Genomic DNA, 144,179 nt, shown 5'->3' with positions numbered 1-144,179 from the left:
TGATCTAATTTTCATGAATTCCCTCTAGTTTGGTTTGGTCATCTCTGCATGTTCCTCCATCATGATCCTGATGCACTGGCTCATAGAATCCCTCTTTTCTCTCTTTGTGCTTTTTTTCTTTTGATGTCATATGGAGTTAGAGTTAACAGATTACCTTGAGTCTCAAAGGAGACTTTGGACTTTGGACATTTAAATAGTCTTGAGACTATGAAAGACTATGAAGACTTTTGAAGTTGTATTAAATGCATTTTGCATTATGATATAGCTATAAGCCTATGAGTGCTAGGAAGTGGAATGTGGTGTTTTGAATGAGAATGCTCCTTATAGGCTCATGTTTGAATGCTTGGTTCCTAGTTGGTAGAACTGTTTTAGGAAGGATTAGGAGGTGTGGGCATGTGTATTTACCAGAGGAGATGTGTTACTGGGGCAGGGCTTTGAGGTTTCAAAAGCCCATGACAGGCCCAGTCTTACCCCCTGGCTTTGTAGATCAAATGTAAGTTCTGAGCTACTACCATGATGACCAGGAACTAACCCTCTGAAACTGTAAGCAAGACCTCAATTAAATGTTTTCTTTTATAAGTTGCTTTGGCCATGTGTCTCTTCAAAGCAATAGAGAAATAACTAAGATATACACACAAAGTAAAACAATTAAAAATGTAATCATGATTTGATCCAAATGTGTAACAACTGGGGCTATCAAGTCTGACCATATATCATTGTGATAAGAGTGTGGGTTTCCCCCCACAAGGGTGAAGACACAAGTCTTAAGCAAAATGTAACCTGCAGTTTAAAAATAAATAAAATAATGAAAGAAGAAAAAAACTAAGCCTGATTTCTATGGAACATGCAGCATGGATTTGTCATGTCATAGTGCTACATTTTAAAATTAAATATTTTAGGGGATGGGGAGATGGCTCAGCAGTTAAGAGTGCATACTGCTCTTACTAGTAACTGGAAGTCAGTTTTGAGCACTCATGAGGGTTGGCTTCCAAATACATGTAACTCCAACTCCAGGGGATCTCTCACTGTCTTCTGGCCTCCCAAGGCACTGCACACAGATGCACAAACCAACACACAGACATGCATAATTAAAAGTAAAAAAATAAAATTTAACAAATTAAATAGCTTACACTCTCAATTGGGGGAAGACTTGCCATTGAGGTGTGTTTAGATTGGAGTCTAGTTGATTTTCTCCACACTATACTGAACTTATTTTTTCTTTTTTTGTTCTTGTTTTTTGAGACAGGGTTTCTCTGTGTAGCTTTGCACCTTTCCTGGAACTCACTTTGTAGACAGGCTGGCCTCGAACTCACAGAGATCCGCCTGGCTCTGCCTCCTGAGTGCTGGGATTAAAGGCGTTCGCCGCCGCCGCCGTCGCCACCACCACCACCACCCTGCCTGAACTTATTTTTGTAATAGAACAATGCTTTAAGTTTTATACATTGGATAAATCCTGATTCTATCACATGTTAAGTAATCCTCTATTTGATAATAAAAAACATTATCATGGGATTTATTCATATTGTCACTAGAACAAAATCATGTTATTCATACCTACTCTTATCTGTTATTAATTTTCGAAACTAGTTAGTGTAGATTTTCATTGTGTTGGTCTCATAATTAGGTTGAGGTTTTTTCTCAAGGAGGGAAAATTCTAAGTTCTCTCTTTTTCTTGTGTATTTCCAGGTAAGCGTGCATAGGGGAGGAATATGGCCCCATTTTATGTGGTCTCTGGCAATTAAGATTGTGTCAGGTTAAGTTATATCTGGTTACTTGCTGTGCTGGGAAAATCCCTTTACAATGAAGGCCTTATAGATGGTTCTTAAATTTATCCTACTGAAATGTTTAAGATATGTATAGTGACTAAATTTGCAAATGAAGTTTTTTATTCAACAAAAATATTCTCATATCATATGATAATTGTTACAAATGTGTTGAAATATTATTTATGCTTACTGCCACTTTAAAATTAGACTCCTACTAGATTTTTGTAGTGCTGGGTATCAAACCCCGGGCTTCCTATATGATGGGCAAGTGCTTTCACAATGAGCAATGCCACAAGACCTCCTCAAGATCATGTTAGTTAACAGGTTAAATAAAGGAGCATATATAGTACTGTCATACATTAATGATTTTTAGTATTTTTTAAATTGTGTGTATGTGTAAATTCCTGCACATAAATGCAATGATCTTGAAGGCCAAGGGGGTATTATATCCCTTGATCTGGAGTTACAGGCAGTTGACAGGCAGTTGTGAGCCATGTGAATGGGTGTTTGGAGAAGAATGCTGGTCCTCTGCAAGAGCAGCAAGAGCTCTTAACTGCTGACTGATCCATCCCTCCAACCCCTAGGATTATTTTTACTTGTTTCTTTTTGATGTTTGTTTAGACAGGGTCTCCCCAGTCCCTTGGCTGGACTCAAACTCAGAGATCTACTGCTTCTGCCTTCCAAGTATTGGAATTAAGGTATGCATCACCTTGCCCAGCCTATGAATGACTTAGAGTTTTCTATGTCCACATGGACATACTCTACTACTACCATCCGCAGACCTCATACACACAATTTCAATCAGCCTCTCTAGAGAATGACTCAGAACCTAGATAACTATCAGTGACAAGGTCACACTGACATTTTAATCATTTCATATCTCATTTGAAGTACAACCTTATTGGCAAGCTGAAACATCCACATCTTCAACTTTCCAAATAAATTATTTTTAAAGAGATTTATTTTGTTTTATAATTATCATTATTTTTACTTGACTTATTTATGTGTGTACTTGGGCCCTACATATACCAGGTGAAGAGGAAGCTGGTCTTGTTCATCTCCTCCATGGGGCACAGCCAGTACAATTTAGTTTACTCAACTGTGGCAGCAGCCAGTGCATGGAATGGAACACAGACTCACCCACTTTCTAGACAAGCATGGCCTTGGTGATAATGGCTGCCGCCTCCTCCCCCTCCTCCTCCTCCTCCTCCTCCTCCTCCTCCTCCTCCTCCTCCTTCTCCTCCAGGTTCTCTCCAAGCATCTGCAAGGTCCTGTGGTCCTTCTTGGCCTGGAAGAGTGGCATGAGGCCATGCAGGCCTCCATGTTCTTGATCTACAGGCTTCTGCAATCAAGATTCCCTCTGATCATATCCTAATACTGGAAAAATCAATGTCTGGATGCCAACGGCAAACATGTCCAACAGTCCTTGGCATGGCATGCCTACTTATAGTGGATGGGGCTGTCACTATCTGGCAGGAACATGTCCTGAATCACTTTCAAACTAACAGGCTTGAGGGAGCCCTTAATTTGTTTTTGATTATGTGTATGTGTCTGTATATTATATGCACACGTGTGTGCAGTTGCCTTCAGAGGCAAGAAGGGGGTTAAAAATCCCCTAAAGCTGGAGCTCTTACTGTTCTAATGGAGTTCTAGAATTCAGTTCCCAGCATTCACATCAGGTGGCTCACAATTGTACAACCCTAGTCCAGGTCATGTGATACCCACTTTTGGCCTCTGAGGGCAACTGCACACACATGCCTCCATGCAGACATATACCCATTCACATAATTTTTAATCTTAAAAATTATTTTAAGGGGAGGGTGATGGGAGGGGGAGAACAAGGGAATCCGTGACTGATATGTAGAACTGAATTGTATTGTAAAATAAAAAAAAGAAACAAAAAATATTTTCTAATGGACTTACAGAAAAATGTAGGATAGGTAGCATCAGAAATCCCATATCTTATATGTCTGCTATTTGATACTGAGGTAGTCATTTAGTGTGTCTGATCTCCATCTGTACCAGGCTTTTTCTTTTGGGCCACCAACCAGTTCCCAAATCATGAAATGGAGAGGTTTTTTGTTTTGTTTTGTTTTTTGTTTTTTTCCCAAGACAGAGTTTCTCTGTGTAGCTTTGCTCCTTTCCTGGCACTCGCTCTGTAGACCAGGCTGGCCTCGAACTCACAGAGATCTGCCTGGCTCTGCCTCCCGACTGCTGGGATTAAAGGCATGCGCCACCACCACCCGGCTGAGAGTTCTTATTAGTTATAAATGCTCGGCCCCAGCTTAGCCTCATTTCTGGCTAGCTCTTTTAACTTAAATTGACCTGTTTCTCTTTACCTTTTGCCTCAGTGCTTTTTATTTTTTTTTACTTTCACTGCTTCTCATGTCTACTGGCTGGTGGTTGCCTGGTTTATTGCCCTGTGGGCCCCCCTTTTTTCTTCCTTATTCTCTCCTCCTTCTCTCTCTTCTCACATTCTTTTTGAGCCTAGCTTTCTCCTCCTATTTATTCTCTTTTCCTGCCAGCCCCACCTATCCTTTTCCTGCCTAGGGATTGACTGTTCAGCCTTTTATTAGACCAGTCAGGTGCCTTAGGCAGGCAAGATGAAACAAATGCAACATATCTTTACATAATTAAACACATATCATTACACTGTTAAACAAATGCAGCATAAACAAAAGTAACACCTTTACACAGTTAAAGTCATATTCTGCAGCATAAACAAATATAACACATCTTTGCCCAGCTAAAATAATCCACAATACCCATCCATAAGCACATTTAGTTCCCTTTCCAATTGTAAAATTCCACAGTTCTAAAATTTCCTGTCTTTCTTCTGGATATGTTCTTTGGAATTCTGTCCTTAGCATTATATCTGTCAGTAATTGGCTTTTATTTATTAAATACTGAGGTGAGAATGAATGTGGGCAAATACTGAGGTGAGAATGAATGTGAGCAAATAAAGAAGGGGATTGTGGGACGCTACTTGACTGAGCTGTACTTAATGTGAGCTTTGAAAGTTGAGTAGGAGCTGGTTAAATGAGGAGAGGAGAAGGGTGTTCCAGGTGAGAAGACATAGCCCATAAGACCCAGTGTGCTTAGGGAGCAACAGTGCACGGAGGGACTTGATAGACTTATAAAAGATAGCAGCATTGTCCAGAGTCTGGGCTTCTTAGTATAAAAGAAATCACAGAGTGGCATGGTCATGCATGTGCTTTGTAAAAAGAGCACTAGGAGCAGTAGCAGGCATAAGGGAGATGTTTAGCAACACAGCTCCTATCTTCAGCCATTATCTAATTCTGTTGCCATCATCCCTCTTAGGAGCAATGCATTAAATATATTTTAAATGCTTATCTACCACCAAAACCAAAACATCCATGACAGAATCAGAAGTATAAAAACAATTAGCTTGCCGGGCAGTGGTGGCACACGCCTTTAATCCCAGCACACGGTAGGCAGAGCCAGGCGTATCTTTGTGAGTTCGAGGCCAGCCTGGTCTACAGAGCAAGATCCAGGAAAGGCGCAAAGTTACACAGAGAAATCCTGTCTCGAAAAACCAAAAACCAAAACCAAAAACCAAAACCAAAAACAAAAAAAACCACAATTAGCTTTATATCCTCCTTCATAACTTGTGCTGATTGATTACTTGCAGTCAATCTGAGTGCAATAAAATATATTCAGTACTAAAAGTCTAAAATTGAACATGAAGCTCCACAGCTTCCATTCTAAATACCTATTCTAACTATATAGAAACTCAATGAGTTGTATAGACTTTTGGGTCTAGTTAATTTTGTTGTGTGATGTTTTTATTTATTTGAAAGGGCTTTTTAAAAAAAGAATAAAGTTTATAAAAAAATTTTAAAGGAGTAATATATATATATATATATTGTTTTATTTTTTCTTGAAAAGTTAAAAAATGTTATGTCTTTTAAAGACATTTTCCTCCACCCATATAATGTACTTTGATCATGCTCACCTCCATACCGTCTAGTCCCCATCCTCCTTACACTGATCTCTCTCTTTCCAACTAGCACCACCCTTCTACTTTTATGGATTTGTTTATTTATCTTTTTTTAATTATCTGGCAAGTTTAATTATGGTTGCTTATATGATCATGGGTGAGAGGTGACGTACTGGAGCATAGGCAATTTGCCAGTGGCTACATCACAATGTATATTTGAGAAGCCAATGGCAGGCACTTTCAATAGACTTCAATGAAAAGTTTAAGAAAGAAGGTACCTCACCTGGTGGTACCTTCTTTCTTAAACTTAATCCCAGAACTCAGGAGGCAGATCTCTGTGAGTTTGAGGTCAGTCTGTTCTACAGAGCTAGTTCCAGGACATCCAGGACTGTCACATAGAGAAACCCTGTCTCAGAAAAAAAAAAAGAAAAAAAAAAGGAAAAGGAAGGAAGGAAGGAAGGAAGGAAGGAAGGAAGGAAGAAAGAAGGTACCTTGTGGGAAGCATTCCTGTGTCCTGCCCAGTCCTGAAGCCACTCTGCCCCAAGTAAACATACAGAGGCTTATATTAATTACAAACTGTATGACCTATGGGTCAGGCTTCTTGCTAGATAGCTCTTATAACTTAAATCAACCCATTCCTATTAATCTATGTTTTGCCATGTGGCTTTGTGGCACTACCTGTTCTCTTACATCTTGCTTCTCCTGGTGGTGGCTTGAAGCTTTCTGCCCCGACTCCACCTTTCTTCTCTTTCTGTCCCTCTTGGATTTCCCACCTGGCTCCATTCTGCCATGCAATAGGCCAAGGCAGCTTATTAGCCAATGAGAGCAACATATATTCACACCATACAGAAAGACATCCCACAGCAGTACCTAAGTTACCTTGATGCTCAGATCCTCCATATATTCAATTTGGAACTAGTGCCCCCCACCACCACCAAAAAAAAAAAAAAAAAAAGATTCTAGTAGGCCAGCTATCTTTTGTAAAAATAGAATCTGTGAAACCATATCTTATGGCAACAATAAATGATGTTTCCCCCAATATTATTATTTATCAAGATAAGTTGTTAATAACATGCTTGCCTTGAAAAATATTTCGAAGTTTTGCATGCCAAAGAAATCTGCAGCTCTCAGAATCACTGACTTGCGATTCCTCAAGTTAACTCAGATCCCAAGATTTCAGAGAGCTTTTGGGGACTGCCTGTTAAAGTCTCTGCAAAGAGCAGGCCAATGTGCATTTCACACTGTCAGGAGCATGCATGATTAATTATCTATTTGGATTAGCCAGCAGAATGTGGGTTCTTGTGTTGCTGTGACACAGGTACTTGCTTTTGTGAGCTTTGCTCATGCTTCTTGAGTTGTTATGCTTCCCCAAATGTTTGTCTGTGCCTTCGAGTAGGAAAGAAGAAAGGAAGGAAAAAGAGAGAGAGGGAGGGAGGAAGGAGAGAGAAAGAAAGAGAGAAAGAAAGAGCAAGTTTTCTCATGTCTGCACCTTCACACAGTGTTTTAGATTTCCCCTCAACTTTTAAAAAGGGATAGCTTTTAAAGGAAACCTTTGCATGTGCTCATGTTTCCTTAGCTGAATGACCTTGATATGGAGGTGTGCTCGAGTTACACACTATGGTCTTTGGCAGAAAGTTTCAGAGAAATTGAGCTTTCTAATCAGATGATCCTGCTTTCTCCTCAGAAAAATGAAATTCCATGGGCACCTCACTTCAGAGCAGGCTTTGTTCTATTATGACACTTGTTTGCTTTTATTTCTTTCTACCCAAGTGGAGACTTGGAAAAAAATCTGAGTACAGAGGATGGCCTTACAAATGAGCTGTTAAGAGATTTAAAAAGAATCACATCTATTTTGAAAACCACTCTTGGGAGCTGAGCCAACTGAATACGTGCTGTCAATACAGTTATGCCTACCATTCCAGTAATCTAATAGGCTAGCATTCATTTCACCAGCTATGGTAACCTATAGCACAATTAAAAAACAACAACCACATGCTCTGTGGCTTCGTTTAACTGGATGAACCCACTTTGGTAATGCAATTGTTAGCCCAAGTTGGTTTATTTAATAATTCTAAAGAAAAGATACCATAAATATCCTTAACATCTACAGGTTCAGAGCAAAGTCATGATTTTAGGTTTTAACAGATAGCCACTCACTTGTGTTTCTAAGGCAGAATTCTGGTATTTATTTATTTATTTATTTATTTATTCATTTGCAGTGCTGTGACTTGAACCCAGGGTCTCCCACATGCTAGGCAAACACTCTACAATACCTTGAACTCTGAAGTGGCTTTGGGGCTCATTATTCCGATAGTGCTTACCCGACTGGGTTTGTATATCTGAAAATGGGGAAGATATATACAATGCTTAACTATGTTAAGAAAAATTACGTGACACTTGGAAACAGAGAAAAAAGATGACTTCCTGTTCTTTTAAAAATCCTGACAGAAGCTTCATTAATGGCCTTTATCTCCAGATCCCATGCAGGAATTATTCAGGTCTCTGCAGAAATGAGCTGGTGCTGGATTAACGCCCAGTCATATTAACTTGGAGGAGTTGGCCCAGAAGATAGGGGAATGACATCTGTGCAGGAGAAGTGATAGCTCCAAAGGGAACGACTTAATTTTACAATCTTTGCCTTTCACTTAGCAAACTTATTTCAGCATTCTGTTTCTTTTGAATTCTCTTTGAACTAAATTTACTCTACTGCTGTTTCTCTCCTGAATGCATAATGCCTATAACATGTAGTAATTCTATATAAAGAGTCAAATATCTATAGACATAGCTATAGATGTAGGTTGGTTGGTTTTTGTTTTGTTTTGGTTTTTTGAGCCAGGATCTCATTAGCGAAGGCTGGATTTGAGCTTGCTGTGTAGTCAAGGATGGCTTTGAGCTCCTGATCCTTCTGCTTCCATTACCCAAGTTCTGGAATCACAACCATGCAGGTTTGGGATCACATTTTTAAAAATTATATGTTCTCTTCATGAAGGAAATTGGTTTCACAAGATCTCCTAAATGATTTAAGTTCATTCCATCCTACTTTTCTAGGGAACACATTTGTAAGAATTTAACCAATGTTAGCTGAAGCAGTTAAGAGCTACTCGCCCAGAGGACCCAAGTTTGATCCCCAGCACCTCCGTGGCAGCTCACAACCATCTATAACTCCAGTTCCAAGGGATCCAATGCCTCTTTTGGTCTCCATGGACACCCAGGCATACATATGGTACACAGACATATAAGGAGGAAAAAGTCTTTTAAGTCATGCATAAAAAAATAAAAACAATTAAAAAAAATAATTTGACCGTTGCATGAGATGATATCTCCGACCTATAAGTCCTATTTATAGAAGTGTTCTGATAGCTCCATCAAGCTTATTGTTACAGGAAATAGAGAACAGATAGGTGCTGCCTAGAACACAGAGTTCATTCACTGGTTTTGAAATTCAAAGCTGATTTTCTTGATGTCTTTTCAGCATGACACTATACATAAAACCCAGCCTTATATTTTTGGTTGTGAGCCTAGCTTTTAATGGCTGAGCCATCTCTCCAAACCAGGAAAGAGACACCATGATAAATGAAGACCCCATGGGAATAGGAAAAAGCAGAGTGCTAGAGAGGTCCCCAGAAATCCACAAAGATACCTCCACTATAGACTACTGGCAATGGTCGAAAGAGTGCCTGAGCTGACCTACTCTGGTGATCAGATGGCTGAACACCCTAACTGTCATGATAGAACTCTCATCCAGTGACTGGTGGAAGCAGATGCAGAGATCCACGACCAAACCCCAGGTGGAGTTCCAGGAGTCCAACCGTCGAGAGAGAGGAGGGATTATATGAGCAAGAGATATCTGAGTGGACTGGGTGTGGGTGAGTGGCAGAGGGTGAGGAGTGGGGGAGGAGAACATAGGGAAATGGGAGGGTCAAGCTGGAACAGGGACAGAGTGGGAGGGCAGGGAGGAAGATACCATGATAGATGAGGATATCATGGGAATAGGAAGAGGCAGGGTGCTGGGGAGGCTCTCAGGAATCCACAAGGTTGACCCCACCTTGGTCTGCTGGCAGTGGTCCAGAAGGTACCTGGACCAGTCTACTCTAGTGACCAGCCTAGCAAATAACCTAGCTGTCATTATAGAGCCATTGTTCAGTGACTGATGGAGGCAGATACAGAGATCCATGGCCAGGCACCAGGCTGAGCTCCGGGAATTCAATTGATGAGAAAGAGGAGAGATACTGCAGGCCAGGGACGTTGAGGTCAGTATGGGAGGACGTGCAGAGATGACCAGCTACACTAGTAGAAGCCCATGAACTGTGGTCTGGTGGCTGTGGAGCCCCAATGGGACTGGACTAGGCCCTCTGGATATGGAAGACGGTTGTTTGGCTTGAACTGTTTGGGGGGCACCCAGGCAGGGTGATCAGGATCTGTCCCTGGTGCATGGGCAGGTTTCTGGAACCCGGTGCCTATGGTGTGACACCTTGCACAGCCTTAGTGCAGTGGGAAGGGGCTTGGACCTGCCTAGGCTCAGTGTGCCGGGCTCTGCTGACTCCCCATGGGAGACCTTGATTTGGGGGATGTGGGGATGCGGGTGGCTTGGGAAAGAGGGCTGGGGGGTGGGAGGAGGGGGGAATCTGTGGACAGTATGTGGAGTGAGTAGAAAATTTTTTAATAAAGAAAATGAAAGAATAAAAGTGAGTGAGTGAGAGAGAGAGAGAGAGAGAGAGAGAGAGAGAGAGAGAGAGAGAGAGAGAGAGAGAGAGAGACCATGATTGGAAAAAGCACAGGGACAAATAGCCAAACTAGCAGAAACACATGAACTGTGAACCAATAGCTGAGGAGCCCCCATAGAACTGGATCAGGCCCTCTGGATAAGTGAGACAGTTGATGAGCTTGAACTGTTTAGGAGGCCTCCAGGCAGTGGAACCGGGACCTGTCCTTGTTTGGTGCATGAGCTGGCTTTTTGGAACCTGGGGCCTATGCTGAGACACTGCTCAGCCTTGAGGCAGGGAGGAGGGGACTGGACCTGCCTCAGCTGAATCTACCAGGCCTAGCTGAAGCCCCAGGGGAGTCCTTGCCTTGGAGGAGGTGGGAATGGGGGGTGGATTAGAGGGGAAGGCTGGGAGATGGGAGGAGGGAAGACAGGAGAATCCGTGGCTGATATGTAAAATTAAATTAATCATAAAATAAAAAAAAATATTTATTAAAAAAGAGATAGCATAAATAAATAAATAAATAAATAAATAAATAAATAAATAAATAAAACCCAGCCTTTTTCAATTAAGGCATTTCTAGACTACAAAATTTTCTTTGCAATATACATGTCATGTGGGTAGGCTAGAAAGGAGGTACCTTGTTTACAACCCTTGTTGTAAAAAGGAAAGAATAGACACTCCTCACCCCCTTCTAGACTCAATTGTAGGGAGCACAGTCTGGGAGACAGGTCTCAATTTCCAACTGTCCCAATCTCCCTGCTCCAGGTTGAAATCCCAGGGCAAGATGTATGATAGCTGCATTGCTGAGAAAGCACAGGACTGGAGGAGGGGAGGTCTGGATCCTTCTCTTTTGGGGTAAGGTGGGAGATTAACATCTGCAGTTTTCTACCAGGTTATAGAAGCCAACCCCTTCATGACATACCTGATGCCATCTTGGAGGCAGAGGGAGGAATGGAACTCTTCCTGAGCTGAGCACTTAACTAAGCCATCCAATTAGACTGTTCACCTACAAAGACATTTTAAATCATGGATCCAATTGAGGTTAATAAATTGGACTCCACTTTATCCACTTCACCCCTCCTTCTACACAGAGGGCAGAAGCATGTAAGGACACTAGAGAAAAAAGAAAGGAGAAAACCAGCTGTATTTTCTTCAGACAGCTGAGAGTGCACCCTAAGGAAATTGAAAATGCTGTCCACTGTGTGTGATATATGTTCCTCCATCCTCTTTCTGACTCAGCAAAGGCACTGCTAGCCTTGGATTTCTCAAAAATCCAAGTCCTAGTGTGTTTGTGACTTCTGGTCTCCATTGGATACATCTGTGTGCTTCCTATAATCCTTGCTCATCTAGCCAGTTAAAACTGGCCACAGACTAGAATAGCAAGTGCCACTGTGATTATAGAGTTGGTACTATCTCCTTATAGTTCTTCTAATATTTGCTTACTGTATTCTGAATGTCATTTATTGTTATTCAACAGATACAAGCTGTTCTGTTTACTTCCTGGCTCCCTTCTGTTGGTGCAGTAACTAACTGGGGCCATTACATCTATCTTAAGTATAAATTCTAGGTGGAAGCATCTAATTGATGCTATCACCTTTCCTGAGTTCATTTTCCTTCTAGTGCAGCTGCTGGCAAAGTCTGACATAGTGGTTGAGCTACAGACTCAGTTTCTGGAGCACTATGGTGGGCAGGACTCCCAGATAAACTCTTTAACAGACATGGTAAGAATGGGAAATCAATCTTTATTGTTTAGGCTTGTTTGTTATGGCAGGACAACTTGGTCTATCTTATCTAGGACAGGTGTTTTAAAGGAGTTAAGTGACTGACCCGAGAAGAATCCTCCCACCTCTATCTATCTATCTCTCAAAACTGGGTCTTACTATGCAACGTCGGCTGGCCTGAAACTTAGTATAAAGACTAGGCTGTCCTGAAACTAACAGAGCTCAGCCTGGCCTGCCTGTTTCTCCAGTGCTGGGGTTAAAGGCATGTGCCACCACACCCAGCTGGATGGTGCGTTCTCTTAATACAATGGTTCTCATCCTGTGGGTCTTGACCCCTTGGTGGGGGGGTCAAACATCCTTTATACGGGAGTAGCATATCAGATATACTGTATATCAGATACTTACATTATGATTCATAACAGTAGCAAAATTAGAATAATGAAGTAGCAATGAAAATTATTGTATGATTGGGGATCACCACAATATGAGGAACTGTATTGAAGGGTTGCAGCATTAGGAAGGTTGAGAACCATTGTCTTACTGCTCATTCTCTTTTTAAGGAAAAGAAGTAACTAAAACTAGGAACATGAAAGAAGCAAAATGTAAGAAAATTAGATCAGCTGGGCGGTGCTGGTGCACGCTTTTTTAAAAAATTTGTTTGTGGTTTTTGTTTGTTTGTTTGTTTGTTTCCCAGAACTGAGGACCGAACCCAGGGCCTTAGCGTTTGCTAGGCAAGCACTCTACCACTGAGCTAAATCCCCAACCTCTGTGCACGCTTTTAATCCCAGCACTTGGAAGGCAGAGCCAGGCTGATCTCTGTGAGTTCAAGGCCAGCCTGGTCTACAGAGTGAGTTCCAGGACAGGCACTGAAGCTACACAGAGAAACCCTGTCTCAAAAAAAAAAAAAAAAAAAAAAAAAAAGAAAGAAAGAAAAGAAAATTAGGTCCATGTCAGCATTGTGAACATTTTCAAATATTTTCTGTTTTAAGTCAAAAGCACCTCGTCTTTCTTGAAGAAATATTTAAAAATATAAATAAGCAAAATCAAAATTAATCTAGAATCTTCCTATTATTCCACTATTCAAAGATAGCCACTTTGGAGGAGAAAATCCTTTCAAACTTATATTTACATTTATATTAACTACTTTTCATTTGCTGTGATAAAAACACCATAACCAAATGCAATTTAAGGAAGAAAGTTTATTTCAGCTTACGGTTTCAATGGGATAAAAATCCATCATAGCAGGAAGACATGGCAGCAAGTGGCAGGCATGGTGATAGGAACAGGAAACTGAGAGGTCATATCTTCAACCATGAGAAAGCAGAGAGAGTGAACTGGAAATAGAGCCAGGATATGAATTCTTGAGTCTTTCTCTGTCCCACCAGCTAGCTTCCAAATAATGACACAGAGACTTCTTATTAATTATGAAAGCTTGGCCTATAGCTTAGACTCCTAACTAGCTGTTATAACTTAAATTAACCTATTTCTATCAATATATGTGCTGCCATATGGCTTGTGGCTTTTACCTCTCCTCCTGCATGCTCTGCTTCCTGTGTGTGTGGCTGGTGACTCTGCCTTCTTCCCAGGGCTCTCTCTGCCCTGAAGTCCTGCCTATACCTCCGGTCTTTGACCATTGACCATTGAATATTGACCATTCAGATTTTTATTACACCAATCACAGCAATACATTTTCACACAGTGTACTAATATTCCACAACACCCATCCTCAGTGATGCACTTCCTCCATAAAGGCTGTACCTTTCTGTAACCTTCCCCAAACACCAACAACAGCTTGTGACAAAATCTTCAAATACCTGAGCCTATGGGAGACATTTTCATTCAAACTCTCACATTCTACTCTTTGGCCTCCACAGGCTTATAACCATATCATAATGCAAGTTGCATTTAATCCAACTTTAAAAATCCCTATAGTCCTTTACAGTCTCAATATTCCAAATTCAGTCTCTTCTGAGACTTAGGATAATCTTTTAAATGTAACCCCCTGTAAAATAATAAAAAAATGAATTGCATACTTCCAATATACTATGACACAAATATACACTAACATTTCAAAGGGGATGAATGGAAGCATAATGAGGAAATACTGAGTCTGCAAGACAGCAGTGCAAATACCAAGTCCTATAACTTCATGTCTGGTGTCTGGGACTAGTTTTAAAGCATTTAGATGGCTCTGTCCTTATAGCTTCTAACAAATAATTTTTTCATGAACTGCTTGAACTCCCTAAATGCAACTTTCTTTGGCAAATGCTTCACAGCTCTGCCATCTCCAACATCCATTGCAACCCAGGCTTCACTTTCACAGCTTCATACATTGGCCTCTCATGGCCCCCTGCCCTCTCAGGGCCTTCATGCAGGGATTCCCATGCCACCTGCTGCCCGGTCTCAGTGGGTCTCTGCAAGCACAAAGGAGGAATCCATGATCCCTTTACACACGCATCTTTCCTGTCTCTAAAGGCAGCAGGATGCGTCTGCACCCTTACCTTTGTTCCACTGCAGGAGGCCTCTCCTTACCTGTGTTAATCTTCTTAACAGTTACAGCCTCTTTTCCAGCACATGCTTTTGGTAAAACATTAAGCTTCCTACTGTTCTCTTTTTTCCTCCAAATTGTATATTTTGTATTTTTTTTCTGTCCCACTTCTACTTTTCATGGTAGACTTGCATGTGTGTTATTACTAATAACCATACCTCAGATTCAAACCACCAATGTGTAGACAATCTTTTTTGTTGTTTGTTTTTTAAAACATTTTGAAAAAATTATTATCCTTCCAAACCATTAGGTCTGTTTTTTTTATTATTAAACTTACTTTTTATTTATTCTTTGTGTCTTTCACTTTCATATCAAGCAACTGGATCCCATTCATTTCCTGTTCCTTCATATTTGCACTCTGCCCTTGCAAACCACCTCCCCCCCCAATAAAATAAAATGAAATTTAAAAGAAAAAAATTAAAAAAGGAAAAACCTCATCATGGAATCTGCAGTGTGACACAGTGAGCCATGTTGTAAACCCCTTTGTCCATATATCTTTACTTCCAAGTATTCATTGCAAAGAGTCATTGGTCTGGTTCAAGGACTCTGGCTTCTGCTACACTATCAATGCTGGGCCCTTACTGGGACTACTCTTGGATAACCTGTTGTTGCCCTGTATCACAGAAATCCTGCAGCTTTGGGTCTGCAGGACCGGGCCCTTTACATGCTCCAACAGATCACAGATGGGGTGGATGTTGGGGTGGACCAACACATAACCCTGGTTCTGGGCATGGGTTGTTGCAGGGTTGGTCAGCCCGAAAGCTCTTTCCTGTCTTCACCACCAGGGTGAGCTCTCCAGCATAGTCCTTGAGAGTTTACCCCATTTTAGCTTCAAGCAAGGGGCGGGGCCTGTTCCCCTGCTTTCACATCCTCATGGTCAGTTCTCCCACATCTACACCTTCAGGGCCAGCTCTACTGTGTTGCCCAGGCAAAGTGTAGGGCCTACTTTCCCGTGCTGCAGCTGGTAAGGGGTAGGGGACAGCTCTCCCACTTGCTACAGGCGGCGAGGGGTAGAGGTGGGGGAGGGCATCTCTTACCCTCCACACCACTATATGGCAGATGAGGGGCAAGACCAGATCTCCCATGCTTACATTCTCGAGGTGGTTCACTCTACTGCGCTGCCCAGGTGAGGTGCAGGGTCCACTTTCCCAAGCGCTGCAGCTGGTAAGGAGGAGGGTCAGTTCCCTTGCCCACCACAGTTAGCAGAGGCAAGGTCCAAGGGCATCTTTCCCTTGTTCTCACCACCACATGGCTGACGAGGATTGTGTGGCCAGCTCACCCACACCTCTGCCAACAGGGTCAGCTCTGCTGTGCTGCCCAGGCAAGGAGCAGGGCCCACTTTCCTGAGTGCTGCAGCTGGTGAGGGGGAGGGTCAGCTCCCTCGTCTGTCACAGGCGGTGAGGGGCAAGGTGCAAGGTGGGCGGATCTCTCCCTCACCCATACCGCTGCATGACAGATTAGAGGGGACAGCTCCCCCATGCTCACAACTTCAGAGCTGGCTCACTCACACCTCCGCCAACAGGGCTGGTGGCTCTATTGTGCTGCCCAGATGAGGTATAGGACCCTCTCTCCTGAGTGCTGCAGCTAGTGAGAGGCAGGGCCAACTCTGTACAGCCCTATCCTTTCAGCCTTTGGTGTTATCAGTAGCCATGAACGTCAATAGAGCCCATGGCTGTATCAGGGCCATGAACCCAGACATGGGTCCTAGCAGCAGCCCAGGCCCAGACATCACCATGGCCCTGCGCAGCAATGAAGCCACCCACCTCAGCCCGCTCCTCATCTCTCTTATCTCTTCAGATCTGCCTCTGTCCATACACCTGGACAAGGAGGCAGAATTATTAAAGGTGTGCTCCTCCACCGCCTGGCGGTACTTTCCTCTTTTTTGTTTGTTCGTTTTCAAGACAGTGTTTCTCTGTGTAGCTTTGCGCCTTTCCTGGAACTCGCTTTGTAGACCAGGCTGGCCCCGAACTCACAGAGATCCGCCTGCCTCTGCCTCCCGAGTGCTGGGTTTAAAGGTGTGTGCCACCACCGCCTGGTTATTTTCACCTTTTAAAAGATTTATTTCTGCATACAAATGTTTTGCTTACATGTATATATGTTTACCATGTAAATGCCTGGTGCCCATGGAGGTCAGAAGAGGGTGTCAGAGCCCCTGGAACTGGTGTTATGGATGGCTGTGAGATTCCATACAGGTGATGGGAATTGGACCTGGGTCCTCTGCAAGTTTAACAAGTGCTGAGCCATCTGAACCATCTGAACCACTGGACCATCGCTGAAGGCCCTTTATTTTCACTCTTGCTCCATGTCTTTCCTCCTCCCATGATAAAAATTCTTTAAGTCTGCCACACCTAAGACTTGAAGGGAAATGCTCAGGGAGGAGTTGAACCTGGTACACTGCATTCACTACAGGTTTTTCTTATACTTATGTTTAAAAAGACACCCTACCAATATATGAGGGAAAGTAGTAAGAACTTGGTGTGAAACCTTTTCCTCCTTTATTCTCATTGTTCAACTAGGATGCTTTCACCTGTGAAATAACGATATCCAACCAATAAGGACACATTCAACAAGTTCAGTTGTCCGACATAAAAATAGTACAAGTCCATAGTCTAGGGTAAACAGTGTCATCAGCCACCCAGGCTCTTTGCATCCCTACATGTAGCCATCGTAAACAATTGTTTTTTTTTTCTATTGCCTGATGGATGCAATATTCCTCTTATAGTTCAGTTATATGAAATGTCTATGAAAAGACAAAGAGGAGGACTGGGGATGAGGTGCAATTGATACAGTGCTTGCTTTGCACAATTCCTGGATATCCCTCCTTCCCTCCCTCCCTCCTCCTCCCTCCCTCCCTCCCTCTTTCCCATTCTCCCACCTCCCGTTTGTGTGTGTGTGTGTGTGTATGTGCATTCATGTATGTGAGTACAGGCACACATGTGGCATAGTACAAGTATAAAGGTCAGAGGACAATACTACATGACAGTTCTTACCTTCCACGTTATTACAGACAGTTGTTAGCTACTACATATACCAGGCTATCTGGTCAAAGAGTTCAGGGATTTGCCTGTCTCTTCTTCCTGTCTGGTTGTAAGAGCACTGGGGTGGATTACTGGTGAATTGTACTGCATGCACCCAACTTTACATGTCTACTGGGGATTCAAACTCAGGGTCTCGTGTTCACACTGCAAGCACTTGACCTGCTGAACCCTTTCCCCAGCCCTGCCCCAAATAGGTCCTGTTTTTATCAAGACAGAAAATCCTTTTTGAAGCCTCTGGGAAGAATGCTGCCAAAAAGCTTACTTGGCAAGGTGGGCTACATGACTAGTTCTACCTGCAGGGTGGCAGGGAGAGAAAGTAGCTGGTATTTGAAATTTCTGTCACAAGAAGTACATACTGTACAAGAGAAAAGACAGAAGACTGATTTTCCTGTGTGCTGATCCATATTTTGACAGACTGTTTTACATTTAAAAAAAAAAACTGAAAAAAACAACAACTATAAATTAGATTAGTTCCAGCAGCTGAGAGGTTGAGGCAGAAGGACTACCTTAAGTCTAGCCAAGCTGGGCTACATAGGAGATAGTCTCCAAACAAAATAGAACCAAACCATACCAAAAATATAACCAAACAAAAACTACAGTATAATATTATAATAGTGCTATAAGTTCAATGCAGCTACCTCATCTGTATATTTTTCTGTTTTGAGATTTAAGAAACACAGTCTGGGGCTAGGGCTATAGAATCAGTGGTAGAGTACTTGCCTAGTACTCCCATCTGCAGTCTCTCTCTCTCTCTCTCTCTCTCTCTCTCTCTCTCTCTCTCTCTCTCTCTCTCTCTCTCTCTCTCTCTCTCTCTCTCTCTCACACACACACACACACACACACACACACACACACACACACACACAAACACACACTATATTAAGCATATTATGATTCCCCGAGTGTTCTGGTTTCTGTGAGATGATGATCTCTGCCAGGCCATATTCTTCGAGCCAGATTTGCCTGTGAACATCTGCTATTTCTTAAAGGTGGAGGTGTGGCTGTACCAGTGAGGAGGAACCAAAAAGTCTTTAATTTTTGAATGTCATCAGTGGGTGGCAGAGTTAAAATTTGGACTCAAAATATGCCATTTTGCTTTCTTCTTTTAAGACTTTAATATTTAGAAGAATTATATACCATTCCAAATTGAAAATTGCATGCCAATCCAATAGGAACTACAAACAAATTCAATTGTAATTATGTACTGGTCCAAAAGCACTTGCTTACAAGCATGAAAACCCAGGTTAAAACCCTACAAATCACATAAAAAGTCAGGTGCTGCATGGCTTGTAACCCCAGTGCTGACTGGGGTACAGCTGAGAATTGCTGGGGCTTCCTGGCCTTCAACCTAGCTCCAGATTCAGTGAAAATCCCTTTCAAGGGAATATTGAAGAAAATGATCAAGTAGAAAAGTCAATATCCTCTCCTCTGGACCCTGCATATGCATGGGCATGTGCATTCAAACACATTAGCATATATAACACACACATAGAACACATGTACACAGAAAAAAAAACGTTGACACTGGAAACCAATCAGAAGTTAAAAAAAAAGCAGTGATAATCCCTAATGTAATTTTTTCAGAAGCTGTTTATAAATTAATTAATTTACTGTTTTGAAACAGGGTCTCACCAGGTGGTGGTGGTGCACACCTTTCATCCCAGCACTTGGAGGCAGAGGCAGGCGGATCTCTGTGGGTTCGAGTCCAGCCTGGTCTACAGAGTGAGATCCAGGACATTCAGAGTCAGAGCTACATAGAGAAACCCTGTCTCAAAAACAAAACAAAAAAGAAAGAAAGAGAGAGAAGAGAGAGAGAAAGAAAGAGAGAGAGAGAGAGAAAGAAAGAAAGAAAGAAAGAGGGTCTCACACTGTAACCCAGGCTGGCTTTGAATTTTAGATGATTCTCCTGCTTCAGCTTTTCACATGGTAAGATTACAGATGGGAGCTACTGTGCACATCAAAGCTGGTTCTTTGTCAAAAGTAATTTTGTACAAAAATATTTTTTTTTTAAATTTCAGGACAAATACCAAGCCATCCCTTCCAAACCTTCAATTGAAGTTCAAACTTCAATGTTTTGTTGGAATGACTTTTATTATCTTTGCCTGGAAATCATTTGAGAATAAGTTTCAAGCATGCCAGTTTACTGGGAGAAAAAAACTACTTTTTCTGAAGGCCTATAAATTAAACTGATAAAACATTGGTCTCCGGGCAGTGGTGGCACACGCCTTTAATCCCAGCACTTGGGAGGCAGAGGCAGGCGGATCTCTGTGAGTTCGAGGCCAGCCTGGGCTACCAAGTGAGTTCCAGGAAAGGCGCAAAGCTACACAGAGAAACCCTGTCTCGAAAAACCAAAAAAAAAAACAAAACAAAACAAAACAAAACAAAAAAAAACAAAAAAACAAAAAAAAAAACATTGGTCAATTAGGGCTGTCAAGACAGCTCAGTGTGCAAGGGTGCTCAGTTACTCTTATTTTCATTTTTTTTTTTTTGGCTTTTTGTCTTTTTTTTCTGGGAGCTGAGGACCAAACCCAGGGCCTTGTGCTTGCTAGGCAAGTGCTCTACCACTGAGCTAAATCCCTAGCCCCTCATTTTATTTTTTGAGACAGTCTTACTACATAGCCTTGGCTGTCCTAGAACTCCCTATGTAGACCAGGCTGGCCTCAATCTCAGAGATCCCCTGTCTCTGCCTCCTGAGTGCTGGAATTAAAAGCATTCAACAGTACACCCAGCTTTATTTTCATCTTATTTTTTTTTTTTTGGTTTCTTGAGACAGGGTTTCTCTGTGTAGTTTTGGTTCCTGTCCTGGATCTCACTCTGTAGACCAGGCTGGCCTCGAACTCACAGAGATCCGCCTGACTCTGTCTCTGGGTAAAGGCATGCACCACTGCCGCCTGGCTATTTTCATCATTTAAATGATGAGAAAACTAATGCATGTATTTGAACAAGTTTCATATTTAATCATTATTTAAAACTAAAAATACTTTAAAATCAGGATATCTTTCCTAAAGATTTTTTTTATACATTGTTTAATAAGTTTTCTTTTGTCCACAACATTACATATTTTTTTTTCCAATCACAGGCAATTTATTTTGTTCTATTCATTCACAGTTAATACAGAAAATACTTGGAAACATTTCCATATAATGTTTGACACAGAAATCATCAAATAGAAGTATACAATGTTGACAGGAGGCAGTACATTTATAATTTATAACCCCAAATGTATTTATAAATTAGAAATGGAAAGATCTACAAATGAAATTATGAAGGTTCACCAAAGTCATTTAATCTGTCAGTTTCTCATTCATTTTTATGTCTTAATAATATTCTATTGTATGAATAAGCCACATTTTATTTCTCTCCAATATTTGATAGCTATTTGAGTTGTTTTAACTTTTTTACTGTTAGCAACACACTGCTGTAAACCTTCATGTACATGTTTCATAGGTGCACATTTTCAGTAGTTTGAGGATATATTCCTAAGGGTAGAATTGTTGAGTAACAGAGTAACAATGTTTTGCATTTTGACCAACCACCAAACTGTTTTGCCAAAGTGGCACACCATTTTACATTCCCACCAAATCCTTGTTTTTAAGGCTCGGATTTTTGTACAAAAGCATTCAATCATTCTGTCAGACTAAACCAGAAAAAGTAAGCTATACTTCAGAGCTGTTCTATTCCATTTACTATGCAAAGCCATTCTTGGCGTTTGCAACTCTCAGCCCTTTTGAGTATTCTTGCAGTGTTCACCTTTTCCTCCACCACTTTTTTTTTCTTCTTTTTTTTCTGGTTTATTTCTATCTATTACAAATGTATAAAAAATCCTCCATCAATGCTGCTGATAGCAGCAGAACCTTGAGAAATATACCTTTGGTTTGCCTCAAAAAAGGAACACATATTGCACTGTAAAGTTAATAAAATTGGCGCAAAACATTGTGATAATGTTACAATACCAGTTTTAAGAGTTCAGTGACTAATGGGGAGCCGATGGGATACATGCAGAACTGTGAAAGCGATCTCACTTAGCCAGCTGTACACGTAGACTGTAAATCTACATTCAGATCATTTCTGAACTAAGACTATCATCTCAGTTTATCTGTTGAGGTCAACCAGGAAACCCTAGAATATACCTTGATTTTTGCAAAAAAACAAAATAGGGGGAGGGGTTTCTTCAGCATTTCAGTCCACGAGTAACAGTATCCTAACAGGCAAAGTGTTCTCTCACTGTCAACATAGAATGAACTGCTGCTGGAGGTCAACTTGGCCTATAATTTGCATTAGCACTTACATGCATAGTAGTCCAAGTTGTTGACCTCATGACTTTTAAAAGTAACTCTAAAAAAGTAAAATGGCCCTTCTTGGAAGACTAAAGAAAGACATCCAGCCAGAGTTGTAAAAAGTTTCATCAAAACAATATACCCTTTTATGAATTACGCCTCAATTTTAAAAAAAAAAGTAGCCCCAAATAAGAAGCAGCTCTGAAAAAGAAAATATAACTTAAGATATTTGAAAAAAACAAGGTGAATACAGGTTCAAAAGTAATTAAGATACATTTTCTTAAGGCTATCTAGAATTAGGCTTTAAAGAATTCTACCATTTCAAGTTTACCACTAGTTACTAGATACCTATTTACAAACAAGATGTTCACCTTTTTTGTTCCTTTATCAAGAGAAAAATCTACCTTCAGACTATGAGGTTGGTGATGGGGAGGGACTAGAAAACAAGATTCAAACAATCCCATGCAAATATCACATTTTTCAAATGGAAGAACTCCAAACTGCACTAGAAGTTCCAATTACTAAGACACTTTCCATTGAAATGATTTAAGTACAACTACATGGCACCAAGGTTTAGGCCTAATATAGGCCTGACAACCAAGTCCTTGTTTTCTGGAAGAAAGGCCTCAAAAGTCCCACTCAATTCCACACAACAATACTTCAAAGATCAATTAGGTTTTCCTTTCCTTAATATTTTTGTTTTTGACTTCTAATCTTAAAGACTAGATTAAAACTTAGCTCATTTCCCAGAAGGCATTGCTTCCCTTTGCTCTATGAAAGAGTCCACCAAGATCTCTTCCTCAAAACCATCTAGCCCCCAGCCTCCAGCCTGTGCTTGTGATGTATCTTTCTCAACATTCTGAAAAGGTAATGTAGGTAAAATATGCTCATAAACATTAAAACTAGTTGTTAGAAAGACGTAACTAGCTTTATAATTTAAGTTTTAAAGCATAAATACTTGCAGCTTAATCTGCACTGACAATGATTGTCGAAGCCTAGAATTCAACATTTACAAATTCTCATTCACACAAAACACACTATTATCACACAACTTGTGTCTTGAGAGAATCTTCTGCTTTTTAAATCTTTGGCCTCACAGTCAATCCCAAGTTCTACCAACTTTTCCAAGTTCTGGTAGTTACCTGGACCACTGAGGCATTGCCACAAGACTTCTTCTCTTTTGAAACATCCTTTTTCTCTAGATATTAGGATAGCTACAACAGCTTGTTTCTTCTGTGGTGTATGTTGGTGTTGGATTATCTATTGCTTGATTTTTTCATGGATGTGTTTAGCTTCTTTGGGTTGAATTTTCCCTTCTAGTGCTTTCTGTAGGGCTGGGTTTGTAGACAGGTATTGATTAAATCTGGTTTTATCCTGGAATATTTTGTTTACTTCGCCTATGGTGATTAAGATTTTTGCTGGGTATAATAGTCTGGGTTGGCATCCGTGGTCTCTTAGTGTCTGCATGAGATTTGTCTATGATCTTCTAGCTTTCATAGTCTCTATTGAGTAGTCTGGTGTTATTCTGATGGGTTTACCTTTATATGTTACTTGGTCTTTTTCCTTTGCGGCTCTTAATATTTTTTCTTTGTTCTGTGTGTTTAGTGTTTTGATTATTATGTGGCGAGGGGACTTTTTTTTTGGATCTAGCCTATTCGGTGTTCTGTAAGCTTCTTGTATCTTCATATGTATTTCTTTCTTTATGTTAGGAAAGTTTTTTTCTATGATTTTGTTGAATATATTTTCTGTGCCTTTGAGTTGGTATTCTTCTCCTTCTTCTATCCCTATTATTCTTAGGTTTGGTCTTTTCATGGTGTCCCAAATTTCCTGGACGTTTTGTGTTACGACTTTTTTGTCTTTAGTGTTTTCTTTGACTGACAAATCTATTTTCTCTATCGTGTCTTCAGTGTCAGAGATTCTCTGTTCCATCTCTTGCAATCGGTTGGTTATGCTTGTTTCTGTACTTCCTGTTCGTTTTGTCAGGATTTCTATTTCCAGCATTCCCTCAGCATGTGTTTTCTTTATTGTCTCAAATTCATTTTTCAGATCTTGGAATGTTTCTTTCATCTGTTTAATTGCTTTTTCTTGGCTTGATTTGATTTCTTCCCATTTTTTGTTCGTTTTTTCTTCCATTTCTTTAAGGGAGTTTTTTTATTTCCTCTTAAATGGAGTTTTTCATTTCCTCTTTAAGGAAGTTTTTATTTCCTCTTTAAGAGAGTTTTTCATTTCCTCTTTAAGGAAAGTTTTTATTTCCTCTTTAAGGTAGTTTTTCATTTCCTCTTTAAGGTAGTTTTTCATTTCCTCTTTAAGGAAAGTTTTTATTTCCTCATTGAGGGAATGTTTTATTTCTTCTTTAAGGGCCTCTATCATCTTCTTAAAGTCATTTTTAGGGTTGATCTCTTCTGTTTCTTTTGTCATGGTATGTTTAGGTCTTGCAGGTATAGAATCACTAGGTTCTGATGTTGCCATATAGGTCTTTATGTTGTTGCCTGTATTTTTGCACTGGCGTCTACTCATCTTTTCCTCTGTGCGGTGCAGGTGGTGTCTGTGTCTGAGAGTGCCTCTCTTGTTCTAATTTTTAGTCTTGGGTTAGTAGGGGTTCTTGGTTAAATTGGTGCTATTGGGCTGTTTCTTCAGGGACAGCTGATTTCAGTCGGTGAATTATATACTTATGATTCTGGTGATCTGGTTTGGTGACTGGGTAGCGCCTTCTTCTGTGTTCCCAGGTCACATTTTGTTCATTTGTCAACTCCTCAGCTGATCTTGTTTCTTCAGACTTCAAACTGTAGGCATCTGAATCCTCTCCCAGATGGGTTTCAGCTGAGCAGGGTAGTCTCACCAACACCTCCAAGTTGCTGGGTTTCACAGGATCAGCAGTTGGGCCCTGGGTTGTCCCCAGACGGAGTGTCCAGACTCGCCCTGGTTCCGACCCACGGAGATAGCCCCCTCCCCAGGTGTTGGGGCCAGGGGCGTCCCCGTTCCAAGCTGCATCCGCCCCTCTCCGTCCCCGGGCCTGTCCACCCCTGTGGCCCACCGGCCACAGGCCCACCTGCGTCCACTTGTCTCCACCGCTGGGTCTTTCTGCCTCTGCGGGCAGCCAACAGGCCTGTATGTCTCTGCCAGCTGCCACTGCGGGCCTACCTACCTCTGCTTGTCACTGCTGCCGGGCCCATCCACCTCTGCGAACTGCCACCAGGCCTGTATGTCTCTGCCGGCTGCCGCTGGGCCTGTATGTCGCAGTCGGCCGCTGCCACCGGGCCCTTCCACCTCCTCGAGTCACTGACCTGCGTCTGCCTGTCTCTGCCGCGTGGCCTGTCTACTTCTGTGGGCCACCGCCGGGCCTGAATGTCTCTGTCGGCAGCCGCCTCCGGTCCTGTCCACCTCCGTCTGCTTATCTCCGCTGCAGGGCCTGTCCACCTCTGTGGGCCGCCGCCGGGCCTAAATGTCCCTGTCGGCCACTGCCACCAGACCCGTCTACCTCCGCGGGCCGCTGCCACAGGCCTACCTGCGTCTGCTTGTCTCCGCCATCTTGAATCCTCTCCTTCTAAAGATTTTTTAAGATTCATTTTTAAGTGTGTGTGTGTGTGTGTGTGTGTGTGTGTGTGTGTGTGTACATACATGTGTATGTACATGTATATGTGCCCATAGATGCCAGAGGAGAGTGTTGGACCCCTCTGGAGTGGAGTGGGAGTTACAGATGGCTGTGAGTCATCTAACATAGATGCTTGGAATGAAACTCAGGTCTGCAAGAGTATCATTGGCTCTTAACTACTGAGCCATCTAGACGCCTAAAAAGGAATTCCTTTTCTTTGAAAATTTGACACAGGTCTCACTGTGTAGACCAAGTAGCTTTGAACTGAAGTGATCTACCTGTCTTGATCTCTGCCACCTGAAAGCTAGGGTTAAAGGCATTCACCACCACACCCAGCTAAAAATGAATTATCAACCTTTAAAGACTATTACTCAATAATTCATAAATAGCGGTATTAAAGGTTTAAGACCCAAGAAACAAACACACAAACAAACAAACAAAAACATTTCTAGCAAGAAGCTGAAGGAAGCAATACCTTTCAATCATGATATATGATAAGAAGAATCTCATAACTATTAAACTATATTGTTTAAGAAACACTATTCTTATAAAAAACAAAATGTTTAAAGATAAAAATAATCTATTCTGTCAAAACATATATGATATATAATCATTTTATTGTATTATTGATTCAAAAAAGAAAATAATAGTTGCTACTTATGCAAATAATTATTTTCTTCAAACAAGAGATACGTAATTACTACTTATATTTATTTTCTCCACAAAAATAACTATGTATTTTTATGGATGATATACTTTCTTTACAATTATTAGTTCTTTGGACATTTCATATATCTTGATCATATTTACCCCTCCCATACTCTTCTCTAATCTACTCCTTCTTTCTACCCACCCAATTTTGTGTCCTCTTTCTAAAATATATAGAGACAGTACAATTTGCACTGTCCATATACATGATTCAAGTAATTGGAATCTTCAGTAATAGTGTGGCCTTCCATCAACATGTAGATGACCTCTAACCAGGGGCCACATCCTTGAAGAAGACTGACTCTCTTCTCCTAGCAGATATCAACTGCCAACAGCTCCTTAGCTGGGGGTGGGACTTTGTGCTCACCTCCCCTGTCCATGCTGGGATTTTGCCTGGCTTGAGCCTATGTGGGTCATCTGCATGTTATCACAAGTGCTGTGAGCTCTTATGTGCAACCAACTTCCTGTGTCTGGAAAACCTTTTCCTTGTGAATAGGGTCTACAGCTGGGTAAGATTTCCTTTGGTAGCATGTATAGTACCTCATAGCACTATGAAATCTAGTCAGTTCGGGTGAAACTTCCAGGTGCATACCAGCTTGATTTCTCATGTTTCATGATTGAGTATTCAGTATCTTCAGTAATAGGGTTTTCCTTTCAAGTTCTGGAGTGTAATCAAAAACTTTGGCAATAGCCTGTAAACTGGGGTAAGGTATCTATGGGACCTCACTGTGCAACAACTCCAAAAGAGGCAACCCGTTTCTAGCATTGAACTTTTTATTTGTTAGTCAGTGGTGTCTAGTAGGGGCACTGCTGAAACTCCATTTCAACTGTTTCTATTATGTGTATGTATATATTTTAGGAAGCTTCTACATTAGATTTCCACATGACTCCTTCAAAATACCTTTGTATTTGTTATCTCTCCCATATTCCCTCTTCTACTTTGCCCTCTCAGCCACCATCCCTTTTAACGATTCCCGTTTCATCATTTTACTTCAACCTTTTATACCACTCTGTTCTTGCACCCTTTCCTTGAAATCAGATACACTGATCAATGAAATAGAATTGAGGATCTACATAGAAGCCCACACTACAATAGGCACCTAATTGGAGAAAAGACAGCATCTTCAACAAATGGTGCTGGTCAAACTGGATCACTCACTACATGTAGAAGAGTGGAATTTGATCTTTATCTCTTATCCTACCAAAAATTCAACTCCATGTAGTTGGAATTTTTCCTATGTCCCTCCTGGCCCGTGCTTGGGACAAATCTCTCCCACTAGTGTCCCCCAAGTAAACACACAGAGGCTTATGTTAATTTTATAACTCATCAGCCATTAGCTCAGGCTTATTACTGACTAGCTCTTACACTTAAATTAACCCATAATTCTTATCTATGTTTAGCCATGTGGCTTTGTACCTTTTCTCAGTTCTGCCTTGTCATCTTTTTTTATTAAAAAAGATATTTATTTATTTATTTATTTATTTATTTATTTATTTATTTATTTATTTATTTATTTATTTATTTATTATGTATACAGCTTGTATGACTGCAGGCCAGAAGAGGGCACCAGATCTCATTACAGGTGTTTGTGAGCCACCATGTGGTTGCTGGGAATTGAACTCAGGAAGAGCAGTCAGTGCTCTTAACCTCTGAACCATCTCTCCAGCCCCCCTGCCTTGTCATCTTGCTTCCTCTGTGTCTGGCTGGAGACTCCTGACTCAGCCTTCCTCTTCCCAGAATTCTCCTTGTCTGCTTGTTCCACATATACTTCAAGTCTGGCTACTGGCCAATCAGTGTTTTATTTGTCAACCAATCAGAGCAACATACATTCATAGCATACAGAATGACATTCCACAGCAACTCCAAATGGATCAAGGATCGGATCTCAACCTAAGACCTGATACCATGAGTCTGATAAAGGCACAAGAAAGGGCTTTCTGAAGAGATTCCTAAAGGCAGAAAGTGACAGACAGTAAAATAAAAAATGTAAAGCTAAGCACTATACTTGAATGAAATGGAGGAAAAGCAGTAAGATAATTCTTCCCATGAAAAATAGGAAAGGGGCCGGGCGAGACTGCTCAGTGCCTAAAGCACTTATTAGACAAGCATGAGGCATATGGATGGAGGTATGATCCCCACTGGGTGGGCCTGGCACCAGCTCTTGCAAGGTGGAGACAGGGGATCCTCTTAGAAGCTGGCTAGCTATTGGCAAGCTCTGAGTTCAACTGATAGACTTTGCCTCAATTAATAAGGTGGAGGGAAATCAAGGTTGACTCCTGACATCAGTCCCAGGCCATCACACACATGAGCACACATGTATATATACACTTGAACACATGAGCCCCCAAATACTTAATTGAATGAATGTGTATATACTACACACATACACTTAAAAAATGAAAATGAGAAAAGGATATGGTTAAACAAAATACAGTGACAGATAAGCAATTTTAAAATGATTTTTTCTAATCAAAACTGCAAATTAATGAAAGATGTCATTTTGTATATCTAACAGAAAAATTCAACAAAACAATGTGTATACATAAAACTCTACTCAGATTTCAAGACATCCAATGTTTCATCTAGAATTTTCCTGTTTCTAAATTTTATATAATCATTTATAGAAACAACTATTTCAAATATATTCCTAGTGCCTTTATGTATTGTGATGGCTAACTTTATGTCAACTTGACAAAGGGTAGGTTCATCTGAGAAGATGGAACCTCGTTTAAGCAAAAGCCTCCATAAGATAGGGCTGTAGGCAAATCTGTAAGGCAGTTTCTTAATTCATGACTGATGGGGTAGGGCCCAACCCATTATAGGAGGTGCCATCCCTGGAATGGCGGTCCTGGGTTATATAAAAAAGCAGGCTGAGAAAACCATGAAGAGCAAACCAGTAATCAGCACCCTTCCTGCATCAATTCCTGCCTCCAGGTTCCTGCCCTGCTTGAGTTCCTGTCCTGTCTTCCTTCAATGATGAACAGTGATATTTAAGTGTAAGCCAAATAAACCCTTTCCTGCCCAACTTGCTTTTTGGTCATGGTGTTTCATCACAGCAATAATAATCCAAACTAAGATACTTATATAAGTACAAAATTATAAATAAGTACTGTTTTTTGTCATATTTAATACTGAACTATTATATAACCATTGAAATAGCATTAGAATATTAATAACATGGGAAAATACTTAATACACTGTCAACTTGAAAGTATAGCTTACTAGTTTGCATATCATTTTTCAATAAATCACTACTTCATTAACCTTCTTTCTATAATGAACTTGTATTTCTCTTTTCAATATGAAAATATTTTCCCAATTACAAAAGCAATGTAATTTGTCCTCCAAATTGCATTATTCTATTTTCTTCCAATTCTAAAATTTCCAGACAAACTCCTGATTACTAACCTTTTTGCTAGGTATTTCCATAACGGAAAAGAGGTGACCTGTACTGGAGAAGTGCACATTCTGTAAATTGCACAGTGCTACCTGCATTGTAGTTGCCTGGTGATACATGAAACCTAAAAAGAAATATTAAAATCCATCAAATTTATTAAACAAAGTGGTTGAAAGGTAAGGAAGGAATGCTATGAATAAGGTCTGAAAGTTAGGGACCTAGAAAAGATAATAGACTTGCTGGACATGCTGCTATACATCTTTAATCCCAGCACATAGTAGGCTGAGGCAGGCAGATCTCTGTGAGTTCCAGGCCAAGCTGTAAGCCCTTTGTAAAAAATGTAAGTCTATGTGGGTGAAAACTGGAGCTTAAATATGCCTAATGGCCTAGGGTTGGATCCCCAGGCCCCCTATCCCCACAAATAAAATGAATCCGGAATGATGAAAAACAGTAAGCTGACTATTACTACATACTTTAGTTGAAATGTGTTTCTTTCTTTCTTTGCTTTCTTCTCCACCCTTCTTTTTTCAGATGGGTTCTCAGGTGGCTCAAACTAATTCCTGATTCTCCTGTCTCCACTTTCCAAGTCCTGAGATTGCAGGTGGATGCCACCACTAGCAAAGCACCAAATACTTTCTTTCAAGAATTCCTAAAAGCACATAGAAACTTGGAGAATTCTGCCAAACACTAACAATGGGCAGGAGAGATGGCTCTGTAGGTTAGAGGGCCTTCTCTGCAAGCTTAAGGATCTGTCTGACTTCAGACCCTGGCTCCCATGCTAAAAGTTGGGTGTGTCCATGCACAGCTGTAACTCAAATGCTGTTGGGAGTGCAGACAGGAGGATCTCTGGGGTTTGCTGGCTGTAAGCCTAACTTCATATTTAGTGAGAGACTTTATCTCCAGGGAATAAAGTGAAGAGTCATACAAAAGAACATCCAATATCCCCCTCTGGTCTCTACATGGACATGAGGCCTCCCTCCACATGCATACTTTTATAATAATATTAATATAATAATACTAACACATATCAGACAGACAGACAGACACACACACACACACACCACTAATGAAATGTGGCTGTCCTCTTTAAGCAAACACTTCCAAAATGATAAACATGGGCACCTTACCTAAAAGATTTTTTTCTGAGGCCTGTAGTAACTGTCATATACAAATTATATAAATGGAAATGGAAGGCCAATTTTAGAATTAAGAATTTAAGAACAACTAAGATCTTACTTGATGTAAGGGGGACATTTCTATAGAAAAAAATGTACACTAAAAAAGTCAATTGCTTCTTGGCCTTTTTGGCTAAGATCAAGTATAAAAAAAATAACAAGACACAGATAACCATAAAATGCTGGTTTACATGTGTTCTTTTATTGTTAAACATCAAATTCTGACAATTATTACACCATCAAGTTAAGGCCTAAAAATTAATTACAGCTCACTCAAAAGAGTTATTGAAAAAATATCTGTGTGCCACTAGTATGTGGATGCTCAATAAATACCAAGAACACAATGATGACAGACAGTCACATCACTATGAAGCATATGTTTACAATTTGCTGTTAGCACAATGACCTAGAAGTGATTATCAAAAAGTCAAGTTTAACTGTATGTTTCTTCAAACTGAGATGCTGAAAATAATATATACATTCTTTACAATTACAGATGATTAAAATAAAAACCTTAAAATGTAAACAATGCAGAATAGGAACACTGAGAATAAAGTCTTACTGTTGAACAAAGTGACAACACAAAGATACTTCTTCAAATCACCAAAATAAATCATTTTTGCAATATAATTCATTTTTCTAATTGCTCTACAGAAACCAAAATGGATTTTTCCATAAAGATCATAATACACCAGTGACATAAAGACCTTCCAAGTTTTTTTTTATGTTAACATATATATACAGTAAATATTCAACAATCCTTTTTACAGCTTACTTAAATAGAAGCATGCTTTTCTATCCATAAATAAACACTAATCACCGTCCATTCAAGCACATTAAGCACTTATGATATCTCATGCACTGTGCAGGGAGACAAAGCTGAGTATGAATGACACAGTCCTCACAGTAGAAGACCCACAGTGAAGCTGAAGAGAAAATATGTAACATCTCCTTTCTTAATCAATGAAGCCATTTGTATACAAATCTGCTGTACTTCCAGGAGGAGAGAAGGTCCCACACCCTAACCCTACAGATTAGCTGACAGAGGTGTTCAGCAGCTAATATGAAATGAGGTTTTCTTTTGTTGTTGCTGCTGCTTTCACCCAGAAAATGAAGTTAGTGGACAAAATTTCCTCTTATTAAAGTATTTTCAAGGCCTATGGGGTAGTTCAGTGGTAGAGTGCTTCCTAGCATGTGAGGCTATGCTGGGTTCAAAAGTACCACACCAAACAACAATTGTTTTCCTCAGTATTGACAAAAATGATTTACACACATACATTTTCATTAGTAAACTGCTTGATGCATGCGATCAAGTTAATTATGTGAGTATTCACGGCATTCTCTAAGCTTTACCTAAAAAGGTCTGTGCATTTTTTGTATGCAAATACATTTTGGTCCTGAGTGACCACAGAAGACAGCAAATGCCATATTTTCTGGGATAAGTAAAAATTACTAAATTTGTATGCTTTTAGTACTGTTAGCAACTAATGGCCTATCATTCATAAAATCTCAAAATGATATTTGGTGGATGATTCCTATTAAAGAATGAAGGCAAATTTGTAATAAAGTCTAAAAATTTCTAAAAATTGATTTAAAAGTTTTAGGTGCTTAAGATGACTAATGTTCTGAAAAAGGTAACCTCATGAAGTACCTTACTTCAGGAAGGAGGTATATAGCTGGCTATTAATGAATGAATCATTGTCTTTTGTCACTTATAATGTGTGTTTCATCAAATGTATATTTTTCATGAAAGAAACAGTATGTGCATATATCCCTAAGACTAACAGCTTCACCGACCAGCTACTTTTCTGAATTTCCCAGGGTTCCATGGTTACCCACAAGACCACCTGCGGTTCTTTAGGGCTCAAGAGTCTGTTCCGAGACTGGGAAATCCACATTTGGGCAGCCATTCTCACTATCTTGTCTTTGTGTACTCACAGAGGTAGCTTAGGGGGAGACGGAAAACAAAGAGTAGGTGTTTAATCCCCCAACAGAGAAAAACATAGTAGATGCTGGTGAGGACAGAGTATGGCTCAGGGTTGAATGCTGTTGCAGCATAAAGGAAAAGATCTACCCTGGAAGAGTTCCAAGCTGCAAAACTCTAGAAAGTGGTGACTAGATTTGCTGCAGTGTCTGCTCTGTTGTGATCTGTTAGAGGACTCAGTTTAGATCTCAAATCCACCTAACTGCCTGAGCTCACATGCTGCTGTGGGAGATCCTCCCCGCAGCATACTCTATAGAACAAGGCTAGTGTATTATGAGGGTGTGAAGATACACTGTGAAAAAGACGATACTTGTGCAACAAAACTGTCTTATCACATCACAGGCCTTTTCTACTTTCAACTTTATCCATTTACTTGGCATCACTTGCACAGAGTTTTTGCTTTTATGTTAGCAGATACTTTCCTAGAATTTCACTGGTTTAATTGTAATTCAGACCTCGGTATTCAGAGTATACAATAATACACCATTAAACTTTAAAATACTTTTCAAACAAGGTAAAGACAAGCATTATAAAACCAAGAACACTTGCTTAATCTTCCATTTAACCAAAATCAAGTCTCCCTAAATCTTTAATGATGAGTGTGTGTGTGTGTGTGTGTGTGTGTGTCCCCATCTGTTTTTTGTTTGTTTTGTGTGCATGTGTGTTTGAGACAGAGTCTTGCTATATAGCCAGTGCTGTTCCGGAACCTACTATGTAGCTAAAGATGGAAGACCTTGAATTTATGATCCTTTTGTGTAGCCTCCCAAACACATAGAGGCAAGTGTTGGGATTATAGGTGTGCACCACCACATCACCTTAATGGCACTTTTCAATAATTTTTTTCCTGGGGTGGGGGATATATCTTAGTGGGAGAAAACTTGCTTAGCATTAAGTAGAATAAGTGAGGCCCTGGCTTCAAACTCTAGTAAAACACAAACACACACACACACACACACACACACACACACACACACACACACACAATTTTACCACCAGATTCTGCTTTCCCTTTTACTATTCCAAAATGCTATATAGTCACACAAAATATTATTACAACAATGAATTTTCACATGTTTACAGATTGTTCCACAAACATTCCAAGTTTGCACGTTCAATCTTTAAACCTAGAACGTAGTCAGAACTTATGCTTTTCATTTCTTCCACTCCTTTTCTACTACAGAGTTTGGATTCTCTAGATATAGGAGGAGCTCAAAGATGTTGGCCCAGACGTTTTAAGGAAACACTTTACACTTCATACCTAGTAAGAATTTCAGTGGCAACAGATGTTGCCATGCAGCTGTACTTCATACATCCTGTTGGAGGAGAGCAAATATTACCGTGCTGTCACCATCCAGAGTCCCAGTGTCACATTGGCAGCCAACAGTACACTGCCGCCAAGCAAGATGAAAAATCCGATCAGATCTTTGACGTCGTTGTCTCCAATCACCGAGGTAAGGGTAGCATCCAGGAAAGAGTTTAGAATCCATTGACCATCCAAGGCAAAGCAGGGCACTGCATTAACAATAGCCAGAGCTCCAGAAAGAGAAATCAGATACCTGGGTAAAGATGAGTTAAAGAGCTAGCTATGAAGTGCAAGTGGAAGTCATCTTTTGAGAAGTCAGAAAACACTGGACTAGGAGGTGAGATTATGGTAGGCTTCTCTATTTGAAGTCTCAAACATTCTTTTTTTATAGCTCTATTCTTTGAAATAAATAAGTTAATATTACTTGGAAGTTCAAAAACTTTGAATAGAAAAATAAAGGCAAACTAACAAATCTACAATGGATTTAATGATAAAACAAACAGAAAGAAATGCAGGCCTAAGAAAAAAAGGAAAAAGCTGCCAGCAATCTTAGGATCTTGTGCACACTAGGCAATGCTCTATTACTGAACTATGATGCCAGACCCCACATTATTATTTTTTTTCAATCTTGAGACTGGGTCTTGCTGCACGGGCTGGTGATATTCTTGTCTCAGCCTCCTAAGTGTTAGGATTACAAGCATGTACCAACACACCAGTCCCCAAATTACTTCAATTTTTTATATTATGTGTATATATGTGTGCCTGTGTAAATGTATGTGTACCACATGCATACAGAAGGCCATGGAGGTCAGAATAGGTGTTTGGATCCCCTGGAATTGGAGTTATAGATGGGTTGTGGGCCACTATGTGGGTGCTGGGAATGGAACCTGGGTCCTCTGGGATAGCAGTTAGTGCTCTTAACCGCTGAGCTACCTCTCCAGCCCCAAATTACTTTTTGTTGTTGCTGTTGTTGTTGTTGTTGAGACAGGCTTTCTCTATGTAGCCTGGCTGTCTTGGATCTCACTCTGTAGACCAGGCTGGCCTCAAACTCATAGAGATCTGCCTGCCTCTGCCTCTCAAGTGCTAGGATTAAAGGCATACGCCACCACTGTCTGATTATTAATAAGCTCAAGTAGGGTGGGGCAGTGGTGCTATATGCCTTTAACCCTAGCACTCAGGAGGCAGAGGCAGGTAGATCTCTGTGAGTTTGAGGTCAGTCTGGTCTACAGAGCAAGTTCTAGAATAGCCAGGGCTACACTGCAGGGCCCTGTTTCACAAAAAAAAAAAAAAAAAAAAAAAGCAAAAAGCTCAAGTTGGGGAGAATTCATCATCTCATGTGTAACTGAAACATCATCCTTTATAAATTTCTTGTAAATTAAGCTCTCAAGTTGTATTATGGGTTCTTTCCTTTCTGCACCTTTTTTATAGGTGCATTTATATATCTCTATTATATTTCCTGTATAACTATATGATTTTGTGGGGCTAGAGACATGGCTCAGCAGAGCAGTGGTTGCTCTTGCAGAGGACCTGGGTTCAATTGCCAGTACCCACAAGGCAGTTCAGCACATTCAACTCATTTCTGGTGCCCTCTTCTGGCCTCTGTGGGCATTGCATGCACATAGTACACAGACATACCTGAGGTGTCTTGGTGGAAATGTGCTTCTTGGAACTCTGAGGAAAACTGAAGCTGGCAAGCAGTGGAGACATGAAGCTCCTGAAAGGAGAGCCAGCCCTCTCTGCGTGTTTCAGGCATTTCCTTCCTGGGAGCTAACTAAGTTGTTGTAATGCCTGCCCACTGCTCTTCCCACAGTCATACCCAATCGAGTTTTCTTCACTGACTTTTCCCTCATATGTAAAACCTAATCTCTTTCATCTTTAGTCTCATTTTCAGTTGTAAGCAATTAAATGATATGGCCTCTATTTGTAATGCTCTATTCAAGGCAAAAATGATGAAGCCTCAAATAACACACTTTTAAAGTATTTTTTTCAAACCAGAAAGGATACTTGACAAATGTCTCCACAATCACTGGCAGATCTATGCTTAGAAAGTTGAAACGTGGGATAAAACTCGTGATGCTCACTAAAAATGAAAAACAAGGAATAATAAATGTTATCCATATCAGATAAGCAACAACACTATAAATTTAATATATGGTCAAAAATTGCACTAGTCTATTAAAATGGGTGAGCAAACCTTTCCTACACATGTATAAGCAAGCTATATACCTTATATATATATGAGGAATCAGGGCCAGACCTTTAATTCCATTACTTGGGAAGCAGAGGCAGGAGGATCTTTGTGAGTCTAGCCTGGTGTATAAAGCAAGTTCCAGGTCAGCCATGGCTATACAGTAAGACCTTGTCTCAAAACAAAACAAAAAAAAAGGAAAAAAAAAGAGGGATAGAAGGAGGAAGAGAAAGCGGTTAATAAGCATCCACTAAGTATAATGGAATAAAAAAAACTCATGTCCCAATGTATACTTATGTTTTGAGGTTACAGTTAGATAAAGCAGGCTACAGACCAATTATGACTACCAAATATAGTGTGACTTGAAAATATAAGTTATATCAAAAGCATTTTTATCTTTTCAAAGAGATGTATTCTAAAAATTGCATTTGTTCCAACTATTATGCTATTTAAAATGATTGCTTCTTTATTGCTAAGATAAAGATAACATGAGGGAATCTTTAAAGTCCCCGTACTCTGTGGATTCCATTACCCTGTTTTGGTCTAAAATGTATTCAGTCATTAGGCAAAACTCACAAACCATATTTCTAAATTAACCCCAACTAGAACCATTTCTTCATTTATTGAGAATATACTCAATAGTTGCCTGGAGTCACTTAACATCAAACCAATAAACAAGGAAAATGATGCAGGTTGTCTCTCACTATATAACTATAAGACAGGCCACATGGGGTGGCGCACGCCTTTAGTCCCAGCACTCGGGAGGCAGAGGCAAGCGGATCTCTGAGTTTGAGGCCAGTGCCAGCCTGTTCTACAAAGTAAGTTCCAGGATAGCCAGGGTGACAGAGAGAAAAACAAAAAAGAACAAAAACTATGAAGTAGTTTTGTGTGTGGTGCTGCGTGCCTTTAGTCCTAGCATTCAGGAGGCAGTGGCAGGCATATCTCTTTGAGTTTTAAGGTGTGCCTGGTATATGTAGCAAGTTCTAGGCCAGCCAGGGCTACATAGTTAAGTCTCTGACTAAAAACAAAAATGTAATAAACAAGAAGAAAAGCCATTTAAAAAATAGTATAAAATGCAAATATTCATCTACTGATAAATGGATAAAGGAAATATAGTCAGTCAAGGATGAACCTTGAAAACATTATGCTACATGAAATAAGCCAGTTGTAAAATATTCATTTTATATGAAACTTATAGAACAGGCATATTTATAGAAACAGAAAGTATATTAGTGGTTGCCAAAGGCAAGGGATGTTCATGTTGGGCTGGGGATAAACCTCAGATGGTAGAATGCTTGCCTAGCATGTATAAAGCCCTGGGTTTTATCCCCAGAGCCATATGAAACAGGGTGTGGTGGTGTACCCCCTATAACCCCAGCACTCAGGAAGTGATAACAGGAAGATCAGGAGGTCAACATTGTCCTCAGTTACATAGGGAGTTTGAGGCCAGTCTTGGCTACATGAGACCTTGTCTCAAAAGAGACCTTGTCACATTTATGTGTCATACACTTTTATGTATTCTGGTAATCTCAAGAGCATGCAGCCCTTGTCACTGTTTTGGAGAGTTTGGAAACATTTTATGACCTTGTGGAAAACATCAGAGATTATCTATCTGACTTGAGAAAAAATTATAGGGAAGAAAAAAGAAATGCCATTCTCCATAGGCTAATTATTTTTCTTCTACTGTAACTCCACTTAATGCATAAGAACAAGTTAAAACTTTGATTGATAAGTGATCAAATTTATAATAAATGGAATCAACACAAGGATTTATATTGAGTTCTTGCAATTGAGAATACATATGAACTTCATGATTTTTAAAGAGTTTATTCCCATAATACCTACCTGTGTAGTGAAGATGCAGTGGATGCCCTACATACAGCATATCAATTTGAGGTGGATGTTTCACTTTTATTAATCGAGTGTGAGTTTCCAATGATGGTACTATACAGAAACTTGAACTTGAGCTGGTTTTGCAATCTTTGTTGGTTCTACAAACTTGAGTAGCTTCAACTGCTTTCCGGGCAGGTAGACATGTATGCTAAAAATATAATATTAGTCAATATTAAAAAATTATTTATTAACATGAAGAATCTAGGTTACATTCCTTCATGTTTTTCTCATAATCCGGCAGATTAGGAATGACCTTCACATAAAAGGAATGCTACTGATGTGCACCTACTATAAATTAAATATCAATATTCCATGTTTGCTCTATGGATATCATACCACTATAATTTTTAGATTCTAAGATAAAATGTGATATCTGAAACATGAAGTTCTTAATTAAATGACACAAAGTAAATAGAATAAAGAAAGTTTTATAGCTTTTGTTTTGGCTTTATTTATTTATTATAGGAACTATGTGAGACAAGTAAGACTGCCTTGGGGGCAACTTACCAAACGCTTATTAAAATTATTTCTGTAGGAAAAACACACATCTGTGAGGCTGTGATTGTTACAGCATTCAGTAGAACCATCTAGTCGTTTGTATGCTAAAAAGAAACATAGTACTCATTAGAATCGATTTACATAGAAGTATATTTGTTAAAAATTCTGCTTTTTAAAGACAAAAACAGTAAGTAGAGTGGTATATAAATCTGGAAGCAACTGATAATGCAGTATCTAGCTTAACAGCTACTGGCTATAATTTAATTTTATAATATTAAAAATACCCAATTTGAAATGAGAAGCTACATTCAAGTGCTGGCATTAGTATAGCTCAGTTGGTTCAGTGTTTGTCTAGCACACATGGAAGCCTGGGGTTGATCCCTGGCATCCTATAAACCAGGCAAGGTGGTACACACATATAATTCCAAGACATAGAAGGTGAAGGCAGACCAGAAGTTCAAGCTCATCTTCAACTAAGTACTGAGTTAAAGACCAACTTGGGTTACATGAGACCTTGTCCAAAAAATAAACGAACAAGCAAACAAAGCAGCTGCACTGACCTCAGGTTAGGTGTCCCTATAAACTGATCCACCCACAAAGCTAAAGCTAGAGTGAGATTTAGGTTCTGTGATAGGAACTCCAGGCTCTTTCTGAAGTATATAGTGAAGAAGGGCCTATCTACCAACTTCTAAAAAGGGACATTTGGGAGTAAGGGACTCTGACAAATGTTTCAACCTTAAAGAATCAGATTAATCACTAAAAAAACAAAAACCAAAAACCAAAAAACAAAAAACAAAAAAACAAAAAACTTAGTATTAGTGAACAAGGAAATACCAGACATCTGGACTTCTCCCAATATCATACAAAACAAAGCACTTAGCATTACCTATGAAATACTTTAAAGGGAGGGAGGGAAGGAGAGCAAGAGACAGAGACAGAGATAGACAAGAAGGGAAGAGAGGGAAAGAATCCTAAATCAAATCAAGCCTCTAAATTTGAAAAAGACTACGTAAAATTTGAGAAAACAAGTGACTCAGTTTCAATGAACATGACATTTCAAAAACAAGGGGTACTGAGACAAACCGAAGAGATTTAGAAGGCATATAACACCATAACATTAAAACAATAGCTCAGTGAGTAAAAGCGCTTGTCACCCAACTACGCAAGCCTGATGGCCTGAGTTCCATTCCTAGAACCCACAGAAAGGCAGAAGGAGAGAAACAACTTCACAAAGTTGTCCTCTGACTTCTGTACATTAGCAGCATCCCCCCCACATATATGCACACAGTAAATAAATGTAGAAATAAAGAAAATGTTTTATAATAAAAGGCTCATGGATATATGGAAGATTAAATCTGAAAAGGATCTGGGAGGTGACCTTTTCAGAGTTTAGCTTTCTTATCTGCTGCACAGGTCAACAAACCTACTTCCCAGGTCTTTTTGGAAGTTGAGACAACCTTCTCTAAAGGTTTCTGCTAAACAAAACACACTAAAGAACACTACCCCAGACAGGTCTGGACATGTTAGCATCCATACATGGCTACTAGAACTGCTTCTGTTTAGCTATATTTTAGTGAGAAAAAGGAAGGAATTTTTTTTAAGAGATCCACCTGCCTCTGTTTCCCAAGTTGCTGGGATTAAAGGCGTGCACCATCACCTGGCTTGGAAGGGACTCTTTTAAATGCGCAGAGGGCTTTGTCTTTGCCAATTTCTTTGGATTTGTTCTAATTTTTCCTTATTGCGTGTCTGTGTATTATTACAGAATTACTGTTATGCAGCCAGGCAGTGGTGGTGCACACCTTTAATCCCAGCACTCAGAACACAGAAGCAGGTGGATCTCTGTGAGTTCAAGGCCAGCCTGGTCTACCTAGTGAGTTCTAAGACAGCTAGGGCTGTTAGACAGAAAAACCCTGTCTCAAAAAACAAACAAACAAAAAAGAATGCTTATGCATTGATCTTATTTCCTTGGTTGTTAGCTATTAGTTCTTTATCTGATCATACAACAGCATATACAGGTTTAACTCAGTGTTTATCTAGCACCAAAGGAAAAAAATGCTTCTGGCAAGAATTGCTTCTTGTTATGTTTACAATATTAGACATAGCTGGGAGCAGAAGAGATGATCTCCCCCAGGAAGAGCACATCAATAGGTTGTCCAGTGCTGAATGACCAGCACTAAAAACATGCACATAACATTATATGGACCGAACAGGTTATACTTAAGAATATATATTATATACTTATACATCTATGCATGCAATAACAGTGAAAAAAGAGGCCATGAATTTGAAGGAGAGCGGGAAGGGGTATATGGGATGGTTTTGAGAGAAGAAAAGGGAAGAAAGAAATGTAAGTATATTATAATCTCAAAAATGTTTTAAATGCTTAAGATTTAGACTTAAATCTAGGTACAATTATGTGTCTACACATGTGAAAATATACTACACTGGTGTATTTACTAAAATGTGGTTAATTAATTACAGTTGATGGTTGTTTTGATTTTTGGTTGTAGTGGGGATTGAACCTTGGGCCTCCTTCAAAGGCACGCAAACACTCTACTACTGAGCTACACACCCAGAGTCCATACTGTTGAGCATGGATGTTGATTTGACACATTTTTGTTTGTTTGTTTTTATTGTGAGACAAGGTTTCTCTCTATGTAGCCCTAGCTGTGCTAGAACTTACTCTCAGTAGACCAGGCTGGCTTTGAACTCAGAGATCCTCCTGCCTCTGCCTCCCAAGTGCTAGGATTAAAGGCGTTCACCACCACATCCAGCTGATTTTACACATTTTTAAAATTATTATTTTTCTGTGGTACTAGAGATGGAACTCGGGTCCTTGCACAGGTTATACAAATCTTCTATCACTTGAGTTACACACTCAGCTCGAACAAAAGTGTTCTGAGTTCTAAAAGTCAAATATAATATTATAAAAGAAATTAGAAGTTCAACAATATATAATACAGGAAACAAATACCCAGCATAACAAGAAGAATATCTGTTAGTTTGGGCCTATTTATTTTAAAACAAAATAAATCAATAGGTCTTAGGGTTAGTAATGGAAGGGACTGGTACCTGAAGCATTATGTTATATTGAGAAAATGCACACACCTCTAACTGGGAAGCTTAATTGTTGTAACGTTGATGCACTTATACAGTAACCAATTTGGGGCTCATATGCAATGGTATCTAAACATTCATTCCAATCTTGCACGTTAGTAACAGGACAATCCTGAAGATGAGTGACAAGGTCTCCCACAAAAAGGCCTCGGGGTCCAATGGCAGGTGAATCCTTGGGAAGAAGGAAAATCAAACCAAACAATGTACAATAGCAAGCTATAGTCAATCTAAACTAACCATAATAATAGACACTGCACTAATTAAAAGTAGACTACTTTTTAACATTTTTATTAGTTCTTTGAGAATTTCACACAACGTATTTTGAACTTATTCACCCCTCCCTCAACTCCCTCGAACAACCCTCTCCACTCTCCTATTCCTTTCCATTCAGCTTGGAGTTTTCTTCAAAGTAGAATATTTTAAATAATGCATAAAATAATTCATCTCTAAATCCAAAATTTATAGTCAATTTTAATTGCATTCCTCTGATTAAGAAGTGCGCACAGGGGGGAAAGACATGAAGTTTGGGGGTGGTGACAGGGAGATGGGGGTAGATCTGGGAAGAGTTAAGGGGAAGAGTGAATATAACCAAAATATATTATATGAACTTGTCAAAGAATAGTATTTTTAAATTAAAAAGAACCAAAACAGAATAAATGTGTACCTAATAAATATAAACAAATTCTGTCACTCTAAAAATAAATAAATAAGGTGGGTGTGGTGGCATACACCTGTAATCTCAGCACTGGGGAAAGCGAGGGCTACACAGTCAGACCCTGTCTCAAAATAAATACATTTTAAAAAAGAAAAGAAAAATCTGTGCAAGCCTTTAGGGGAAAAACAAAATTAAAACAAAAAAACAAAAAAACCAGAATGAACAGAAACAGGAGCCGAGGAGGCAGCTGTTGATAAGTGCTTGCTGGGCAAGCATGAGGACCTGAGTGGGGATCCCCAGAACTCACCCCCACACAAAAACACAGAGTGGTTTATACATGCGGAAGCAGACAGTAAGATCCCTGCAGCTTGCTGGCCAGCCAGCATAGTCAAATGGGTGAGCTCCAGGCTAAGTGAGAGACCCTGTCTCAAACATTAAGGAGGAGACCTCGAGAGATGGCCTAATGGTTAGAGCACTGGTTGTTCTTCCAGGAAACCCAGGGTTTGATTCCCAGCACCCACATGGTGGCTCACAACTGTTTGTAACTCCAGTTCCAGGGGATCCAAAACCCTTTTCTGGCTTCCACGGGACCTAGGCAGGCACCTGAGAGGTATGTCTGTCTGTCTGTCTGTCTGTCTCTCTCTCTCTGTGTACACATATTCACATTCCTGTGTGTGTGTGTGTGTGTGTGTGTGTGTGTGTGTGTGTGTGTGTGTAGGCAAAACTCCCATACATATACAATGATACAATTTAAAAAATAAGCATTCAGAGCTAGCCCACTCTACATTGTGAGTTTTACGACATCTAGGGCTACATAGTGAGACTCTGTCTCAATAAATAAATAAATGCATATTAGGGGAGAGCATTAAGGAAAACACCTGATGTCGATCTCTGGCCTCCACATACATCAACACACACACATGCACACACCCACTTGAACACTGATTATAAACACATAGAAAATACCTGCTAATTAAAATTCAAGAGAGATGGCTCAGCAGTTAAGCTGTTCTTCCAAAGGACCTGAGTTCGGTTCACAGTACCCATGGAAGGTGGCTCTCAAGAAGCTCTAATTCTAGCTCCAGGGTATCCCAGACACTCTTCTAGACTTTGTGGGCACTGTTGCTCTTTCAGAGGACCTGAGTTCAGTCCCCAGCATCCATGTCAGGCAGCTTACAACCACCTTCAACTCCAGCTTCAGGGGATCAAACACCCTCTTCTAGAAGGCCTTTACTGGCACTCACATATGGGTAGCATATATAAACATATATAAGCATAAATAAAATTTTTACAAATTCAAGAGAAACTCCTTATATCCTTAGTGGACAAAACCACAGGATAAGTCTTTATATAAACACAGTCGCAAATATATACACAAAGGCAATGTTCCCCTTGAAAAGATCTGCACAGAGACTTGACAGCATCGTAGTAGCTACTAAAATACAGAACTGGCAATAACTTAAAACTCCTACAAAATGTTCTGCCTGGGTAACCTAGCTGAATTATTCTTGTTAGTAGTGTTGAAAAGCAGAAATATAAAAATAAACAATAAAGATAAGCAAAGCCTTTTTATCAATAAACCACATATACAAAATCTTGATATTACCTTTTTAGCTCAGAACAAAAAACAATTTTCATGACATTAAAAAATATCCAACATATTTCCCCACACTGTGTTTGCATTTGGAGGGATTTTAAAAATTACAAGTGAGCATCTGGTGAGAGCACACACACCCTAGGTGACCCATTACTAACCTCTGCGACTTCAGTGATAAGTACCCCAACTCCAGTATAGTAAAATGGCAAGAGGATTACCGGGAGGAGAACAAGAGCTAAAATCCCAAGGAGAGCAAGGACAAAATTATGCCATATACCTGCAAAGAGAGAGGATCAAAGTAGTAAGTTCAACAGTAGCAAGAATGAGATAGTTTGCTTGACTTCATAACACATGGCATTCCAATAAGATTATAAATAGAACAGGAGTTGTGAGGCAGAAGGATCTACTTCCTGTTGCAGCAGACATATGCTCACTAAGTCAGCCTTCATTTCAGATACTAAAATCGGAAATGTACATAATACTATAATTATGAAGACTATATGAGATTAGGATTTAATATAAGTAGAACTAACACCTTCTAACTATGCATTCTTTATAGAATATACACATACATCCTTAATTTAAACATGTTCATGTTCTTTGATACAAAGCTCAAGTAAATACAAACCAAAGTCAAGGTGAAATTAAAAAGCAAAATTCTTAGGGCTGGGGAAATGGTTCAGTAGTTAAAACACTTGCTGTGCAAGCATAAGAATCCGAACTGAAGCAGGGCAGCGGTGGCGCACGCCTTTAATCCCAGCACTCGGGAGGCAGAGCCAGGAGGATTTCTGTGAGTTCGAGGCCAGCCTGGACTACAGAGGGAGATCCAGGACAGGCACCAAAACTACACAGAGAAACCCTGTCTCCAACACCCGCCCCGTCCCCAAAGAATCCGAACTGAGATCCCTAGAATCTGCATGACAGCTGAGCACAGAGGAACCTATCCGTAATTTCAGCACTGGGGGTGAAGACAGGCAGATCCTGGGGGCTCACTGGCTAGCCAGTCTAAAACCATGAGCTCTAGGTTCAGTGAGAGACACTGTCTCACCAAACCTGGTGGGGAGGAGGCAGAAAGGTGTGGACATCAGTCTCTGACCTCCTCAAGTGTATGCTTGCATACCCCCCCCACACAATAACAAAAAATTTTTTAAAGATTTTTATTTTTAAATTTGGAGCTGAGGACTGAACCCAGGGCCTTGCGCTTGCTAGGCAAGCACTCTACCACTGAGCTAAATCCCCAACCCCTAAAGATTTTGAAAATGTATTTAAAAAATTTAAAATTATATTATTTTAGTGTGTGCACGCTCATGTGTGCTACAGTATACATACACATGGGAATCAAAGTACAACTTGTCAGAGGTTTTCGTCTTCTCCCATGTGAGGCCTGGTGACTGAACTCAGGACATGAGACTTGGCAGCAAATGCCTTTATCCACTGAGTTGCCTCAATGCCTCAGTATAAAATTATTTATCAAATATAGCTAGCAAATATGGAAAAACTATCAAAATTATAGCAATCTCATCAATCCCATGTCTTAGATCTGGTATAAATGCAATTATTATAAACTAATTATTAAAATCTTTTCATTAGCTGGGCAGTGGTGGCGCATGCCTTTAATCCCAAAACTCAGGAGGCAGAGGCAGGTGGATCTTTATGAGTTTGAGGCCAGCCCTGTCTACAGAGCTAGTTCCAGGACAGTCAGGACTGTTATACAGAGAAACCCTGTCTCAACCTTCCTCCCCTAATCTTTTAATTATTATGTGTGTGTGAACTTGTGGAAGCCAGATATATGGGATCCCCTGAAGCTGGAACCACAGGTGGTTGCAAGCTCTACTATGTGGGTGCTGGGAACTGAACTCAGGTTATCTAGAAGAGAAGATGCTTTTAAGGGCTCAGCCATTTCTCCAGCCCATAAACCTACCTATTTACTTATCAAGCTCCTTATTAACGATCATTTTACCAGCTCTGTGATAAACAGCTTGCTTTAAATGTTTATGCATCTAAGTATGTATGTGCAAGAGCAGAGCGAACACTAGAAAGGCGGGGCCCTAGGAAGGCGGGCTCTACTAGGAAGGTGGGGCCCTAGAAAGGCGGGCTCTAGGAAGGCAAGCCCTGGGAGGAAGGCAGGGCCCTAGGAAGGCGGGGCCCTGGGAGGAAGGCGGGGCCCTGGGAAGGAAGGCGGGCTCTGGAAAGGCGCGCCCTGGGAAGGCGGGGCCCTAGAAAGGCGGGCTTTAGGAAGGCGGGGCCCTGGGGAAGGAAGGCGGGCTCTGGGAAGGCGTGCCCAGGGAAGGCGGGCTCTGGGAAGGCGCGCCCAGGGAAGGCGGGCTCTGGGAAGGCGCGCCCAGGGAAGGCGGGCTCTAGGAAGGCGGGGCCCTAGAAAGGCGGGCTTTAGGAAGGCGGGGCCCTGGGGGAAGGAAGGCGGGCTCTGGGAAGGCGCGCCTAGGGAAGGCGCGCCCTGGGAAGGCGCGCCTGCAGCTGTGGTAAAGAACCCAAGCGTTGCTCCAATAGGTGGCAGGCAATTATTCTGCTAAGGCCTGCCCCAAGCCAAAATAGGCCTCAAAGGATGAGTGTGGGGGAGGGGAGGTTATGGTTCATTAGATAAAAAAGTGCAAACGAAAGGGAAGAGGTGAGCAATGGACAAACATGCTGAAGTGGTTGACCAAGAAACTAAAGATCTACCTGCAGAAAAACAACCAAGAGACCGACACGGGAGTCCAGCCTCTGAAGTACAAAAGTCTGACGAACCATGCATCATGTCTGTCTCCCTCCTTGTATAATATAGGGGATTATTATTTTTTTTGAGACACGGTTTCTCTGTGTAACAGCCCTGCCTTTCCTGGAACTCACTCTGTAGACCAGGCTAGACTTGAACTCAGAGATTCACCTGCCTCTGCCTCCCAAGGGCTGGCATTAAAGGAAGGTGTCTGCCACCACCATCTGGCTTTCCAGAGGAATATTTTTATCAACTACTTTTTAAATGCAGTTTTTTAGCTCTAGAAATAAATATATACATAAATGGGGGGAATTCTACCTCATCCTATTTTAAGTGTAAATTATTTTTTAATATGATCAATTCACTTTTTGGTACAAACAGAATAATAGTGGGATACCAAACCAGGGAAGGCTATGGCTGTCTTGGAGTCAACATAACAGTCCACAGAGCAGGGTGGGTCATCAGTGAGACCAACCTGGGCTACATAGGGAAACAAACCCTGGTCCAATAAACAGCAGCAACAAGTAAACCCCAAACAAACAGAAACCCCAATATGGTCCATTGGCTCTGTTGTAATAAATCTTTCCCACTTTATAATAATATACTCACACTTTCTTATAGTACTTTCAAAGCCTCATTAAAAAAATAAAAGGGACCAATTCTATCACTAGATTGGTAAGGGTTCTTGCTGCCAAGCCTGACGACCCGAGCTCCATTCCCAAGTCCCACACGGCAGAAGACAACAGATTTCCTTTAAGTTGTCTTCTGATCTTCGAATGCATGCCATAGCATGCACATGGCCACACCCACCTCTCTCCTAACTTCACTAAACAGAATATTACAAAATAAAGATAAGTCATTCTAAACATGGTACGTCATGCCTATAATCTCAGCACTTGGGAAGCTGAGGAAGAATTGCTGCAAGTTACAGGCCAGCATGGACTACATTGTGAATTTCAAGGCAGCCTGGGCTATGACAAACAGAACAATCAAAACCAAAGAAAACCCCTCCTTATTTCATGCACTAGAATCTCTTCCAAACAAACTAATTCATAATACTGTATGAATTAGTTGCTAGTAACAGAAACAGGCACGGGCAAGTGAACAAATGTGGGGTCACACAATAGCACTGGTTTTTTGACCCTATGGATACTTTCCAATTGTCTTCCAGGCTTCCAGTTGGTACTGTTAATCCTCTAAATTCTGAATTTGCCAATGATGGCAAGGTGAGAATGGATGTGTGTGAAGCAGACATGTTTCATTCATCTAAACTCCTTGTCCATTAATGCTTTGTTTATAAGTATACTTCTGAAATACTTCATACAACTTTTGCTTTCTCCAGAGCACAGTTTTTTAATAGTGACACAAAAGACAGTTTGGCTAGATAATTCTTTGTCACTGGTGACTGTCCTGTGCACTATCAAATGTTTTGCTAGAATTACCATTACTGATTGTTACTGACCTGATGGCAGCAACTTTCCCATTTCCTTATTTTCTAGCTAACGCATTCACACAAGCAAGCTGTTTTTAATTCTCCAAACAGTTACTTTATTTTTGCTTTTTTCTACCACACAAAAGTACACACCAAACATGCAATCAATTTGAAGACAAAATATTATAAAATCAAACACTACTCTTAATTGATCAAAGAAATTACACTCAACAACAGCACCTTAGATACTATGAGGGGAGGGGATGAAATGACTAAAAGATGCTTATATTGGCTAATATGACTAAATCATCTAATATTCTATACTGTACAATATTGCTGAGAAACTTACACAAAATGTCTTGATATCAAAGAATAGTGCCAAAATTAAGACAGTAAACAAACCTATAACATTTCTCTAGCAGGATAATATGTATGTATAAAATTGCCCATGTGCTGGGCAGTGGTGGCGCATGCCTGTAATCCCAGCACTCGGGAGGCAGAGGCAGGTTGATCTCTGTGAGTTTGAGACCAGCCTGGTCTACAGAGCTAGTCCAGGACAGGCTCCAAAGCTACAGAGAAACCCTGTCTCGAAAAACAAAAACAAAAAACAACAACAACAAAAAACTGCCCATGTTTTAAAGACCTGTTATAAACATCAACTCCACAGAAACCATATATACAATTACTAAACATATTCCTAAAAGTATAAACATGAGCACTTGGAATACACAATTAAAAAAACGTAATAGTAAGTAAACTTCTTATTCATGAGAATTCAAAAGTGCCATTTCTAACACAGTTGTATAAAGAAATGTAATTTGACATGAATTTTATGAGTTATTCTGCCAAAACCAAACTTCACAAAAGCACCATTGCAAAATAAGACAGAGCATCTTATCAAGAATACGGGGCTCATGAATTAGTCTCCTGTTGAAACAAAGCTTCACAAAAACACCACTGCAAAACAAAACAGGGCATATTGGCAACATTATGCTGTAAGGTTCATGAATTCTTCTGTCAAAACCAACTTACAATAACACTACTGTTGAATAATACAGGGCACCTTAGTAATAGGTTCATGAATTAGTTTCCTGTTGAAAGCAAGTTTCATAAAAACACCACTGCAGAATAAAGCAGTCATTTTAGCATATAAAGGTCATGAAATCGTCTCTTGTTAAAATCAAACTTCAGAAAAATACTTCAGAAGAAGATAGGATACCTTAGCAATATGAGGTTTATGATGTAGTCTCCTGTTGAAACCAAATCACAAAAAAAATCACCCGGCAGAAAACACAGCATCTTAGCAACAAAGAGGCTTGTGATTTAGTCTCCTGCTGAATTCGAGCTTCTCAAAACACTTCAGAGCAAAATAAAACAGGCCATCTTTAGAAACAATGTGGTTTATGAGTTAGCCTCCTGTTGAAAGCAAGTTTCATAAAAATACCACTGGAGAATAAAACAGGTCATTTTATCATATCTAGTTTGTGAAACAGTCTCTTGTTCAAACTAGTTTCATGAAAGTACCACTGCAGAAGATAGGATATTTTAGCAATATGAGTTTCATGATTTAGTCTCCTGTTGAAAACAAACTTCTCAAAATGTCCGGTGCAAAATAACAAAGGCCATCTTTAGCAACAATATGAGCTTTGTGAATTAGTCTCTTGTTGAAACCAAGCTTCAAAAAATATCAGTACAAAACACATGGCATTTCAGCAACTATGTGAGGTTAGTGAATTAGTCTATCTTGTTGAAACCAAACTTCACAAAAACCCCACTGCAGCACAAAATAGAGCATCTTACCAACATAAAACTTTTTTTTACTCTATCAAAAGATAAACCTCAGATATGTAGAATTCATCTGCAATAACTTTTCTAGAACTATTCAAACAAGAGGCATATTTATTCCCAGGCACATTAGTGTAAAATACTTCCCAGGCTTCAGAAGGATCTTCTCACTTTTTTTAATGGTCATTCTTGCTCTTAACATGTGTTAAAATATGTGATTTCAAGTTGGTCGACTGAGCGAACTTCTTGTTGCAGGCATCAAATGGGCACACGAAGGGCTTGTCTCCAGTATGAATTCGGACATGAGTGCGCAGATTGAAATCCAGGGAAAAGCGTCTCCCACAGCCTTCAAAGGTACACTGGTAGGGCTTCTCTCCAGTGTGAACCAGCTGATGACGTTTCAGCTTCGAACTCTCAACAAAGGCTTTGCCACATTCTGCACAGACGTGCCCTTTAGGCCCATGGATGTGCAAATGCTTTTTCATGGCGGCGTTATCCTTGAACATCTTCTCGCAGCCTTTATGAGAGCAAGCAATAGGTCTTGGGAAGTCTCCTTTGGGCTTTTTCGGTTTCATGCTTGTAAATTCTGCCAGCTGTTTGGGATCAGACAGGTCAATGCCAGGTATTCCTTCAGGAGGAAATTTCTTTCCCGTCATGTATTCAGAATAATCAGGAGGTGAATCGCCAGCCTGCCCTTCGGCCATGGGATCTTCTTGTTCAGTAGCCTCCCACATGGCAAAAGGTAATTCTCCTGCAAGAGCTTCGATTTCTATCTGCTTCTGCTCCCACTGTTTGTCGCCCAGGTCAGGGTTCATCCCTTCTTCTGCACTGGCCTCGATAATGGTCGCCAAACTACAGAGATTCCCTTCATAGGGGCTGAGCTCACCTTGACCATGCTCTGCCTCCAAGAAGCCTGACAAAGAGGCAGTGGTTGGCTGGAGATAGTCGTCTTGATTAGTAACCGGAACAACCATCTGGCTTTCAAATTCAGCACTGATTAGCAGGTTGTCTGAGTCCTGGTAGCCCACCACCTCCTCTCGTGTCTGCACGATGACCATTTCCTGATCATGGTCCCCATTACTCAGGGTACTGCCCGCAAGTGGCTGCAGAGCAATAAGAGGAGAGTGGTAGTGGCCACCATGTGCCCAATCGACACCTACGTCTTCGTACAATTCGATGGTTTGAATTGCACTGGTTTCCACAGAAACCGTTTCTACATTGAGTGGCTGAAGCTCCACAAAATCATCGGGAATCTCTGCGTTTTCTGAGGTGAGACAGATAAGTTTCTCTGAGGCCATGGCTGAGACCCACGTAGCAGTACTGGGTAGCAAGCAGGTGGGAGATTGCTGTGGAGTAGAAAAAAAATCAGGAAAGAAAAGCACGCGCTAGCGTGCTTAGAAACAACAAGAACAACGACGACAAAACGACAAAACAAAAAACAAAAAACAAACCCAAGAGCTTGACAACGACAAAACAACAGGAAAAAACAAACCCAAGAGCTCGACAACAACAAAACAACAAGAAAAAAGGAGCCCAAGAGCTCGACAAAACAAGAAAAAACGAACCCAAGTGCTCGACAACGACAAAACAAGAAAAAACGAACCCAAGACCTCAACAACGACAAAAAAACAAGAAAAAAACAAACCCAAAAGCTCAACAATGTCAAGAGAAAACGAACCCAAGAGCTCGACGAAAAGCGTGCGCTTCGGAGAAAAGCTGGCCGTCGTCTGAGGCGTTAAGTGCTGTTTCCGGCAGGATATGCGCATGCGTTGGACACGCCACTGCATGCGTCACTGGACGTGCCACTGAATACGTCACTGCACTGCGACAGACCATCCAGGAAGCATATCCTGCGCATGCCTAAATGATCTGCCTAAATGATAGTGCACCTCTGAAGGGCTTGTGGAGCCTGCATTGGCTTTCCTGCTGTCCTAATTACTGACTGAATATAAGTTTCTCTTCTAGGAGGTTCTTTTCTGAAGTTTCCTTATTTTATTTCAGTTGATTTTCTTAACTCCCCTCACACAGGCTTATATCAGAGCTGGAGAAAAGAAAAGTCTCTTTCTTTTTCTTTTCTTTGGTTTTTTTTTTTTTTTTTTTTTTTTTTTTTTTAAAGATTTTTTATTATGTATACAGAAGAGGGCGCCAGATCTCATTACAGATGGTTGTGAGCCACCATGTGGGAGCTGGGAATTGAACTCAGGACCTCTGGAAGAACAGTCGGTGCTTTAACCTCTGAGCCATCTCTCCAGCCCCTTCTTTGGTTTTTTGTTTTTTGGTTTTTTTTTTTTTTGTTTTGTTTTGTTTTGTTTTTTCGAGACAGGGTTTCTCTGTGTAGTTTTGGTGCCTGTCTTGGATCTCGCTCTGTAGACCAGGCTGGCCTTGAACTCACAGAGAGCTGCTTGGCTCTGCATCTTGAGTATTGGGATTAAAGATGTGTGCCACCACAACCCGGCAAGTCTATTCCTTTTTAATTTTACACTTTGTGTCTGCATATTATACAAGTACCCTACCACTGAGCTATATAACTTCAGCCCCTTTATAATTCTTTATTCCCCCTTATTTAACCACAAGACTTACTAATATACATGACATAAGTAATACTTGATTGTCTTGTCCACATATATATATGTATGTGTATATATATATTTGGTTTTTCGAGACAGGGTTTCTCTGTGTAGCCCCAGATTCCTGGATCTCGCTCTGTAGACCAGGTTGGCCTCAAATTCACAGAGATCTGACTGTCTCTGTCTCCCAAGTGTTGGGATTAAAGTCATGCATGCACCACCACCACCTGGCTTTGTCCTTTAATATATTTAATAAATACATGAAATATCCAACTACTCCTTTTACTATGATTTAAAAAATATTAATATATGTTAATTTTGTTTTAGTCTTATCATCTTAGATGAGGAAAATTTTCCCTGATAGTAAATTTTCATTTTCAAAATTTACTGTTAAAGTATCCTTGCCTTCTTGAAATATACGACATTTGTGCTTTACCACAAAAAATATCTGTCAGTGCTGTATTTTCTTAACAAAATTTCATTTCTGCTAGGTATTAGAGGGCATATGCCTACACTCTCAAGACTCTGAAGGTGGAGGCAGGAAGAACTGGCATTCAAGACCAGCTTGGACTACATAGTGAGACCATGTCTCAAAGAACACAACAAAAAACCCCAAACCCTCCACAAAAATCCAACTACAACAATCAAAACAATAGAAAAGCTTAGCTGCCTTCTGTATACGATCTGAAAAAGTTTATGCTAAATTTTCTTTTTTTAACTCTACTTCTGATAAAATACATATATATGGAATGAAAACTGTGGAGAAAACTACAAAATATGCTTGAACTATTTTGAAAATATCTGCTGAGTACTATGCATGTCACTTAAACTTCTGAATTATGATAGTACTTTGGAATGTTAACTTTATACAATACATTCTAACTGCTGTGTGTATCTAAATATTTGCCTCAATATAAACATTATCAGTGAACTAATATTTACTGTATAAGCATTGTTTTAGGTATTAGAACTGCGTTGTACTATAATATCAAAGGAAAAGGACTACCATGATGACATTCAGCAATTATTTAATGTTTAAAATGACACATTTTTTTGACTACCAAGACATACATACACTTTATAATCTTTTTTAAGAAAAAAATTTATTAAGGATTTTTTTGTTTGTTTTTGTTTTTTTTCGAGACAGGGTTTCTCTGTGTAGTTTTGGTGCCTGTCCTGGATCTTGCTTTGTAGACCAGGCTGGCCTTGAACTCACAGAGATCTGCCTGCCTCTGCCTCCCGAGTGCTGGGATTAAAGGCATGTGCCACCACCACCAGGCCTTTATTCAGGCTTTTATTATTCTACCTATAAAACTTTTAGGGAAATTCTTTATCAACTTTTGTAATTTCTTCTCGTGTAACTAGCCTGTTTAGTTAATTTCAGCTATCTTCACATTCTTATATTTCTTCATTTTCTGAAAACTTCTTTTATATGAACAAAAAGCACTAAAATCATATGATTCACCAATCTGAACATAAATTCTGTCGATAGCTGTTTCTCCCTGTTGTTTAATGTTTTATTTATTTTTTTCCAAATAACTCTTGGGTTTAACACTCTGGCTCTTCTGTAATTTCTTATTTTTTGATTGTATCATTATTAATTACCCCATTATTTCTTTATATGTGTGATTATGTGATAATTTTCCCTGTATATGTATATTTCTTTATATTATGTGTGATAATTTTCCCTGTATGTATGTACATGCACCACATGCATATCAGGTGTCTGTGGAAGTCTAAAGATTCATCAGATTCCCTGGCCCTGGAGTTAAGGATGGCTGTAAACCACCATGTGGGTGCTGGGATCTAAGGTCCTAAGCTAGCTAGGTCCTCTGCAAGAGCAGCTAGTTCTCTTAAGCTCTGAGCCATCTGTCTAGCTCATATCCTATTATTTCTTAACTATTTTATACTTGTCTTCATATGTCTTAAGTTGATTGCCTGACTGACTTACTTTCATTTCTAATTTTATAATAACTGTGTATGGCATTGAATTTTTATTTTAGTAAAAAGCTTTATACTGTATATCTAGTAAAATGATCTCATTATTATCTATAAATAATTAATCATAATTATCATATCATTAAGCTATTGTTTTTAATTAAATGGACCCAATGTGTGATTAAGACAAATTTCTAAATTCTTCTATTATTCTTTAGATTTGAGATTTGTGAATATATGGATTTATTTTTTGTTTGTCAACATCATGGGCATTTAAAAAGAAAGTGACTCCTGTGTTCATAACATACAATCGAACTTACCTATTTTTATATAACTAATTATGAGATTCCATGGTTTTACTTTATAATTATCTCCCATGTTATGAGATGAATATATTATATTTATATTTGTCCTTCTACTTTATACATTTTGCTTGGTGTTCTGATTTTGTATTTCACAGAATAAAAATCACAATTATTAGTTCTCATAATAGATTTTATTTCTTATTAAGTGACTTTCTATTATTTGCATAGACTATTCTGATATTCCAATATTTGATTAATTTTTGGATAGATTTTTCTAAACACCACAAACTTGGAATACTTTTTAAATCTAAACTAAGGCCTTTTTGTACTGCTGGAGATCAAACCAAGGGCCTCATAGATGCTAGGCAAGCACCCTACCAGTGAAATATATATATATATATATATATATATATATATATATATATATATAGTCTGATCCCTTAATTAATAGTAGTAAGTTTTTAAATCAGACAGTGACATGCTTTTGTAGAGAAATAAATTACCCTTGGAAGGGCCTGTTTAACAAATCTTTCCTATGGCATTGAAAGGAGATATATATATATATATATATATGTTGTATACCTCCAGGTGAGTCTTTCTGTCTGGTTGAACTCCAACAGTGCCAGAGTTCAGCATCAATCCTTGCATACCATCTTTTCTTCATTCTTGAATTAGGATTTATCATGTGACTGACTTTTCATGTTCTCTCTTGACTTTTGCACATTTCTTTGTATATTTCAGCTAAGTTGACATTCTTCATGTTGTGGTTTCAGGTTTTGACCATTCCTTTGCTTTAGTAAATATAAAGCTTTCTCCTCTGTTTTTAATTTAAATTTTTAATAATTTATGTTGGTTTAAAAAAATTGCTTTTGGCCAGGTGGTGGTGGCGCACACCTTTAATTCCAGCACTCAGGAGAGAGAAGCAAGTGGATCTCTGTGAGTTCAAGGCCAGCCTGGTCCACAGAATGAGTTCCAGGACAGCCAAGGCTGTTCAACACAGTGAAACCCTGTCTCAAAAAACAAGCAAAAACAAAACAAAACAAAACAAATTTGTTTTTGAGGTAGTATAACAAATTTGTTTTTGAGGTAGTATAAGAAGCTAAATTTATTAACCAAATGTTATTTTTCATAAGAGTACTTTCAATAAAATCACTAAGCACAGAAAATCCAAACCCAAACAACACAGAAACATTTAAAAAAACAATGAAGTCTATTTGTTACCTGCACAGAATATCCTCAGCTGCTGGACTGGTGATATAAGTTGTAAATGGGCGGTGAACAGATCAACAAATGCTCCAGGATAAATAATGAAGAGAAAAATTCCAAAGCCATTAAATCGAACTTGTTCCCTACATGGAAGAAATCATGTAAGAAAAACAAATTTACTGATATAATAGTATTTGTTAAGTTAATAATGATGTAATCTTTTTTTTTTTTGTTTTTTCGAGACAGGGTTTCTTTGTACAGTTTTGTGCCTTTCCTGGAACTCACTCTGTAGACCATGCTGGCCTCGAACTCACAGAGATCTGCCTGCCTCTGACTCCCGAGTGCTGGGATTAAAGGCGTGCGCCACCACTGCCTGGCATAATGATATAATCTTAAAATTCATTGTAATTCAAATAAAAAATAATCTCCCTGAATAAGTAAAACATATAAAATAAAAACTAATAATCATAACTTTAAAATAGTGTAATAAATAATAAAGTTTTGGCCTAGGCTCTAGAGAACACTGAAATATACTTAAAATGCCAAATTTTTAAGATTTTGCTATTGTTGAATATATAATTGAAATTTGATGAATATAAAGATATAGCTAATAATTTTATGAGAAATCAATGATAGAAATTTATATAAAGTACTAGAAACTATTTTCAGAGAAGGACAAGGGGGAATAAATAACTCAAATATATGATTCAAACACATTTGTAATCTTAGTTATTATAAATAATCCTCAAGATTTATGTAGGTATATTTCTGTTGAGCTAATGTTGACTGCATTTAAAAATAGTTAATGGTGCCAGGCAGCGGTGGCGCATGCCTTTAATCCCAGCACTCAGGAGGCAGAGCCAGGCAGATCTGTGAGTTCCAGGCCAGCCTGGTCTACAGAGCGAGATCCAGGACAGGCATCAAAACTACACAGAGAAACCCTGTCTTGAAAAACACCAAAAAAAAAAAAGTTAATGTAGATGTAACCAACCATCTTATTAAATAAGAAACACAGAAACAATGTAAAAGAGAAAGCCGAGAGGTCAGAGCTCAGAGCGAAAATCTCACCCTTCCTCCTGCTGTCCCAGCTTCCCGTTTAGAGAGCTATTTCCTGTGTGTAAGTCGATTTTCCAGTCATTCTGCCTTCTCATTGGTTGTAAACCCAAACACGTGACTGCCTCGTCACTGTCTGAATGTACAGCCCCCTGGGTCTTAAAGGCATATGTCTCCAATGCTGGCTGTATCCCTGAACACACAGAGATCTATGGGATTAAAGGCGTGTGCCACCACCGCCACACTCTGTCTATGGCTCTAATAGCTCTGACCCCCGGGCAACTTTATTTATTAACATACAATCAAAATCACATTTCAGTACAATTAGAATACCACCACAAGTTAATGGTAAGATAGTCCTTAAAAGGAGTTTTCCCACCATTTCATTTCTAAAAAACATATATTTAATAGTCTCACAGGACCAAACTGGTACTATGAGGAAAGTACTAGCTTAACAGTAAATGCACAAGACAACTATGTAATTCACTCTTTGTTGGTAATGAGATTTATAAATAATTCCTAGTTCATAGTGGCAGACAGTCTATGCAGCCTGCTAGGACTGTAAACCTTGTGAGCTATAACAACACAACAACCTGCCAAGATTGTTCTGTGGATTACCAACCACTTTTCTGATTGGATTTAGGCCTGTTCCACAGGAGGGAACTCATGCTTACTACTACTAAACCTGGCTAAAACACTACATGTGGGGAGGTGTGGCGGTTTAATAAGGATGGCTCCCATAAGCTCATATATTTGAATGCTTAGTCACCAGGGAGTTGAAGTTTGAAATGATTAGAAGGGATAGAGGTGTGACCTTGTTGGAGTAGGTATGGCCTTGCTGGAGGCAGTATGTTACTGGGGGTGGGCTTTGAGGTTTCAAAAGCCCATGTCAGTCTCTTTCTCTCTGCCTGCAGATCAGAAAGTAGAGCTCTCAGCTACTGCTCCAGTGCCATGTGTGCCTTCCTGCTTCCTGCCATTAAGGATCATGGACTAAACCTCGAAACTGTAAGCAAGCCCCCAGCTAAATGCTTTCTTTTATAAAAGTTGCATTGGTCATGGTCTCTTCACAGTAATAGAATAGTGACTATGACAGGAAGTCACAGGCCCTAAGGAAGAATCTACTATTATTGTTTTGCTAAATAGATATCATATTAAATTGCCTTCTAAAGAATTAATTATCTTTATATCCATAGATTAGTGCTGTTCTCAACCATTATCAGAGACACTTGTGCTATTTAATTTTTGCAATGGATGGCAGTTAAACAGACTCACAACTGGTCAAAGTGCAGCAAATAAGTGACTGTGAGTGCTGAGCTGTAAATGGGACATTGATATACACCCACTCCCTGGAGGCTCAGGCAGACACTGTAGAAGAGGAGGCAGAAAGATTGTAAGACCAGAGTTTGGGAAGGACTGCTGCCAAACTACCTTCCTGATGTAACTTGGCCAGTACACTCATGAACTCACAACAGCTATGGTTGCCTGCATAAGACCACAAGATCAAACCAGTCAACAGCATAGGGGAGGAGTTCATGAGGCACTTCGCCCAGCTGAGGAGTGATTGGCAGTTGATGGTTTCTGGGAGATTGCCAATGCTCCAGTGGATGGCACTACAACCATGTATGTACCAGGTAGCACTAACTGAACTTAGTGGGTTACTTACTAAGTGGTGCGGGGAGAAGGAGATGTGGGGGTCTGAGAGGAGTTGGAGGCAAGGAGTAAGGGATGGATATGATCAGAATGTATCATACACATATGTGAAATTCTCAAAGAATAAATAAAAGTATTATATTTTAAAAGTTTTCCAAGCTGTTTCACAAACATACTGTAAATTATGAAACTATTAATAATAATGTTTTTAGATGTAAAACCCTTAAGTTTACAGGGCTAAACATATGGAAGGAAAAATGAAATTTATAAGAGGTAACCGGGGCTGGTGAGATTGCTCAGTAATAAAGCTGCTTGCTATCAAACCTGATAACCTGAGTTCAAGTCTAGGAACCCACCTATAGGAAGAGAAATAATTCCTGAAAAATGTTCTCTACCTCCACACATGTGACACATGTATACACCCATCCCTACACTCACATACACTGCCTCTTTAAACCAGTAGTGTGCATATATGTTCAAACATTCTGTGTTAAGATGAATGTCTGTTATTAGAAGCTAGATTTGTTCATAAGCAACTGGAAAATAATGATTAGTCTTCTCCTCCAGAATAGTGATTTACCTTTTCCCTGGTCCACACATACAAAAGAGAAAACATACCTGTCAGCATGCTTCTGATTATGGCAGGAATTGCCATGGAGTATCAGGGTAGTAGTGACTACCCTTGCCTTCTTCCCATCTTAATTAGTTAGGTATAAATAGAAAGATACATTTGGGTAGTCAAAACCACCAACACAGCATGATTCCCAAAGTCAGTCCTAGGTCTCATCCTCTATCTTCCACCTGGGTTGCTAGGTAGGCTTAGATATCATTGAACCCAGCACTTCTAGACAACTTTTTATTCTAGCCAACATGAGACAGGGACAGAAACAGGAAACTATTTCAGTTGATAAGGTAGAACCAGGTACAGTGGCACACATTTATTTTCCTAATATTTCAGAAACTGAGGCAGGAAGACTCTGAGTTTGAGGCCATCCTGGGCGAAAGAGACCTTTCCTTCTGACTACATTCTGAGCAGTGGCAGAGACTTGAGTTCAGTGACTACTAGAGGACCGGTTAGCAAGCTGGTTCTGTGGATAAGGGAGCTTTCTGCCAATCCTGTGACCTGTTGGAATTCTGGGATCCACATGGCAGAAGGAAAACAGCAACTTTCACAGGTTGTTCTGTGACTTCCACAAGCATGCCATAGCATGTGCATGTGTGAGCATACATATACGATAAATAAATATAATTTTAAAACAAAAAAGACTAGATAAAAACCCTGAAGCACTGAGATTATAATCATGCTGGCATAAAGCAAAGGACAGAGTTAGAATACAGATGATCACATGATTAAAAGGACACATCAGCAATATATTAATTTTTTTTCTATAAAAGAGACACTGCCCCAAAATAATAAATGGAGGGCATACATTGAGTAATATCTACCGAAAGGAAAAAAAAAAACAAAAACAAAAACAAAACCTCAAATATACCAGATTTGAGGAATGAATCTTCTTAAATGAAAAGCTGCTTTGCATGTAGTAGAAAAAAGAAAGTTAAATCTTATTACCTAATAGCTGCTATACCGTGTCCAATTTCATGTACAACACCACTAATGAGGACTGCAGCGAAGAAGTAAGTCAGCTGATTGACAGGTAAATTTATACCAGGAACCTGTTTACAGACATAACACAGCAATGATTATCAGTGTGAGTACAGCAGAGTCCTATTTAAAAACCAAGAGGTATGACCTTCACTCTGTCTAAGCTCCAAACTTAATATTCCATGATCTAAAAGCATTATGACCATTAATGATCAATTTTTATTTCTAGCATAACTAAGGAAAAGAAGCAATGTTTTGTTTTATTTTAATTTAGGTAATTTCTATAAATTAGGCTTACTATCAATTTAAGGAAAATGGGAAGGACTGCATTAAAAAGTTACATATCTAGATTCCCAAGAACTTCACCATGGGACAGAATGAGGGTACCCTGAGTGCCAGGGAAAGCAGGGTGACAATGAAGCTGGCAGTGGTTGAGCCATCCTTAACTTAAGGGTTGGATGCTCAATTTGGGAACTCTTCTTAAAATTCTTAGTCCTAGACAGAGGTAGCAGTGTATGCCTTTAATGCCAGCACCCAGGAGGCAGAGGCAGGTGGATCTCCGAATTCTTGGTCAGCCTGGTCTACAGATCGAGTTCCAGAATAGCCAGGGCTACCACAGAGAGACCCTGTCTCAAAAAAAAATTAGTCAAAAATCCTGTTTTTGAACTGTTAAGAGATATCAAGAGTTTGTGCTGAGTCAGACAGGACATTCTCCCAGTGAGGCTCTTTTTAATACTCACAAGTTATAAGAGGTAATAAAAGGTAATGGAAGGTATTATAACAAAGTGCCTGGTCAGTGTTGGTGCACCATGCCCTTTATTCCTCTTACCCTTATCAATTTACCTATCAGAAAAATAGAAGCAAAGATACACGACTTAACACAATATAGACTCACGGCCAGATGAAGAAGCAGGAGTTGTTTTATAATCATGTACTCTAAAAATGTTGTGCATTATCAGTATCAGTGCATACCTAAGGAAAGCTTTCTATAGCCAGGCTGAACAGTAAAATTCTCTTAGAGCCAAGAGGTCCAGGAACAAGGTAGTATCTGTTAAGGAGAGAGCTTGAACATATGGACCACACATTTCTCACAGTATAAGACTTAGAACCCAAAAGAAATCTCTCTGGAGAAAATCCCTTCATTTATGAATTATCATTTGAATACTAACTAAAAGTGCTTACTACAGGCAAATTGGGGTCTAGAGAGATGGATCAGTAGTTAAGAGCAGTATACTGCTCTTGCAGGGGAGCTGGGTTAAATTCCCAGCACCCACATAGTGGCTCACAAAACTGTAACTACAGGTCCAGGGGATCTGACACACTGTTCTGGCCTCCATGAGCACCAAGTCCATATATGTACATACATGCAGACAAAACAATCTTACACACAAAATACAAATAAATAAATCCTTAAGAAAACTAAACAGGAAAACTTAAGTAGAAGCCTATGATCCTGCTCACTTTGCAAAGAGAAAACAACCATTCTCAATGCTTTGCCCTATCTTTCTAGTCTTTCCCCTTTATACCTACTTTCAAAAATTATACTGTAATTATCAACATGATTTTGAAACTTGTATTTTTATCTAATATCTCTTCCTGAGTATTTTCTAGTTCTATGATTATTTTTTTCTTCTCTTTTTTTAGGGGGAGACAGAGTCTTACATATACAGCTGAGTCTACCTACTAAGAAAGATCTTCCTGCCTCAGTCACCAGAGGGCTGGGATTACATGTTTGCATTATACCACAACTAGCTTAACATGCTTTTTTTTTTAGGGCTGTTGAGATTGCTCAGTAGTTAAGAGTACTTATTCTTATACAGGATCCATCACCCATATCTTGGCTCCCAACAATTCATAATTCCAGCTCCAGGGAATGTAACAGGCATGTATGTGGTGTACATATATGCATTCAGGCAAAACATTCATACATATAACATAAATCAAAAAAATAAATTTTTAGATTAATTTTATGTGTATGAGTGTTTTGTTTGAATGTATGTATGTGCACCAAAAATGTGCCAGGTGCCCATGATGTCAGAAGAGGATATCAGATCCCCTGGAACTGGAGTTATGGATGGTCACGAGCCACCATGTAGGTGCTGGGAACTGAACCTGGTCCTCTTTAGAGCAACAAATGCTCTTAATGTCTGAGATACCTCTCTAGCCACTACCTTGTTTTTAGAAGATCTCTCCCTCTCTCCCTCTCTCTCTCCCCCTCCCCTTCTCTCCCCTTCCCCCCTCTCTCTGCTGGAGAGATGGCCCAGTGGTTGAGAGCACTGACTGCTCTTCCAGAGGTCCTGAGTTCAATTCCCAGCACCCACATGGTGGCTCACAACCATCTGTAATGAGATCTGGTGTCCTCTTCTGGTGTGCAAACATACATACATACATGCAGACAGAACACTGTACACATAATAAACGAATCTTAAAAAAAAAGATCTCTCTCGCCTAGAGTTCAATAATTAGGCTAGGCTGCCAGAAAGTCCCAAGAATTCTCCTACCTCTACCTTCTTGCATTAGAGTTTTGAGTATGCACCATCAGGCCTATTTTTTTTAAACTAGCATCTCATTATGGTTTTTAATAGCTTACATTATGTTTTTTTTGGAATGAGTTGTTGGTCATTTAACTATTTTACAAGTTTTTGCTTTTTTGTACTTATTTTTGTGACTTAATTCAATTCTCAAGTGTAAACTTTTGTGTGTGTACAGGTGCATACATGCTTCTGCACACACATACAGAAGCCAATGATGGGTGCCTTCCTCTATTGCTCTCTACCTTCACTAGTAAATTAACTGTTGTATGTATGTTTGGGGGTATATACTTGCTACACTGTGCCTGTGGAAGCTAGAGGACAACATGGAGGAGTTGGCTCTCTCCTTCCAACACGTGGATCCTTCAGATAGTACAAAGGTTATCAGGCCTGGTGGCTATGATTACCCACTGAGCCATCTTACTGGACCCCTCTGTACCCTATGTCTTGAGACAGTGGCTCTCACTGAACCCAAAGCTCCACCATTTCAGCTAGGCTAGATGGCTAGTGAGCTCCAGAGACTGGCCTTTCTTCACCACATGATACTGGGGGTGCAGGCTGCAAAGACACATGGGTACTGGGAATTTGAACTCAGATCCTCCTGCTTTCACAGCAAGTGCTCTTATATCCACTGAGCCATCTCTTCATCCAAAAAGTGACAAATCTGACTTAGCGCAGTGAACATTTCTATCAATTTAACACCATGCTACTTTTTATACTTGTTTACTTATGTATTGGCTGGTTTTGTGTGTCAACTTGACATAAGCACCACCCACAATGGGCTGGGGGCATCCCATCAATCACTAATTAAGAAAATGCCTTACAGCTGGATCTTATGGAGGCATTTTCTCAACTGAGGTTCCCTCATTGTAGATAACTCTAGCTTGTGTCAAGTGGACATGACTAGCCAGCACAACTGATCCCTTGTCAACTTGACACACAAACACATCACTAATAAGCCACAATCCTTCCTTTCTTATTTGTCAAGATCTCACAATAAAATCATAAATAACTTTAAAAGTCACACAATTTTTACAAATTCAAATACATTAAAATCTCTGTCTCTTTTAAAATATTCAATCTCTCTAAAAATTCAAAATCTCTTTTAAAAGTCCAAAGTCTTTCAGCTCTGGTCTCCTGTAAAAATCAAAATTACATTATCTTCATATTTCAAGAGTGAAGAAGCAGGACACAGTCACAATCAAATCAAATCAAAACCAAACCTTAACCGTGTAAACAACACAATGTTCAACGTCTAGGATCCACTCAGGGGGTCACTTCCTATGCTCCACCCTCAGCCACACAAACAACATGTCTTCTAGGCTCTGGTTGGCTCCACTCCACTGCTGCTGCTGTCCTTGGTGGCTATCCCACTGTACCACCATCTCCAAAACTGCTGGGGTCCTCTGCTGCAACTGGGATGCACTTTCAACATCTCTGCATGACCCCTTCAATCCTCGGCCTTAAACTGCCACTGAGGCTGCACCTTCACCAATGGCCTTTCCTGGCCTCTCAGCTGCTCTTCATGACCCCTTCATGCCTTCCAAACCAGTACCACCTGGGTGACTCTTACACTACCAAGTTTGGCTGCCAGCACAAGGTACAACCTAGGATGCCTCTGGAACACAGCTTCTCTGTGCTCTCAGGAAACACCTCCCAGAAGATGTCACCCTAACAATGCTGGTCTCTTCTTAATCAATGTGAGGTTCTCAGCTCTTGCCGACTAGCATCAAGTATCCAAGCACTGCAAAGGTTTCGCTTTAGTAGTTCTGGTATCTTGTTAATCACAGCTGATTCTTCAGCCCCAGCTGACCACAACGACAGAACTAAAATAGCAAATGGCCCTGATAGTCTTTAATCTTCCCTCTGAAACTTCACAAGCCAGGCCTCCATCCTCTGTACTTCTCTCAAATTCCTATCTTTCAAGCTTCCACAGAACATTCCACTAAGCTCTCAACATTCAGTGGCTTTTCTAGCCCAAAGTTCCAAAGTTCTTCCACAATCCTCACAAAACATGGTCAGGTCTGTCACAGCAGTACCCTATAATCCTGGTACCTTTGTCTTAGGGTTTCTATTGCTGCAACAAAACACCACAACAAAAAACAAGTTGGGCAGGAAAGGGTTTATTTGGCTCACACTTCCATATTGCTGTTCATCACTGAAGGAAATCAGGACAGGAACTCAAACAAGACAGGCACCTGGAAGCACAAGTGCTGCTTATTATTTTACTGGCTTGCTCCTCATGGCTTGCTCAGCCTGCTTTGTTATAGAACCCAGGGCCACCAGCCCAGGGATGGCACCACCAATAATGGGCTGGGCCCTCCCCCATTGATCACTAATTAAGAAAATGCCCCACAGCTGGATCTTATGGAAGCATTTTCTAAATTGAGGATTCCCTTCTCTCTGATGACTCTAGCTTGTTGACATAAGACTAGCCACCATAGATATGTATATCTTATCAAGCTGCTCTCTTAAAAACAGACTTAGCTATACCTTTAGGCAAGCTCATTTTATTCAATCTGCAGTCTCAGTAGTCTATTCTTGACCTAACTTGTTTTTTTTCCTGATGTAATTCATATATTTGTTGTTTTATTTGAAACAGAATGACATATAAATTGGTAGGGAGACTAGCTTGATCTTGAACTGACAGTGACCCTCCTGCCTCTGCCTCCTGAGTATTGGGATTACAGACATGCATTGTTACATTCAGCAGTATTCCTCTCTTACTAGTCTGTTAACTACACTTCAAATACTAGTATTGGTCCTTTGTAATACATGTCAGAAATGTATCCTCCAGTTTATTTGCCTTTGAATCTTACTTTGCTTTTAGTTTTTGGTATTAAAAAACTTAGGTGTATCAAATCTAACAATATTCAACATTTCCTAAACCATCAAGACTGACTTTAAATATAAACCATGGACCCTGGGTGATGATGGTCCATTGGTTTAGATTTACCAACAGTAACAAGTGGACCACTCTGGTTGGGGCAGCTGTGTTTGTGTGGGAAGTACATGGGAAATCTCTGTATTTCCTCCCAATACTGCTATAAACTTAAACCTGCTCTAAAAATAACATCTTTAAAAATCAAAAATAACTGAGAACAAAGATACACTGTTTACTGTTACATAAATCATCCCATAGTTCTGATGTTAGTTTTATGTCTTCCTCGTTCCATGTTCACATGAATGAAGAGCCTGATTCTTTTCCTTCCAGGATTTTTGTGACCCTGAGTTTTACCACTCTCTTAATCAGACTTTGTTTAGGGGCTGCCCAGCAAATGTGTTTCACTTTTTAAGCCTTGATCCAAGAGGGGTTCGCAGAGTGTGGTTCAGTTATTTTTGAAAGTCCACTCATTCCAAGGTCCCATGGTCTGATTATGAAACCCATTTTCATAATTGACATTCTTAATGTGTGGTGTGTGTGTGTGTGTGTGTGTGTGCGCGCGCTATCTTGTTATGTGGAATTCTCTTTATGCAGACCTCAATGAATGACTTTTTTCCTCCCACAAATATCAGTGTCCCTTGTGTTCCACAATTTTTCCATTCCCATGGTGGTAACTCATCTGTTTGGCTTAGTAGCTTCCCTGTTTCTGAGGCCTCTTTAAATGTTTTCCCTTAAGATTAGCTCTCATACATGCCATCTAGCTCACAAAACAATCCACACCAAAGCACAGCTTGCCTTTATTTCAAATAACTCATTTCATTTTATGCAACCAGCTCTTTATTCCTTCTCTACATTATCTTCTGGATACACTAATAATACAAGGTAAGAGGTCTGAGTTTGTGACTGACTATAGTAACAGATGGCAGGTCTTATTGCCTGGCAACAGTACAAGATGACCATCTGTCTCTAATATGATTGCACAGAGTATTAGATGTACCAGAACACTGAATGCAGAACACTCTTTCAACAGCACACAGTGCCAGGGTTGTGGGAATTAATACTGAACAAGGCTGCTGGGAATTAGAGAGGAAGCCAGAAGTATGTTCCTTAAGCTCCAAGGGCTATATCAAAAACAAGAGACTAGGCAATTTTTTAAATTATACACAAATAAGCACGGTAGACTATTGGGCTTCTGGTTTTTTAACGGTTCTAAAATACAGCACACGTGGTATTTTTATGAACACTGATTAAACTGAGAAGCAAAGAGAAGAATAATTTCTTCTCTACATGACAATTGCCATTGGAATTCTAGCAGGCAGACAGGCTAATGATCAGATTTTCTCTAAACGAGCTTCCTTCCCTTGTCTTTTTTGAACACTAACTAGTTGTATAGCCAAGAGTCATCCTTAAACTGTCCCTGCACCCTCCAGCTTCACATTGTAATTGTAATGAAAAACCATCGCCTTTATTCTCATTTTCTCCCCTTTGAAAACTGTTTGAAAACTGTTTGAAAATTTCACACATACAGATAATGTGTTTTGATCAAGTCCACCCTCCAGTCTCAAGCCTCCAACTCCTTCCTTATCCCATCACCACTTTAGCCTCCCAACTTCATCTGTTCTTTTTTTTTAATCCACTGAATCCTTTTATGTGCATGGGTGTAGGACCATCTTCTGCATGGGTAGCCTCTCAGGGGCCTTCATTCTCTTTGCCACAAATTTAGTTTAGATCCTTATCACTTCTAACTATTAAATGGTCTCCCCATCTTTGATCTAACTTTGGCCCATTTTGCACAGAACACTAATCTATACATAAAAGAGAAAATTTCTAGAAAGGTCTTTCACAGTCTGGATACTACCTATATCTCCCATCTTATCTCCTACTTTTCATACTGTTCTCTTATATATGCTTACTTAAACTTTCACCATATTACTCATAGGGGCAGGCCAAAATTATATATACTTCTTTGAATGAATGACCCAACCCATCTACTCACCTGTTTCCCCGTCTTACTCCTCAAATTGAACCCAGGGCTTAATGCATGCTAGGCAAGTGATTATGGAGTTATGCCTCCCAACTCTTTCTTTTACTTTTTACTTTGGGAGAGGTTCTCACTAAGTGGCCCATGTTGGACTTAAACTTGCTTTATAGCTAAGCAAGCTTGCAATCCTCCTGCCTCAGCCTCCCAAGTAGCTGGAATTATAGGCCTGCATCACTAGGCCTGGCTTTTATTTATCTTTTTAAAAGAGTACAACATAATATGCAGAGATTCTTATCATCATGGATGATGGACACACTATTTCCTGTCACCATGGGCAAATGATGTAATGTCTCTGGGCTTTGGTTTTCTAATCCGTAAGTCAGGGAGAACAAAATAAACTTCTTGAGTGCATCCTGCCTATTGTTAAGAGTTTTTTGGTCTTGCCTGGCCCACGGTCAGGACAATTTTTCTTACCGGCCAGTCCCGCAGCTGCTCAGACCCAACCAAATAAATACATAGAGACTTATATTACTTATAAACTGTATGGCTGTGGTAGGCATTTTGTTAACTGTTTTTATATCTTAAACTAACCCATTTTTATTAATGTATAAGTTGCCATGGTTCAGATACCGGCTAGTGGCTTACCGGTATCTGAACATCTGTTTCTCATTGTGGCGGCTGGCAACGTCTCTCTGCCTCAGCCTCCCACTTCCCAGAATTCTCCTCTCTCCTTGTCCCGCTTATACTTCCTGCCTGGCTACTAGCCAATCAGCACTTTATTTATCAACCAATCATCTACAACACTTGCCTATTGGCCATGTTCTGAGAGAACAAAATCAAACACATACAGAAATCTCATATGGAAAACATTGCTTATTACCTACTTATTTATGATCACTATGATAATTCTCCCTGTGTTCCATGTTACAGTGATCCTTCTATTCCTGGGGTGCTCAGTTCTTGAGTTCCATCTTCCTTTTCCAGGCTAGGTGGACTGTCCTCACACTTCTACTCTCTTCTTTCCTAGTGCCAGATACACCTTACATTCTTTTTGTTGCCATAGCACCTTGTATGATGTCCAGTCAAACTGGGCGGTGGTGGCGCACACCTTTAATCCCAGCACTCGGGAGGCAGAGGCAGGTGGATTTCTGTGAGTTTGAGGCCAGCCTGGTCTACAAATCGAGTTCCATGACAGGCTTCAAAGCTACACAGAGAAACCCAATCTCAAAAAAAAAAAAAGTACAATCAAATAACAATCATAGCATCTCACCTTCTAGACTAAAGTTCCATGAGTGTGAGCACTGGGTTTTGTTCCCCAGGAACCTGGGACTCAGTACATGGCCAGTAAGCTGGACACACTCATAAATGTTTAGTGAAGAAATACATCATGTCTTATGCAGCTTCACCTGACAAAACATCTCAACTTCTAAGAAAGAGTTGTGACCATCCTTTACTGTTACTCTCACTGGTTGATAAATAAAGCTGCTTGGCCAATGGCGAAGCAGAATAAGGTTAGGCAGTACATTCAAATGAAGACAGAGATGAAGAAGGGCAGAATCAGGGCAGATGCTGTGAGCTGCCCAAAAAGCAAGATGTGATAGAACCAGTAAGTCACAGGCCATGTAGAGATACATAGATTAATAGAAATGGGTTAATTTAAATGTAGAGCTAGCTAGTAATAAGCCTGGGCCATCAGCCAAGCATTTATAATTAATATAAGCCTCTGAGTGATTATTTGGAAATGGCTATGGGACAAGGCGGGGCAGAGAAAAGCCTCTAGTTACATTTGGCATTCAAAGTGGGGCTTGAACCCATGACCCTGGGATTAAGAGTCTCATGTTCTACTGACTGAGTACTACTCTCTATAAATCACATGTAAGTTTTTCCCCATTGTCCCAGCTTAGGAGAGGTAATTTCTTCTTTTTTTTAAAAAATCTGTTCCTAATCCTTAAATGTCCTATTAACAAGAACATGATTAAATATAGCATTTATAACTCATGGAATGGAAACTACAAGTATAAAAATGTGAGTTAGAAATACATAAATAAAAGTTGAAAAATATGAAGCAAAAGCAAGCCAACATCAAGCACTCTTGCAAACTGAAGAAAGCAAAAGGTAAGAGATAAGAGCAGGGGCTTCAGCTCACTTGGTTTACATGCATGATGCTGTACTTTCAAACTCCAGTATTGCCAAAAGATAAGATATAAGCCTACACCTGTGCTTTAAAATAAGAATTACTATATCTTACAACCAAAGGAATAAAATCTAGCACATTATTTTTTTATATTAAGAAATCACAAGGTAGAGACTGGAAAGATGGATCAGCAGTTAAGAGAACTTGCTGCTTTTGAAGAGGACCAAGATTTGGTTCCTAGCATCCACATAGTAGCACACAACTGTCTGTAACTACAGTTCCAGGGAATGCAATGCCACATAAAATAAAATTAAAAATTCTTAAAAAATTCACAACATAGGTGTAGTGACTCATATCTGAAATTTCAACACTTGGAAGGCTGAGGCAGGATGATCTCCATTGAGTTCAAGGGCAGCTTAGGCCATACAGCAAGTTCTAGGCTAGTCCAGCTAACAGAGTGAGAGCCAGTTTCAAAGAAATGACAGTGATCATTAAAAAATGTCTTATACCTTTACCCCCAACTCTAGCCTTATACTTTTAATTTAAAGATTATTGATTAAATTCTGAAAAACCATGAAAATGACAGGGAACATTGCACAGAATTAAGATGCAGTTTACTTCCATGTTATAGAGATCTCAAGTCAGAATGCCTACTCCTTGCAATCACATCTCAAGAAGACAACCTGAGTTGAGAGGTACCTGTAATGGCTGCCTTGTATTATTAATGGTTAATTTATTCTTTGCTACAGGTATTGCCACTGCCATCAAATACTGTGACACTTTCTGCTAATTTTGTACTAATGGTTTGTGGTTAAGTGTGTAATTTTAAAAATTACGACGTGTTTTACTTTCATGTTTATGTTATACATTGCAGCCATACTAGCCAGAAAATTTTATGTGTTTTCAGCAGTTTAAAGCAAAAAAGCATAAACTTACCACAACTTGCAACACCTGTTCATTGTGAAGAGAGGAGGAAGAGGAAGATGAAGAAGAGGAAGATGAGGAAGAGGAAGAAGAGGAAGGAGAGGAAGAAGAAGAGTCAGCCATCATCTGTGCCAAAGTCTGCATCAATGTTTTTCCAAGAAGAAAAAAGGAGCTGAACATGGCAATTACGCCAAACACCATTCCAAAATTGAACCTGGCAACAAGGACAAAAACAAACATGTAAGTGTACAATTCTTCACAATGCATACACTAACAAAGTAACTGACTAGCCATGTTTCACAACTTTTAAACGAGGGTAAAAAGATCAATAGCTGGCCTTGTTTTCTCCATCTAAACTAACTGACTCATAGACAGTTCTAACAAACTAAAATACTCTGACACCCAAAAAAGCTGAATATTATTGCCAATTTAAAAAAGGGGATGGGGGGGTTTCCTCTCCATTTGATCATTTATATAGCACTGTTTTGATTGATTTTAATATAGTTAGGAATGTTCTTAACATTGGGGCATGCATTCATTTTTCATCCATTCTACTGTTTGCATCTTATTTTAGCTTCACTTTGTGATAAAGTAGTTTAAATATCAATGGAGTCAAATTTAATAGTTTTATTCTGCTGTTTTAATCATTAAAATTACTTTCATAGTTGGGGCTGATCTGTTTCTTTTCATAAGTTCTGTTGTGAAATTTAAAGTTGTAGAACTGTAATAGTATTATTTTTGTTTTATTGTTCACAGAATTTGAAGTATTATCTTTTTCAACTATTATTATTATTTTAGTTTTTAAAAACAGAGTTTCTCTGTGTTGTTTTGGTGCCTGTCCTGGATCTCGCTCGGTAGACCAGCTTGGCCTCGAACTCACAGAGATCCGCCTGGCTCTGCCTCCTGAGTGCTGGGATTAAAGGTGTGCGCCACCACCGCCTGGCTCAATTATTTTTAGTTACTGTTTTTTCTTAATCATTCATGGCCTAGACTTAATCAATTTTATTAGTCTTTCCAGAGAACTGAATTTTAGGTTTGCCTATTTTTATTACTGTATACTTTTTGATTATCTAATTATTTACATTTAGCTTGAACATATTTGGAACTTATATTTGTATATTTGTGTAATACATATATACACACATCTATATCTATCTATATATAGAGAGGAGCAAGGAGCAAGAGAGAGAGAGAGAGAGAGAGAGAGAGAGAGAGGAGAGAGGAGAGAGAGAGAGAGAGAGAGAGAGAGAGAGAGAGAGAGAGAGAGAGAGAGATATCTCAGACTGGCCTGGAATTAATTTGTTATATTGTCCAGGCTTCCCTCAAATTCTCAATTCTCCTGCCTCAGTATTCTGAGTGCTGGGATTCCTGCTGGGAGCTTTATTTTTAACAAAAAGTAATTTAAAGCACACTATTCACAAACCCAAATTTCTCTTAACTAAGAACCTGTTATGGGGAGCTGGTGATATGGATTAAGAGGTTAAGAGCACTGGCTGCTCTTACAGAACACCCAGGTTCAGTTCCTAGTACCACATGATAGCTCACAACTATCTGCCACTCCAGTTCCAGGGGTTCTCCTGTGAGTCCTGCATGCAGGTGGTACACATTCAGCAAAACAAACATACAAAATAAAAAATAAATACATCTTTTAAAAAATAAATTGTTAGGATATTAGGTATCCCAAAGACCATGGAAAACACAAAACCATAAATTTCCCTGAGTGTCTTATTTACTTATTTATTTTATTTTAACTTTATTTGTGTCCTCTGGAAGAACAGCAAATGCTCTTAACTGCTGAACCACTCTCCAGCCTCCTCTATTTTATTTTTTTGCTTGTTTGAGACAAGGTCCTCATGCAGTTCAGACTGGCCTCAAACTTGAAATCTAACTTAGGATAGCCTGGAATAAGAGGTCTGCACCACTATGGTCAGGTACCATGATTTTTAATGTATGAAAAAGCACAGTGATACAATTGCTTAAATATATATATTTAAGCTATTTCTTATGATAATTTAATTAAATTACTAATAACCCCCCAAATTAAAGATGAAAAGTACCATTGGTAAAGCATCCTTGCTTTCCGCCGTCCCCAACTGTAAAAGGCACGATTAAAAACTGAAGTTTGCCATCTTATATGAAAAGGAGAGATGCTCAATCCATTTTTTCCCAGCCAGTCTTCATAAGAATGTTTAAAATACACAGATGACTAAGAGAAAGAAAAGTTCAGCATCACTCAATTTGAAGGACAGATTTATAACATAAATAAAGGTTAAAAATAAAGAAAATAAGTACTGTATAAGAAATCAAGATGTTAGTGGTTCAACAACGGTGGTCCTCACCCTTCCTAATGCTGCGACCCTTTAACACAGTTCCTCATGTGGTGGTGGTGACCCCCAACCATAACATTATTTCACTGCTACTTCAAAACTGTCATGTTGCTCCTGTTAGGAATCATAATGTAAATATCTGTGTTTTCTGATGGTCTTAAGTGACCCATGTGAGAGAGCCATTTGACTCCCCCCACCAAAGGGGTTTCAACCCATAGGTTGAGAAATCACTGGTTTATAGTATTTTTTGAGTTAGTTTTACATAACCCAGGCTGGCCTCTAGTTTCCATGTAGCCAAGGATGACCTTGACTTTCAGATCCTCTGGACTCCCCCTCCCAAGTGCTGAGATTACAGGCATGTGACAACATGTCTGGTTACATAGTATTGGGAGCAAACCTAGGATTTTGTGCATGCTAGACAAGCACTCCACAAACAGAGCCACAATACCCGCCTCAAATATTTGTAATCTTAAAGCCTTACATTTATTCTTCAAAGTATTAAAGGTCTTGGGTTAACTGAGTAGCTGGGTTAGGGTCCAGGGAAATACAGTCCAAGAGCAAAATCTGGCTTATAGCCTACAATATAAGAATAGTTTTTAATTTTTTAAGGGATTATTTCTTTTTAAAAACAACTGCTGGGGATGAGGGTTATGTTAGTTACTTGTCTAGATACTGTGACAACAGGGCAGCTTTAGGAAGGCTTTAATTTGGCTCACAGCTCCAGGGTAGAGCCCATCATGGAGCAGAAGCTATGGCAGCGAAAGGCTGAGGAGGTTGGTGGTTGCTGGTCACATTACATGCACAGTCGGGGGGCAGAGGGAGATGAAAGCTTGTGCTTAAGTGCTTTCTCCTTTTTTGTCCAGTCCAGGACCCCATCCAATACGAATACTACTTCTCACATTTGGGGTGGGTTTTTTCCCTCAATTATCCTAATCTAGAAAATCTCTCACAGCTATACTCAGGGAATTGTTTCCATGGTGATTCTAAATCCCACTAAACCAACAATCAAAAGCAGCCAGCAGAGTGGTGTGTGCTTGTAACCCCATCACTTCACTGGAGAAGGAAAGGCAGAAGTATCTCTGCAAGGTCACAGCCAGCATGGTTGACATCATGAGTTCCAGGCCAGCCAGACACACATAGAGAAATGCTGTCTCAATCCTGTCTCTTCTAAATAGACAACAAAACCCAAGAATATGTAACAGAGATCCCATGAACCATAAAGCTTAAGATACTTACTATTCCAGCCCTTAAAAATATCCCAACCTTGCCAGGTGGTGGTGACACACAACTTTGATCCCAGCACTGTGGAGGCAGAGGTAGGTAGATCTCCATGAGTTCAAGGGCAGCCTGGTCTATAGATCGAGTTCCAGGAGATCCAGGGCTACACAGAGAAACCGTGTCCCTGGGGGAAAAAAAATCCTGACCTCTGCTTACAACCATGAAGTCCGTAAGAAATATGTGAGTCAAAAATGCAAGCCACATATAATTTTAAACTGTCTAGTCACCAAATTTTAAAAAGGAGAGATTCATTTTTATGTATTTGTAATCTGTAATATCCAAGATATCATTTTAATGTATAATCAACATAAGAACACTGAGACACTTGTTTCTAGTATTCTTTGAAATGTGGTATCAAAATTATACTCATAGCACATCTCTATTCAGACAAGCTTTTCAAATGCTAGGTAGCCACATACAGCTAATAACTACCACAGTGGACAGCACAGGTTTATTTTATTGCCATAGGAAGGAAAGACATCTTTTGAGATCATGTTTAGACTTCCAGTGGATTCTACAGAAGAGCTAGCTTAGTTTGAATTGGTATTTTCTATTTTCATCTAAGTAAGCCTCAAGTTAAACCAACTTTGACCAAATGAAAGTACAAAATTTACCCATTATCTTCTTGGTCTCAGTAGCAGCTCTTAAATTTCCCCAGGGGTTACAGTGATAGCTGCTTATAAACAGTCACAAGGGTCTTATCTTTTAGAAAGGCTGAAGTCCTTGACTAAGGTAGATCTATAAATACCAAGGCAGTTACAGAAAGCACTGGAAGTACCTTACTGTCATCTGTATAAAAAATGCATTTGTCCTACAAGGCTATTTCTGCTCTTTTACCATCATAAAGAAATGACCTGAGTCTGAATGCCAGTATCTGTAATTGTCTCTACTGTCTTCTGATGGCATTTTAAGTTTGCTTGTTTTCCAGGACTTGACAAGGAGATTGGCATACCTGTGCAGCAACAGTCCACTGTGGAAAGCTAGAAAAATCAACAGTAGAACAGCAAACCCAGAGAAGGTGAATGTTCTTAAAAGGCAAGGTCTCAGGCACTGGAAAGACAGCTTAACCCATAAAGCAGTGGCTGCTCTTCCAGAGGACCCAGATTCAAATCTCAGTACCCACATGGTGGCAAAAAACCACCTGTAACTCTAGTTTCAGGGGATCTTACAACCTCTTCTGGCCACCAAGGGCACTGAATGCATGTAGTGTACATACAAACAGGCAAAACAGTCATATACACTTTTTTTTAAGGCAAGGACTTAACCCCAGACACTGATCAGTGCCATTGCTCAGGGGTTGACGCTTTCATATAGAGAATGCCTCAGAAATTAAAGCCACATCCTTATCACTCATTTGCTTGACCTGGGGCTGACTGTACAAGTTTGATGAGTTCCTTTTATTTGGAAAATTTTCTACATATGAAACAAGAAAAAACCACATGGTTTTTTCTTTTGAAACCAATCTCCAAATCACTGTGGCCTGTGCTGCTAAACACTATGCCAAATCCATCAGTGATTTCCAAACAAATGTGCAGAGAAATCAGTGGAGAATCCTGTTAAGCTACAGATTCTGATTGTACAGGTCTTAGTGGTAAGACCTGAAGTTCTGTCATTCTAACAAGTGCCCAGTACATCCAAGTGTTATTGGTCGTTGAACCTCAGATTTATGTAGTATATCATAGAGATGCATTAATATAATACTCTCCGTAATTTTAGGTGATTCTTCCTATTGTTATCCCTATTTAAATACAAGAAATGGAGCACAGGTAGTTATTTGTCCAAGGTCACAAAGGTTAGGTTTGGCAGAGCCTAGTTCTCCTAAGGACTACACTTCCTAGATCTGGCTTTAAAGTTTAAATAGGACAAAAAAGCACAAAGGCCATTTCATTTTATTGTTATCTAAAACACAATGCCATGAGGCATTTTGTTTAAAAGAACACATGTAGGTTTTACTATTCATGATTTTAATTTTTAAACCCTTGGGAATTTTTATGTTCGTATTCTCCACACCCATTCCATTCTGAAGGTGTCTAAAGCACGTGCTCAGGCACTGTTGAAATTTCTTCTTACCATTCCAACACCCACAACACTCAAAAAACGCACTGTATGCCCTGGGTGTGTGTCGTCACTGTGAAGAAGGGAGTGTAGGATGTAATTTGAGTAGAAAATGTGGCTATCTAAATTCTTACTACTTAAGCATGCTACTTTAAAGCATGGTCTGTGGGTCAGCACTGTCGGCGGGACAGAGGAACTGGTTGGAAATACAGAATCTTAGCTTTCTTTCCAGATCTGCTGAATCAGAATCTAAATTTTAACCGGAACCTCGGATACATTTGTGCACTTTCAAGTTTGACAACGGTGATTTAAATCACGATTTGAATTTGATTTATCCCAATACCAGCAGTGTCTCTCCGGTCGTAACCTTAGCATAAAGAAGGAAAACAATGCCTTTTCCTAAGCGGATGTTTTAGTTTCTTTCCTCCTTCGCGCCCTGCCTCCCAAGCCCACACCACAGGCTCCTCCCGGGAAGGAGCCCAAAGCTGCAGGGACCCGGCGCCCGCAGTGCGGCAGCGGCGCAGGCCGCCACACCCCTCCCGCAGCCTGCCCGGCTTTATTTACTCCGCCGGACGGATACACCACGCGGAAGGGTGCACGTAGACACCGCCGGCGGAGCGGGTTCCAGCCCCCCGGAGGAAACTTGGCAAGGGAGGAGAACAGGCCTCGGACACCACAGGACCACGCGCACCAGCCCTGGACTCTGCCGGCTAAGGCCTTAGGCCCGAGGCCCTCACCTTCAACACCAAGTCGGCCAGGTAGACGGCAGTCCAACCACCCACCACCACCACCACCAGCGACACCGGAATCATAGTAGCAGCGGATGGTCGGCGGGCCCCGGCGTCCTCCTTCTTCGATCCACAAACCAGCCTACCGCCCGGCGCCTCACAGCCCCAGCACCCGCGCGGGAACCAAGTTGCTACCGGGTTCTTTGCCCGGGTGGCAACGTTTCCTTCCGGACTCTTCCGGTGAGGACACTCAGCCGGTTTTGCGAGTGCCGGAAAAAGCTTGGGTGTTTTTTTTCCCCCTGGGACTCTCCGGCTCGGTAGTTTTAGAAGCACCGTGCTTTCGGTTGCCAGAGTGCTAGTGATTGCTTAGGCTTGACCCTCACTGCTGTTTGCTCTCCCTTCTCACTGATTCTTATCTCTGGTTTGTTGTGCTTTTTAACATAGCAGGGCTTTGGACTTATTAGAAATAATGATACATACCCACATTCAAATTAACCACGTCTCTTTGTAACCGCTTTATTTACGGCGACATGTTTTGATAAGTGTAAGTATCTGTCTGTGTACCTTAATCCAAATAAGTAACATGTCTATCCCTGGAATTTCCTCCAGGCTTCCCTTCCTAGTCATCTTTGCCCCCTATCCCATTCTGATTTTTTTTTTTAATATTTAATTTTGCGTAACTAGAATCACAACATTTAAATAGGGATTATTTTGCGCGACATTTAAAAAAGATATGTCCATATCACTGTTTTTGTTTGTTTGCTTGTTTTTGTTTTTAAGACAGAGCCTTACTATGCAATCCTAGCCTGGCATTCACTGTGCATACCAGGCTGGCTTTGAACTCTCAGAGATCCCCCTGCACCAAAATACCTGGCTGTTCATTAATTTTTAAGAACTTCTCATTAAAAAAAACAAACAAAACAAAACTTGAGTTTGGTGCTACTATTACATATTGGATGGAGCTCTGGGGATGGCAAAATAGCTCATCAGGTAAAGGCACTTGCTGCCAAGCCTGAATACCTGAGTTCAATCCCAGGGAATGACTTGATAGGAGGGAACCAGCCCTTGCAGAGTGTCCTTTGAGCTACTCACCCATAAAATAGGTAAATAAATAAGTTAGGGAAACTTCTAAAAATGGGAGCATTGAGCATCTGCCTTAGGTGAAACTTGTAAAACTTGGAGCATTGAATATCTGCCCAATGACATAGAGTGTAGTTCTCAGCTTTGGTTGCACATTAGCTTCCCCAGGGGAATTAAAATTCCTGATGCTTACTGTATAGCCTGAACCAATTAAATCAGAGGCTTCGTGAAACAGACCCAAGTCTGTGTTTTTTAAAATCAGTCATGTCATGTCACTATGTAGCCCAAGTATAGATCCACCAAACTAGATAACCTCCTGAGGTAAGGACAGGGCTTTGAGCATGCCAGGGATATACTGTAACTAACCCTGAGCTACACCCTCTAGCCATAGTGCATTCTCTCCTCCTCCTCCTCCTCTTCCTCCTCCTCCTTCCTCTCTCTCTCTCTCTCTCTCTCTCTCTCTCTCTCTCTCTCTCTCTCTCTCTCTCTCTCTGTCTGTCTCGTTTTTCGAGACAGGGTTTCTCTGTGTAGTTTTGGAGCCTGTCCTGGATCTCACTCTATAGACTAGGCTGGCCTCGAATTCACAGAGATCCTCCTGACTCTGCCTCCCGAGTGCTGAGATTAAAGCCATGAGCCTCCACTGCCCGGCTTGCATTCTCTCTTTTTTAAAACAAAGTATCTGTATCCCATACTGACCCGGAATCCCCCCTACACAGCACAAGAAACTTCTGGTCCTTTTATCTCCACTTCCAGCTAGCTACTGCTGGATGCTGGGATCAACAGAAATGAGACTAAGTCATGTATGGCAGACAAGACAGGCAAGCTTTATTGGGACTTCAGCTCTTGAGCAGAAGGGAGCTAACACTAGACCGAAGCTATCAGGCTGTTTTGTTGAGGAAAAGGTGCAGCATGCTTTTATTGATTCTTTTTGGGGAGAGTGGAGTGATTTGACAATTCCTCATTAATTGTGAGCATCTTTTCAATAGATGCTCTTTTTCTTTGCAGCAAACATCTTGGTCTTGTACCAGATGGGCAAACCTGAGGTGACTTATTCAGGGAACAATTGAGTTCATCCTGTTGCTGGCATCACTGCTTTTCTGAAGATCTTTTAGAACTTGACTCTGGAGTGATTGACTTCCTTTTCTTACTGTCATCACATGGCATAAATGCCCTAGCCTCATAGCATGCTTTCCACTTTATAGAGCTGAGGCATATTGTACTTGGGCTGCCGCAAAAGTGTAAGGGTTGGGTAGAAAAAAGTGAATGTTCCTCCAACAGGTAATAAGCCACATTAGTCTCGAACTTAAGTCAATATCTCTACATAGAAAACTGACTGAGTACAGTGAGCTCAAGGGCTAAGAGAGCAAAGCCAGGTGTGGTGGCTCATGTCTATAATCACAGCACATGGGAAGCTGAGGCAGAGGGCTCGGCATGTCTAGAAGGCTAACCTGAGCTACAGAGAAACCATGTCTGAAAAGTTAGGACAACCAAGGGAATAGATTCAATATGAGGCCAGATGCCAAGCCATTTTAGTCATGCATTAGATGTCCATAGGTACTAGAAAAACAGTTTTGTTTGTTGTTTGTGTTTGTGAGGTGTTTTGGTTTGGCTTTTTCTTTCTTTCTTTTTCTTTTCTTTCTTTTTTTTTTCTTTTTAAGCAAAAGTGGCCCTCAAGTTTCTGTAATGTAACCTAGACAATTGTTCTAGGATACATACCATAGGTGTTGTCTACAGTGAAGCTAGTTGGAACCTAATTCCTGATTACTCAAGACCAGGTGAACTTGAAGGCCTTATTTAGGTATATTCCTGTGAGCAATTTCTCTTCACTTTTGTGACTTGTATGCCCTGACTTTTTTCACTTGCTTCACTCATATGGAACTAGTAATCTAAACATTCTAGCCTTGTAGCAAAGTATGGTACTGTGTTTTATGTCAAAGCTGTTGAGTGAGCCAGCGAGCATGCTAGCATTGGAGTCAGAAAGAAAAGACTCGCTGGGCAATGTCTCTCTGGCTTCAAAACTGGTTTTGTTTTACCTAGTTGTATACATTATTTTTGTGCTTTTAAAAATGACTTGAATTTTCTTTTAGTGTTATAAATGTTGACATTCAAGCACCCTGTGGATTCATGATTTTCCATATTTCCCTACTGTGATAACCTTTGAGAATTTCTGAAGTATAAATGATAGCTATCCGCTTACAAAAACCATTACCTGAAAGCTTATTTAAATTAATTTTATACTTTAAACTAATTTTTATTTTGCTTTGTTTATTTTTCTTTCTCTCTCTCACTCCTCCCTTCCACCTTTTTTAGTTTTTCAAGACAGGATTTCTCTGTGTAACAGCCCTGGCTGTTCTGGAACTTGCTTTGTAGACCAGGTTGGCCTAGAACTCAGAAATCCACCTGCCTCTGCCTCCTGAGTGTTGGGATTAAAGGTGTGTACCACCACCACCCAGCTATAATTTAAAATTTTAACTTTAATTTATAATAGTAAATTTTAAATAGTTTTGGATTTTTAATCTTTTAATCCCTCTAACAAAAAATGACATTGGCTGAAACAAAAAGTTAAGCGATATTTACTGCTCAAAATTTCACAAAACTAAATAAACATTGTTGAACTTTTATTTACATACTATTTTCAAACGTTATTTTGTATGAATGTGTTAGAATTTGTACTTCTGAATTTCCAAGTCTATTGGTACACTGTTACATTTGATTTGACCTTTGTTTGCTTTTATATAATGGCTCTGTGGTTTTAACCTTGTTCCTTCCTGGGAGGAGACTATTAATTTAACAGTGGAAATGGCTTCTCTTTTGTTAGCCTGGAGCTTTGTCTGGACCACTTGCTGGGACAAGTACCAGCTACTGTGTGGCTATCTGATAACCCTAGATGTGAAGGAAATGAGTTATTTGTGATTTTCAGTTCCCAGCCTAAAAATGTAGTTATTCATCTGAGTTGATTTTCCTACCAGGAGCCCAGCAGTCAAAACAAAGCACTGAATTGAATCCTGCTGGTTGCTGGAATTTAGCAGTAGTGGAAGCCAGTTGGTGGCAGCAGAAGAGGCCAGATAGGAGACAGAATGGCAATGAAGAAAGCTGGGATTAAAAAAGATCAAGGTATTTTTCAGTAAAATAAGCTTGTGACTTCATTTGCAAAACATTTTGGATTTCTGTCAAGGAACTGTTTTAAATAAAGGCTAGATAGCTGAGCTTTTATTCATTATTTGTAGAGGAACATCAAATATGTATTTTGGCTGAGTACAAACAGCTGCATATTAAAAATTGATACTTGGCAGAAACAGAATGTCACTATCTTCTGAGATAAAAAATATACATGAAATGTAAATTTTTTAAAATTGTATAATTTTAAATTAAAGCATTGGTATACAATTAGTCATTGAATAACATATTCATATTTTCAAAGCATGTCGTATAGTGTGAATATATCATTTTTATTTTTCAATTAAAATATTAGTATTCAAAAATTGAGAGTTTGCTATTACATGCATGAATATTTCTCCTCAATTTAAGCCGATCATTTGCTTCTGGGGTTATTATTCTTTACATTTCTGATACTAACATTTTACCAACCAGGATTAATTAGTGTGTACCTTTGAAACAAACTCAAATTCAGTTGATTTATTTTCTGTTTAAATATTTATTTTTATTATTTTTAATTATGTGCAAGTGTTTGCAGATGCTCTTGGAGGTCAGAGGTATTGTATCCCCTAGAGTTGCAGTTATAGGCCACCCAACATATGTGCTAAGAATCAAACTCATGTTCTCTAAAGAATAGTGTACACTCTTAACCACTGAGCCATCACTCTAGCCACCCCCCACTGGGATTAAACAGCAAATATTTCTGATTTGTTTGCACTACGTATCTTCATGACATGTCAGTTTACACAGATGGAAACATAGCAATCAAATGGAGACTTTATCATGTCCATAGTTCCAGATGAGTTTTAGGATTCCTCCAGATGGAGGGAAGGGTGACTGGGGACTCCACCACTGGCAGTGAAATGTTGATAGCATCCCTCAATAGATAGGCAGTGTTACTTCTACTCAGGCTTTATTTGTGCAGACTAGTCAAGGACCAAGGGAGCCGAATCCTGTGTGTATCTGGAAGTTGAGGACAAGCCAGGTAGGCTCTCATTTTCACTTAAGGGGGAAGGAGGAGTAGCAGATAGAAACTGCCTGACCCTGCCATCATGAGACACTTATTAGTGTTCATGCTGCTATAAAATTAAAATGGTTAAGCGTTCCTTCTGTTGAGTAGGAATTGACTAGCTAAAGATTCATCTTCAGAATCAGTCCCACAAATGAAAGCTTTGATTACCAGGTGACAAAATATATTTTTTGAACCTTTTTAGGGGGAAGTCTTTTTTCTTTCTTTTCCTTTTTTTCTTTTGCTTGCACTTAGCTATATAGTCAGTTGAATAAAATTTGTCCTTCCACTTTGTTCTACAGATATGACAATGGAACAGTATAATTGGCCTTCAAGAAACCAGTGATCTTGGTTCTTCCATTTTCATTTGTTCTATTGTATATGCCATAGTATGAGCACTTTCTGGAGAAGAACGAAAACATCTTCAACAGCTATTATATCAGAAATATATGCACTGTTAAAACATTGTTTTTTCTCAGGTCCCAGTAATCCAGTTATATTCTCTGTAGGTAGTTTTAATACATTGACATATCTTTTTATCTGAAGTATATACTTTTGTTTCATTCATGATGACTTTAATATGTAGTGGTTGTGATTCTATCTTGATAAGCATATGACAAAGATACTTCTAAATTCTTTGGACATCATGTAACTTGTCTTGACTGAGGCTGAGTGAATTGGCTTACTAATATCCTGTTATGAGGGAAGTATATTTGCATTCTGATTAGAGTACTAAAGGGAATGAACAAAACAAAATTACATGTTTCTGATTCTTAAGTCACTCTTAAACGTCAGCTTGAGTTTGCTATGTTATTGACCGCAATATCATGACTTGCTCCCTTATGTATTTTTTCACCCCATGTATGGGTTTTCAAATTGTATTATGCTAATAGATGTGTAAGATCTCAGCAATCTCCCAGCAACCAAGCCCAAGCAGAGCTGAATTCATCAGTGATTCATCATTTGTCCAACTCCAGTATGACTTGTAGTTGTTTCTCCACACCTAATCTATGATGTCCATATAAAGTAGCACACATAGTAATATTGTAGCCTTTCTGTACACAGCAGAATACAATTCAAAAATGTGTTTAATAACTTTTGTAAAAGAACTTATGTAGAAACCAAAGCTTCAGCAAATCACAGAAATTCTTCATCTTTATTTACTGAATAGAGACAGATGTTAGTCCAGCTGTTACTGCTTTCTATGCAATAATCTTTGCCTCATTGATATTCATGCCTTGTATAATCCATTACCTTGTTTGTGAGCTGGACCTAGTGATAGACTCTTAACAAATAAGACGTGGTAAAAAGCATATGCTTTCACATCTTTAATTAGGATATAAAAACATTGACTTCCATCTTGTTACTCTTTCTGTGGATTTTCTCACTTGCTTCTCTACTGTTTTCTCAGCTTCTCTGTGAAAAAGACTATGTGGCTTCTACCCAGCAACCAGTGAGAAGCCGAGACCCTTGGACCAAAGGTAGTGAGAAACTAAATCGTGCCCACCATCATTTAAGTGAGAATGGAAACAGATCCTTCTCTAGTTGTGCCTGAGATGACTGTTTTGCCATCAAACACTTTCATTCCCACTTCAGAAGAAACCTCGAGCCAGATGAAAGAGAGACAGTGGTTCCCAACCCACAGAATTGGTGAGATAATAAATGTTGTTTCAACCTACTATCTTCTGGAGTAATTTTTATCAACAGTAGATAACTAATATACCAATCAAGAGTGGCAATGAAGCCTGTTGGTTGATGTCTGGGAAATACAATCAGTAGCTCTAGATTACTTAAAATACTGTGTATTTCCATAACTTTTTCATCTTGCCAAACAAAAATTCTGTACCCCTTAAACCACAACTTGCCATTTCTCTTTTCCTTGGCTCTTGGCAGCTGTTAGAGAAAGTGAGGCCACAGACAGGAGACACAAATCCTTGGTGCTACCTATAGCAGCCTAAGTTCATAGATCTCTACTCAGATGAAATAGGGGTTTTTTGTTGTATTTTGTTTTTTGTTTTTCAAGACATGGTTTCTCAGTGTATCCCTGACTGTCCTGGATCTTGCTCTGTAGACGAGGCTGACCTTGAATTCACAGAGATCCACCTGCCTCTGCCTCCCGAGTGTTGGGATTAAAGCCATGCACCGCAACCACCCGACTTTATTTATTTGTTTATTTATTTATTTTTAGGCAGGGCCTTACTATGTAGCTCTGGCTGGCTGTCCTGGAACTCATTCTGTAGACCAGACTGGCCTGGAACTCACAGAGGTTGGCCTGCCTCTGCCTCCCGAGTGCTGGGACTAAAGGCGTGTGCACCATGCCCGGCAAACATAGGATTCTTGACTTCACTGCAGAAAACTATTTCAGGACTAGCAACTTCTTACTTATTTTTTTATTGCTATGATAAGAAACCATGGCCAAGGCAGCATTTAAAAGAAACTTTAATTTGAGAGCTCATGTTTTCCCCGGGTTAGAGTCCATGATCAACATGGTAGGGAGCATGGGAACATGGCAGCAGGCAGGCAGGAAGGCAGGCATGGCCCTGGAGCACATTACATCTTGAGACACAACCACAGACCAGAGAGAACCACACTGTATGGCATGGGCCTTTGAAATCTTAAAGATTGCCTCCAGTGACACATCTACTTCAACAAGATCATACATACCTCCTAACTTTTCCCAAAGAGTTCCACTAACTGGGAACTGAGTATTCAAATATATGAGCCCATGGGGACCATTCTCATTCAAACCACCACAGCCAGTAAGTATGAAGCAAAATTGTTTGTAGGGAAGAGATTTTAAGCATGATATGGGGAGGGTATAATAGAGGCACACAGGTCTAGGGTTTTCAGTTGAATCCCACTATGTGTCTTTATAATAGTCCTATAAATGATCTTGGTGGCTCCTGATGTGCATTGTATAGGGTTACCATTGATAAGGCTGAATTTTAGGTCACAAGGGTTGCATATTCTCATATTGTTTATCCCTGTGTATGCCAGACTAGCTAGCATTCACGCATCTGGGAATAGTCCGCCAGCTTTGGGAGATTTTCCTGTCTCTACTTCCCACCTTACCACAGAAGCTCTGGGATTACAGACAAGCGCTTTACCCACTGAGCTCTCTCTGCACCTTCCATATTTAAAAATTCTTATTTGAAAATATTTCTACATAAAAAGTATATTGTCTCCAGCTATGGGGATGATGGTATAGTTGGAAAAAGTGCCTGTCATGGAAGCATGAGGGCCTGAGTTTGGATCTCTAACTCCCATGGAAAAACCTGCTTGTCTAAACTCCTGTGTTGGGGGACCACCATGATGAAGGCAACTCTTATAAAAAAAAAACATTTGCCAGGTGGTGGTGGCACACACCTTTAATCCCAGCACTCAGGAGGCAGAGCCAGGCGGATCTCTGTGAGTTTGAGGCCAGCATGGTCTACAGAGTGAGATCCAGGAAAGGTGCAAAGCTACACAGAGAAACCCTGTCTCGGGGGAGGGGGGGGAGAAACCAAAAAAAAAAAAAAAAGAAAGAAAGAAAGAAAGAAAGAAAGAAAGAAAGAAAGAAAGAAAGAAAGAAAAACATTCAATAGTAAGCCTGCTTACAGTTTCAGAGGGCTAATCCATGGTAAGCATGGCAGGGAGTGTGTGGTGGCACAAAGCAGATGTGGAGCTGGAGAAGTAGCTGAGGGTTCTATATCCTGATCTGTAGGGGGAAGAGAGAGAGAGAAAGGGAGGGAGGTGAGAAGAGAGAGAAGAGGGAGGGAGGGAAAGTGTTACTGGTTAATGCTGTGCCTTGTGCTCATCACAGTGCTTTAACATTTTTAAAATCACATTTATTTGTATATTTTGTGTGTGTATGTTTGTGGGCATGTGTGTGCCACCGCATGTATGTGGGGGGTCCGAGGACAACTTTGAGGATTAGGCATGACAACCTGAGTTTGATCCCCAGATCCCACAAGGTGGTAGAAGAGAATATCTCCCAAGAGTTGTCCTCTGACCTCCACACATGTGCCATTGCATGCATGTATCTGTATTCAAACATACACACACACACACACACACACACACACACACACACTTATGATACATACCCATACACACAGAGACACACACAAAATGAGTGAATAAGTACTTAAAGTTTGCTGTGGATATTGTTCTATATAAATAAAACACTGATGGCCAGTGACCAGGCAGGAAGTAGGTGGGACAAGGAGAGAGGAGAATTCTGGGAAGCGGAAGGCTGAGGAGGGAGACACTGCAGCCACCGCCAGGAGAAGCAGCATGTAAAGATGCCGGTAAGCCACCAGCCACGTGGCAAGGTATAGATTTATAAAAATGGGTTAGTTTAAGATAAAAGAACAGTTAGCAGGAAGCCTGCCACGGCCATACAGTTTATAAGTGATATAAGCGTCTGAGTGATTATTTTATAAGTGGATTGTGGGACTGCGGGGCTTGGGGAACCTGGAGAGAAGCCCTCCAGCAACAAAAGTTAATTTTCTGTTTCCTGTTCTATTTCATTCATAGTGGACTTAGAAAGAGAACCCAGGATGGTGAGATGGCTTTAGTGGTAAAGGATCTTGCTTCCAGGCCCAAGGACCCGAGTTTAAGCCTGAGAACCTATGTGGAGGTTGAGTCTCATGACCCACATTGAGGTAGGAGAGAATCAGTTCCCGCAAGTTATGGAATGTATTGTTGTGAGGTAATTCCACCAGAGAACACACATGGACACTTTTAAAGCCAAATAGAAAGTCTGTTTTGTTGGCTGGTGGCTTCACATGGAACTTGCCTAAATCGTGCATGCAGCCCTAAGCTTCACCATCCTGTGTCTTTTATATACAAAACCCACATCCCTGTTGACTCACTACAGTTAGCAAGAACACATAGCAAAAATCAAAACTACAGAAGCCAAAAAGCCAAGTTAGTACATTTAGGGACTTTCCTGGATCCTGGAACTACGGACTAGGTCTTTGATGGATTCAGTCTTTATTTCCATCTTGGCAGGTGCTGGGGCTTATGTGCTAGGTCAGAATAGTTTGTCCAACATGGTGTCAGTTGTGCTAAGGTCTGGAGGCCTTTGTATATGCTGCTGTGGCCTATATGTGTTCATCCCTGAAAGAAATAAAATGTAATGAAAATTTTTTATAACTCACTCATTAAAATAGAGAAAGGAAGAAGCAGAGAGGAGGGAATCTGAGAGTTAGTGGGAAAGAGAAAAGGATTTAGTGAAAAGCTAGAGTAACCCTGGGATTAAGATTGAAAGTAGGAAGAGATGAAGGGAGGACTCTGTGGGAATTAGAGTGTCTTGAGGTTTAATCAGTATGATGTCCACTATGAGGGATTTAAGTAGGAGAAAAAACTAACCTTAGGATACTTGCTGTTTATTGTGCTTAAAACATTTGGCCTTTAAATGCCTTTGTCAGATTCTATTTTTTCTTTTATTTTGACATATTATTCATGTACAGTCTGGTGTACAACTTTAAAGGTTAATCTCCCTGAATTTTGACATATATTTATAGCTATTTCACCACCATAGAAGACATTCCAGAATCCCACACCCATTCTCAGTCAACAGTTCACATATCCCTAAGGACCAGTATAATTTAATCCTTAGGCACACAGGCTCTAGGGTTAGATGACCTTAGTTTAAACTGCAACTCAATTGTGCAATTTTATAAATTTCAACAGTCCTGTAATGGTTAATCTCTGTTGTCAGTGTGACTGAATTCAGACTTATCTAGAAGACACACCTTGAGGTGTGTCTGTGAGGGAGTTTCCAGAGAGGTTTAACTGAGATAGGAAGATCTACCCTGTATGTGAGCAGCATCGTCCCAAAGGCCAGGCTTCTGTACTGAATGAAAAGGGAACATGGGGTGCGCATGCACATTCACCTCTTTCTGCAACCGTGTCCTTCCAGATGTGAGTCCCAGTCATACTCTTTTGCTACCATGAACACTATCATCCCATCCCTCTCAAACCATGAGCCCCCACATAAATCCTTCTTCCCTTGTTTCCTGGTTAGTATTTTTTCACAGTAACAAGAAAAGAAACTAATACATTTTTTTTTTCATTTGTAAAATGCAGGTAATGTTGAAGTGTTTTGTCTTAGTTAGGGTTTCTATTGCTGGGATAAAACACCATGACAAAGTTGGGGAAGAAAGGGTTTATTTGGCTTATACTTTCATATTACTGTTCATCACCAAAGGAAGTCAGGACAGGAACTCAAATAGGACAGGAACCTGGAGGCAGGAGCTGGTGCAGAGGCCATGGAAGGGTACTGCTTACTGGCTTGCTCCTCATGGCTTGCTCAACCTGCTTTCTTTCTTTTTTTTAAATTAAATTAAATTTTATTTTACAATACAATTCAGTTCTACATATCAGCCACGGGTTCCCCTATCCTCCCCCCTCCTGTCCCTCTCCCCTTCCCCCCAGCCTATCCCCCCATTCCCACCTCCTCCAGGGCAAAGCCTCCCCCGCCCCAGGACTGAGATCAGCCTGGTAGACTCAGTCCAGGCAGGTCCAGTCCCCTCCTCCCAGGTCGAGCCAAGTGTCCCTGCATAAGTCCCAGGTTTCAAACAGCCAACTCATGCAATGAGCACAGGACCCAGTCCCACTGCCTAGATGCCTCCCAAACTGATCAAGCCAATCAACTGTCTCACCCATTCAGAGGGCCTGATCCAGTTGGGGGGCCCCTCAGCCTTTGGTTCATAGTTCATGTTTTTCCATTCGTTTGGCTATTTGTCCCTGTGCTTTATCCAACCTTGGTCTCAACCTGCTTTCTTATACAACCCAGGACCACCAGCCAGGGATGGCACCACTCACAATGGTTTGGGTCCTCCCCAAAATGCCCTACTGGCTTGCATACAGCCCGATCTTATGGAGGTGTTTTCTCAATTGAGGTTCCTCCTCTCAGATGACTCTGCCTTTGTCAAGTTGATATAACAAGGATTGTCAAAACAAAATAACAGTTTTCTTTCATTTACTTTGTAATATTTTCTAGTGTGACAATCTAAAGAAACATTAGTTTTGAATTTTTTATTTGTATCACTTTTTCAGGAAGCATAAATTGTTTCCACAAGTATTCCCATTGATAATTTGCATAGTATAGTTTGCACCTTGTCTTAAGCCATTTTGACTTTTCGTAACAGGATACAATAGAGTGGGTAATTTATAAAGAACATAACTTTGTTTTCATACTGTTATACAGGCTTGGATCTCCATGGTTAAGGTGCTGGCATCTGGTAAGCATTTTCTTTTTGTTTTAAAGATTTATTTATTCTTACTTATGTAATGTATGTGTGTATACCACTTGCATACCTGGTGCCCACAGAGGCCAGAAGAGGGCATCAGCTCTCCTGAAGCTTGAGTGTCAGATGTATATATAGTAAGGTACCATGTGGGTACTGGGAACCTAACCTGGGTCTTCTGCAAGAGCAGCCAGTGCTCCTAGTGACTCATCTCTCCAGTCCCATGGTAAGGGCCTTGCTGCATTCTAACATGGAAGAAATCAGAGCTAGAAAGCAAAAATGGTTGAAATTTCCTTCTTTGAAATGGCAGAGCCCTCGTGGCCCAATTACCTCTCTGAATTGCCACAATACCAATAAAATTCTGGCATGAGTTTTGGAGGGGGAAAATTGTTCAAATCATAGCATATTTTCTGTGTAAATATTGTATAATATTCTATGCATATTCACAAAGAACATTTCATTCATTCCATTTTAATGAATTTGAGTAAGAACTGCAAACTGGCAAGCAGCTGCACTTGGCACTTTCAGTTTTTCCATCTACTTATTCAGTTATCTTATCATTCAGACAATTGAAAACTGCTGAATTATTATCCATTCAGCTAAAAACCTGCCAAAGGTCAACCGCAATGATCCTGATTTCAGCAAATCAAATGATGCAAAAAGTTTAAAAATGGTTTTAGAGCTCAGCAAAAATTTGGCCAAGGAAATTTTTCATGCGGGAAACATGATCTAATCATCTATTTTTTCCTTACCCTTTGAGAAAATGGAATTGTCCAGTATGTTATATTATATAATTCCAACCAAATCTTCTGTATCTAATTAGCTGTAAAAATAACCATCAGAAGGCAATCATGTGTAGCAAAAGCCTTTCATCTTTGTAAATTTAAAGAAAATTTTCATTTATTATGTAAACTTAAGCAATATAATCATCCAAGCTTCTTATCTTCTTTTGCAATAATTCTTAAGTGGAAATATATGTTGTGTGACTCCTGTTTTTTATTGATAAGACTAGTTAGATTCATGTTTCAGAAATACATTATAATCTCCTGGAGGGGTGTGGATCTTCCAAAACAGCTTGGTTCTGACATAAGACAATGTGGGAAGCTGAGACTCTTTGTTAATGTTTACATACTCTCTAGGCTTCTATAGGATGTCTTTATTTGGCCATATATCAGTTTGCATCATATGAAAACTCTCCTACTACAAAACACAAGCACTGGGTAAAATGAGGAAAGCATCCCGTTAAATGCATAGCTACTTGGGAGTGAAGCTCCATGGTAGAATACTTGCTGAGCATGTGCAAGCCCTGGGTATCTCTACCACTAACCCCCCAAACAAACAATTATAGGGAGAATAATAAGGCAGCTGTAGTTATTTATTGCTTATCCATGAATACAAAATCTGGGGGGGGGGATACCTGTTAGTGTTTACACTTGATATGTACCCTCAAGCTCATGGTTCCTATTCAAAGGAAAGAGGTGATTGGATCACTTAAGGCTATATCTTCATCAGTTGATTAATCCACTGATGGATTCAAAACTTATTGGGCTATTGGGAGGTGGTAGACTTTAGACTTCCATTAGGAAGTAGATCACAGGAGAAATGTTTTGCTTTTAAAGAATATATTTTGTTCATAGCTCCTTTTTGTCACTACTTCCTGATTTCCACGAGGTGACCAACTTTGTGCTAGCACGTGTTCCTCACCATGATGTGTCTTATGGGGGGGAGGCAGCAGAAACAATAGAGCCATATATTCATAGACTGAAATCTATGAAACTAGAGCCAGTATAAAACTCTCGTATTTTTAAGTTATCTCATGATTTTATCACAGTGATGGAAATTGGATGAATAGTCTCTTTAAGTGATTTTATTATTGGGGGACCATCATACAGCATTGTTTATGTACCTAGGCTATATGATATGGCATAGCCTGTTGCTTCTACAGCTGCAATGAACAAAGCAACACAAGATTAAATCAAACACAAGGCAAAATGATACAGTCAAGAAACCAGATAAATGAGATATATGTGGCTGCTGGTAGATTGAGCTGCTAGAACAGTGGTTCTCAACCTGTGCATTGCAGTCCCTTTGTGGGGGGTTGAATGACCCTTTCACAGGGGTCACATATCAGATATCCTGCATATCAGATATTTATATTATGATTCATAATAGTAGCAAAATTACAGTTATGAAGTAGCAGTAAAATCATTTTATGTTTAGAGTCACCACAACATGAGGAACTAACTATATTAGAGGCTCACAGCTAGGAAGGTTGAGAATCACTGTGCTAGACTAACATAGCATACGGTTTTGTTTTTTAACATTATTTATTTATGTATATTTGTGTGTGTGTGTGTGTGCGTGTATTGGTACTGCCACGGTATGCATGTGGAAGTAAGAGGATAACTTGTAATTGGTTCTCTCTTTCCACCTTATAAGTTCCAGTGGTCAAACTGGCAAGTACCTTTATCCACTAAGCTATCTCATAGGCCTGGCATACTATTTTATAGTACAACATGGTGACACATACCTTTAATCCCAGCGCTCAGGAGACAGAGGCAGGAAGATCTCTGTGAGTTTGAGGCCAGCCTGGTCTACAAAGCAAGTTCCAGGATAGCCAGGACTCTGTTACACAGAGAAACCCTGTCTCGTAACCCCCCTCAAAAAAGAGTAGCATAGTAAATAAATAAACTAGTAATACAGTCATTATAATTATCAAATATGTACTAGATATAATTGTATGAATTATATTTTTTGAGATAAGATCCCATTATGTAACTCAGGCTGGCTTCAGATTTTCAGTCCTGCCTCAGCCTCATGGGTGCTGTGATTGCAGGTGTGTGTTGTTGGTTTTTTTTTACTCTTTGATCTCTGGGGCCCAGCCACCCAGCTCCCAAATAAATACACAGAGACTTATTTCTACTTATGAATGCCTGGCTTTTAGCTTGGCTTATTTCTAGCCAGCTTTTCTTAACTTAATTTATCCTGTCTACTTTTTGCCTCTGGGTTTTTACTTTTGTATATTCTATATGTCTTTCTTTACTTCTTACTCTGTTGCTGGCTTGGTGACTGGGTGGCTGCCCCTCGCATTCTCTTCTCCTTCCCCTTTTCTCTCTCCCCCTTTTCACTCTTCTCTCCTTCTATATAGTCTCTCTGCCTGGCAGCCCCACCTGATTCTCTCTCCTGCCTCACTATTGGATGTTCAGCTCTTTATTAGACTATCAGGTGTTTTAGACAAGCACAGTAATACAGCTTCACAGAGTTAAACAAATGCAACATAAAACGCCTTTAATCCCAGCACTCGGGAGGCAGAGCCAGGTGGATCTCTGTGAGTTCAAGGCCAGCCTGGGCTACCAAGTGAGTTCCAGGAAAGGCACAAAGCTACACAGAGAAGCCCTGTCTCAAAAAACCAAAAGAAAAGAAAAGAAAAAAGAATACAACATATCTTTATATAATTAAACAAACATTCCCCAGATAGGGAACCTGCATGAGACTGATCTAGGCCCTGTGCATGTGTGTGACAGTTGTGTAGCTTGGTCTGTTTGTAAAGCTCCTAGCAGAGAGATCAGGACTTGGCCCTGGCGCTTAGCTGGCCTTTGGGAACCTGTTCCCCATACTCATGCAACACATCTTTAACTAATAATCCACAACCGGTGTGTGCACCCTTGCTCAGCGTATGCATTACATTTTTAAGTGACTGACAACTCAGTCTCTTTATACAGGCATTAGCACAGACACATAAAATACACCACACTACTACAGTGGGGCAGCCTCAGCATCACTAGGCTATAGGTGTTAGGTCTCAAACACAGGACTAACAGTTAACTGAAGTGCCTATTTAACATATCAAAATGGATCTGGCTGCCAGGTTCTCCCAGCATCCCTCAGCCCCTACCTGTTCCAGGGAATGGCTGGCACACTCCAACCCCTACCCTGAACTCTCCAGCCCAGGGTCTGGGCTACCCTTTCCCCAGCTGATCTTCACTATATAACCCAGCCATTTTGGTAACTCGGCCCCTTTTGTCTACTCTTTACCCTCTTGGCCTTTTGGTCTCCTGGTGTCCTGGCTCACCCCTCTCCACTCCCCTCTCTCGGCCTGGTTCAGGGTCATGTTCACTCTCAACTCTCACAGATGTCTCTGCCTCTAGATATGCTCTCCCTTTAATCTACAATAAACCTCCTCCACCATACTTAGAAACAGTCACGTCCTCCTTTTTATTTCAATTTTTTCAATAGGAAATTTCCAACTGCATTATAATCTTATGGACTCTTTGCTATATATATGGTCCAGTGTTGTTGATGGGAATGCATTATGCAGCATGAAATGTCATTATACACTATCAGACTGTAGTTCAGGACCAAAATTAGACCTGGGCATCCAATTCTGCATGATATACAAGTGTTGACACTTGTATCTGCTGGCAGAGTGGGAGAGTACTCCCCTTGAGTGAGAATATCTTCGTTGGCCAGGAGATAAGGCTCTGAGCACAGATTGGATAGGGCATTAGACACAAGAGTTTTGTATAAATGTGGGACTCTGGAAAGGCTGTATCTGAGTGGAGAGAAAAGCCATTCATTAGCTGGGGTATAAAATAATCTTTTCCTGCTTTTGTTTGAAATTTGACTGAAAATAAAAAAAAAAAACACTATACCCATTAGAATTAATATCCTGATTTTTTTCAGATAATTTATAGTCTGAATTCATATGACCTATGTGATCAAGCAGCCCTGAACTGAAAAATTGGTGTGAAATTGGCCCCGGGGTGGAACACTTGGAGGACTTGTGACAAAATCAAATGCAAGACGTCTCTTGAGGGAGACACTCAAGCGAGACTGAAATGGACTTGGAGAGAGACACGGGTGTGATGTAATATTAAGCAGAGCCCATGTACTCCGGGTGTGGAGAGCAGATTGTCTGGCCTTCGGGGACAACTTCCCTAAGAATTACTTCTGTCTGTGGGGGTCAGAAGTGTGTCCTTGACCAAGAATTTGCTTGATGGGGTAAAAGCAAACAAAAGTGATAACCTCTGACTTTTGAGGTTCCCAGGCATTGAATTTTTGTTTGCTGTGCTCTTTGAACTCTGGAGTCAGCCTAGATTAGGCTGGGCTGACCTTCAGCCATATCTGTACAGCCTGGATTTCTATGCAAATGTGAATGCATAAGCCATGAACCAGGTGTCCTGAAGAGGACACAAAGCTAAAGAAAAAAGAAAAAAAAATCAAGTGGGAAACCATGTACTAATTGTGGTAGAAATACCAAAACATTTAAAATATTTTATTAGTTGAAGTTAAAATATAATTACGTCATTTCCTCCTTCCCTTCCCTCTCTCTAGCCCTTCCCATTTATACTCCCTTTGCTTTCTCAAATTCATGGCCCCTTTTTCTTTTCTTTCTTTCTTTCTTTTTTTTTTCAAGACACGTTTTCTGTGTAGCCCTGGCTGTCCTGGAACTCATCCTGTAGATCAGGCTGGCCTTGAACTCACAGAGATCCACCTGTCTCTGCCTCCTAAGTGCTGGGATTAAAGTCGTGTGCCACCATGCCTGGCTGGCCCCTTTTTCTTTAATTTTTCATTTATATTTAATATTTAATAGTATATAACTATATATTTACATACATACACACATATATATGTTATATATCCCTAAATATATAACTACAACCTGCTCAGTCTATATGTTATTTTTATGTATATTATTTCAGAGCTGACCACTTTGTATTGGATAACCAATTGGGAGACTCTTCCCTTGGGAAGATGATTTCTCCCAGATCTGAGAATGCCTTAATGTGCCTATAGTTCTTTTTAAATAAACAGGAAAGGGCTTCTGTTTAGGATGTAGAAATTTGCAAGGGACTATGATCTTCACTGTACCATGTGATCTGAAGCAACTTTCCCCATTCCAAAATGCTGCTGTGTTCCAGTAACCTATATAGCAATAAATTCATGGGTAGATGTTCCTAGGCCAAATTTGACCAAATGGCGATCTGTGGCTGAGGAGAGGCCTCAGTCGGTAAAGCTCTGGCTTTGCTAGAATGAGGACCCAAGTTCAGATGCCCACATAAAAAGCCAGGCACAGTGCTATGTACTTACAGCCCACCAATGGTGAGGTAGGATGCAGAGACAGAGCCTGTGAGAGCCAAGGTTATGTTTTAAGTTTTAATTACTGTGCCTAAGAGATCCATAAAACAAAAATGCCTCTAACCTGTAAGCCCCTTCCCTGAAGATAGATACTCCCTGAGGTTCTGGAGGCTGTTGTTCATAAGATAACAAGCCACATGTTTCCACTTTCCTAAACAAGGTTGGTCGACCCAACTGCACAGGATGTGTTGATCATATGCGAGTGGGAGATACATAGGCAGGAAGTACATCAGGATGTATGTTTGTCCTCCATTGGACAAATGTGGGAAGTATGTAGTCTTGTGGGTTTGCCTTTATAAGCACGTGGCCAATGTACTTGTGGCCATTTTCTGGGAACCCCAGTATGTATGTGTCCAGAGTCCATCATCCTGGTCACTATTTAATTAAAGTTTGCTTCAAATTTGTCTCAAAATTGTGGTAGTGGTCTTATTCTCACCTGCTGGGATTAACAAGCCTTCAAATAAATGTTTAAGACCTGAGAAAAACCACCTGAAGTTGTCCTCTCACCCACCCCTCAAACATACACATACATTCATGTACACCTCCAAAACACACACACACACACACACACACACACACACACACACACACACACACACACACACACACACACAAGCACAAATGGAGATCTGTGGTAATATTGTCCCCATTCAGTGCTCTGTAACTTGAGACTGCTTTAGTTAACTAGGGGTTGTAAATGTGAATGCTCCATTGACACATAATTGATTGTTTTGCTGATCTCCAGAAAACCAAGGACTGTAGCTAGAGTTTTCCTGCCTGGCCCACAGTCAGGACAAATCTCTCTCACCCGCCAGTCCCACAGCCGCTCAGACCCAACCGTGTAAACACACAGAGACTTATATTGCTTACAAACTGTATGGCAGTTGCAGGCTTCTAGCTAGTTGTTCTTGTATCTTAAATTAACCCATTTTTATTAATCTATAAGTTGCCACATGGCTCGTGACTTACCAGTATCTTAACATCTTCTCATGGCGACGGTTGGCAGTGTCTCTCTGCCTCAGCCTTCCACTTCCCAGAATTCTCCTTTCTCCTTGTCCTGCCTATACTTCCTGCCTGGCTACTGGCCAATCAGCATTTTATTTATTAACCAATCAGAACAACACATTTAACATATAGAACATCCCATAGCACTTCCCCTTTTCTTTTTTTCAAAAAGGAAGGTTCAGGAAAACTCTAGCTACAAAGGACTATTCAAATATTTGTGAAATTTTCTTTAATCCTTTTTCCTAGAATTACAATCCTACAATAAAGTTGTGCTCACAGTGTAATGCTACAACCAGCTGATAGGTTTTCTGTGATACGATAATAGTTTTCTCTGCTGATGCAGTAAACCAGATCAAGCTGAATTAAATAGTAAAAGACCAGGTATATTTGAGCAAATCAACTCCCAGGTGAGTCCTCCATCCCCCAGAGATCTTGTGGTGGGGAGCGGTAAGGGGCAGGAGGGAAATAACATGGCTGATCTATAGGAGGGGTCTTAAATACCCTATAGGCATGGGGCGATGACGTATTCTCCACAAGTTGGGTTTGTGCCCATTTATAAAGCTTGGGGTGGGGATTGGGGAGCTGGCAGCTTCAGGGGAGGAGCCGCCATCTCTGTTGGTGTTTTTTTTCTGAGAGAGCGGGTTTGGAGAGAGAGAAGTAGGCTGAGCTGGAGATATCAGTTGAACACCAGCCACATTGCATTTCAATTTACTTAGTACTGTTTTACTGAGTTTTCACAAGTTGCTTTGGCCTGTCAGAGAGTTCCATATGTAAGGACCCTGTGGCCTTTATTGGCCACTGAAGCTTCATGGAAACCCAAGTGTCAGTCACAAACAACCAGTGATGGAGCTAGTTCAGTGTGTCCCATGCCTTTCTGTGCACTGTCCTGCAGAGAAGGTTTCCTGTGCATCTCCCCAATCCCTGACACTTCATACCCTGATATCAGGCTAAGAATATCTGAGCCATTTTAATATTAAAGCCCTCGTTCTTTGCTCTGATTTTATAAATCTTAAGTTACCTTCTGTTAAGTATTGCCTGTGACTTATCTAAAGAAAAAAATGTACTGGTTAGGTAGAAATTTAAAAGGATGTGGGGAGGCTGTGGCCAGGATGTAACATAAATAGATGAATAAAAGAAAACCTAAAAGGTATTCATTCTAGTTTTATTTTAGCAAAAATTAATCATGAAACATACTGGCAGTAATCATTTGGTCTCTGGTGGGCCAATATGAATCAGGATTTCTGAAATGAAGTTAATAGATTTGTAGCAACCAGGAACTATATTTAGACCAGTATGACTTCTTCAAGGTCTGAGGGAGTAGCATCCTGCTAGCTCTTCTGTGTCCCTTCCTTCTCATATCTACAGTACATCTAGAGAAGAGTCTATATGAAAGCCCATAGTGCAGAAAAGAGACAGACCTGGAAACAGATAATTGCCAACATATACTGTAAGGGCTGTAATACACTGTCATGAAAGAATAGCCAGGGGAATGTAAAGGAGAATATGGGCTGTTAAACCATGCAGGCTCATTCATGGCTTCTGCTTGCTAACATTTCATTGGTCAGAATATGTCATTGTACTAAACCAAAAGTTGATTCAATTCACCATGAAGCCATGGCAAGGACAAGGAGTGCTACTTCTGTAACCAATGGAAGGAAAACTGGGAGACATGTAATAGTCCCCCCCCTTTGGCCATTGGGGAGATATTCTGAGACTTCCAGAGCATGTCTGAAACTAAATGCTATCATATGTATATATGATAAAGTTTAATTTATAAGTTAGGTATCATAAGAGATAACTGTGGTGGATAATCTTCACTAACAACTTGATCACATCAACAGTTGTCTAGTAGGCATAGCTGTCCTTCTGCCTTTGGGCTGCATGCACTCTAAGATAGCTATGAATGTACCCTAAAACAAAATCATAACTTACTTCAAAGAGTATGAGGATTTTTGCCATTTTATTTTAAAGATTTGTTTTTATTTTCAATTATGTGTGTTTAGGGTGCCTGTTGTGTGACTGTTGGTAACTTCAGATGCCACAAAGGGTGTTGGATCTCCTGAAGCTGGAGTTACAGGCAGTTGTGAGTTGCCTGAGTGGGTCCTGGGAACCAAACTTAGGTCTTCTGCAAGAGTAGGATGTGTTTTTAGCCATTGGACTATCTCTCAAGCCCCATCATTATATTTTGTTTGATTGCACACTTGTGGAGTGTGAGCTTTGTAGATGACAATGCCTCAGTGTCAAAAGGTTGGACATACTGACTCTAGGGCATTATTAGATACACCTTTGGATGTATCTGTGAGGGCATTTTCATGGAGGATCAATGGAGGGTAGAAGACCCACCCTAAATGTGAGGAGTACCATCTCATGGGCTGGAGTCCTGGACTGAATATGAAGGGAAAAAGCATTTCAACTGAACTCCAGCATTCCTCTTTCTGTGCTTCCTAGTCTCCCCAGATGTGAGTAAACGGCTTCCAGCCCCTGCTGCCAGTCTTGAGTTTCTTCTACTGCCACAATGAACTGAATCCTAAAAATGAGTCAAAATAAGTCTTATCTCAGTTATTTGGTGCACTATGAAGAAAAGGAATTAACACAGTGATCATAATAGAGTAGATCAAATTCAATATAGTTTAACAAAGTCATATGAGAGACATTATTGGTCTCTCCCAATATTGTACTGTGTTCGCTCTTTTTATTGACTGGATAATTAAAATCTTAGAAAGCAAAACTAAAAATAAGGGGAAACTACTTTAATCCAATCAACTTTTGTTTTCCTTGATCTTATAGGCAATCCCCAATCCCGGCACTGTAGTGGGTAGCCATTCCAGCTTTGATCTGGAAGTTCCAACCCCCATTGAGGCTTCAGTAACTGTCACGCCTACAAGGCAGGTCTGAGAGAGAACGCTGAAGACCCGAGATCCGGATGCACTGGCCTCTTGGTTCCTGGACCCTGGACACTGTCGGTAGACCGGGCAGAGTTCTCCAGAGAACACCACCGGACTGCAAACCACACCTTTCCCGGACCCTGTAAACTATCCCTTCACTTGTAAGTTACCCCACAAAATAAACCTCCCTTTTAACTACGTGCAGTGGCCTTAATAATTTCACCAGTACCACACTATCTGCCACTCCACCCTTTGCTTTTATCTCTCTCCTTTTATTTTCTTTTTGAGAGAGTCTTCCTATGCAGTCTAGGCTAGTCTTGAACTCACTATGTAGTCCACTCCTCTTGCGCTGTTATTACAGGCATATGTTTCCATGTCCAGCAATCCATTTTTCATCTCATGCAATGCCTTTCTCCTTACTCTAGCCTCCTGGTCTGGTGGTCTTGTAGTTCCAGTGGTGGAATGTGGTGCCTTCCTTTTTCAAGCCTTCACATCTGCTGTTTCCTTGTCCTAGCCCTCTCTTCCAACTTCTCTGTTCTGATAGCTACTCATTACAGAGTCTCCACCCAGCCTGCTCAGCAGTACAGATGTTAGCTGTGCATTTTAGCTCCGTCTCTGCTCTGCCAAAGCTTCAGCCCTTGATTTCATCAGAGCCTCTGTTACAAAGGTTCTGTTACAAAGCTTTTCTTATTTAATTGACTATCTCCCCCTGGACTGATCTTCCTGAGGTTGGGAATATCATGCTATTTCACTATTGTGTCTCCAATGCCTAATATGCCTCGCATAGAGGAGTACTCATTTTGTTTTTATTTAATGAACATATATACAGGTGGGAAAAAACTAAGGATACAGTTTGGTTTTATAATCTATTCAAAGAAATTTATTTTGAGAAGTCTACTGTATAGAAATGTCCTCAAGTCTTATGAAAATGTCATCTATGCACAGCCCATGCATGCTTCAAAGGCTGCTCTGTTTTCTGCTGTTTATTTTCATTATACAAGTCTTTCTTTTGTTAGGCTTTTGTGGTCCACAAACTACATTTCAAGACAGCCTGCAGGTTACCCATGTAGTCTGAAGAGAGACTTTTTCCTGTGGCTATAATAAGACAGAACCTGACTGCTAATGTTTGCAGCAATTCAAAGGATACATCATGAATAATGATCAGCTCTTGTGGCTGACTGGATGCCAAGGGACAGACAGCAGCATGTCCCCCAAGAGAGAGTGGCAGGTTCTGTCTTTGTAGGCTACAGTGCTCCAAGTTATTGTTTATGGCCAGAAGACTAATTGTTAATCAATGTGTTTCTGAGTGAAAAAGAGGCCCAGATGCTACATGCTAATTTTCTCTTTGAGAGTGTCAATTTATGCAGTTCTAGCTTGAAGGCTGGAAGAGTCAATCAGTCACACCTGACTAGTTGCTCTGCATGAAAATATGAACAATAATGTTTTCTCCCTGGAATTTGAGGAAGAAAATCTCATTAGAACAGAAGCCATTCTTAGTTCCCAGTAAAGGGCAGAAAAGAAGGCCAATTGATTAAGGATTAGAAAGTGATTGGTTGGGTGGTGTGAAGTAGGGGTGGGTTGTTGGAGGAGGATAAGTAATGGAAGAGACCCTGATCTTCCAGGGTCCCAGTATATGGATTTGTTTACTTCAGGAGTTAATTGCCAGCTGAGGCTCGCGTTCTTGCATCTCATTTCAGATTTTGATGATGGAGAAATTATTCTTTTTTTTCTGATGAGAAATTAGATTCAAGTTGCATAGGCTTAAAATGTTGATGCTAGTAATTGGCTAGATTTAAGGATACAGGATTTCACAATTAGATTCTCATTTAAGAAAAAGCACCTTGCTTTATTTAGAAAATTAGTTGTTTATTAGTCAAAGTGGATTTGCTTATGAGGCCTAAACTATTTGGAATCATTTCACATAAATGTTTTCTAGGTGCTAGGTTCTTAAATGGAAAGAGAAACATAAGCCAACATAATAACATACTTAATGAGCTGCATGAACATCCTGGGCAAATCTTAAGTGAGAAACCACTACTGAAGGAGCAAAATGGTTTCCATTTTCCCCCAAAGTCCCAATCATTGTAGGTTATCATATATAGAGTAGGACATTTACTTATTTTTTATTTTCTGAATTTCTTCTTGTATAATGTCAGATTCCTTAAAAATTTGCCCTGACTTTTCTGGCTAACTGAAAGCTGTGGTTGGCAGCGTGGAATCAGTTGTTTCTCAAATGAGATCAGCAATCCTTTTGGGTAGAGTATGTGTGTTCATGTATGTATTGGACTACTAAAACAGCTGTGAAGAGAGTTTGGAAATTCCACTTTAAAGGACTGAGCAGGGATATGGAAAACTCTTTAGATTTATGATTAGTCTCTTCCAAATTGTATATACCTCATTCTTTGTTGTTGTGGCCCTTTATTTCTCAATGATTTCAAAAGTTGCCATGAAATTCTCAATGTAAGTGTTTGAACATGATAAGGGCCTTGGAGTCTTCTCCTTTGCACATTTTGTAACCTACTTGAAGAGTGAACTTCATTTTGTTTTTATTTAATGAACATATATACAGGTGGGAAAAAACTAAGACTTGTTCAATAGCCAGATAGAGGAGACTAAACAGGGCTGAGTCTGGGTAAGGAGGCAGGGTGTTTTGGAAGACAGAATCTATAGGATATGTAGATGTTACACAGAGTTTATTAGGGTTAGTAATTCTTGTGGTTATAGAGGCTAAGGAGTCCCACAGCAGGCCTCCTGCAAGCTGGACATGTGAGGGTGTCTGAAAGCCTCCGAAACTTATGGTGAAACTATGAGTTTGAGGCCAAAGTCACTAGAAATTGATGGTGAGGGGTACATAGCAAGCAACTAGTATATATTCTTGTATGCAAAGGCCAGAGAACATGGAGCCCTGGTAAACAAAGGAAGGAAAACAGAGTATATCCCAGGTTTAGGAGACAGAGGTAACATTTCCTCTTTCTGTTTTTGTCTAGGTGCTCAGCTTTTTGTACAGTATCTACTTATATTGAGGACCTATCTCTACTTCATCCATTCAAAAATCTTTGGAAACAACCTTACATATTCACCCATAAATAGTGCTTCACCAGTTCTCTTGGTATTTTTAATCCCATTGACACTTAAAATTAATACCACACAAGAAAGGGATGAAAGTGGATGTCACAGTCTCTATATAGTAGGATGGAAAAAACTAGGAGATAATGAACTGGAAGATGAGAAGTGGCTTCTCTATACAACATTTCCAAAATCTCAGGGGGAAGTTCTGGGAAGGAATTTTCATGGATAGATGATCTGCTGACCATGCTTTCACACACCCCCAGTGTCGCTTTTTCTAGGATTTTCTCTTACTAATGATGTCACCACCCTTACCTTAGAGCTCTTGTAAATGAATGTAAGCCCAGATCGCTCCCCAGAATTTCAGGTACTTTTGGCTAACAGAGAGAAATGCATATGGTCAGCAATAGTTGGGAAATTCAGTATGTCCTCCCCCACAACCAGGTTGGGACATAACTCTAAAAATAGAACTCAAACCTACATTCTGTCAATCATCAAGAACTTGGAGCAGCCAGTCCTGAAATAGGAACCTGTTTCTTTCTTTTTTTTTATTTTCTTTTTTTTTATTTCTTTTATTTCTTTTTTTAAATTTATTTTATTTTACAATACCATTCAGTTCTACATATCAGCCACGGGTTCCCCTATTCTCCCCCCTCCCACACCCTCCCCTTACTCCCAGCCTACCCCCATTCCCACCTCTTCCAGGACAAATCCCCGCCCCCAGGACTGCGATCAACCTGGTAGACTTAGTCCAGGCAGGGAACCTGTTTCTTTAAGCTCAGTGACTCACTTCTTAGGCCTTCCACTATTCTCTAAGAGTTCAAAATAGGCTTAACAATGTTCTGAATATGTTATGGTTTGTGTATGAAGTATCCCTCCAAAAGGTTCATGTGTTGAAAGCTTAGTTCACAGCTAGTGTTTCCAGAGAGGTGATTGGATCATAAGGGCTCTGACCTACTGAATGGATCAGTCCATTTTTGAGGTCATAGTTAAATGGACTTTTAGGGGGTGAGTATGTGACAAGAGAAAGTATGTGGCTCAAGGGACTCTGCGTCATGATGCTCTGTCTTCCCTGTGCCTTGAGATGAGCCACTTTAATCTACCCCATGGTCCTTATCATCATGACATTCTGCCTAATGGCACACAGGTTGAGAAGCTAAAGAGCCAGGTAACTATGAACTCAAACTGTGAGCCAGAATAAAATCTTCTGAGTTTGAAATCATTTTCCTCAGGCATTTGTCAGATCAATGAAAAGATTAACAAACACAAGGAAGAAATATTTCAGACAGTAGGCCTCATTGTCTTTTGTAAAGGGAGTAGGACACATTCAAATAGAATTCTGTGTCTAGATTCTGGGTATGCTAGATTCTTCTTTCTCATCTATACCTCTGATTCTACCAGCAAGAAATTATTTTATTTTATATTAAAAAAGCATTTGTGTGCATACATGCCTACATGCCTGCCTGCATGTGTGTATGTGTGTGCTAATGTCATGTGTATGGAGGTCAGAGGACAACTTACAGGAATTGGTTCTCTTTCCACCAAGTAGGTTCTAGGAATAGAACTCTCTGGTCCTGAGGCTTGGTTGCCTGCTCCTTTGCCTGCTGAGCCATCTCACTGGCCTGAGAAATTATTTCACCCATCCAAGTACTAACCAGGTCCAGCCCTGCTTAGCTTCCAAGATCAGCTTAGATCTGGCAAGTTCAAGGTAGTATGGCATAGACAAGAAATTATTTCTAATACCCCTTCAGTGAATATAAAAGCCCTAGGGCAGCCCTGTGTTTGATCTTCAGTACAACAAAGCAACACCATACAAAACTTAGGGAAGACCCAGATGGCTATATTTTCATAGCTACCCCAGAATATGTACTACTGGGTTGAGCCCTTCAATATTAATTATCTATTCCTAGATTGTAGTTGAAAATATATTTTCACTTACTGACTTGACAGTTCTTTTTGGGGAGCTGTGGGGGGATATGCTGGGGATCAAACCCATGGCCTTGCACATGCTTGGCAAGTACAGTAGCACTGAGCTATATCCTCATTTGGATTTTTCATGATATCTTCTCCACTTACAAGTACCCACCCATAAAGAAAGTATAAAAATTATTAAAGGAAGCAAAATAGCTCACTCAAACTATTCCATCTCAGGATAAAGTAATGTGTATGTGATTGAGAAGCTAAGGATGAGATTCTGCAAATGACACCTCTGTTGCTAGCTGTCCCTGTTAGGCTTTACCTAGAAGAGCATTAAAGATAGCTTATTGGGCTGAACAGAGGACAAAAGACTTCATCTTAGATCTATTGCTGTGAAGAGACACTATGACCAAGGCAACTCTTATAAATGAAAGCATTTAACCATAAGCTTGCTTATAGTTTCAGAGGTTTAGTCCATTTCATCATGATGGAGAGCATGATGCCATGCAGGCAGGAAGGCATGACACTAGAGAAGTAGCTGAGAGTTCTACATTCTGATCCACAGGTCGAGAAAGAAACGTTGGTCTTGGCTTGGGCTTTTGAATCCTCAAAGCTCATCCCTAGTGATACATTTCCTCCAGCAAGTCCATATCTATGCCAACAAGGCCACACCTACAAATCCTTCTAATCCTTTCAAAGAGTTCCACTCCCTGGTGACTATGAGTTCAAATGTATGAGCCTATGGGGGCCATTTTTATGCAAACTATCACAGTCTTCTTTCTTACTGCCTCCTATATCTATAAGCATCAGCCCTTAAATGGCCTTTGACTTTGTCAGCAGCAGTTGGTTCCACCAATAATTGGTTCCAATTTTCCAGGAGGTATTTATTTATTTATTTTTTATTTTTATGTTTTGGAGCTGAAGACCGAACCCAGGGTCTTACACTTGTTAGGCAAGTGCTCTACCACTGAGCTAAATCCCTAACCCCTATTGTTGATGTAATCAACAGTCTTATTAAATAAGAAACACAGAAACAATGTAAAAGAGAAAGCCGAGAGGTCAGAGCTCAGAGCTAAAATCTCACTCTTCCGCCTGTGGTGTCCCAGCTTCCCAAAAGAGAGCTATATCCTGTCTGTTCGTCTATTTATAGTATTATTGTTCTGCCTTCTCATTGGTTGTAAACCCAAACACGTGACTGCCTCGTCACTGTCTGAATGTACAGCCCCCTAGGTCTTAAAGGCATATGTCTCCAATGCTGGCTGTATCCCTGAACACAGAGATCTATGGGATTAAAGGCGTGTGCCACCACCGCCACACTCTGTCTATGGCTCTAATAGCTCTGACCCCCCCCCCCCCCGGGCAACTTTATTTATTAACATACAATCAAAATCACATTTCAGTACAATTAGAATACCACCACACCCTATTTTTATTAATATATATTAAATGTACAGGGGGGCTTCATTATGGCATTTACATACATGCTTTATGATATACTTTGGTGTACTCCTTTAGTTTCATATCTTTTCCCCCTAGCTTCCACATATGGGAGAAAACATATACTTGTTTATGTGGGACTGACTTATTTCACTTAACACAATGTTATTCAGTTGCATCTATTTTTCAAAATTAAAAATAGTACTTATTTTTTTTCACAATTTAAAGGTGTTTCTATTCTTTTTGTTATTCATTTTACATACCAACCACAGATCTCCCTCTCATCCCTCCTCCTGCTTCCTCCACCCCCTGCCTAACCCCTCGACCCACCCCTCATACCTTCCTCTAACAGGTTAAGTTCTCTTATGGGGTGACAGCAAAGCCTGGTACATTCAGCTGAGGCAGGACCAAGCCCCTCCCCCTGCATCAAGGCTGAGCAAGGCTGTAGGTAATGGGCTCCAGAAAGCCAGCTTAGGCACCAGGGATAGATCCTGGTTGCACTGTCAGAGACCCCACAAACAGACCCAGCAAATAGCACTTCTAAGTGTTTTTTTTTTTTTTTTTAGTTTCTCTAGAGTCAGCCTTTCAAGGCACAGTTCTCTGTACTACAAAATCTTGTACATACCTTCTGAGGTACCAAGTATCAGTCAAACAGGTCCCTTCTGGAGGTCTGCCAACCCTTCCCTTGATCTTCTAAGTGTAGTCTCATTTCTTCCCTTTGTTTCACAGCCCCTGGGTTAGCACCTGCCTCCTACAGTTTAATATAGTTGGCTATCTCAGTGTTTTCTTTTTGCTTTCTTGCCAACTCACTATATTCAGTTTCGTCTGTTAAAACAATTGGCATGTCTTCTGTATTATGATGGAATCTTGAACCATGCAGTCAGTGTTTAAAATTAAGAACAGAAGCAGGAAAAAAACTCTAGGAGTTTTACAAAGAGATCTTCAACCCAAAAGGTTGGTTGCGAAGGTAACTGTTACTAGACTATGACTGTTGTGAATAGCCTAAGATCTGAAATGACAAGCCCATTTCAAGTAATGAGGAGCTTTCCCTCCAAGTCTAATTGTCCTAATGACTTGAGAGCAGGCATTGGAGAAGCAGTCACTAAGTATTTGGGAGTGACAGACAGTGGGTTAACTGGTCTCCACAGATGGCTCCAACAGTCCCTTTCCCTTCTGCCACATACATAGCACTGTATCAGGGTACAGGACTTGTTTTTTCCTCCTTGTCTAATCTGCTTCCTATCTGGCTTTATGTTGACAGCCGTGGATTCTTTTTGTTTAGTCATTGCTTTAGTTTTATTTCTGGGTATGATGACAAACTCCCCTGGCAAAGCTACTCGAAGAAAGAGAGTGAATGCATGAATGCATTTGCGCTAGCTGGTGCTTATCTGCTTCTTGCCTTAATGCAATCCGGGGTGCAGTCCCTGAAATGGTGTTGCTCACCTTCAGGGTGGGGCCTTCCCACCTCCACCTCGCTTAAACCTATTAAGAAAATCCCTCAGAGGCATGCTAACAGACCAACACAAGCCTGACAAGTCCTTATTGAGACTCTCTTCCCAAGTGATTATGGATTGTTTCAAGTTAACAATTAAAGCTACCCATCACAAATAGCTCTGTGCCATGCCATGCCTCTGGAGGGGCAGGACTCAACCAGGAGCTGCCTGGGGTTTCTACTCTAGGGTTGCAACATAACAAAAGCAACAGTTCTGTGGCATGCTATGCAGCTGGGGGGAGGGAACAGGACTCTCAACCAGGAGCCAAGACTGTTGGGGGATGGGGGTGGGAGTGGCCACCATTATAGAGTCAGGAGCTAGAAGAGAGAGAGGCAGAGCTGGAGCTGTTCATGGGCTAAGGAGAAAGACAGATCTGAAGAGGTGAGGGGGGTGAGGAACAGGCTAATGTGAATGGCCTGCTTGCCCTCGAGTCCGAGGTGATGTCCTGGCCTGGCCGAGGAGGCTGAGGTGCTGTGTGTGACAGAGGCCTGTAGTCTGGGCCGCCACCTAGGGCCATGTTGGTGTCTGAGGGCTGTGCTGTGGTGGGGGCCATGCTGATCTGAGTGGCCTGTACTGCCATCTGGGGACATGGTGTCATCTGGGCCAAGGCTGCTGCTAAGGGCTATGTCTGGGTCCATGGTCCTACCAAAGCCAGGGTCTATGTTGATGTCCATAGCTTCTGGTAACATCAAGCGCATGCCAATGCCAGGGGTCTGGGCTGCCATCTGTAGCCATGCTGGTGTCTGAGGGCCATGCTTCTGTGGAGGCCATGCCAAGCTAGGTGGCCTGTGCTACCACCTGGGGCCATGGTGACATCTGAGCTTGGGCTGTAGCCTAGGACTATGTCTGGGTCCATGATCCTTCCACAGCCAGGGTCTGTTTTGATGTCTGTGGCCCATGTTGCTACCAAAAGCCACACAGATGCCTGGGGTCTTGGCTGCAACCTGTGGCCATGAGGATGTTCAAGGCCAGGCTGCCACCAGGGACAGCCTTGGTGTCATCTGGTCGAGGGCTTCTGCAGAGGGTCATGTCTGGGTCTGTGGTCTTACTGCATCCAGGATCTGGGGTGGTATCCATGGCTCCAGTTGCAACAGAGGACTTTGCAGATGCTTGGGATCTGGTCAACCCCCTGGGACCATGTTGGTGCCTGAGGGCCATGCTGCTGCAGGGAAAGTGCTGATCAAGGTGGCCTGTGATGACACCGGGACTATGGTTTCATCTGGGCTGGAGCTATGAACTGCTGGAGCATGTAAAGGGGAATGAACCTACAGATCCAAAGCAGCAGGCTCTATCTCCACAGCAACAGGAGATCCAAGAGGAGCCCCAGTGAGAGCCCATTATTAGTGGTGTAGCAGAAACCAGAGGCCTCCAGCCAGACCAATGACTTGTAGCGGTGAACACTTGCAAGAAAAGATGAATGGACTAAAGGGTAAATAGTGTGACTCAATGGGCCACCTACAGCTTCCATAAGAATCTTCTTTTGTGTGTGTGTGTGTGTGTGTGTGTGTGTGTGTGTGTGTGTGTGTGTGTGTGTTTCTGTTTGTTTTTGTTTTTGTCTCTGTTTTATTTGGATTTTGGTTTTTCTTTTATCTAGTTTTGATTTGGGTGGGAGGTTGCAAGCACAGAGGGCAGATTTGAGGAGACAGGGAGATAAGTGGGATTGGAATGCATGATGTGAAATCCACAAAGAGTCAATAAAAGTTATAATAAAAAAAGATTACCTATGTATAGATTTTTAACTGTCAACCTGCTGTTATGAGTTTTAAATTAATCCTTTTGTTATAGATTTTACAGAGTTATCATCATACTAAGTATGCTTACAAATCTTGAAGTATGGAAAGTTTACATAACTATATAGTCTTATAAATCTTGAGATAAGATTTATACCTTAGCAAAAGTTTTAGAGAGTTAAACCGGACCAGAGCATGAGATGAGCAGCAGTCATCCCCACTGGGAATAGTCTGTCCCTTTTTGATTTTGTTTTGTACTCTTTTTCTCTGTCGCATAGTCAGGTGGCTCACCTAATATGAGATTTCAGAAGAAACCTTTAAACAATCATGCTTGGGTCTAGAGGAGGGGGAGCATTAACCCAACTCCAGAGCTAGCTTTTAATTGGAGTGGGGATAGTAGAAAACAACATAATGCCATTCATACCTTAAAGACACCTGAATCACTGTAAAACTGAATCTAGTAAGCTGATAACAAAGAAGGCTTAGAAATAGGAAATTTTTGAGTCCTGGCTATAGATGAGGATGCTGCAGGAGGGAGCTGAAGGATGCACCAGCCAGTGAAGTGTGTGCAGGGTGTGTGTTGCAGATGGCCTACTCATTTGCTTTCTCCCCCTTCTGGTAGGTCTGGCTCCCAGTTCCCACTTTGTAATAAACTTACAGATCCATCTATGGTAACTGAAAAGACAGGATATTTACACAGTGACGGGTGGAGGAGACCAGACAAAAATAAACAGGGCTTGGAGCAAAGAAAGGAGAAATAGGGAATGGGGAATCTCTTTTCATTTCCCCAATCACTCACAGTATTTGTGAAGGTTCCAAATAATATTAGGGTCTAGGGTGCCCTTAGGTGGCCCTTTGGATTGATTATCTAAGGGGTATTGAGGCCAACTTGGATTGCAAAAGCGAATAAGTTTAGTACCCTTCAGGTCGGGTGTCAGGTGGAGAGGCTAGGGTTTTCTAAGGGGCATCCCAAGGGGGAATGGGAGGATATGGAAGACATGTCCCCATAGATGAGAGAGGAAAAGGAAAATGTCACTGCAGCCTGTAGTTGTGGGTCTCCCCAGGACTCAAGGAGGACTGAGCAAGGACCACATCATTCCAGTGGGTCATCATCACTCTCAAGGGAGTTCAGGGCCTTAGCCTGGCTAAGTCAGAGGAGAGACTCAGTGCCTGGTACAATGCAAGAGATGCCAGGGGTCTAGGCAGTAACCTATGGCCATGTGGGAGTCCAAGGGCCATGTCACTGCCAGGACCATGCTAAGTTGAGTGGTCTGCACTGTTACCCAGGGCCGTGGTGTCCCCTGAGCCAGGGATGCTGCTGAGGGCCATGTCTGGGTCCATGGCCCTAGAGCAGGCAAGGTCTGGGTTGATGTTTGTGGATCTTGTTACACCAAGGGCTGAGCAGATGCCCAGGGTCTGGTCAGCCACCTGAGACCATGTTGTTTCTGAAGTCTGTGCCACTACAAGGGCCATACTGATCTGGGGGAGCTGTGCTGCAGTGGCCAATGTCTGGGGTGATGTCTGTGGTTCCGGTTACCATCGAGGGCTCTGCATGCAGATGCTCGGGGTCTGGTCAGCCACCTGTTTATGTCCAAGGGCCATGCTGCTGTTAGGGCCTTACTGATCTGGATGGCCTGTGCTGTCACCAGGGCCATGGTGATGTCTGGCCTGAGCTGCTACAGAGGGCCATGTCTGAGCCTTTGGTCCTATTGCAGCTGGGGTCTGTGTTGATGTCCATGGCCCTTGTTGCCATGGGGGTCATGGGAACCATGCATGTTGAAATCCAAGTGCCATACTGAGCTGCCCATGCCCCTCACTGGCCCTGGGATAGCTGGCCCTGCCCCCTGCCCTGCTGGACACTGCTGCAGGAGAGCTGGGCATTGCACTCTGGAAAGATGGACCCAGCCCTCACCATGGGGTGAGCACCTCACCTGGGCAGCACACTAGAGCTGACCTGTTGTTGGAACGCAGGGGAGCCGACCCTGAGGTCCTGAGAGCAGCAGAGATGACCCTGCCCTCTCCTGTGTGCCATGTAGTGGCATGGATGAGAAAGATGCCTCCCCTCTGCCCCTTGCTACCTGTGGTGGGCGAGAGAGCTGGCCCCAGGGGTCACAAGACTGGGAGAACTAGGCCTGTCCCTCACTGGAGCACATAGGAGAGGTGGCCCTGCACCCCACCTGGGCAGCACACTAGAGCTGACCCTGTTGGTGGTGGCAGAAGTGTGCCAGCCTTGAACAAATGAGAGTGGACACGGCCCCCATATGCCCCCTACATGCAGTGGAGAGAGGGGGTCCTGTACTATGCCTGGGCAAGGCAGTAGAGCTGGTCCTTATGGTGTGAGTGCAGCAGACCTGGGGCCTGAGAACAGAACTGGCCCTGCTCCTTGCTGCAGGCTGCATTGACGGGCTGGCTGAGGCAGTGCTGGAGAGCTCGCCCAGGTAGTGACGATGAGGGAGAGCTGGTAGGCTGACCAACCCAGCTACCACCCAGGCCCAGAACCAGGGCTATGGGGTGGCCACCCCAACATCCACCCCATCTGTGAACTGTTGGAGTATGAGAAGGGGACAAACCTACAGATCCCAAACTGCAGGATCCCCAGGACACAGGACAACAACGGGATATCCCAGAAGAGCCCCGGTGAGAGCCTCTCAAATCAATGGTGTAGCAGAGGGGAGCCTCGAGCCAGACCAGTACTCACGGCAGTGAACACTTTCAAGGGAAGCTGGAAGAACTAAGGGTGAATCATGTGACTCACCGGGCCACACCACAGCTTCCACGACGAGATTCTTCTCCTTTTGTGTTTGTTCTTTTGCTTTGTTTGTTAGTTTTCTTTGGTTTTTCTTTTGAAGTTTGTTTTATTTTGGGGGGGTTGCAAAGGCAGAGTGCGGATTGGGTGGCAAGGAGATGGGTGGGATCAGGAGGCATAATGTGAAATCCGCAAAAAAATCAATAAAAGTTTGGAAACAAAACCTACCCATCACTGTCATCAAGAATACTGGAAGTTAAGACATCCTTCTCTTAGTATATTTTCTTCTCATAGACAAGTCACTGTGCTGTGAGATACCACATCGAGAAGCCATATGAAGGAGAACTGAGGTATATGGGTCAGTGATGCTTGCTGAGAAGGCACCAGACAGCCAGAATTTACCAAAGAAGTCAGATAACTGCAACTCCAGATGACATAAGGGACAGAAGAACCACTCACTAAAGGTACTAATGAAAGAAAACGGCATTGCCATTGTGTTAAGCCACCATGTTTTGGAGTTCTTGAGAAAGATTATTAACACTGGTATCAAATGGTTTCTTTCAGGCTGTCACAACAAGGCAAAAATGTAATTATACCATCACAGTTTGAGAAGGCACTAAAGTCTTTCACTAGGCTCCTTTGGAGATGGAAGACGAAGCCTTTAGACACTGAATGGAGGGAGACATAGGCAGAATTGCCTATACAGAAATTGATAGGAATTCCTGGAGTGAATGAAGATAGAGAACATAGAGGGTGGAGCAGAGAGGGAGAGAGCAAATGAGGACTAGTGTAAATGTGAGGTGAGAATGAGAGCCAGAAAGAGTAGATGGGCAACATGGCCAGGGACTGGCTTTTCTGAGGAAAGAAGAGCCACGAGCAATCCTGGTAGCAGGAGGGTCGAGACTTTTAACATAGATTGCTAGCATCTATTTATTATATTATAAACTTTATGGCTTTTTAGAGTGTGTTCTACTGAAATCACTATAAAATGGAAAGAGAAATGAAACATTCACTAAAATTATTTATATGGATAGAAAGGAAGGCAGCTGTGAGCCAGGGCCAAATGTTAATTTGCCTCACTTCTTTTATTTTTTTTAAACTTTTTATTGATTTTTTTTTTTTTTTTGGTTTTTCGAGACAGGGTTTCTCTGTGTAGCTTTTGCGCCTTTCCTGGAACTCGCTTTGGAGACCAGGCTGGCCTCGAACTCACAGAGATCCACCTGCCTCTGCCTCCCGAGTGCTGGGATTAAAGGCATGCGCCACCACCACCACCTGGCTTTACTGATTCTTTGTTGATTTCACAGCATGCATTCTGATCCCATTCATCTACCCATCCCTTTGTATCCACCCTCTGCCCTTGCAGCCTTCCCTGCAAAATAAGATAAAATTTAAAAGAAAAACAAACAACAAAAACAAACAGAAAACAAAAACAGAACAAACAAAATCTTAACATGGAAACTGCAGTGTGGCCCAGTGAGTCACACAGTTTACCCTTCAGTCCATACATCTTTACTTGTAAGTGTTCATTGCAATGGTCTGGTTTGAGGCCTCTGGTTTCTGCTACACTATCGATGTTGGGTTCTCACTGGGATTCCTCTTGGATATCCTGTTGTTGCCTCATGTGATGAAGGTCCTGCAGCTTTGGGTCTGCAGTTCCGGCCCCTTCACATGTTCCAGCAGTCCATAGATGAGGTGGGTTTTGGGGTGGGCTAACTCAAGGCTGCTTCTGGGCTTGGCTGGTAGGTAGGTTGGTCAGCATGCCAGCTTTCCCTCATTGTCACCACCTGGGCAAACTCTCCAGCACTGCCCTGGCTAGCTTACTCAATGAAGTAGACAGCAAGGACCGAAGGTTCAGTTCTCCAGCTCTCAGGCCCTCAGGTCTGGCTGACCTGCAGTCACACCTCTAGGGTCAGATCTATTGTTTTGCCCAAGTGAGGTTCAGGGCCCATTCTTTTGAGTGCTGCAATTGGTGAGGGACAGGTTCAGCTCTCCCACTCTCATGCCCCCAAGGCCAGCTCTCCTGCCTGCTGCAGGTAGCAAGGGGTGAGGGAGGGCATCTTTCCCTCACCCATGCTACCACATGGCATATGGGATGGCCAGGCCAGCTCTCCTGCTCTCACACCCTCAGGGTTGGCTCACCTATGTCCCCACCAACAGGATCAGCTCTACTGTACTGCCCAGGCAAAGTGCAGGACCTGCTCTCCCCAGTGCTGCAACCAGTGAGGGGCAGGAGCAGTTCTCCCACCCACCACAGGCAGTAAAGGGTAGGGCCAGAGGGAGGGCATCTTCACTCACCCACTCCACCCGCATAACAGATGAGGGGTGGGGCCAGATCTCCCATGCACATTCTCAGGGCCAAATCACCGGTGCCCCTGCCAACAGGGTCAGCTCTACTGTGCTGTGGTATAATCCTTCTGTACATTGTAAAAATGTGTTGCTCTCATTGTTACTAAAAAGCTGATTGACCAATAGCTAGGCAGGATTTTCAGGGCAGAGAGAATGCTGGGAAGAAGGGCAGAATCAGAGGAGTCACCAAGAGACTCAGAGGGAGCAAGGCATTGCCACAAGCCAGGGGCAAAACATAAACTAATAGAATAAATGGGTTAATTTAAGTTGTAAGAGCTAGTTAGTAATAAGCCTGAGGTATTGACCAAGCATTTATAATTAAGTCTTTGTGTCAGTTATTTGGGAACTGGTGGGCAGGAAAGAAAAGTCTGTCTACACTAATGTGCTGCCAGAGTGAGGTTCAGGGCATGCTCTCCTGAGTGCTGCAGCTGGTGAGGGGCAGGGTTAGCTTTCCTACTCTCCTGACCCCAGGACCAGATATCTCATCTGTAGGTGGTGAAGGACAAGGGGTGAGTGGGGGTCATCTCTCCCTCACCCATGCCACCTCGTGACAGACAAATAGTTTTTGCCTCAGTTCTTAACATATCAGTTTTTTTGGTTCTTTTATTCATTAGTACAGTATGAGATGTTCCATTCTACCCCTTTCTGGGAACTGTGTTGGCATCCACAAGGAACAGAGGCACTTGTATTCATAAGCAAATTGGTACAGTATTAAAAGCAGCAGCTCAGTAGTTTGGGCATGTAGATCCATGGTAGAGTATTTGCTTGGCACACATGGGGTTGACCCCCAGAATAGAAAATAAGAGAAAAAGAAAACACCGAGATCAAGGTGTTCATTAGGGAAAGATTTAAGTTACTATGTAAAAAGAATTATAGTATCACTAGCAAGAATGTTGGGATTAAACATCTAAGGAATAAAGGCTTAAGGATCTATTTTGTTAGCTCTGTTTTAGCTTTTGTAATACATAGTCTAGAGTTTCTTTGCTTTGGAGATTGCTGTTTTCCCTCAGTTAGATGGAGGAAGCAGGGCTGTGTTTCCCACCTGAACAGAGACAAGGTAAATGACAGTAAGAAATGTACTTGTGGTACTCACCAAGAGCCAGAAATCTTAGCAAAAATTAGGCAGGAATCAGGGGCTCCTAGGACTCTGCAGACATTTGGACAAGGCATGGACTTCCTCACAAGGTTTGGGAAGGATTGAGCCAAGCTCTTCCAAATCCAAATCAAAGAAGCAAAGGACAATTGCGTTTTTCCCAAACGGACTCCAAGAGAGACTTAGACCACAGTGGGCCATGGACATGAATTGTATGCAACAAATTCTTTCCTTTAGTTTCTGTTCCAGAAGTATGTTCTAGCATGAAATTTGCTATCAACTCTCTGTGGAAGAATTGAGACTAGCATGACTAAAATCATCTTCTGTGTTCTAGAGTTCAAATGTAGAATGCCAATTGAAATATCAGGTTTTTAAATATGTTATTTCAAATAAGGTACTTTCTAAAAGTCAGACAAAATTTTAGAAAAAACTTTGCTAGTATGGTATAGGCCCTAGCTAGTGGAAGGTTCCTCTCACCTTCCAAGTTTGAAAGCATTTTCAGAGTAATAGAATCTAGTCCCTTTATTTTATTGTTTATGAAAATAAGCTCTAGGAAGTGAGATAAAAATCCAAAATTAAGAGTTTGTTGAGATGGGAATGGAAAAATGGCTCAGTAATTAAAAGCTCTGGCTGCTCTTCCAGAGGACCAGTTAGCAATGTTGGGCAGCTCATAACTACCTGTAACTCCAGGGTATCTGGCACCCTCTTCTGGCCTTTATGGGCACTTGCATGCATGTGCACTTAAATCTCCCTCCCCCATAAACACACATTTAGAAACAAAATAGACATTTTTGTAAAAGTTTGTTGGTGGCTGGGGAAAAGACTCAGTTTGTAAAGTGTCTGCCCAACAAGCAGGAGGACTTGAGTTCAGGTCCCCAGAAGCCACATAAAAAGCTAGAGGTGGCAGCATGCTCCTTAACCTCAGCCTTGGGGTAGGGGGTAGAGACAGTTGATTGCTGAAGCATTGGTCAGCCAGGCTAACTGAATTGATGAGCTTCGTGTTCAGTGAGAAATTTTGTCTCAAAAAATAAGGGGGGAGAGTGATTGAGGAAAGACACTCAATATTGACCCTAGGCCTCCACACGCACAAACAACATATATGCAACACATACATAACACACACACACACACACACACACACACACACACACACACACACACACTTCCCTAGGTAACAGAGTTGTAAGGGGGCAGTTTTGAAAAAATCCTGAAGCCCTTCTGACAGAGAATTCCATGACTTGTGGTAAGTTACATTTCTGTTCTCCTAAACGGTTTCCCTCTCCTCCTTCTAGCACCCCTGCTTTGGTTCATGAGGTTTCGTTTCCATTTGCCTCTGTGGCCTGAAGTAACAGAAGAGCACAGAGCTGTGAAAGACACAAATAAGAAATACTCTTTTCTGGTTGTAAGTTTTGAAGTTGTTGCCACAGGCTACCCTCACCTAGTCACATGATTCCTGGTTTTCTCTACCTTGCAGACAGGTTGTCTTGAAAGGAAGGGAGCAATTATCCATTGCTCTACCCAGAAACTACATTTCAGCTTTGAGCTGCTAATTTGGAATGTTGCTGCCAATATTCATTTTCTATGAGTCTGGGTGGCACATCTGAATGGATCTAAACAGCCTGGATAATTGGAACATCAGAGTCAGGGGGTTGCCATTTTTGTGGTTCATCCTCTTACCCAAGGCTAGTCCTTATCCTTAATCAGTGCAACAAGAACGTCTAAGTTAGTGTTTTTTGGACTGTATCCCAAAACTTCAGTTTCTAGTTCAACAGTGCAGAATAAAGTTTTTATTCTGTATTGCTCATCTTTTTTTTTTTTTTTTTTTTTTTTTTGGGTTTTTCAAGACGGGGTTTCTCTGTGTAGCTTTGTGTCTTTCCTGGATCTCGCTCTGTAGACCAGGTTGGCCTCGAACTCACAGAGATCCGCCTGCCTCTGCCTCCCAAGTGCTGGGATCAAAGGCCTGCACCACCACTGCCTGGCGCTCATCTTTTACAGTAAGTGTGAAGCAGTCAAAGAGGTTGAATGAAGTGCTTGTTGGTGGTTATGTCATTAGTGTCACCCATTGTATGCCATTTGAGATGAGGTAATGGCAGCCCCAGAATTGGATTTTATAATTAGAGAGTCATCATTTGGCTGGATAGTTGATGTATCTGCCCTGTGACTCATACACCATCCCAAAGCAAATCCTAAATGCCAGACTTAGGTTATGATATATGGTGCTGGGAATCAACCCTAGGTGGGGCCTTATGCATGCTAAGCATGTGTTCTAATACTGATTCTACGTCCAGCCCCTAGATTGAATATAATTTTTGAGCTTTGAGAATTTTTGTATTTGCCTAGACAAGAATCAGTGTTACCTAAGTGTTTTGTCCAAAATCAGAGGGAGATTTATTTTAATCATTATTATCTCAAAATATTATTGTTCATAAACAGTCCTTGTATTGTAGCTCAGATTTAGTTTATTTTATAAAGTAGTAAACAAGTTTTGATAAGAACCCTGAATGAATTCTATCTGTATAAAAGGCCTTCTTAAAGTGAATTTTATATTTGGTACTTCACAAGTAAACAAACAAATAAAAAACACCCGTCGACGACAGTAATTAAAACTGATTGGAGAAAGCTCTGTGTTTGAGGTATTGGTGTGGGATAACTCCAAGAGTTAAGACCAGAGTTATTTCATGTCAGCATTAAGCAGGTAGTCTTAAAAATCTCTCTGAAGATGTTGTGTTTATATATCTTAAAAAGTTCACAAAGACTACAATATGTGGAAATGGTGAGTGTAACCTGAGTGACAACCCTATTCTAACATGAGCTGTGGCTGATATTGCCTGGCCAAGGGCCTCCCAAGTACAGAGACCACCATGAGCTGTTGCCACAGATCTGGGTAAAGGCTCCAGACCAGGGAGGGGGGGATCACAGAAAAAACAAAGGACAGTGCCTATCATTCCTCCCCACTTCATCCGTATGTTTCCTGTTGCCTCTATGAGCTGACAACTATTTTTGGCTGTGTGCTATGACCTGCAAAGCTTGGGTCTGGAACCCTGACTAGGGGTGGCGAGTTGATGAAGAAATGATAGACACATGTACCAAAAAATCTGGGGTCAAGTGCACTATGCATGCTGTGATGGAGGTGCACCTACTTCCTCTGCATCCTGTGACCTCAGCAGTGTTTATTATATACGGCAGAGGAGGTGTGGGGAGGGAGTATTGTTAGCTAGGCTCAGTAGGAAGTCTCTGTAGATAAGCAGTCTCAAGTCCTAAACATCCACGAGGAGGAAGCTAGTTTTTATACACATGAATCAATCATTTGTAAATACTCATATTTGGACTAGGGGAAGGAGATTTTATCAATCCTGAGCTGGACCCATATGGGGATAGGTTTGGCCAGTTTCCCATGAGCCTGAGGCCTTGGGTTTTGTCATGGTTGTGCCTATGTCAACAATACACATTCTCTTGGGACATCATTCATTTTGGGCTTTTTTCTCTCCTTACAGCTATTTTGCAGAATTTCCTTGGATAAGAGACAGTAAAGTGGCGAAGAGAATAGATTCCAGAGCAAGCTGCCTAGCTTCAAATTCTGGCATTGCTGCCTAATTAGTTGTGTTACCTTGAACAAATTTCTTAATTTCTCTATGTCTCATTTAGTAAACAAAAGGGCATAAAATTTATTTCCAGCTCATAGCAAATGCCACTTAGACATTAACTGCAACTGTGATTTGGAATTCTGCCTGTGAGGATAGGGCTCATCTAGTTTTATCAGGACACTCAGTTGTCAGGATATCTCAAAAGCCCACTACAGAAACTGCTATGTGACCTTGGTCTCTTATACAAGTCTGAGGGTGGAAGGGACATAGGTCAGCCCTGGGATGGTAACGCCACCCCTCGCCTGAGTAGGGCCAGGACAAGTCTGGAAGTTCCTAACATGAATTCAGGGGTGAAGCCTGTAGCTAGAGTTTTCCTGCCTTGCCCACAGTCAGGACAAATCTTTGTCACCCGGCCAGTCCCACAGCCGCTCAGACCCAACCAAGTAAACACAGAGACTTATATTGCATACAAACTGTATGGCCGTGGCAGGCTTCTTGCTAACTGTTCTTATAGCTTAAATTAATCCATTTCCATAAATCTATACCTTGCCATGTGGCTGGTGGCTTACCGGCATCTTCACATGCTGCTGGTCATGGCGGCAGCTGGCAGTGTCTCTGCCTCAGCCTTCTGCTTCCCAGAATTCTCCTCTCTCCTTGTCCCACCTACTTCCTGCCTGGCCACTGGCCAATCAGTGTTTTATTTATTGACCAATCAGAGCAACAGATTTGACATACAGACCATCCCACAGCAGAAGCCCTAACTGCTGGCTGCAGCCAGGCTTCCAGAAGGGTATAATATGGACTTTCCTAATACTTCTTGCATGATGACAGTGCTTTGAGCCTGCAGTATTCAGTTACGGGGGATTTTCTATAAACATTTGTCATGGTAAAGACCTCTTCAACCACTTAGTCCAATACAAGACTGAGGCATCCAAACAAGGGTATTAGGATCCCCATTCCCACAGGGAAATGGGGTTCAATTGGTCTGGCTGTCATGTCTGGGATAGTTGATGGGGAATCCCTCTGCCTCGGCATTTCCTTTCAAGATACAGCCTCTCTGCCATGCTGTGGCAGATGCTGTCACCTCATCTAATTATCCACTAATCATTCCTCTTTTCTGGTGTCTCCCTCACACTGGGAAAATAATAAAAAATATCCTACTTGATCTTGTAGGCAGTTATATGACACAGTTGTTGTCAAGGGAGTCTCAGGGGAATTTCTCTGAGAAGTACTTCTCTCTATGTATTAGTTAATTTTCTAATTACAACATGCTTGACAGAAATGACTTAGGGGAGGAAATGTTTAACTTGGTTCACAGTTTCAGAGTGATTTAAGTTTGTCATGGAGCAGAAGGCATGATGATGAGAGTGGGGGGGCATAGTCTTTTTACATGGCACAAGGGAAAAAGCACAACAAGATTCCTGGGCTACTATATCCATAAGGACTGGTCCCCAGTGACCTACTTTTTCCAGATAGGTACTACCTATTAAAGGTTCTGCTATCCCCTAAATAGAATCACCATATATATGTATATGCCATGAGCCTGTGGGAGACAGTTCATATTCAAACTGTAATACCCTGTTTTCTGCACTTGGGGACACTAGCATGAGGAAATGGTACAGCTATTTGTTATTAAGCAACATACCTAAGAACATAGTCCAAGAATGGAGTTGTGGGAGAATTCTGAGTGCTTGTGAGAAAACAGCAAGAAAATAAGACAAGAGTCTTGTGACCTCAGTTTCTTCAGAATACGGAACAGTTCTTGGAATGTGTTTTCATGGCTTTCCCAGGTGTAGCTGATTGGAGCGAGCTTTTTTCAGCTGTAGTTATTCATGTGCCTCTGTGGAGAAAGATGTTTTTGCCACCTGCCGCTCATCATTGTGATTGTGTACTCCACTCATGTGATTCTTCTTAACCCCCACAGTATAAATGCCCGATGCTCTGACTAAAGTTAACTATTGCATGAGACTTTGGTTCACCTCATTTTTAGGCCCTGCTCTCCCAGGTTCACACTGCCAACGAGAGCGGTAAACAAGTGGCACCACGAATCAGGGACCTGAAGTCAGCTATAAGACAGTGAGGGCCCTCACAGAAAAGTGAGTGAGCATGATGGGGCAGAAACCAGGGAGGATTTTGCCTTTTGTCAAGCTTGTGTATCTTTTTTTTTTTTTTAAAAGAAAGGAGGAACACAAGTATATAATCACTGGTTTCTAAAATTTATTATTTTTAATTTTTGTACATGGGTGTTTTGCCTGCATGTATGTCATATGAGGTGATGGGATCCCCTGGAACTGGAGTTACAGACAGTTGTGAGCTGCCATGTTGGTGCTAGGAATTAAACCTGGGTCCTCTGGAAGAGCAGTCCCTGCTCTTAACCACAGAGCCATCTCTCCAGTCCCATAATTGCTGGTTTCTAGAAGAAGGAATTTCAGATGAAGAAATAGGGACAGGGCGAAAGAACCCTGTTCAATTCCAGGTCACTTGGGCATTAATTCAGACTTATTAAAATGCTTAAGGAAGATAAGGAGGATATTAATTATGAGGAAGAGATGGCTAATTCATTGAGTGAATACAAACTGGATGATCAAACCTTACAATTGGTAAAAGAGGCAAAATGAGATTTCTTTTCCCATTTAGGAAAAATCAAAAGTCCAAACAGCACCACTGACAACTGTGACAGTGACACTTTCCTGAGCTCCCTTCCTGGGTCCTTTAGATATGGATCCTCCATTGACTGCAAGTGACCCTGAAGCATGTGGTGAGGAATTTGATAATCTAATCTTCAATCCTCTCCACTTCCTGGTGAGGATTTTGGAGAGCCTATAGAAATGCTAAGTTTAAAAAAAATAAAAAATAAAAAAAATGCTAAGTTTACAACCTAGGCAAGCTAGGGCAGGCCAGAGAAATGGAATTCAGTTCCCAATTCTTCCACAGCCTCATGAACTGCTCTTGGTATTTCCAGGGCAATTTCAGCAAAATCAAAATGTTTACCTAATCAGGCACTACCCAACCTATTTAAAACTCTAGAAGGAGGAGCTGCACTGGACAGGCCTTGAATGTTATTTTGAGAGGCAAGAAAAGAACCACAGCTATTTGAATCCAGACTAAAAGGCATTTGTGTACAGTATGGCTCCTTCACTGCCTTTAAACTTACATATTTTTTCCCTTCACATTGTCTGCCACTGATAATACAGCATAAGAGGAGAAACTTTGGAATGGATCTATATACCCTGCAAGGGCCATAAAATACTAAGTGCTTATCTTGTTCAATTAGTAAATCAGGGAGTAACTGATGTCCACAATTATATAGACTTGATTGTAGCAGGCATTTTCCTGGTCCTGCCTGGCCCACAGTCAGGAAAAATCTCTCTCACCTGCCAGTCCTGCAGCCACTTAGACCCAACCAAGTAAACACACAGAAACTTATATTGCTTATAAACTGTATGGCCACAGCAGGCTTCTTGTTATCTAGTCCTTATATCTTAAATTAACCCATATCTATTAGTCTATAAGTTGCCACGTGGCTCGTGGCTTATTGGTACCTTACATTTCACTTTTCATGGTGGTGGCTGGCAGTGTCTCTCTGCCTCAGCCTTCCTGTCCCCAGAATTCTCTTCTCTGCTTGTCCCGCCTATACTTCCTGCCTGGCTACTGGCCAATCAGTGTTTTATTTATTAACCAATCAGAGCAACACATTTAACATACAGAATATCCCACAGCACTTCTTTTCTTTTTCTTTTTTTTTTAAAGGAAGGTTTTAACTTTCACACAGTAAAATTACAGATAACACAACAATTATCAAGCAAGAATTATAGTTACAATATCTAGTCTATTTATAATAACTAGTCTATTTGTATTTGGCAAAATTAAAGAAGATATCCTATCTATCTTATATTTATGAGTCTAAGGTTTCATATCTAACTTATCTTTTATCATAACTAAGGAAAATTATAACTATCTAGTCTTCAACTACATCAAAGACTTCAGAAGGATATAATATTACCCAAGAAATGGGAGAAGGATGCACCAACTTTTGGGAGTCTTGAGAGAGTAGACAGAGACAGCTGGCAGCCTGGACAGTATTCCAAAGTTTCTCTGTAAAGTTGGGGCATCTGTCTTCAGTTCACAGGCCTAGAGTCTCTCAGTCACTTTTCTCTGTGTCCTGTAGAATGTATGGCAGTTTCCTCTGCAAAGTAGGAACCTGAAGGACCATTTTGCCAAGCAAAGTTCAGTGGTCACCTTCCTATGGGTCCTGCATGTCCAGTTGATACATTTTTTCAAGCAGTCCAGGCAAGAACAGTTTCTTGCCCAAATGGCTATTTTTCCAAGGTGAAGATAAACTCCATATGGAGTGTCTTAGATGCCCATTCTCCTCTATGAAGTAAATCCAGTGCTGCCAGGAGCAGACATGTCTCACTGTCCAGAAAGTCTAAATTTTTAAAACATTTTAAATGCTATATTCTATTGGTCTTTGAAGTGTTTAAAGATTACCTATCTATCTGAAATATATCTATGTATACCTAGAAAACTTAACTAACATGCTACAAGTTTGACTATCATAGAAGACTAATTATTAATCTGTATTTCTTAATTACCCATTACAATCTAAATGAGTTACATAAACATAAAACCTCAAATGAGAGCAGAAATATATATACAGTATAAAAATTAAGTTTAAACTTGTATCAATAAACTAAAATCCATAGCAATGTAAAATATTTTAAAGAAGTTGCTCTTTAAAAGTAGATTAAATAATCTACCCTTTCATCCTGTCATATCTATATCATATCCCCTTTTCTTCTTTAGAAAGAGATCACATTTATAATCAACCCGATTTAAATAAAAATATTGGATTTTCTCTGTCCCACACCAGAGGGCTCTTCTGATATGGAACAAAAGAATCTCTCAGCCTTTTTTTTGGCAATATGTTTGGGTTTAGAGAAGGAATGAACCAATTCCATCTCCAAAGCCAGCTTGGTATATTTGGGAATTTGGGCATAGCTTCTCTTACTACTTCATGCTGGAAGGGGCACTGTATCTTATGGGGACACAAAGAAAATTTTAGGATTATGGAGTAGTCCGTGAGGGTGTATCCTCTGAGCCAGTTGCCTTGAAACCATTCTGGATGTTGGATCATCTGGGCCATGGTGTCATTGGAGACCTTTCAGGGGGTCTTGGCTGGTCAAACCTGATGGATCTTAATCTGGAACAAATCTATAGCCTCTGGCTTTCTGTGGAAACAAAATCAGGGCCTCCTTTCCAAAGCAACATATCCTTACATCCAAATTTTGAAGTCAAGGTACCTTTAAAATATACATATTGACTTAACAGTTTTTACAATCAAATGTTTTTCTGCAGTTAAAAATCCCAAAGACAACACAATCCAGATTCTCTGTGTAATATCCATCTTTATGTGGCTTATTTTTTATATTGATTTTACTGTCTCTGTAAAGACTTTATTTTTTAAAACTGTATTTCTTTATATAACTGTATATATCATTTTAAAACTGTATTTCTTTATATAACTGTATATATCATCTTTTTTTTGTCTCTTTCAAGCCTACATATATTTTACACACATTGTAAACTATTCCATCTGAATCCGTCTTATTGTGAAACTATTGCTTTAAACTGCAGCATTATAAGACTGAAACCATGCTGTGGCTGCTGGCTCCACCCACCTCAGCTTCCCAACATGGTGGTGGTACATTTACCACAGGCTCTGGGAGCCATCAACTCTTAGAAACAGTGGGTCTATGCTTTTATCCAATCATGTAGCACAGAAACCTCTTTTTTTTTTTTTTTTTTTTTTTTAACTAGCAAAAACAATATCCAACACACAGCATAGTGTGCAGCTTGGAGACACCTCTGTCTAACATAGCTTAGGTCAAGCATACACATACACACACACACACACACACACACACACACACACACACACACACACACACGCCATGAACCCGCCATAGAGTAGCTCAAACCCGCAGGCTGCTGCTAACTTGAGAGAGACAACTAGGAAGCTATTTTTAGCTCTGTTTTAGAATCTTTTTTCTCAGGTTTTAGGTGGAAACTCTTGCCAACCCATTGGGCGCCATTTGTAGCTGGTGTTTTCCTGGTCCTGTCTGGCCCATGGTCAGGACAAATCTCTTTCATCTGCCAGTCCCGCAGCCGCTTAGACCCAACCAAGTAAACACACAGAGACTTATATTGCTTATAAACTGTATGGCCGCAGCTTGCTTATAAACTGTATGGCCACAGCAGGCTTCTTGTTCTTATATCTTAAATTAACCCATATCTATTAGTCTATAAGTTGCCATGTGGCTCATGGCTTACCGGTACCTTACATCTTGCTTTTCACGGTGGCGGCTGGCAGCATCTCTTTGCCTCAGTCTTCCACCTTCTAGCATTCTCCTCTCTGCTTTTTCTGCCTATACTTCCTGCCTGGCTACTGGCCAGTCAGTGTTTTATTTATTAACCAATCAGAGCAACACATTTAACATACAGAACATCCCACAGCACTTGATCCTTGCTGTATTAACTAACAATCAGTTTTTATTTTATTTTATTATTTTTTAAATTTATTTAGTTATTTTACGTGCATTGGTGTTTGCCTTCATGTATGTCTGGGGTCCCCTGGAACTGGAGTTACAGACAGTTGTGAGCATGTGGGTGCTGGGAATTGAACCTGGGGTCTCTTGAAGAACAGTCAGTGTTCTTAACTGCTGAACCATCTCTCCAGTCCTAACAATTAGTTTTTAAAAGCATTACAGAACACTATGAATTTTCAAATTTCATTTTCAGATTACTATGGAAGGATAGGACATCATTTTCCAGCTGGCAAACTATGGGATTTTCTCATACAAACTGAATTTTTGATTACAAAAATGGTCCAATCTTTTCCCATTCCACAGGGAGATATTTATTTTATTGGTAGCCATCTAATGGTATAGAGTGGCTCATGGCCCAGATATTATCAGTCTATTAATGGTTCCTTTTCTCTTAGCCAAATAGATGGGACTGGCTGTTTTGATTCATCTATTATGGTTAATTCATAACCCCTAAATATTGTTTCAGATTCTGCTTAGTACTTCTAGCAACTGGCTTATACTCCATGTACACTCTAGCCTCCCTGGTTTTATTGTAGAAGGAAATAAGCAAGCTGACACATTAACTTGCTCTATTTTTACTTCTCCAGAAGAAAATTTGGAAGGGGTATGTGTCTGTCATTGCAGATGGATCCACTGAAACATCATGGATTCCTCTTTGGCTCCTCCAGCCCTGGGCCATCAAGGACACTCTGGAAGTCACCAGAAAGATAGCAAACCTCCCTCCAGCTAAGCGGCAAAAGGAGATATCGATCATATCACCAGAAGTGAAGTCTGCCCACCTGGGACCAAGTTACAGCTCTATGCACCAAGGGAGAAGTTATTTTACTAATGACTCTGTGTTTCTGACTGGACCTTGAGACCATAAAAGACTCATTCATCCATCTGAAGAAGGGACTGCATTTAATTTTTCCTTGGGATTTGAATCACTTGCCATTTGCATAGGCCATCATAACACTTGTATTCCTATTAAAGGCAAATATGGGCTTATGATCTATAAGATATCAGAACTACTAATCATATGGGTCTCTTTTCAAGCTAGTCTCTAGATTTTTCTGATCAATATGATGTAACTAATAGTACAGGACATAGTTTGTATCTCTATGCTTGGTGCTTCTTGGTGGCAGAGTATTACACACAATGCTTTCACTGTTCTAATATCATTTGCTTGCTTATAGGATACCCATCAAATGACAACTAGATTTATCTATAACATCTCAAATCAAAACCACTTTGCATATCCTGCAATCAAAAACTAAAAAGGGGTGAGACAGATGTCGCAACATGATCCAAGAATGGAGTCATGTGAGGGGAATTCTGGGTGCTTGTGAGAAAACTCCAAGAAAACAAGAATTTGTGACTCTAGTTTCTTCACAACACAGAATTGTTCTTGGAATGTATTTTTGTGTTCCTCCCATGTGTAGCAAATAGGAGTGAGTTTACTTCAGGTGTTGTTATTCATATGCCTCTATGAGAAAATATGTGTTTTTATTTTTGCCATGTGTGGCTTGTCCTTGTGGTTGTATACTTTACTCAGGTGATTCTTCCTAACTCTCAGAGTATAAATTATCTGATGTGCTGAATAAAGCTGACTAATGCATGCGACTTTAGTCTGCCTCATTTTTATGCTCCATTCTCTCAGGTTCACGCCATCAACTAGACAATATATGAAGAATAACAGAAGGTTAGGATGAAAAAAAAAACCTGAAATTTCAATGACATTGCTGCTCAAAGAAATGTAGGATTGGGGCTTGAGAGATGGCTCACTTGGTAAAATGCTTGCTACACAACCATTAGGACTGGACTTTGATTCCCAGGATCTATATAAAAATCAAAGCACGATGGTGTGTGCTTGTAACATCTCTGGAGCTTGCTGACCACTCAGATTAGCCTAGTCAGTGAGCCCCAGTGACAGTGTACAATGTGTAAGACAAAGAATGACATCCAAGGTTGATATCTGGTCTCCACATGCATATACATGAACATACACACAGAGGAAGAGAGAAAGAGACATAGAGACAGACAGAGAAGCAGAGAGACATAATCCTAAGATTGAAGCCAGTCATGTTGGCTCATGCCCATGATCCTAGAGTTTAGGAGGGTAAGGAAAGAAAAATTGTAACAACTATGAGGCCAGCTTTAGTTACAGTACCAGTTCCAGTTGAATAAAGGCTACATAGACAAACACTGAAAACTAATAAAATCCTAGGTCTATTGTAGAATATTATTTTAAGATGTGTTACATTTATTTATGCTGTGGAATATTTGTTTAATGATGCAAAGATGTGTTGTATTCTTTTATGTTGCATTTGTTTAACTCTGTGAAGCTGTGTTGCTGTGCTTGTCTAAAAAACACCTGATGGTCTAATAAAGAGATGAATGACCAAAAGCAAGGCAGGAGAAAGGATAGGTGGGGCTGGCAGGCAGAGAGAATAAATAGAGAAATCTGGGGAGGGGGTAAGTAGAAAGAGCAAGAGAGCAAGGAGAAAAGGATGCTAGGGGCCAGCAACACAGCCACCCAGCCACTTAGCCACCCAGCCACCCAGCCACCCAGCCAGCCATGGAGTAAGAGTGAAAGTAAGATATACAGAAGTAAGAAAAGGAAAAAGCCCAGAGGCAAAAGGTAGGTGAGATAATTTAAAGTTAAAAAAAGCTGCCAAGAAACAAGCCAAGCTAAGGTTGGGCATTTATAAGTAATAATAAGCCTCCATATATTTACTTGGGAGCTGGGTGGTTGGCCCCCAAAAGAGCAAAGAGCAAGGCCAAATAACAACATAAGTCTGCTTATCTCTGGGGTTTAACCATTGTTAGTTGTTTCTCTGCTATAGCAAGAAGCATTCCCAAAAGATACCTAAAGTCTCAACCTTGTGGCTAGTTCCTATACTGAAATTGTCATTGTGTCTCCCAAACCAGACCCTTATTTTTATAGCCTTCCCAGATCATGCATTTCTCTCTCCACAGTGCTGGAGGTAACTGTTCTGAGCCACTAATTGAGCCTTACTATATACCTTACTCACTATGATTCAGAATCTTGCCAGCATCTGGCACTGGTTTCTAGTCACATACTTGTACCCCATTCCATGTGGATGTCTTTCCAGATCCAAGACATTTATATTATTTTGGACATTTTGGTTATTTTGGTTTCAACAACTGGTACTGATGGCAAAGACACCTCCTTTGGTCCTAGGGCCACCTGTTTTGTCTAATTTGTACCTCCACAATAAACCTTCAGCTAAGGTGACATCCCAGCACAGCTTGTAGCTGAGCCCATGCTGGTGGGAAGACATACAGCCTATAAAAAGACTCTGGTTATTTGAATGGGAATGGCTCTTGTAGGCACATATATTTGAGTAATGGGTCCCTAGTTGGAACTATTTTGGGAAGGATTATGAGGCATGGCCTCATTAGAGGAAGTATATCACTGGGGGTGTGGTTTGAGGTTTCAAAAGTCCATACCAAGTCCAGTGTCTCTGCCTCTAACTTTCAGACAAATGGTAAGCTCTTAGCTACTGTTCCAGTACCATGCCTGCCTGTCTGCTGCCATGCTTCCTGCCATGATGATAATGGATTCACTCTCTGAAACTGTAAGCAAGCCTCCAATTAAATGCTTTCTTTTATAAGTTACCTTGGTCATGGTGCCTCTTCACAGCAATTGAACAGTAACTAAAACAGGTCCCAAATGAACTCTTAGTTCTGAACATCTTGTTCTGAGCACTTTATCTCTCACTTGTCAGACGTTCTCATACAGCTGAGTTGTCACTTTGAGCCTGGCCAAGAAATCTGATCTTTATCCCCACATGGAATCTGTTCACAAAATTGTCTGGGAAAGGAGTTCTGGATTATAAGAGTCAGAAGATTTTGGTCCTAGCTCCACATCACACACAAGCAAGCCAAAGTAGGCTGCTACTGTTATTTAGGTACTTTTATTGTCTATGTTTAGGATCAAGTGTTGACCACTGCCTGGTACTATTATTTATTTCAGTGGGAAATGATTTTAAGCTCACTAAACATAAGGTTATAGATTATATCATAAATCATTATTGAAGGTCATTTTTATAATGTGTTCATTGTGCTTTTAAACTTGGAAGTTTGCAGAATATAATGAAGATTTACTGGAGACAATTTTAGTTAAGAAAAATCACATCTCCCCACCCTCAGGATTTTCTAACACACTAGAGAGAAGTTAAAGAAAGAAGAATAAAAACACCAAACATTCACCCTGGCTAGCTGTGAACCATGATCTCTGTCTGAATCAAGTGTTTGATTCTGAAAAATCTGCTTGTCTCCTGGACAAATACCAGACACTGTACTCTTGGAGAAGTGACAGCGATTATTATAGCTGTGCTGCTCCTAGAAAGAAGCGCGAGGAATTGGAGTGTTGCAAAGGCACGAGCTAGTGGTCCCACTTTGTCAAGTGAGAATTGTAACTTTTCAGTTTGTTGTTCCTCCTCTCTGCTATTCTCAGAAACACAGACCTTAACTCCTTCCCTGGGAGGGGGTGGGTGGGTAGTTTTAATTGTCCACTTAATACAATCTAGAATCTCATGGGAAAGGAGTTTCAACAAGAGATTATCAAGCTGAGGTTGGCCTGTGGGTATGTCTGTGGGGGATTGGTTTACATTAATTGATGTGGGAAGAACCAACCTAAAAGTGGGTGGTGTTGCATCCGCTTTGACCAGCAAGGAAGATGCAACACCAGGTTCTTCTCCAAGCAGTTTATTCAGGAACCTTGAAACAATCTTCTGACTTCTGACCCCGGGGAAAGCCAACCCACAACCTAAATAGCTTCTGGGCAGCCAACCCCAATCTGCCACGTGGGTACTGCGGATAGGTCCAGGTGCGCAGAAGCAAGCCAAATCCTCAGCCTTAGCCAATTAAGGAGTTGTTTATCACAGAGAGCACTCACCATCGGGAGGGTGGAAGGTGGAAGCCAGTGCCATCTTTGAGGCACGGCTGCACGCAGCTCTCTACAGGGTGGTACCATTTTCTGGGTTTTGGTCCATCCTGGGCTGTATAAAAAAAGAAATGAGAGCAGGGCATGATGGTACACACCTTTAATCCCAGCACTCAGAGGCAGAGGCAGGTGGATCTCTGCTGGGGATGTCTTTCTGTTTGCTGTGAATGTATTGCTCTGATTGATTGATAAATAAAACACTGATTGGCCAGTAGCCAGTCAGGAAGTATAGTATAGGCAGGATAAGCAGAGAGGAGAATTCTGGGAAGTGGAAGGCTGAGTCAGGAGATGCTGCCAGCTGGCGCCATGAGATGCAAGATGTAAAGCCACAAGCCACATGGCAACTTATAGACTAATGGAAACGGGTTAATTTAAGATATAGCAAGAAGCCTGCCACAGCAATACAGTTTATAAGTAATATAAGTCTCCATGTGTTTACTTGGGTCCGAGTGGCTGCAGGAGCCAGGTGGACACAGGAAACCTTCAGTTACAGATCTCTGTGAGTTCGAGGCCTGCCTGGTCTACAAACCAAGTTCCAGGACAGCCAGAGCTACACAGAGAAATCCTGTCTTAAGAGATTAAAAAAACAAAACAAAACTGAGTGGAAGCATGCATCTAGTCAGTCTCTCTCTCTCTCTCTCTCTCTCTCTCTCTCTCTCTCTCTCTCTCTCTCTCTCTCTCTCTCTCTCTCTCTCTGCTTCTTCAAGACCTGACACCCTAACTTCCCTGCTATGATAGACTATAACCCGGAATTGTGAGCTAAAGTCAACCCTTTCTCCCTTATGTTGCTTTTGATCAGCTTATTTTATCATGGCAACAGGAAAAGAAACTAAGACACCTGGTAAGTATGCCTGCCCCTCTGCAGGGCCACAGCACAACTGCATAGACTATGCATAACCTGAGAAACTCTTTAACGGGTAGTTGGTCCTCTCCTTAGATACGTTCATCTGTTTTCATATCTGAGCACTTCTAGGGGCCATCGCTGTGCACAGATATACTGGAGACAAAGTGAGCAGAAGGCACTGAAAGCAAGAAGCCTATCCACAGTGACTCATGTGGCTCTGGCAATGGAGATTTCATCAAACATGCATCACAATGGCTATCACTTTAATGGTTTGTAAATGTAAAATTCAGTGGCATTCACTGCATCCACAATGCGGACTGTCAATCACCATTATCTAGACCCCAAACTTTCCCATCTTAAACCCTCTACACACTAAATAGCTTTTCTCCTTGCCTTAACTTCTGTTCTGCTTTTTACTTCTCTGAATTTGCCTATTCTAAATATTTTACCTAAATAGAATCATACTACTTTTTTGTCCTTTTGTGTTTGGCTTATTTTAGTTAGCATAAGGTCTTTAAGTTTCATCCATATTGTAACATGTATCAGAATGCCATATCTTGTAATGTCAAACTTACGTTCCATTGTATGGGAGCATATTTTGTTGGACATTTGGCTTGATTACACCTTTGGGCTGTTCTAAATAGTACCACAATGGACATGAGTGACATAGGTCATTATGGGTACCTGCTTTCATTCTTTTGTTTAAATACTCAAGAATGAAGCTGTTGGATGATGTGGCCTTTGCATACAGACATAGTATTGGTATCATCAACACAGAAGATAGGGGTTGGTAATAAAGGACACACATACACATCTACAGAATTAAGGCAAGTGTTCATAGAAGTATCAGATATAAATACAAGGAGAAGAGAAGGTTGGAAAAGATGACCATAGAGTTTTTCTTTAATTAAGGTACTGTGAGTTAAGCAGGCCCACAGTGAAGATAAAACCTTTAGGAGCCTGGAGAGCTCCTTTTTTTATTTTTAGTTAATTTTTTTCATTTATTTTACATATCGACCACAGTTTCCCCTCCCTCCTGTCCTTCTGGTCCCTCCATCCATCTCCCATCTATCCCCCTATCCACTCCTCCTCTGTCTCTAGTCAGAAAGGGGCAGACCTCCCATGGGTGTGAAAACAGCATGGCACATCAAGATGAGGCAGGACTGAGCTCCTCCCCATGACAGTTGGGTAGCTTGGTCTGTTTGTGGAATTCCTAGCAGCGAGATCAGGATCTGTCCCTGGCACTTGAGCTGTTCCCTATGCTGGAGAGTTCTTTCTTTATAGAGAGAATTGAGGTACTTTAGGGACAATGAGTCGGGGAGACTAAACACCCAGGAAGACAACAACAGTGAGTCTTCAGGAGGACTCAGCTCTTGGCCAAGACATGATCATGTAGGAAGTACTGGAGTCCATAGGAGCCAAAAGGCCAGAAAAAAATCAGTGAGGACCATCAACTAAAAAGTCTTGGTCTTTTGGGTATTTTTTTCCTAAGCTGGAGAGAATCATGTATCTTTCTTTCTTCTTTTTTTTTTTTTTAAATGTGGGTAGAACACTCATAAGCAGAATAATTTTATTTTATGTGCATTGGTATGAAGGTGTCAGATCCCCTGGAACTGGAGTTACAGACAGTTGTAAACTGCCATGTGGGTGCTAGGAATTGAACCCGGGTCCTCTGGAAGAGCAGCCAGTGCTCTCAACCACTGAGCCATCTCTCCAGCCCTCATGTATCTTTCTTACTCATCCAGGGAGAAAACCCAGGATAGGTCCTGATGTGTAAGGGAGTATTCAGATAAGGTCAGACCACACCTTCTTGTGTCAATCTCTGAAGCAATTTCCTTTTGGAGGCCAAAATGAGCAGCCCAAGATGGTCTGTGTTTCTACATGACAATACAAACAACAGTTACAAAGTGTCACAGTTGTATTACACATTGTGCCTGAGGGGAAATATACTGCATGAGCCTTGAGCAAACTTTTCTGTTATGAAGCCAAGAAACACACATCTTAAATTCTAGGCGATGACTAATTCTCAACTACTTGGCTTAAAAATAATTTCAGAGGCCATTCTGGGCCACTGAGATCAGTAATTCCATGAGGGCACAAGCCAGGTGGCATCTTAATCCTCCTGACACAAACCCTGCTGGGAAGAGTTTACACCACATCTTTGGGTTTATCATTTGAGCAGAGGCCGTGATAGTAAAGGTCATGTCGTGATGCCAGCCAGAGGAACAGCTCCACAGGACTCATGCAGCGTAGGGAATCTCTAAGCTCAAAATCACACAACCACTCCCTTTTGGGTTCACCAAACAAAGCTATTCAAATCCAGGATGGCACAAAACATGCTTACCTGGAATCCTCAGCTGTTTTTTTTTTTTAAAAAATAAAGGATGACCTTATTGATTTATTATTTGTTTTCTTTTAAAATATTTGATTTCATTATTAATTATGTGTACCTGTGTGTGAGTGTGGGTTTGTATACCTGAGTGCAATGCCTGCATATGCTCAGATATTTTTCAAAGGAACTTTCTAATGTAGGCCAGTTCTCTCTGGGACCAGAAGTGGTGAAGCCCAGCCCAGCCTAATCTGTGAGCTTCACTTGAACTAATTTATACTAAAAATAACATCCATATATAATTACAAGCAGCTTTCTTTCCTGCCTGTCCTTACTGGCAAGAGCTACACCACTGTATACTATCCAGAATTTCTCCTGATGCTGCCTTGAATTGGCGAAATGCTTAAACTAAGGAGGAGAATTCAACACAATGAGATAATTTAGGTCATGATCTTCAGGGAACCCTTTTCTTCAACTATTCTAAAGTGAACCTCAGTACAGGGGACAGAGCTTAGTCCCAAGACTTAGCAAGCTAGAGTACTTACCTTAACTTGCACAAAAATTAACAAAACATGAAAAGAAAAAAATTGAAGTAGGTGCAAATGTGGCCACTTAGACTTGGTGAGAAATTCCACTGCTCTCAGGTTTTGGCTGTGTGTGCTTTCAAGATAGATGTATCTATCTGTCCATCTATGTGTCTGTCTATCTATCCATCTGTATTTGTGTTTGCTTGAATTATTTTATGTTTGCCACATGCGTGAAAAAAATCCATGGAGACAAGAAAAGTGTGTCCGATTTCCTGGTGCTGAGAACCAAACCTAGGTCCTCTGTAAAAGCAGCAAACACCCTTCACCCTAAGCCGTGTCTCCCGCCCCCAGATGTGTGTTGGTCTTTTAATGTTAGTTCTTATCCCTGATGGGCCTGGGCATGCTCTCTATCGATGCAATCAAACTTTCTTAAGGTTCCTGGGCACCTTTGTGAAGCTCCTCCTGGATTGCCTGATGCTCCCACATCTGAAAACTCAATGGCACGTCTATATTCTCTCTTGTCTGTGACTCTCCAATTTTCCTCTCGTATATGGGAAACTTGTTAAGGGAACATTTTTTTTCTTCCACTTTCCATTTCTCTCGTATGTCTTGCATTTAAGAGATATTAATATATGTTTGCAGAAACAATGAATAAATTCATAAATATAGAAGCGAGTTATATTTATTTTAGTACAACTTTTGGAATCCCTACTCCAAAAAGTGGCATGTGTGACAGTATATCTTGAGGAAATGTTCTTAAGAATCTGATTTAAATTTTTAATGTTTCAATAAATCTATTTTTTCTTAGTTTTTTTTTTTTACTGGAAAAAGTACCATCTGCTATGCATTTACTAAACGAATTAATCAATTAGTTAGATTCCAGTTGCTTGTGCAGCTCCCCCTCTTTGCGATGGCTGGTTATGCTCTTTACCCACTTTACACCTATCCCTTGTTTGTTTGTTTGTTTGTTTGCTTTGCTTTGCTAGTGTTCTATTGCTGTGAAGAGATACGATGACCAAGGTAACTCTTATGAAAGAAAGCATTTAACTGAGGGCTTGCTTATAGTTTCAGAGGGTGAATCCATGGTCATCATGGCAGGAAGCATGGCAGCTGGCAGGCAATTAAGGTGCTAGAGCAGTAGCTGAGAGCTCACATCTTATCTGAAAGTTGGATCCAGAGGGAGAGAGACTGAGAATGATGTGGGCTTTTGAAACCTCAGAGCCCTCCGCCAGTGATATACTCCCTCCAGGAAGGCCACACCTTCTTATCCTTCCCAAAACAGTTCACCAACTAGGGACCAACTATTCAAATATATGCACCTATGGGGGCCATTCTCATTCAGTCCACCTATGTTCTTAGCTAAGAAGTAGGTTAGTATGTTACCTCAGTGGGTAATTGTCATGAGGACAAAATCATACAGTGCTGCAGAAATGTCTGGAAAGCTGGTAAATAAGTACCACCTAGAGTGATTCTGGACTGGAAACTTCAAACCATTGTGTAGAAAGCCACATTTTACCTGATGGGAGACAACAGCACCACAAAACAAGTTATTAGTCATAATAATCTCTAGGGAGACTGCTGGAATAGTGAGAGAAGGACTAAGAAAATTTCCTCCATTAATCATGGTCCTAAGAACAGAACTCCCCTGTGTGCCTACTTAATCAAAACAGAACACCATTCTGCCAAAGTGGCCAGTACCCAAACCACACAAGTGAGTTATTTCAAAGTCACAGGAGTTACCTTCCAGAACCAGAAAGCCTATTAAAAATAAATAATGTGTATTTCTTCCTGGAAAGAACAAATCAATACTTCTGCATGGGCCCAGCACCACACATCAGCCCCCACACAGTATGTTGCCTTTATCTAGAGCAGCAACTGAACTGACCTCCCTTAAATGATCGCCCTTTCTTTCTTCCCATGGTTCGCCTCATTTCCCAGTAAGAGAGAACTTCCACATTTCTCTCCTCTGAGGCCCACATGGGGGTTGAAAAAAAATCCCCCACATAGCACATCACACATTCCAGCTGTGATGGGTGGTCTGGGAGCCATGCCAGACTCCAGTTTCCTCTCAAACTCAGCTACAATCTCTCTGCAGGTCAATTCACTTAAACAGCTCTTCAGTTTTTAAGGTAACATCTTTGAGCTCTGGTATGTGTCAGGCACAGATCTAAGGCTTTTCCATCAATTATACCATTGGATTCATTTTAGAAGCAAGGAGATTATTTTAAGGCACATTAAGCCACATAATAAGTGGTTTGGGTCTTGAGCCTAGGCCTTTCTGGACCTAGAAATCTTATTTTTAATTGTTAGGCTATACCAATCACTAGATTAAATGCCTGGAGTGCTCAAAATATTATATCAAAACAACCTTAAATGGATTCTTCATTAAGTTATTGGTAACTTTTAATTATATATAAAAGACCTTCAGTATAAAAAAACATAAATATTGTGAAATTTAAATACAAATAAGATTATTTCTGATGAAAATGTTGTTTATGAATTGCAATGTACAAGTGTAAAATGTACCCGAGTGTCACAGCTTAATATGAAAGATGCAAAATATTGATAATCTTTATATTTATGCACAGGCTATTTTAAATATCTTAAATGTACAATATAGTATAATATAGCAAAAAGTAACTTTGCTGAATGATTTTTATTTTTAATGTGGCTAGTAGAAATTGAAAATTAACATGTGTGACTTCTATCTTATTTTTACTGGACAGTACTGCTGCAGAATAATGCTTACATATGGTGTAGGTAAATAAATATTGCATGATTTTACCTTTGGTGAGATTAAGTGATTCTTTTGGGTAGTTTTATCTGGTTGTTATTAAAATATGTAAATATATCATATTAAGTACCCTAGTGTCCACAGGATATATACATATAGATCTGAGCAAAGCATTTGCATGTACATTTTACCTAAATGCTTGCTGACTGGGATATGAGGTGTAAGCTCCTCTTATAAATCAGTGGATACTGGATTTGGTAATGTTAATAAAATTTTAAAAGCAGAAGCAATCCTATGAGCAATGTGGAAAGAATGAAAAACAGCCATAAAAGAAGCATCAAGTAGAAACCTAGGAAGCATATTAAAGCTTGGCGCAGTGGTGGTGGCACACGCCTTTAATCCCAGCACTCGGGAGGCAGAGGCAGGCGGATCTCTGTGAGTTCGAGGCCAGCCTGGTCTACAGAGCACGATCCAGGACAGGAACCAAAACTACATGGAGAAACCCTGTCTCGAAAAAAACTAAAAAAAAAAACAAAAACAAAAACAAAAAACAAAACAACCCCCCCCCAAAAAAAACCAGACAAATTCATAATGGTATTTTTTGCTGTTGATACAGTCAGATGTGTCAAAGATCCTAAGTGATATTTTCTCCCTAGTTTATGTATTTATTTATTTTAAAATTATAAAATGGTTTATCTATTTTTATTTGCACGGGTATGCCTGTGTACCACATGCATGCAATGCTCACAGAGGCCAGAAGAGGGCGACAGATCCACTGCAACTGGAGTTGCACATGGTTCTGAGCCATCATGTGGATGCTGGAAGTCAAAATTGGGGGTCTCTAGAGAAGCAGCCAGTGCTCTTCACTGCTGAACCATCTCCCCAGCTCCAGTTTGTTTGTTTTTTTAATTTCGTAAAATATACCTCATTTCTAAAACCATAATATTAAATAAAATGATTTTTTTTTTTTACAACTTTCTTACTTTCTGGTAATGACATTTCTGATTTTCAGAAATTAAAGTAAATCAGGAAGTATGATTCTGAGATAATCATTCTGCAAGAAATCCAATGGTTGGTTAGCTCCTCCAGTGGTGCTTAGCCTTTAAACCATGTGTATAGTACTATGCTATTTCACATACACATGCAAGACTCTTTCCTGGACAATATGATATATGAAAGGAACAGAAATAAATATTTTTTTCTGGTTAAAAACTCCTCTTATTTTTGGTTTAAATAAAAATGTATGTAATCAACTGGCATGTGGGGGCAGTGGGCTCAGGTTGGAATGAGTATGCTGTGCAGGGCTATGGAATAAAGGCATGGCCAGTACAGTGGTGGCTGTTGGATTGACCACTGATGCAGCAGGATTTGCAGGTTGCCATGTTTTACAGGCCATGAAGCATGTAGAACCTCAAGTAAAACAAGTTTTTCAAAGTCTACCAAAATCTGCCTTCAGTAGTGGGAAGTATAGAACTGGTTTTGAACCCACAGCAACAAAACAAAATGCAGCATTAATACTTGGCATGATCCCTATAGCCAATGAAGGAAAGATTAGAGGTACTCACCAGTGAATTATGCCGTTAAACCATCCAGACAATGGAGGATCTCCTTATATACCAGCCAGAATCAATGGGGCTGAAAACTCACTACAAGGCCAAGCTAAAATAATGAAGTAAATGTATGTGACTCTTAAGCCCATTAGTCCATTTTAAGAGTATGCATTTTTGTGATTAAAGGCCCTAGAGCCAGAGGATCCCAGTTCAATTCCAAGAAACTACTTGGCAGCTCACAGTCATTTCTAACTCTAGTCCCAGGGAGTCCATCACCCTCTTCTGGCCTCTGTGGGTACCAGGCATGAATGTGGTGCAGTCATACATGCAAGCAAACACCCAAACACATAAAATAAAAATATCTATGATTTATTTTGTGTGCTAAAATATTAATAAAAGAAAAATAGAGTTATGTGTGTCACAGAAAAATATGGAAGGGAGTAGGTTTACTCAAAAATTTGTTTTATATGGCATAAACTCACAATTTTAAAAGTAAAATATTTCCACTTTAGAATAAGTATCAAACAAAATCTGAAAATAGAATATTTATTTTACTTTTACTTACGTGTGTGTGTGTGTGTGTGTGTGTATGTGTGTATGTGCACATATGTGCAGGTGCCTGTGGAGTCCAGAAGAGGGCACTAGATTCCCCTGGAATTGCCATTACAGGCAGTTGTGAGCCATCTGCTGTGGGTGCTGGGAAACAATGTTGGGGCATCTGCAAGAGCACATTCTCTTAACCTTTGAGCTATCTCTCCAACCCCCAAATGTGAAACTGTTTTTTTTAAATTTATTTTATTTTATTTTTTTATTTTACAATACTATTCAGTTCTACATAATAGCCACAGATTCCCTTGTTCTCTCCCTTCCCGCCCCCTCCCCTTCCCCCAGCCCACCCTCTATTCCCACCTCCCCCAGGGCAAAGACTCCCCTGAGGACTGAGACCAACCTGGTAGACTCAGTCTCGGCAGGTCCAGTGCCCTCCTCCCAGACTGAGCCAAGCGTCCCTGCATAAGACCCAGGTTTCAAATAGCCAACTCATGCAATGAGCACAGGACCAGGTACCACTGCCTAGTTGCCTCCCAAACTGATCAATCCAATCAACTGTCTCACCTATTCAGAGGGCCTGATCCAGCTGGGGCCCCTCAGCCTTTGGTTCATAGTTCATGTGTTTCCATTCATTTGGCTATTTTTTTCAATAATTGAGTAAAACAGAAATTTATTATAAGCCACAGTCGTCCTAGGGACCTCCATGATATATATAATCTCCATGGTTCTATGGGTTGTGGTCTGATTGTTCTTTATTTTATATCTAGAATCCACTTATGAGTGAGTACATACCATGTTTGTCCTTCTGAGTCTGGGTTACCTTACTCAGGATGATTTTTTCTAGTTCCATCCATTTGACTGCAAATTTCATGCTGTCATTGTTTTTCTCTGCTGAGTAGTACTCCATTGTGTATATGTACCACATTTTTTTCATCCATTCTTCCGTTGATGGGCATCTAGGTTGTTTCCAGATTCTGGCTATTACAAATAGTGCTGCTATGAACATAGCTGAGCATGTATCTTTATGGTATGAATCAGCATTCCTTGGGTTTCCTGGGAAACAATGTTGGGGCCTCTGCTAGAGCACATTCTCTTAACCTTTGAGCTATCTCTCCAACCCCCAAATGTGAAACTGTTTTTAAAAAGCACTTAGAACATATGGGTTGGGGACTTAGCTCAGTGGTAGAGCGCTTGCCTAGCAAGCGCTAAGGCCCTGGGTTCGGTCCTCAGCTCTGGGGGGGGGGGCACTTAGAACATAGATCCATGATTTTAAAAACAATAAAATATCGAGCTCTTTCAGAAGGAATTTTTAAAAATCCAAATTATCTTAAGTCTAACTAACAATTTTCTCTAAAAAGTCTAGTGAATAACTGCCTTGGGCATCTGCTCTATATTCTTCTATCTCATTTAGCACTACCAACAACCCAATGAAGAGTGTATCAGAACACCTTGTGACCTGAGGTCCTTATTCAAGAATGATTTCTAAGTCCAGTTCTACCCACTGCTCCATATCATCAACCACCAATTGTCTTTAAAATGGTATTGATACAGACTCTCTCTCTCTCTCTCTCTCTCTCTCTCTCTCTCTCTCTCTCTCTCTCTCTCTCTCTCTCTCTCTGTGTGTGTTTGTTTGTGTGTCTATTGTAGTTTACTGATGTGCCACAAATATTTTTCCTCTTTGATGAGGATAAAACTGGGGGTACTTGCATTGTGTCACAATGTTTATTTCTATATCTATTCATTGAAATAAGTCCCCTTGGCTCACTCAGGGATGATCCTTATAGTCCCATTCTGGGACTCCCTGCCAACCCATTCTTAACAAACATTGATCACTGTCATTGTTTTCCTGAAAAGCTTATCCAAAATCAAATCAGAAATTAAATTCCCACTACAAATCAGAACAATAGAGACCATGAATAAGAGTCATCTTGCCTATTGGATTTGTCCCCAGTGAGGTTAACAGAAAACCAAAGCCTAGCCATATGTTCTCTTTTAGGCACAGTTGTTCATTCATCTGGCAGAACCTATAAATCAAATGCTTATTTTAAAAAATTGTTGTTTTGAATCAGGGGGAAAAAACCCAGATCACCCTCCGGCCAGAATCAGCCTGCCAAATCCAATTCCAAAGCTTTCAAGTATAATGTGGACATTTATTCAATATTCAGCTAATTTTATTTTTCTGTCTCCCCCATTCCCCATTCATTTTGAGCCACTTGTAATAATACCAAATACAGCAATAATACTAAGTACAGGACAGCACAATGTGGGGGTTATAAGGCCAGGAGAGGCAGGAGATAGACTCTGAGTTTTAAGTCATTGTGTCCTTGGCACCTCCTGAACATTGTCTTTGTTCAGCGCAGTAGTTCTTGGTCTAACTGCATATTTGCACCACATGAGAGAATTTTTATGAAACAGAAAATTCTCCTAAACTTCACCTAGACCAATTCTACCAAAATTTCAGCATAAGGCATGAGTATAGTTGCTTTGCTTTTATTAATCGCAGGTAATGTCAATGTGCAGCTAAAGCCAAAACCTCTGCTTTAAGAGATCTTTTATTAAGCCAGGCGGTGGTGGTGCACGCCTTTAATCCCAGCACTCAGGAGGCAGAGACAGGTGGATCTCTGTGAGTTCGAGGTCAGCCTGGGCTACCAAGTGAGTTCCAGGACAGCCAGGGCTACACAGAGAAACCGTGTCTTGAAAAACCAGAAAATAGATGAGAGAGAGAGAGAGAGAGAGAGAGAGAGAGAGAGAGAGAGAGAGAGAGAGAGAGAGAGAGAGAATCTGTTCTGTTTCATCTGGCCACATAGTTTGTGTCTTTCTGGCTCTGTGTGTGAGTGTGTGTGTGTGTGTGTGTGTGTGTGTGTGTGTGTGTGTGTGTGTGTGTTTAAATTTTTTTCCATGGCCAGTTCTAAATCTTAACTGTCCCATTCACATTTGTTCATATACACTGTCTTTCTTTCTAATGAACATATAGGATGAGACTAAAATACAAGCCTTTTTTTGGGAGGTAATCCACTAGGGGAGTTGGCAAGTTGAAATGCCAATCAGGGGTGTCATGTAAGTTATTTTTCTCACTGTTGCAGATAACCAGACAAAAAGCATCTGAAGGTGTTATTATTCCTAGCCACTTCTGGAGTCACATGACTGCACATGCGCTGTCAGCAGTCAGGCAAAATGCTTAGTCACTCCAGGGCCTTATGTCCTACATAATCCATGTGTGCACAGTGTGGTCACGTAATCTATGCGCATGTGTGGCATAGATACATAAACCCATATAGGCATGCCCGAGGTGACCTATAAAAGCAGGCTGTACCCGCTCCCTGCTCTTTCTCTTCCCTAATAAAAACTCTTATAGTGGGTTCTGTTGAAATTCGTGTTTTCTAGTGCCCAGTAAATAACGCCAACAAATAAATAACATAAGGGAAGAAGGGTTCATTTTGGATCACAATTCATGAGCTACAGTCCATAATGATAGGGAAGGTATAGCCGTGGGCCAGTTGCCTGTCTGCAGTGCTGGTAGGCAGCTTGTTCGTATCTCAGAGGGTAAGGACTTAGCTGGCTGCCTCCCCTTCCCCTTTTCTTTCAGTCTGGGACCTCAGCTCATGTGATAGTGCCACTCGTCGAGAGTATAGGTCTTTTCTCCTCAGTTCATTCTCTCTAGAAATTCCTCAGAGGCACACCCAAAGGTATGCCTCATTTAATGCCCTAGGCATTTATTAACACAATCAAGTTGACAGAATTAACCATCACTTGTTCTCAAGGGAAACCCAAATAGAGAAACTAACAAGACTAAGATAATCTTATTAGTCTTGTTATAGAGATAAAACACATAACCCAGAGTGATCCCATACAAGGAACAGGGGACATAGAATATTTATCTACTAATTCTTGCAATTTATTAGTTGATGATTCCTTCCAGGAGTCTTTAATTCTCTATCACTTCTAGCCTTAGTGTGCACAGTCAGAGAGGACTTATAGTAGCCTGACATAGCCTTTAAGCAAAGTATTACAAGTGCTGACAGAAATCCAGCTAGTACATAGCAGAGCTAAGCTAGATCTCACTCGTGCTGCATCCATAGGCAAAAAGATTCAGATTTGGTACATCTTCTTCTTTTGTATATGCATCTATTATGTTTCTATTTCATCTTATATTTTTCATTATTTCATATTGTGATATCATATCATATTAGTTACATTGTGTTGCTGTAATAAAATAAAATGACCAAAGGAAATTTATGAAAGAAAGAGTTTGTTTTAGCTTACTGTTTCTCAAAGAGAGTCCATAATGATGGAAGAAGAACAGCAGCAGGCATCCAGAGCAGGAAGGTGAGAAATCACATTTTCAACCACAAGTATGAAGCAGAGAGAGAACTGGAAGTGGGACAAGGCTATAAAGTCTTGGATTCATTCAATCTAGGCTATACTTGCCCACTGACAAAAGTTTATTATTATTATTATTATTATTATTATTATTAATGAAAAGATCCCAGTAAAGCACTAAGATGCAAAATAAAAATTTTTTCTTCTTTTCTCAGTGATCTGGTCAGGAAGAAAGCTGGTCAGGAGCAGCTTTCCTCCATCTTCGGATGGAGGAATGCACACCTCACACCAACTTCAGAAGTGCCAGTTGCAATTAACATCTCTGGAACCACACAGTTCACAGTGTTGCCAAGATATTTCCTATTCCTAAATTTACATGTTGCAAATTTGGGGGCTTTTAAAGTGCAAAGTTTTCCTCCAAATAATTTATGTGTACTTTTAAAGGAGATTCTTGGCATCTGTCTATAGTGTCTGACTTTTCCCCAAGGACCATGAGATGAATTACTACCCCCAAAGAGGCAAGGGCCCTCAAGGCTTTGTGGGAACCAACTCACCAGTCATGGTATTCAACTTTGTGAATGTCAGTACAGATTGTATTGTCTCTTATGAGTATGTGTGAGTGAAT

General features: G+C 40.7%; 2 protein-coding genes, 2 long non-coding RNA genes and 1 pseudogene across 6 annotated transcripts; 3 read left to right on the top strand and 2 right to left on the bottom strand.

Annotated features, from left to right (window-relative positions):
• Window positions 1-34,028: 34,028 nt before the first annotated feature.
• Mbtps2 (membrane bound transcription factor peptidase, site 2) lies at window positions 34,029-77,410 on the bottom strand. 2 transcript variants are annotated; one of them, XM_028873213.2, is made up of 11 exons: window positions 77,229-77,410; window positions 72,889-73,037; window positions 70,844-71,045; window positions 60,345-60,448; window positions 56,087-56,214; window positions 44,284-44,402; window positions 41,865-42,045; window positions 38,766-38,860; window positions 38,211-38,406; window positions 36,182-36,257; window positions 34,029-34,430 (listed from the first exon to the last, which is right to left on the bottom strand). In XM_028873213.2, exons 1-11 carry the CDS (start codon window positions 77,301-77,303, stop codon window positions 34,208-34,210), a joined length of 1,548 nt encoding a protein of 515 aa, XP_028729046.1. In that variant the 5' UTR covers window positions 77,304-77,410; the 3' UTR covers window positions 34,029-34,207. The 2 variants fall into 2 exon arrangements, with proteins under 2 accessions (XP_028729046.1, XP_037055329.1); XM_037199434.1 differs by lacking the exon at window positions 72,889-73,037 and having other exon boundaries at window positions 77,229-77,314.
• Window positions 44,324-56,175, bottom strand: Yy2 (YY2 transcription factor). Its single transcript, XM_028873215.2, has 3 exons — window positions 56,087-56,175; window positions 49,490-51,401; window positions 44,324-44,402 (listed from the first exon to the last, which is right to left on the bottom strand). The coding sequence occupies exon 2, from the start codon at window positions 51,351-51,353 to the stop codon at window positions 50,232-50,234; it is 1,122 nt and encodes a 373-aa protein (XP_028729048.1). The 5' UTR covers window positions 51,354-51,401; window positions 56,087-56,175; the 3' UTR covers window positions 44,324-44,402; window positions 49,490-50,231.
• On the top strand, window positions 77,373-99,723 carry LOC119086711. Of its 2 annotated transcripts, none has more exons than XR_005090051.1 (6): window positions 77,373-77,459; window positions 81,269-81,413; window positions 83,876-84,114; window positions 86,983-87,110; window positions 89,663-89,696; window positions 99,633-99,723. It is a non-coding gene; the product is annotated as an uncharacterized LOC119086711 (long non-coding RNA). The 2 variants fall into 2 exon arrangements; XR_005090052.1 differs by lacking the exon at window positions 77,373-77,459 and adding an exon at window positions 77,503-77,763.
• A 12,643-nt stretch (window positions 99,724-112,366) lies between these two features.
• Window positions 112,367-127,352, top strand: LOC119086674. Its single transcript, XR_005090021.1, has 2 exons — window positions 112,367-112,583; window positions 126,338-127,352. It is a non-coding gene; the product is annotated as an uncharacterized LOC119086674 (long non-coding RNA).
• An 11,102-nt stretch (window positions 127,353-138,454) lies between these two features.
• On the top strand, window positions 138,455-138,811 carry LOC114695814 (annotated as a pseudogene).
• The last annotated feature ends 5,368 nt before the right edge of the window (window positions 138,812-144,179 follow it).

Source organism: Peromyscus leucopus, chromosome X (genome assembly GCF_004664715.2).
Source record: "Peromyscus leucopus breed LL Stock chromosome X, UCI_PerLeu_2.1, whole genome shotgun sequence".
In the NCBI taxonomy this organism is placed as follows: Eukaryota; Metazoa; Chordata; class Mammalia; order Rodentia; family Cricetidae; genus Peromyscus; species Peromyscus leucopus.
This window is presented reverse-complemented; position numbering and strand designations above follow the sequence as displayed.

What these genes read in the sequence shown, in the direction of transcription:
- Yy2 (XM_028873215.2), bottom strand. Translation starts at nt 51,353, where the DNA reads ATGGCCTCAGAGAAACTTATCTGTCTCACCTCAGAAAACGCAGAGATT.
- Mbtps2 (XM_028873213.2), bottom strand. Translation starts at nt 77,303, where the DNA reads ATGATTCCGGTGTCGCTGGTGGTGGTGGTGGTGGGTGGTTGGACTGCC. An exon ending in TGGCCGACTTGGTGTTGAAG is followed by an intron (nt 73,038 to 77,228) that starts GTGAGGGCCTCG and finishes TCTTTCTCTTAG; the next exon opens with TCATCTGTGTATTTTAAACA. An exon ending in ATTAAGCTTCCCAGTTAGAG is followed by an intron (nt 38,861 to 41,864) that starts GTGTGTGCATTT and finishes GTTTCTTTTTAG; the next exon opens with CATACAAACGACTAGATGGT.